Source organism: Thermobia domestica, chromosome 6 (assembly GCF_964235325.1).
Source record: "Thermobia domestica chromosome 6, izTheDome1.hap1.1, whole genome shotgun sequence".
Lineage (NCBI taxonomy): Eukaryota > Metazoa > Arthropoda > Insecta > Zygentoma > Lepismatidae > Thermobia > Thermobia domestica.
In genome coordinates, this window is record NC_137459.1 from 34,822,912 (window position 1) to 34,964,457 (window position 141,546).

A 141,546-nucleotide genomic window follows, 5' to 3' on the forward strand; every position below is an offset into this window, starting at 1 on the left:
TTTCGTAGACCACTTTCTCTAAGTGGATTACCACTGTTGGCTGATGTTTGTTTAGGTCATTGACGAGGTCATGACTGCTCACCTTTTCCCAGAATATCATACACATTTTTTGTGATTGGGCGCGCACTGAAAGGAAATTTTTAGACAGAAATTTCCAGAACGAAAACAACTGTACTGTTCCTTTACTGTCGCTTTTTGATAAAGTAGGGGGAAGTCGTTTGGTATTGGACAGCGGACGGTATTGGACAAAAGCAGTTTTCGTTATTTCCCGTTCAAGGCAGCACATGTCAAATACACAGTGAGTTGATCGGAATGAACCAACCAAGCCCACGCCATAGTGGATTTGTTCGATAAACGGTGTGTCTCGTGATTCAAGGTTTTGGTATTTTTGCGAGTGATCAGGTGCACGGAGATAGATTTGTGTGGCTGCAACTGATTACAAAATAAGTGTATTGATATATTATTGCTATCACAACATTTATTAGGGTGTATATATTATAATTTAGGTATAGTTGCATTCGTGTTGTTACAAACTGGTAGATAGCCATTCATACGTTGCAAGTCGTTCGGCTGGTATCGGACAATAAACTTGACGGTCTTTTTTTTTTTTTTATGGTTTCTAGATTTTCAGGAAACCATGCGAAAAATAGGTGGTAATTGGGACAAAGAAAATATGAGGTTGGCCATGGACAACGTTATTTCCAAAGAAATGGCGGTACGTGCTGCCAGTGCTAGATATGGTGTTCCCAAGACTGCATTAAGAGATCGTGTCAAAAAAAAAGAAAAGAAAAGAAAACTGTTTTAAAAGAAAGAGGCAACAGCTAAGTCTTGCTGCTCGTATAACAAAGGCACGTTTAGAATAACGTATGATCGTGACCAAGAGGAAATACTATACAATCATGTAAAGACTTTGTATAGTCAAGTAATGCCATTAAGCAAACCAGAATTTTTAAAGCTAGCTTCCAAACTTGCTGAAAAACTAAACATCACAATCCGCTGGGAGTCTTTTGATGAAGATTGGAAACAGTACATGTAAAGACTGGGTCCACGAACAATGTGCCAATTTTAAAGGCAGACTGTTCGAACATTGTGATTTGTGTCAGAAAAAATCAGTTGAGAATGCTCCAAGAGCATTGCCAGAACTAACTTAAAAAGAATGGAGAGATGGAGTCGAAAGTATAATTGTGATTATTCCTACATGTAAATCTTTTTTCCGCATCTTCTGTTTCTCGCAAAAAGTCGCAAAATATCATCTCTCTATAACTTACGGTTCGAGAGGTATGGCTTCTTGAATCTCCCGAAATTCGAACTTTTTTGGTCAATATCTGGGGAATGGTGGCTAGTTGGCTAATGGCCAGTTGTCCAGTGGCTACCGGTTACTATTTTGTACCAAAATGTTCACCATCCTCTTACGTATTGATCAACACCAATATGATCTCTCTATGACTTACGGTTCCCGAGATGTGGCTCCTTAAATCTCCAGGAATCAGTACTATATTTTGGCCAATATGTTGGGAACGGTAAGTCATAGAGAGATGATGTTGGTGTTGGTCAATACCGAAGAGGGTGGTAAACATTTTGGTACCGATATTAACTGGTAACCACTGGCCAACAGGCCAATAGCCAAACCAGTGGCCACCGGTTACTATTTGGTACCAAAATGTTCAGTTTCGAGACATTTTGAGGTGAACTGTTGAACGAAAACTTAGAGTAACTAGTTTACAAATGTAACCAAGAAAGTTCTTTGACTTTTTGTGAAGGTCTGTGTTCCATTGGCACTCACACCGTGAGTTCAATGCGAATAGAGATAAGGCGAAGGTCAGTTGTTGGTGTGGATATATCCAACATACTACCTGGTTGTGGAAGGTCAGTTACACCGTGAACTTGCGTATGGACAGAGTGAACATGGGACCTTCACAGAACATCATAAGAGCGTGTATGCTGTACGAGTTCAAACTGCGGTCAAACGCCGCTGCAGCGGGTCGGAAGATATGCCAGGCATTTGGTGAGGGTATCGTGACTACGCGAATAGTGCAGCGGTGGTTTAAAAAGTTTAATTACGGTGACGGCACACTCGAAGACCAACACATGTACACAGTGAAGATCTTCAGACAGCAATTGAGGCGCACAGTGGCCAGGCATATGAGGAACTGGGACTACAATTCAGTGTGAGTGGAGAAACCATTCGGCAGCACCTCCATCAACTTGGAAAGCACTGGAAGTTGGGTCGATGGGTTCCACATGATTTGACTCCGGGCCAGAAGGCAACGCGAACAGAAACCTGTGTTTCTTTGCTGTCTCGTCTGAAGAAGGAACTATTTCTGGACAGGGTGTTGACATATGATAAGAAGTGGATCCAGTACAAGCTCCACGGCGCCGTCATCATTGGTTAGCATCCCATGAACCGGTTCCAAAACAGCCGAAACCAGCACTGCACCAGGAAAGATCCTCCTATGTATTTGGTGTACTGTTCGCAGCATTGTACATCGGGAACTGCTACCAGCCGGTCACAGCATCAATGCAAGTGTGCACTGTCAGCAATTGAGCCGTGTTCAAGGAAAACTCAAAACTCTGGAGCCAGCACTTGTGAGTCACAAAGAAAATTTCCTATTACAGACAACGCTAAGCTCCACGTGACTAGGATGACCCGGGACACAATTCTACGCCTTGGATGGGAAACATTATTGCATCCACCATACTGCTCGGATATTGCACCGTCTGATTATCGCCCTTTCCATTCCTTGGACAATCATTTTAGAGGACGCCAGTTCAATCCCCTGCTAGATGTGCAAAATGCACTTGATACCTTTTTCGCTTCACGGCCCACCAAGTTCCACTGCGATGGAATCCTGGCCTTCCAAAACGTTAACAGAAGGTAGTCAATGATGATGGGGACTAATTTTGATCTCCAGGTACGTTTTAGGTGACAATCGATGTTCGAAGGTGGTGGGTGAAAAAGCGACAGAACTTTCTTGGTTACCTTTATAGCATCTCGATTAGTAGTTTAATTTGCCAGCTTTACATCAAAGGTTTGTGGCGTAGTGGTAATGCACAAACCTGCCATGCGGGAGTCCTGAATTCTAATCCCATCGTGTCAATTATTTCTCTCCATTAGATTTTATTCTTTCAGCAAATGGTATTGAAATTCTAGTATTCTTTATTCGTCTTCTTCTAGTTGTTATTATTATTAACGATAATCCATACTGTGGGTTAAAAGAGTGTTACCCTGACCTCGTTTCTTCGATTCTTTTCTAAGAAAAGGTATACCTCCATTACCTATACGCTTGACTTCTGGAACCGACCTCCTTAAAGTCAAAATCGGAGATCAAAGATAAAAAGGTTCTCGGTGTGCATATAGTACAGAGCCATAGGACAGTGTTCAAGCACAGAAAAAGGCACACACTGAGTATCCACATGAGTTGATATGTTAGAAGTATCGAGTAAAGGGAAAGAAGTTTGGGATGTACAGTATTTTTTAATGTTTTATTCTGAATAAAATGAATGAATGGATAATAATAAAAAAAAAGTTTTAAAACTTCAAAATCAAAATTTTACTGTTTATAAAATAAAAATTCTTAGCCACACTAAGGTAAATGATAGTGTGCCAGATAACAAATTCAGGCATACTATCATATACGAGGCTCGCGCATGCTAGGCCTGCTATACACTATAAGTCCTAGGAAATACCTTAGGATATATCTGAGGAAAAATGTCACGACACCTCGTAGGAAATCCTATACTTTTGTGCCATACAGGTAACTACACTGCACGTTCAACTGATATTGATACCGTGCGAGCGGTCCCGGGTTCGATTCCCGGTGGGGTCACTCGGTCGAAAAAGTGTAACACGCTTTTTCAGGCCAGCCACCCTGAATGAAGTTATCCTGGGTTTTCCTCATTCACACCAGGCAAATGCCGGGGTGGTGCCTAACTTATAGGTCCCAGGCCGCCTCCTTCCCTCCCCAATCCTTTCTTCCTTCCCTTTCCCCGGATTGTGTGCTCGCCGAGGGACGTCATCCTCAAATCGTGACGGGCTAAATGGCCTTAGATGCCGAAAGCCCAGAAATCTAAATCCTAAATCCTGATATTGATACCAGACGCTATGTTGTTAAATTGCGCACCTCTAAACAAAGCATAAAAATCAGAAGATAAATTAGGAAAACAGTCCCTGCATTTCTCATCATTTTGTCGAGGATTTTTTTTTCTTTTTCACCCATATACGGCTGGTGGGGAGAAAACACATTTGTTTTCACTTTTTCTCACCTGATGTCGCTTAAATCGAAATCTTACGAATTTTCTTTCCGAAATAGAGCGTGCTCTAAACAGGAGAAATCTTATAGGATCGTTCAGAACATAGGAAATGACATCGGATCTGATGCCGCACATGTTGAGATTTTGACTAGCAAAAATCGTTAAGAGATTTCCTATGATCTATCCTATAGTGTATAGCAGGCTCTATTCTCAATTAGCTTCACTCTAGCTCAGTCTTGCTTTCGACATATTGAGTACCTAAATTTTTTTTCGAAAACAGCAAATATCAAAAACCACGACCTATATGAGTTTTCTATATCTTAAAATATTGATCAAAATCAAAATATCGCACAAGCGCTTCCCGCAAATGTTTTTAGGCACAAAGTCCACCATGTTCAAAGACACTGAAAACAAATGTTCTTTTCACTTCACTCGAAGGTCAAATAATGCCCTGAAAGTCCAGGGATAGCACTTCCAAATAGGTATCCTGTGACAGTCCACTGTGCTGCAATAGCACAACTACTGCCCTCTGTTCATCAACAGTGAGAATTAATTCAAGCACTCAATATTCGAGGGTTCAATTTAGAAAATATTGCTCGTTCCAGGAAGCTGATTCACCTGAATTTCAGGGAGGGGACATGTCTCCCCCTTCTTGCAGACGTTCATGCATTAGTAATTAAAACTAGCAAACCCGCGCTTCTACCGTCAAAGGGATATGATAAAAAACCACCCCAGGTCCTAACCTCATCTATGTTGATAATTTGATTATGATCGTTTCGGTGGTTTAAGCGTGATAAAGTCACAAAGACAGTCACTTTTATTTTTATTATTTTTACATATATGTCCCCCTTCCCCTCCCCTACATTGTGCCGTGAAAGTAAAATGAAAAAAACATCCCAGGTGCGAACCTTATATATGTTGAAATCGGTCGAGATCGGTCGGGTGGTTAAAGAGTTATTAAGTTTTATTCATTATCATATATTTACCCTCCTCCACTCCCCTCCCTTAAGTTCTATCATCAAAATGAAATCATAAAAACTTCCCAGGTTGGAACTTCATTTATGTTGAAAATTTGATTGAGATCGATTGGGTGGTTCAATAACTCACGAACATGGTCACTTTTATTTTTATATTGATTGATTTTTGTATATCTCCCCCTCCCCCCCCCCCTACGTTGTTCCGTCAAAGTGAAATGGTAAAATCCATCCCAGGCACGAACGTCATCTATGTTGAAAATTTGATCGAGATTGGTTCAAGATTTATTAAGTTTTATTTATTTTTTATAATTCCTCCTCCTCCCCTCTCCTAAGTTCTACCGTCAAAGTGAATAGCTAAATACACTGCCAGACCAGAACTGCATCTACGTCAAAAATTTGATCGAGATCGGTCGGGTGGTTCAAAGGATTAAGAGTCACAAACATAGTCACTTTCAATTTGATATGAAATGAAATCTTTAAGTTTTACGTCCCACGATTATGCCGGTTAGGCTAAAGGAGACGGTGATAATGAGAGATAAGTGAAATGGTGGAATGAAGAAAGTGAGAGGAAACGGGAGAACCCAGAGAAAACCCACGAGCACGGTGTTTGTCCACCACAAAGTTCACACGGCGCTAGCTGGGATCGAACCAGGGACCCCAAGCACCGGAGGTGAACGCTCTACCACTAAGCCACCGCGCCCCCCACTTTCAATTTGGATCTGAATTTTTTGTTCACAGACACAGCTATTAATATATAGATGCCACTTAGGTTCTGCGCCTTTCCTTTGGAACATTTCAAATAGATTCAGTTCAGAAAGTAGATTTTGTACTTATATTCTTATTAGAGTGCTTGATGAATAAATAAATAAATAAATAAATAAATAAATAAATGTAGCATCCGCTTTAGCTTGTCCCTGAAGTAGGCATTATGTAGTACAATAACGGAGTAAGGGAAAATGTAAAAAAAAAAAAAATGAAACAAGTAAACTTTATAGTAATTAGAGTAATATTTTCACAGAAGGATTTCAATGCATAGTTTCTAATCAGAAGAAAAAAAGACAAAACAATATTAACAGATCATATTCTGTAGCTTTCAAAACAAAAGTACGAAAAAAAATTTTACAATATAATTCATTTCTAGATACGTCAAAAATTGCATTTGTTACAGTAAGATTTTCATATAAATCGTATTAACCCTTGAATACATCATGTTTTGTGATAGCTTTGATCTTCAGTAGTTAAGAAAAATTGGTAACACTATATTCATAAATAGGGTCAGGATTTGTACGTAAATATACCTGGTGTATCAAAAGTCCGAGGCCATGGGCCAATTCCACTATGACTTAAGATACGAGAAAATGGAAAGCGGAATAAACTTGTTAGAAACAGATGGTTTTAGGTCTAAAAAAGTGGAATTTTTCCAATCGTACTAGCCGTTTGGGCTCCATACTTGTAAGGTGCCTATGGTAAATGAAAAAGCAAAGTTGCCAGTTCAGCAAGTTGTTCTAATGAAACGTAAGGGCATAAAAAAAAATGACACGGGGAACGTGAACATTGTTATGAGACGGAACTCGAATCTGTTTCTCAACAACGCTATATTGACGATGGCTCATGGAAACAGCTTGATGAACTGGCAAACATTGTTTATTTATTAACATAGGGTGTCTTACCACTGCGGAGCGCATACCAGCTGATTCCATTTTAGACTGAAACCCACCTATTTCCAACAACTTTACTCCCTTTCCAGTTTTTTCTATCTTCACTCATAACACGGTGGGGCTATGGCCTCAAACTTTTGATACACCCTCTATGTTTAGATGCGGTAATTAAAATCCTTTTTGTAGGTATTATGCAAAACCAAGCCACGTGATGAGCATTCGTTTCTAAAGATGTGCATATTGTAAAATTTGCAGGATACTTATATATTGAGAAGTTTTGATATATTAATGTGAATCCTATGTTGAGCTTTACTACTTATTTTTAAATATTTTACTATTCATCAAAGTTTTGCCGAAGTGTAAAATTGTTTTTATATTTATCTATTTCCACTTTATGAATATACTAGATTGGCCTGTAAGTTCTAGAGTTTGTCTCAAGTGAAAATTTTGATTGGAAACTAAAATGTTTTGCAATGCGTTTTGTTATACGATAGAGAATTAAGGTGCTCGGCAAAACAATGTGTTTAGTTTTTCTGTGCTGATATATTTTTTGTTCTTTTCGGGTCATTAAAATGGAGTGTCAAGTGAACACACACACACACACACACACAAAAAAAAAAAAAAAAAAAAAAAAAAAAGAATTTTCGAAATCATCTGCTTTTTGAGTTTAACCGAGGTGCCAAAGCCACAGAAGCTGCTCATAAGATTTGTGAATTGTATGGCGAAAAAGCGATGCCTTTTAGGACGGGTCAAAATTGGATTAAGCAATTCAAAGACGGCAATTTCGCCTTCAAAGGCATGCATCACACAAGACGCTCCGTTCAGTTCGATGAGGAATGACTGAATCAGCTTATCCACGACGATCTACGCCAGACGACAAGGGAATATGCAGAGATACTGGAATGCTTCCACAGTATCACAGTGTGTCATCTTCAGTCGATGGGAAAGATTCGAAATAAAGAACTTATGGGCCAGCCCAATATTTTTCTCATATTCTTTCGTTACAATGTTTCTATAGTTGATACATTTGCCTCATCCTTCGTGTCTATTTGCTGCATCTCCTGTGACCTTTCTCAAGTAACAGACAATGACTGAAAATCACCCTGTGAATTAATATTGTAATTTGAGCGTGAAACACTAAAATTCAATAATTCCTGGCTGATTCCATTACGAGTGGCAGGCTCTCTATAACAACGATTCTCATATTTTCCACTTGCAGTGGATCTCTTATTACCCGTTGAAGTACATGGTTAAAAGCAGGCTATTCACAAGAACTACATATATATATAAATGTATAATTAAATACGCTTCTATAACATCTTATGAAACAGGAATATTATTTAACCTTATAAATTTTCGGTTGGAAACGTAAGAAAATATGACTGCCAAGTAACTGGTTGCATCTCACTACTTACGCGTACACGAACTTTATTATGCACATTTTGTGATTTCAACTTTACATATAACTCCTGACCCTATATAACAAAAATATGATCAAATTTTCTACATACTTGCATTAACTTGCTTTGATAAGATAGTAAAAAGATAGAGATTTTAAAAGAAAGGCAAAATGGAATAAAGCTTTGGTTACCTATTGAACAAAAGTGGTTTTTATACTGCAACGTCCACAGTATAACAAACAAAGGGGAAAACAATTACAAACTACTAACTTCCACTTGGTTTTTTCAAGATGATCGAAATTTTGATAATATTGTGCTGACAATCAGAACTTACAAATAATAAAATAACTAAGGCGACGTTTCGAACCTGCAGATTAATACTGCAGAAAAGTTCTGATATATATAAATATAATACAATGACACACTAATTCAACAATATAAAATCTATATAACGCATGTAAAACCATGCAGTATGAAGGGTCAATTTTATATTTACATCATACAATGTTTCAAAATAACTTTTAAAAATAATTGCAGTCTCAACGAAAGAAAAAAAATATATATACTAAAATTTAGGAACGGAGTAGTCAAGCGGCAGAATACATTAAATCTCTTCGTCATTTCACATACACGACTGCCGCGCGCACAATTTCCATTCGTTAAGTTTCACTTCATTTACAGACAAAATGCATTATATCTCCCCAAAGTCAGACTTGATTGTCTTCAAACACGCATACACGCTTCAGTCACACACACAGTTACACGGGACACTCTTTGTGACAGAATCTGTTGCACATGCTCTGCCACACGCACGCACTGGAATGGGTTGAACTGTCCTCTAATCTGAAACATAAAGTAACAAAAATGAATTTCAGACCAACTTTCTCACAAAATAAAATAAATATTCATATACAATATTTCAGATATAAGATGATCAGAATTTACGTAAATCTAGTATAAGAATTTAATATTCTTTTCCCTTGCCGAAGCCCCATACTTTAGGAGTTGGTATGGTTATTGAACATATGAAACATGTAAGGAATACTTCTGTGGCCTCTACGAACAACCAAATGATAAGTTGGGGCGGCGGTGGTTCAGTGGTAGAGCGTTAACCTCTGATGCATGGGGTCCCTGGTTCGATCCCAGCTCACGCCGTGTGGACTTTCTGGTGGACAAACGCCGTGTGCGTGGGTTTCCTCGGGGTTCTCCCGTTTCCTCCCACTTTCTTCATTCCACCATTTCATTCATTTCTCATGTTCACCGTCTCCTTTAGTCTAGCCGGCATAACCGTGGGACGTAAAACTAAAGATTTCATTTCATTTTAGATAAGTTATGAAATTAAAATGTCACAGCAAAAAACTTAAAATTTGACAGTATCTCCTGTAATCCATAAACTTTGATTAATTGTAACTTCTGTCACTTTATCGTAAATCTATAGTAAAATGCCAAACATTAGTTCACATAATTCTTTATCACTCCTTTTAAGCCACCTAAACTCAAGTTGTTTGTTGCTCTCAAATAAAAGAGAGTCAAAATTAAGAAAAAAATAGTGATATGTTTCGTTAGTCAGTCCCTTTTTACTATTACTAAAGCGCTCCTTGATATTGGTCATTTTCGATGATTTTTATATATTCCCTTTTCTCCCCATGCTGCGAGCCACAGCATCAGAAGTGTCACTGTTCATCTCAGCGACCTCAAAAACGATAGACTCGACACTAATATCGGTCATTTTCGATCATTTGTAAATGTCTTTCCCCTCCTTTAAGTTACGTCGTCAAAGTGATAAGACAAAAATCATCTCATGTTCGAACTTCATCTACGTTGAAAATTAGATCGAGATCGGTCCGATGGGTCAAGAGTTATTAAGTTTTATTTATTTTTATAGATTTCTCCCCTCTCCTCCCCTCCCCTTAGTTCTACCGTTAAAGTAATATGATAAAAAAAACACCTCAGATACGAACCTCATCTATGTTGAAATTTTTTTTAAATATCGGTCGGGTGGTTTAAGCATGATAAAGTCACAAAGACAGTCACTTTTATTTTTACTTTTTTACATATACCTCCTCCTCCCCCTCCCCTTCGTTGCACTGTAAAAGTGAAATGAAGAAAACATCCCAAGCCCGAACCTTATCTATGTTGAAAGCTTGATCAAGATCGGTCGGGTGGTTCAAGAGATTAAGAGTCAAAAACATAGTCACTTTCAATTTTATAATATAGATTAGGAATCCCATTATTTAATCCATAAAGTTATTTTATATGAAGTGACTGATCAGGGTTCCTACCGATCTCGAGAAATCTATTTCCCTGACCTTTGGCTGGAAGTTTCATGACTTTCATGACAGGTGTAGGATGACGTTGACGTATAAATAAGGAATACATAACGACGAATATTTGTATATGAGAATATTTATTCTACAGAGACAAATCCTAATCAATTGCTCTTACGTACATTCCACTTACCAGCCATCAAAATCTGAGCAGCATCCCATACTGAAATCATTAATATCTACCCACAAACGAAACAAAAACAGTAATAAGAACGAATTAGGTGTTACAATGGTTGCCTAAGCTGAAATTGGTGTACAATTAATGTTAGAAAAAATATATTTTATAAAATTTCCCCGATTTCCAGTCTTTTTCCCTGAGTTTCCCCGACCTGCGCCATTTGCCCAGAGTTTTCCCTGACCAGTAGGAACCGTGCTGAGTAATTTTCAAGCAATGTGTTCTCGAAGAAAAAGAGAATAATTGAAACATTGTACCTAATACTCTAAAGAATTCTGATATATTTGTCACCCTTAGTAAGCTTGGCTTACAACTGCCACCAAACAGATTTGATTTTAGAATTAGAAAGAAATTTAATTTACTTGATGTGATGATATTCAAAGAACATGTTTACATTGAAATCCTGTTTGTGAGAATGTCGTTATGTTTGGAGATTGGCAACAATGTTTTCTTGGAATTTCACGGCAAATATCACAATGTACAGCATTAGTCACTAATTAGGACCTGGACATCATAGAGAACCATTTTCTTTTTCTTTTCTATATCTCATAAAATTTCTACCTGAGTGCTATGTGATATTTCTAGATGACAGTACCCCAATACAAGCTGTACTTTCTACGTTAATATCCATATATATATATATATATATATATATATATATATATAAAATGAAAGTCACTTTGTGACTTCGTAACTCTTGAACCACTCGACCGCTCTCGATCAAATTTTCAACACAGATGAGGTTTGGGCCAGAGATGGTTTTTATCATTTCACTTTGACGGTGTAACTTAGAGGAGGGGAGGGGGGAGATATTTAAAAATGATCGAAAATGACCGATATTCGTGTCGAAGCCATATTTTTCGGGATCGCTGAAATGAACTCGGATGCCGTTTTAGCGGCCGCGGTGGCTCAGTGGTAGAGCGTTCATCTCTGGTGCTTGGGGTCTCTGGTTCAAACTCTGTTCCCGCCAAGTTAACTTTGTGGTGGACAAACACCGTGTGCGTGGGTTTTCTCGAGGATCTCCCGTTTCCTCCCACTTTCTTCACTCTACCATTTCATTCATCTCTCATCATCACCGTCTCCTTTAGCCTAACCGGCATAACCGTGGAACGTAAAACTCAAAAATTTTATTTCATTTTTTCGGATGCAGTTTAAATCCAAATTTAGCGGCCTCGCAACTTAGCGGAGAGGGAGGTGGAGATACATAAAGATGATACCAAATGGCCGATATTAGTGTCGAATCTATAGTTTTCGGGGTCGCTGAGACAAACAGTAACACTTCCGATGCCGCTTAAATCCAAATTCACCAATTTATGTCCAAAATAAAATGTATTCTCCCCAACGAAGAAGTGCATTCTGCTAGTTATTTATAAATAAAAAGAAAAACCACAAAGAACCTTACGGTAATTGCTTTGCAAACAACTAACCTACCAGCCAAGACAGTTTGGATACAACTGTATGTTCTTTATCAGGACAAAGAGAAAGATGATTGAATTTGATCAGATTTTCAATTTAACGTCCCATTCTGCAACGAGGCTACATGAGAAGTGGACATATAGCTTATGTGGGATCCGAACCACATAAGCTCATACCGACAAAGATAATTGAAAACATAGGGAAAATAAACTATATTACGGACTTTTAAATAGGCGACAAAGGAGTAGTTAAGCAATATTAAAACGTCTTTCTTGGCCACCAAGACTAGAGTGTTAACTGCGAAAGACAGACATTTTATGTTTTCAGATCAGCGAATCAAATTTGTTTTCTTCAACCATTATCAACTTGTAAACCTAATGATCGCCAAACATCTGGTCAATTAACGTATATCATTCGGTAGGTAAGCTGTTTGTGTCCTTTTAAGCGTCCACTTGTTTAAAAAATTCTCCTACTTGAGGGACTTAAATGGTTTACTTCAAAACCGTCAATGACAGTTTCTACTCAAATGATTCGAAAAACCTCTATAACGTTTACTCCATAGGATGGTGATCCAGATAGAGCAAACATTATATTATATAGTCGTAAATAGGACGTTTGCTCGAGCGTTGACGATGAAACAAGTTATCCGAAGAAAGCTCCTTTCAACGCCAACTACACAAAAGCAAAAATTCTACGTACAACTTTTAGAGACACAAAAGATTAAGCATCATGTTCCCGAAAATTAACAAATTACACAAATAATGAGTAAAAAAATAAATTTTGCACCATGCACTTAAACGAATCACCATGAGGCGTGAGGGGATGACATGCACAATCGCAGAAAATACTCGTCAATTGATTCGGAAATTTTAATGATTGAAATACTTACAAGTCCCAATATTATAGTATAGGATATTGTTTTGATGGTTACATGTTGATGGATTTCTAATACTCTGATATCAATGGATAATTATATAACTGTTGAAGTATATGTCGCAGCTAGAAAATCATGATGTTGAGTAATGAGTCCTTTCGCGCCGAATGGCGTCGCCTATCGCCAAGTCTCTTTAGCTCTCGCTGTTCGCGTGAGTTTCACGTGTTGGATGACGTAAGAGCGGACTGATCCGTGGTTGGCTGAAGAAGTGCCAATCAAGGTCACGCCACCCACACTCATCTTCGGAGTGAGAGAACACACACACATACACATAGAAACGTCGTCTGCTAGTATATGCTAGTCCTTTTAAATTAAAAAGAGAATTAAACTGCTTGAGCTGCATACAGCCAAAATAATGAATAAATGAGTTTATGACACCTCAGACAGGTTATGGTTGAGGAATGAAAAAATGGATTATCTGAGCTGAGAAGAAATTAAATTACTGTCAATATCTTACTGTATTTTTTCTTCCTTTGTAAAGATGACCGACATTATTTTGTCTCTAAAATATATTGGCTGTTAGTTCCAATTTTTATTTGAAAAGCCAGTTAGAGTAAGGTTCCACGTTATTTTGATTTTATTCGTAACTAGCTGAAATACCCATTCTTCGCATGGGTCAGATAAAATATCTATGTAAACAAACTGAACAACGAAAGGAAAAAATATCGGTCATTTTCTACTACTTTTACATATCCTAGCAAACGTCCCCTGAGACCACCTGGTTCGAAATTAAAAAAAAAAAAAAAAAAAAAAAAAAAAAAAGCCTCTGGCCCCCAACCTATGGGGTCTTATTCGCAAGTTAACGCCTGTGGAAGTATCACCATTCATTTTAGCAACCGCGAAAACTATGGATTTGACACTAATATCGGTCATTTTGGATTGTTTTTACGTCTCGGTACCCCCACCCTCGCAAGTGACCCCCGGCCGACGTACAACAGTGGCTAAATTTAAAACTCATCGATAATGGAAGTGTCACCATTGGTCTCAGCAACCGCGAAAACTATGAATTTGACACTAATATCGGCCATTTTCTATTACTTTACATGCCCGGTATACTCCTCCCCCCTGAGAACCCCATGGTTCGAGTTTTAAAAAAAAACGCTTCATCTTGGTCTGGGGGTTGGAGAAAAGTACCCGTGACCGAAATTTCGTAACTCTCGGTCCACTCGTCTGGTCCCTAGGCCGCACACAGACAGACAAGCATACAAACTATTTTATTTATATTATACTAGCTGAATATAACCATTCTTTGCATGGGGACTGTATTTGGAAGTCAATGCCTGCTGGAATATCACCGTTCATTTCAGCGACTGCGAAAACTATGGATTTGACTCTAATATCGGTCATTTTGGGCTCTTTTCACATGTCTCGGTATCTCCCCCTTCCCCGCTGACCCCGGCCCGCATACAATGGTAGCTGATTTTGCAAGTCATAGCTAATGGAAGTATCACCGTTGATCTCAGCTACCGCGAAAACTATGGATCTGACACTACTATCGGTCATTTTGATTACTTTTACATGTCTCGGTATGCCCCCCTCCCTCCCCGCGGTGACCTTCGGCCCGGAGCCGAATAGGGTTAACTGAGAAATTAATACGATCGGAGATTCACCATTGATCTCAGGGACCGCGAAAACTATGAATTCGACACTAATACCAGTCATTTTTACTACTTTTACATGTCTTCGTAAACGCCTCCCTGAGATGCCCCTGGTTAAAAATTTTGAAAAAAAAAAAAAAAGTTCCGCCTTGGTGTGGGACCTGGACCAAGATATCCGTGACCAAAATTTGGTAAGTCTCTGTCAATTTGTCTGGTCCCCAGGCCGATCCCGGTAAACGCCCCCTCCTGATACCCCCTGGTTCGAAATTTGAAAAAAACGCTTAGTCTTGATTTGGGGCCTGGACCAAGGTACCCGTGACCAAATTTTGGTAACTCTCGGTCCACTCGTCTGGTTCCCAGGCCGCACACAGACAGACAAACACACAAACTCTTTTATTTTATTTTATTTATATTAGAAGATTGATTGGCCTTCTGCGCTTGCCTCTTATGTACAAACTTTCTTTTACCTTAGAATATATCCACGATGCTACTTCTTTACAGAAAAAATGTACGAAACAAGAAATCTTATTTCTTCTGCAAATAGTCGTTACTATCCGCTAGTAGCATTTCAGTGTAGACGATTCCCTTACTATAAATGTCACCTATAATCAGTGGTATCATTCAACCGGTTCGCCCTATCCTGTTGCTAAAATTCTCTCTCCACTTCTAGATTCAGTAGTTACGAAAAAAGTATTTTTGAGAATTTAGTGTAACTTTTTCTGCTTTATAGATTTTGCAGCGGCAATTAAGATATGCTTTAGCTGTGACATGCCACTTCTAATACAGCTGTTGCTATGAGTTATGCGGAGGCATACGGGATATTCAGTTTAATTAACAATGTTGCTACAGATAAAAGGAATTCTCTCCTCGTTGAAAACATATCCCACCTCATTACAGTAAAACTTACACGAAAGCCTTTAGAAAAATGGGATGCAACGCCATTTGTGAAATCGTAGTTATGAAAAAGCCATCAATACAGCTACTAATTGTCGGGTCCAGAAGAAAGCAATCTTCAAGTATCACTATTCTCCAATCATCAACTATTCTTGTGGAATCTTCTTTAATTCTAGGACTATCTCAACAAAATTTCAATATAAGGATGTAAGATACCTGAATTTTCGAAATCCCAAGCTCCTTTTGTATCGCGAAAGCACATTTTGTAACGCAATTTATTTTTTACCTTAATATTGGGGGGAAAGCATTATTATTTTATTTGCGTGCGCAGCTTTTAGTGATAATATTGATAAAATCAAACAATATGACACAATGTTTTGAAAAGCAAAAAGAGAATTAATATTATTATGATAACAAGTGATTTTGTTGAATAAATAAATGCATGGACCTAGAAAAGCAAACTCCAAGAAACAAAATTTAAAAAGATTAAAGGAAATATCTATTTACATTAAATTTTGTAGTTCTCAAATGTTTGCATTACTGGCGAATAAGATCTTACTAATATCACAAAGAGCAGAGCCATCTGTTGTAAAATAATAATAATAATAATAATAATAATAATAATAATAATAATAATAATAATAATAATAATAATAATAATTTAACATGGAAGCTCATAGGGGTACATGTTGGACCCCAGTAGTACAAATTTCCAATTATTTCAATAATTAATTACATTCTCCGGAGCTTTCATGTAGAAAATGTAGGAGAGCCAAAAACATTCAGCTAGAAAAAATAACAGCCAAAATCGCAGAAAAATACAGGAAACAGAAGCAAATTTGAAAGTGTGGCCCATTTTGTACCCCATTGGCCTTCCGAGAGTTAATAATAGGCACTGTTACTATCACTGGAATAAAAAATAATAATATAGTATTAATATTAAGAAAACTTACCATACTAACCATAGAACCGGTTGTTAAATGATCTAAATCACACTGCCGCCTATAATGCTTACACTAATCAGGGTCTGCCCAAGTGGGCCCAGCCGGGTTTTTTCGGGTTGAACCTACCTAAAAAATACCACTTTAAAACCCACCTGGATTTTTGAGCTTTTTGTTAGTATATTATTGGTACAACTGAGGTGATCACGTTGACAGTGAACAGATTTTGGACTTCCCTTGAGCGAATTATATGCTTTGATGTTAAAGTATACAACAACATTGAACGTTAGACTTATATAAAGTTCTGAATGCACTGAATGAATAAAAAGGCTTATCTTAGGTTGAAATAATTACAGAACAAATTACTGTATGGATTCTGTTAATAGCCTATTTGAAGTAAAATATACAATTTTATATTTTAGAAAATACTTTCCGTGAATAGTGTGCTCGGCGACGCCGGGGGAAGTTATCCTTCATACGTTTGACGAGTTCAAGGCCATAGGTGCCTGTATCACCAGTAAATATATTAGTAAAACTATTAGTATTGTTTCATACATTTGATGATAACACAAGTAATCTTCAGTAAAATTTTGTTTTCCAACAACATTAATTTAGTTCAGTCATTAGTTGCTACTCTTCAAATAAGCATTCTGTAGAATCAACACCAGCAATAACGTAAAAATTATTGTCAAATATAAGAAGCTTAATGCTCGCAGTTCCGAAGACTATGTAACGCTACTATTTCAAATGCTAAATTTAAACTTCCGTACTAGTGGAAATGTCGATGTACAGTAAAGAAAGTTGCATTTTCGGGGAAAATGCGTCGTGAAAGAAGTGCTCGGGAAATTCCGGCAATTGAACACACAAGGCATCGGAAGTGAATACTTCAACAATAAAACTATTTATTTTAAGCTGGAACATATTTAATTTCATTTAAGACATTTTGAAACATTTACTTTATAAAATATGAATTATCTCTTTGTTAATTGTTTTAAATTCATTTTCGAGGAAGAACCGCCTTGCTAGTGCTAGGGAAATACCCATAATTGAACGCGCAAAGTACCGGAAGTGAACTTCAACAATAAAACCATTTCTTTTACGCTGGAAAATATTTGATATGTAAGACATTTTGAAACATTTATTTTATAATACATGAATTGTATCTTTGCTTTAAATTAATATATTTGATATTCATATTCGGCAAACGTTACTAAGGCTCCTGGGATGGCTCGATCTACATTTGTTCGTTTGCCTGTACCACATACACATTACAAGGTACAACTTTCGGTCTTTTAAGTTTAAATTTTCAGGGTACAAGCACGAGACACACTAAAATAGCTGTATATTTTGGCGGCGATCAAACGTAAAATTTCAACTTGGCGACCATTTTTCAACTAGTGGGTATCCACGCTACAGGTTGCAATTTTCGGACTTTTAAGTTGAAATTTTGAAAGTAGAAGCAAGAGACATTCTAAATTCGCTCTATAGATTTTCTCAGCGATCCAATGTAAAATTTCAAAATAGCGGCCATTTTTTCAAAACAATAGTGAATAGAAACTTGTTGCAAGTTGCGACAATGACAATCTTGAAATATAAATTACATTTTAACACTTTTACCCCGAAGACATCGAAATATTTCGAAAAAACCAATTAAGCCCGAAAATACCCGAAAAACCCCATATGGGTCCAGGTGGGTTGGGTTTTTTCAAAAATACCCAGGTTTTTTCAAACCCTGACACTAATCAATCTTTTGTAATTCAAGCCACACATTTTGACTATACGAACCTCGTAACAAACTCATGTTCAAGACGTCACCACTGTTTCTGTTTTCCCTGTGCCTAACTCTTCAACACTGTCCTCAACAATAATGATATTCTGATCGTCTGTAAGAGACAGAGGATCCTGAGCATCTGAATCATAAATATCACTGCTACATATCACTACTTGCTGGATGTCGTGGTTGTAAGCGTTACCATCAACTACAGTTAATTCTTGTCCACTTTCAGCAGCAGCCAATAACACTTCTATTCTTTGCTGCATAGAAGAGGAATCCTGAAAGAACAAACTCAACATAAAAAACTGAAAATAATAATTCCACAACCAAACCAAAATATACATCTCCACACATTTTGCCCGAAACTAAAAACAATAAGGAATGAAAAATTATGATCAACCCAACAAGCTTGCCGTTTTCGCCATTAGATGGTACATGTGTTGCTATTTTCTGAAACCACAGTTTGTTATTTATCAGGTCTTGAAAAGTAATCATCATTAAAATATAACCCAACGTTTCTGGAAATTCACTGTGGTGTGGTACTGAAGGGCATCACTTTGTATATATATATGTATACCTAAGGGATGTGCAAAACCGTTTTTTTTTATAAAAAACGGAAACCGGTTTCTAGAAAAACCGAAATCCCAAACACCGACATTTCGGTTTTCTCCAAAACCGGTTCGTTTTTCCCACCGAAACTAGTATCGGTGAAAAATTTTGGAAAACAAACAAAACTATTTCTGTGAAAATGGAATTGGTTTTCGGACAACAACAAAATACTTTTCTGGTCAGAAATAGAACAAATTTTGGAAAAACGGAACCGGTTTTGAAAACCGAAACCAGATCCGGTAAAAAACCGAACCGGTTTTGGAGAAAACCGATAACCGGTTTCGGCGAAAACCGAACAGTTTTTTTGGAAAATTTTCAAAAACCGGTTTCAGTTATCCTAAAACCGAAAAACCTGTTTTTGTGCCCACTACTAATATATATATCATTTAGGGTTAGGAGCAAGTATGTTATAAAATAGAGAATTTGCCTGTATAACAAAATCGTGAAGCCATGCATTACCGTTTCATCATCCTTACTTTGCTCGCTCCGCTTACGGTGATGGTGAGAAATGAATGCAATGGTGAAATGAATAAAGTGGGAGGAGAACTCCGAGAAAACCTACGAACACGGTGTTTGTCCAGCACAAAGCCCATTTGGCGCGAGCTAGGATCGAAATAAGGACCCCACGCACCAGAGGTACACGCTCTACCAGAGCCACCGTGTCCCCATCTACCCACAATGAGTCATCGGGACAAACAAGTTTCTGCTTTCACTTAATAGAGAAGGGTTAAGTTGGTCTTCTGAAAACTATTTTGTGTGGTGCACGTTACACTAAACTATTGTTCCTAACCCCTGAATTGGAGAGTGAAATAGTGAATATTCGTCATGTAAAGCTTTGGGAGTTTAAGGCAAAATTGCAAAGGTGACAGCTGAAAAAATATGCAGTGTATACGGTAGCGGACTAATAACCGATCGGGCAGCCAGAAATTGTTTTGCCAAATTATGTTCTGGAAATACGACCTTACAAGACGAATCGAGGGTGGGACGTCCTTCCAACCTTGCCGACAACTTCTACGGCAATATTGGAGAAAATCACGTCAATTAACAAGAGATATAGATGAAAGACTGAATACATCACAATCAACTGTTTGCCGCCACCTGCAGAAAGGGGAAGTCAGCAAGTTAGAAGTGTAAGTACCTAACAATCTCAGTGAAGGGAATAAAGAAGATCGCATGTTTAAAAAAATGAAATCTTTAAGTTTTACGTCCCACGGTATGCCGGCTAGGCTAGAGGAGACGGTGATGATGAGAAATGAATAAAATGGTGAAACGAAAAAAGTGGGAGGAAACGAGAGAGAACCTCGAGAAAATCCACACACACGATGTTTGTCCACCGCAAAGCCCACTTGTCGCGAGCTGGGATCGAATCTAGCACCCTGTGGACAAGAGGTGAACACTCTACTACTGAGCCATCGCAGTTCGCAGAAGATCGCATATCAATCGCCACAAGCCTCCTCTAGCGAGTAAGAATCGAGCCTTCTTTAGACAGATTTATAACAGGGAATGAAAAATGGGTTACCCGTGACAATATTGTTCGCAAAAGACAGTGGCTTGATAAGGATCTGCCACCCCTATCAGATCTGAAAGCAAACATCCATAGGAAAACGATTTTATTATGTGTATGATGGGATTGTCGAAGTGCAATTCACCACGAGTTGTTGATGTCAAATTTAACAATTACTGCGGATACATACATTCAGCAGTTGCAAAGAGTGAAAAAGAAACTCTATGAAAAGCGTCCTGCACTCGTCAATCGCAAAAACTTCATTGCGCGTACACATACAGCAAGGGTGACAAGGAAGACATTCCTGAGCTTGGGGGGTCTATTTTACACGCCCACCTTACTTCCAGCACCTTGTATGGACAGATTATCACATTTTCTATTTCTTACAAAACTTTTGAATATAAGAAACCTTCGATTCTGAAGAGCAAGTCAGGCAGTCGAAAATTTCTTCCGGTTCAAAGCAATCACATTTTACAAGGAAGGAATTGATAAGCTGCCAGGAAGGTGGGAGGTCATATATAATTGTGGGACTACATAATAAATTAATATAATTTTGTTATCTACTGAAAGTCTCTGATAAAGAAAAAACAGAAGTTATTTATGACTCAACCTAATACAAGATAAAGCCAGACGTCTCAATCTGCCAGTCACGCTAGTTCATAAATAGTTCACAACTAGGCTAATAGCTGTTGCTAGCTGCGATATCTCCTACCTGACGCCAAGAAATGTCGCTAATGCGCAGGCAATTTGCAGATGAGTCGAAGCTTGGGGGAACAGCTAATAATAATAATAATAATAATAATAATAATAATAATAATAATAATAATAATAATAATAATAATAATAATAATAATAATAATAATAACTAGAACAACAACAGCAAATAATTAATTCTATTGCGTCTACTATTAATCCAATGTTGTCGGGATTGCTGCCAGAGTGAATGTTGCTATGCAGAGCTTTCGTTACCATACATCGCTAACATCACATCTTCAGAGCTATGGGTTGGAGTGTGCTGGTCGTATAATTTATATTGTAGTCTTCTTAAAGAATTACTGTGTTTCTATTGGTTGTTGTTATTGGCCAATAGCGTACTCTGATGTTGCTGGTGGAAACTGTTCTCTGATTGGCTGATGATTCTTTTCGGACTGAAAAACTGAAACCAGATGTCAGGTAGATGATAATCTTCGTCTCTGTTGATGGAAGGCTTGTGTGTACGAATAAATACAGCTTCATGTATCTTCCTATCCCAGAACTGTTTCATTTTCTTTAGAACTTCAATTTGGTCCCGCATAGTCGTATGATTGTATTATGTGCAGTGTTCGGCTATTGCAGATTTTTCAGGTTGTTTCAGTTTGGTGTGTCGCTGGTGTTCTTTCATTCTGTCCTCAATATTCCTTCCCGTTTCGCCTATGTAAGTCGCGTTACATTCACGTGTGATCCTATAGATGCCCAGTGTCCTTAACCCCTTACCGTATGCCGTGCCATATATGGCACATACTGTTTTTTTCACTTTAGCTTTTTTGTGATTTATCAAAGGCATCAAATGACTATTTTGTCTGCTGTGTGAGATATTGACGTGTATGAATAAGAGATTTTGGTGTCATCTGGCACGTTCTTTGTCTCTCATCGGAATTAAGTGAAAAGTCTAAAATTCAAGTTTTAATTCATTTTTCAAGTTCCCATATGAGGATTTCCAATACTGATTATTTTTTTTACGCTAAAAGAAAAATCATGCAGAAAGGGATTAATCCCATTTTTTTTTGGGGGGGGGGGGGAAGGTTGGTAGTAAGCAAACAGTTCTGGGACAGGAAGATACATGAAGTTCTATTCATTCGTACACACAAGCCTTCCATCAACAGAGACGAAAATTATCATCTACCTGACATCTGGCTTCAGCTTTTCAGCACGAAAAGAACCATCAACCAATCAGAGAACAGTCTCCACCGGCAACATCAGAGCACGCTATTGGCCAATAACAACCACCAATAGAAACACAGCAATTCCTTAAGACTACAATATAAATTGTACGACCAGCACACTCCAACATATAGCTCTGAAGATGTTACCGCTGTATGGTAACGAAAGCTCAGCACAGCAACATTCACTCTGGCAGCAATCCCGAAAACATTGGATTAATAGTAGACGCCAGCAAAACTTCAAGATCAACAAGAAATAATGTTTATCGGAAGCAAGCCACAGAAAAATATATTTTCTTCACTATATCATTTCTGTTCATACCTCAGATCCATCTTCTCCGTCCTGGATGACAATGATTTGCGGTGGATTGTCTGGAATTTGTTTGATTTGTTGGCTATTGGAGAAAACTCGAACAACTGTAAAACAAAATTATCGATGCGTTACTACTCAAACAGGTATATGCATTATTTATTTGGGATCAAAATAAGATTTATGCGTCAGTAATGAACATTGCGGATGCACTAATGAATTAATATTTGTTTGAATTAAAAGAACATATGTCAGTTTACATTTTTCATATACAGACTTATTTCCCTTTTGATAACAAATATATCTAATGGCCTATGGTGAAAGTCACATCATACTCAGATGACTTCCAGTACATACCTCTTCTCCTGTCCATGTCGAGCCTTCTGGTTATTCTTGTATTTGTTATAAACGGTATTTCTTTATGGATTACAAAACGTCGGACAGAGGTTCTACCAAGAATAATCCTTTGTCTCACTGTATTCTGGATTTTATTCAGAAGTGACTTCCTAGGTTCAGTTCAGTAGTTTTCTACCATTGAACTATAGTGCACCAAAGAATGTGGAATCCAAACAGGGTGGCATGGTCAGGACAGAGCAATGTACTCATAGGAAACACAGTAAAACTTCAATGGATCGTTCTCTCCAAAATCTTTACTTGAATCCTTTTGTTATTGTTAGAACCACAACTTTCAATAAATAACAAATAATACAGTCTTACAAACTACCTTCTAATGTATGAGTTAACCATGACGTATTTCCGCCTTTCGCTCCAGAATCATTTGTTTCCGGCGGATTTCAAAGCCATATGAAACTTACAGTGGTTATGTTCTATGTTGCCCGATTACAACGAAAACACAGAACTGCATTTTTGTTCGAATTTCTGAAAGAAGCTGACAAAGAACAAACAGATCAAAGGTCAAAAAGGTAGGGAAACGCATCTACAAGCAAATGAAGTGAAACACACACTGACCTATGCTTTGTTTGCCTAGCAGACGTTTTGTTGGGAACAGAAAATGTGCGTTTTGCAAACGACTGCAACCTGACACTTAGACGGAAATGACGAAATTACCTGACATGTATATCACCATCAATACAGAATAACATATTCGATATTTAGTTACATATTCTACCGCTAACAGCACTTAGGAGGCGATTTTACTTACAGTACAATATTTCATAATACCGAGAAACAGACCAAAGATTAACGTAGTAGCATACTGTTACCTTAAAATTCCGAAAATGCCAATTAAAGAACCCAAAAATTACATTTTGAAAAGTAGGAAAGTAAATTTACATCTGCTTCTACGTTTAGTTGTCTGTTCCATGATTGTCTTGCACACTAAAGAGTTCTCAGGAATCTGATCTGGTATAAAGAAAAAAAAAAAAAAGAAAAAAAAACCGCTAACAAACAGGTAATTGGATTGATCAGCTTGAAATTAACAGCGGTTTCTCAAGTATCGCCTTTGCTGCGCGTAGTAGCAGTCTTGATTCCTTTTGAAACTTAATTCTTCATTATCGTAAAATGCACGGCTGTACAACCAAAGAAAAAAAAAATGTACAAAAAACGCTTAGTAAAAGAACTTGAAAATTATATAAATTGTCACTTTACCCAGCAAAATCTTAAGGATTTCGGAAATGTATTCACTCTTCATATCTCCTTCTTTGATGTAGACGTGATACAGGCCATAATCATGGGACCAAAACTAATTTAATAAATGAACAAAATAAACTTAATACTAAAGTGACTATGTAGGGACAGAACTACGGAAATATTCTCACAAAAGTAGCGGCGATCTAAAGGTTTTGTATAGATTGAATATACTGAATCTGGCAAGGAAGATACAAATAAGCTTCGATTGAAAGTTTCGACGAGGACAGAAATTTAGAAGCGAACAAAAACCAGTGATACCTGGGTATTAATATTTATGATCTTGAAACCCCAAGCATTCGCGTATTTTAGGCTATTCAGAGGGATCTGTCTCGTGTTAAGGAAATTATCCAAGATAGTAGCAATTAGAACTGAAACATACAATAATGATCTGCTGTTTCATATACGTGCGAAGACGAAGAGAACCCAAGGACCTACGACTTGAGTTGTCACTCAACAGAAAGTGTGGATGGACGTGACATGAACACTTTCGTAGACGATTTGCTTGGTTGGGGTTGAGCGTCCCTCTTGGGGTTGGGATTGAGCACCGGGGCTATGTGAGAAATGAATATAAACTTTAAGGTGGAATCAGAAACAGCGTATTGTGTTCAGATTTCAAGGCTCTCCCACGAGAATCGAACCCGAGAGCCCGTGCCCCAAAGGCACTCGCTAGCCACAACAGCAAAGGTGAGAATTCTTTGGAAACAAGAGTGTTGTTCTTAACAGTCTGTTTTCTGCGAGGTAATTTTGAATTATGATTTTTGCACCAGATTCAAATCCCGATGTCATTTGGAGCCTGCGCAAATAGTAGGTCCAGTTCTTCACACTCTGTTTTAATTTAATTTTATTTTATTTGAACGTCCACGATCATGCACGGAGGCTAAGGGAGACGACGGTGATGAGATGAATTATAACGGTGAAATGAATTAAGTGAGAGAACCCCGAAAAAACCCATGCACGCGGTATTTGTTTGCCACAAAGCTCATTTGGCAGGGGCTGGGATCGAACCAGAGACCCCACGCACCAGAAGTGAACACTCTATCATCGACCCACCGCGGCCCTAACCTCAGTGTCGCATAATGACGTAAAGCTCAATCAACAAAAAGGAAATATATTTGAAATTTTTATATTTGTTGAAACAGTGAATTCATTCTCCAGGTTTTCCGAAAAGTGTGCAAAGGGAAATGCAGTACGTTTTACATTTGAATCAATGAAACTAAACAAGAGAGACGGTGAAGGCTTATACTGTCATAGCATTTGCTTGGCAAAGGGGGAAAACTCTGGAACATTCATAGTAAGATAAGCATAGGTGGAACTTGAGCCTGGAACCTGCCGATTGCTATATGTCCTGTGTAACTGTACAGACTCAGTATTAGCCAGTAGGTTATTTGAATGCATAGTTTGGTCTGAGCTTGAATTCAAGTGAGGACTCTGCTACTGAACAATTTCTTTCTCTAAAATCGCGAAAGTTGTAGCTCTCTATGCAGTTGTTATTCTATTAATCTTATTTTAAACTGTTGATAATATACAAATGCATTGTAACAAAAATTAAATCGCTTAGAAACTTACCTTTCCCAGTGGCTCCTTTGTCAGTTGAATCATTTTCAGCAGCCTCTACAAGTATTTGAAGATTTCCATGGTCTCCTCCTTCTAAAACAAAACGAAAAGTTGGGAAGTAAAAACAGATCACTTACTTTGTTTACACTTATATTATTTACTACCTGAAACTGCCGTTCTTTGCATGGGGAAAATATGTTTATGGAAATTAACCCTTCTCCCATTGGATACGCATTTCAATGAAACTATAATTTAAAAAAAAAAAATACTTTATTGCTTTCGTGACTAAATGTATTTTCTGTCCCAATTTCATATTAATACCTATAAAGTATGGCCTGGGTGATAATGACTGACTCACCTCTACTCTCTCATATAATAGTATAGCTGTAATTTCAATTCGCTTATACTGGAATTCTTCAGTAGATACCCCCCCCCCCCAAAAAAAAATCATAGAGTTGTCCTGGACTTAAGAATACAGAACCAACAACATTAACATACTAACAAACTCATTACCATGCCCAGGTTTGTAGTTCTGGATTCGATTCCTGATGGGAACTGAGTTCTCATTTATTAGACCGAAGGATATAATCTTGGAACTTAAAATGAAAGAAAAATGAAATTAAATCTTTAAGTTTTACGCCCCACGTTTATGCCGGTTAGGCTAAAGGAGACGGTGATAATGAGAAATGAGTGAAATGGTGGAATGAAGAAAGTGGGAGGAAACGGGAGAAACCCGAGAAAACCCACGAGCACGGTGTTTGTCCACCACAAAGTCCACACGGCGCGAGCTGGGATCGAACCACGGACCCCGAGCACCGGAGGTGAACGCTCTACCACTGAGCCACCGCGTCCCCTTAAATTGAAAGATTCTAGAGATGTGTTGCTACCTACATTTATAATTGTTGCGTTTTTCAACAAAGTTTTTGGGGCCGTGGCGGCTCAGTAGTACAGCGTTCACCTTTAGTGCAAGGGATCGCTAGTTCCATCCCAGCTCGCGCCAAGTGGGCTTTGTGATGGACAAACATCGTGTGCATGGGTTTCCTCGGGTTTCTCATGTTTCTTCCCACTTTCTTAATTTTAACATTTCATTCATTATTATCATTACCACCTCGCTTAGGATGTTAAAAAACAAACAAACAAGAACAAAACAACACAGTTTCGACTACTCAACTTCAAACTTTGTTTAAATTAAACATTTCTGTGTTGAATTTTCTGAAATCACTTCTTTCTGCAATGCTTCATGACTTTCCACATCTGTTTTAGATCTCGTGTGTATTAGTTGATTTTTCCATAGCCTGATTCCTAAAAATGCTTTCACAAACCTGTAATGGCGGAACGATTCTGGTTTTAATGTCCACTTGCAGCATCGGGACTATGTAAGAGAGATACAATGTATACAGATGTACTCCTACCGGAAACTGAATCCGAATCTTCAATACCAAATGTGAAAACGTTATCCATTTCGCCGCAGAACGACATTCAAAACTTTAGATAGGTGACATACTTTTGACTTCCTATATCATGTTTAGAAGGTCTCCATAACAGTCTACTATGTCGAACGTACTACGAAAGAGTAATCAATGTTTTTTGAAACTGACATTGTGATCATGTAACCTGACTGCCTATTGTAGGAAGTAGTGACTAAATATTGTAGATAAACGACAAATCCATAGCAACTTATTACTTCTAACGCTTTGGTTACCATAACTTCATCACTGCCTATCTAAGCAGAATATTAGTGATGATATGCGTTGTTCAGGCGACTGATGCTCCTTCTCACTAACTGTAACTAAGTCTCTAATCTCCGACAAAACACACACAATGTTCGATAAAAATCTAAGTATGTTTCGAAATATTTAGAAAAGTGCATTACATAAAATTGGGAACGAAGCGTTCTTTTATTATTTGCCTATTTAAAGTAAAATCAAATAACGTTGACTGTAAATTAAAAAAAAAAAAAAAATCGACAAAACTACTTTTTAAGAAAACTATCACAGAACTTTTATTTTAAGTCTTCGGGGGAAGGGGGAAGGGAATAAGTGATTTCTGATATTTGATTGACTTCATCTGCACGAGTGGATTACGTGAAATCATCAATAAGCTCATATCTCATATTGTGCTAAAATCAAATAATATCATGGAATATACGTTTTGTAAAAACTCGTTAAAGGGAGCTTTTCACTCCCTAGTTCTCGATTAATTTCAAATCCAAGTACTCAGAATGAGTGTGAAGCTTTATAATAATAATAATAATAATAATAATAATAATAATAATAATAATAATAATAATAATAATAATAATAATAAAGTATACGCCATATTCAATGAAAATCTAATATTTTTACGAAAAATGTATTGGATCATATTTTTTTTTTAATCTGAGGGGGATGGGATAATCAATGCTACATTGGGGGCTAAATTCACAGCTGATTCTTTGACTGTAATTCCAAGCACAGGGGATTACGGAAGAGAATCAAAGAAAAGAAACACACTATTTTATATTTTCCGTGATACGTTTTATACAGGGTGTTTGAAAATAACACAGATAGCGCTTGAGAGGTGATCCCTGACACCAAGATAAGACGAAAAGTATAGACCAAGTTGCGTGCACAAATGTATCCTTTCGGAGTTAGAGGCTGCAGAAAACATGAGAAAAGAATGAACTTTAAAGAGTCATAGCTCCAGTACTATGGGACCCACCGTAGTCGCATCTAGACTTCACTTATTAACTAATATCTGTCTTATCCAAATATTCATGTTTCGGAATTTTGAGGTACTCACGCGACAATTTGTACAGAGAGAGAGTTTGGCTACGGGCATATAATTTGAAGTACTCGCCAACTCTCTCTATAAAAATTGCGGAAGTACCACGGGATTCTAAAAAACTTGGATATTTGGATATGGCACATGCTAGTTCCTAAGTGAAGTCTTGACCTGACTACGGAAGGTCATATAGCACTGGAGCTATGGACCTTTAAAGTTCTTTTTTTCATGTTTTCGGCAGCCTATAACTCCGAAAGGAAGCATTTGTGCACTCAGGTTGGTCTATACTTTTTGTCTTATCTTAATGTCAGGAATCACCTCCCAAACACTGTCGGTGTTGTTTTGAAACGCCCTGTGTAAGTTAAAGTGGAACTTCAAGAAAGTCGGTAGGGGGTAATACCACTACTTTATTCTTTACTGACTTTAACTCCATACAGCGTGAATGATTGTGGAGCACTGAAGAAAATGTACTAAAATCATCCGATTATATAAGAAATGATTGAAAACATATATTTTTAAACGGGGTATAATCAATCTAACATGATGGTGCTGAATTCAACGCTCAATCCTGACTCATTTTAATCCCAAGCACTGGCACTACGGAAAAAGAGTCAAAGAAAATGTATATTATATTGTATCAAAATTGAAAAAAAATATATATATCTATATATATATATATATATATATAATCTATCGTGTACCTCTACAAAAAATCCGGTAGTTGAATGGGATTCGGCATGGTGGTTGTGGTAGAGCGCTTTTCTTTAGTGCGTGGGGTCTCTGATTCGATCCCCGACCAAGGTAGTTTGTAGTGGTAGACAACACCGTGCCCGTGGGTTTTCTCGGGGTAATCCCACTTCCTCATTCCACCAATTCTTCCATTATCATTCAATTGGCTTAATCATCGTCTCACTTATCCTAAAGAGGCACAATTGTGGAACGTTAAACTCAAAGATTTGTTTCCATTTCTAAAAGAAATCCGGAATTATCGTGGAATCCGAACCACATGAGCTCCCCCCCCCCCGGAAATCGATACCGGATCTCCCACGCCAAAAGCGCGTACGCTAACCGCTTAGCCACGAAGGAGCTCTTGCAACATGAGGGGAATAGTCGCTCAGTGGTAGAACGTTCACCTCTGGTGCATGGGATCCTTGGTCCGATCCCAGCTCTCGCCAAATGAACTTTGTGGTGGACAAACACCGTGTGGGAGGTTCTCGGCGTTCTACCGTTTCCTCCCTTTCTTTATTACACCATTTCATTCATTTCTCATAATCACCGTCTCCTTTAGCCTAGCTGGCATAATCATGGGACGTAAAACTTAAAAAGATTTGATTTCATTTCATTTGCAACATGTGGTGGGGATACTCGATGGATTGTGACCCCAATCAACAGTTATTTCTGCAAGTAGAAGGAAGGCATACACCAAGCTTAATCGAAATTGGGTAAGTCTTAGAAGAGTTATCGTCGAAGAACGGACACACACACACATATTATACATATATGTGCCAATCGAGTGGAATAGTAGCAGCTTCACTAATGCTCGCCTCAAAAATGTTAAATGATTTTATTCATGAACTGTTTTTTCTCTTTCAAAATTTTAAGTGTCAGTTTGATTTGCATGCTTCCAATGGCTTTCGCCTGAAATACTGCGCCTCATGATGAAATATGAATATATATTTTTTTTTTAAAAAATTATCTATTATACTTTTTCTAACCAACGTTTGCAACAGAAGCAAACTAAATATTTCCTCGAAATGTTTTTACTGCTACAATATACATTACATTAAACATGGTCGACTGCTACTTGTGATCACAGGTTATATTTTGCTTTCTTCTTGTATAGTAATATTACCAGAAAATAGTGAAGCATAATGTCACCCAAGTAAAGAAAGTACACTTTAATTACTTTCGCTGATGGAAAGGGGAACTGGCAGGAAGAAATTTATTCCCCATATTATCTGATGAAGTATCCTGCGAAAGGACTTAAAATGTGTCCTTTTTTTTTTTTTTTTTTTAAGTTGTGTGACGCAATGATTTCACTCTTCGTTGGGGATGTTTTCCATATCCGCTTCGGGATTGTTTTGTTCCAACCACGTACTACATAAAAAAGAGAAAGAAGAAAAAAAGAGTGTGTGAGTGAGAGAAAGAAAGAGAGAGAGAGAAAGTGAGCGTGTATGGAGGAGGGGGTTGAAGCAAGAATAGAAAAAGAATTGAACACATAATCAACAGGCAGAAACAACTGGAAACATAATCTCACACATACAGACTAAAGGAAGTACCTAAATACAATTTTCTTACCTCCTGTGTTCTCCAGTATGACAGCTTCCATACTTTTTTGACTTTCTGCAACAAGATTGTCAAACGTTTGTTTCAGCTGTTCCTGAACCATTCGCCGCTGATACTCTTCTGCTTCTGGATAACGCCTTTTGCGTGTGATCCGTTTGATTTTTGTTGGATCAACTGGAATGAACAGAAATCATTATAATATAATCTTCACAATCAAGCTCTCACAAAAATGTTATTCATATTAGCTAAAATATATCTGATACTATTAATTCGTGTAACAAGTTGATTACAATAAAACCGCGTAAGCTAAATAAAAAAAAAATGAAATGAAATGAAATCTTTGAGTTTTACGTCCCACGGTTATGCCGGTTAGGCTAAAGGAGACAGTGATTATGAGTAATGAATGAAATGGTGGAATGAAGAAAGTGGGAGGAAACGGGAGAACCCCGAGAAAACCCACGCACACGGTGTTTGTCCACCACAAAGTTCACTTGGCGGGGGCTGGGATCGAACCCGAGACCCCAAGCACCAGAGGTGAATGCTCTACCACTGAGCCACCGCGGCCCCCAAGCTAAATAAAAATAAATAAAAATAATCTGGGGTCTAGTTTTGACATGAACAGCGAGAACACGAACTGCTTTTGGTGCCGTAAGGCAGCAGATTTGGCACGAGTGTTTGTAAGTGACTGGATGATTGATTTTCTTTTTCCTTTCTTGGCTTTTAAAGCTGTTGGAAAAATTATTCATTAATTTATTGTTCACTAAATTACGACGAACAAGCGGAATGTCGTTGGGAACATCTTCACAATCCAGTGATCGATTCCAACCAGTGAAACTAGGACATTGAACCCTTCCCACACAGTCATCGATCGACAATTATCGAATTCTTCAATCAAAGAAAAATCAGTCATAAGTGAAGTGTGTGTGTGCACAGCGTCAAGCTTGGAACGCTTCTACAAACTAGGTTTCATGCATCACGTGAGAATATAGAGTCCTGTCTTTCTTTCCTAGAGCCAATTGCCTTGACAGAGCTTGTCGCTTTTTGGTCGTAATTTGGCCTGGGTTTGATTTTCACAGAGGGAAACAAATTTCGCGTTTATTTAGTCCAATTTTAGTCAAAACTAACTTACATTTGTGTCACACATATTAGTTTCGTTTTCATCCACAGTTTTCCTTACTTTTTACAAAATTATCTGTAAGAGTTTTTCACTTGCATATGAGTAATAATTCTAAATGGTAACAAAATTCCTTACAAAAACATCCTCCACTTTGATTTAGGCATCAAAGGACGACGATTTTTTGATAACTCCTCACCAACAGCGAAATATTATGAGGTTGCCAATAATCGAGTTGTAAAAAAGCCACTCTCACCAACATCAAGCAATATAAAACTTAGAGTTCATGTGAAACATACAAAAATGTAGCAGGAAAATAAAACGCTACTTTACCTGTACTTTAAAAGAGAAATCGGGATTACTTAACATTGTACCAAAATAACCTCTAGTTTGTCACAATTATCTCTAATACTTCCTTAATACGTTCTCTACTAGCAGTTACACAAGATATTTACATGCATAGACCACTTATATTTATATGTCTATGATAGTCACTTCTATTTTTTTTTAAAAAAATCTCAATTTAAAATTCATTTTACTTCTGTATTATAAATCGTAAAAAATCTGTAAGTTTGTGCTTAACTTTAAATGATAATCTAGTATGATTTGTGTGTGTTATCTCCAGTACTACACCTTCCAGAGGGAAGGGACACATCATACTTTTGGCAGTACCACCTGGTTTTACCTGACTGTTTTAACTTTTAGACACTGTGCTGTCTTTATGGGCTTTGTCGTTTTTCACGAAAGGAAATTTCAATAATATATGTTCCATATTTTCGCTATCAAGACAAAATGGGAGTCTTCTGAGGTCATTTTCTTGGAATGTCTATGATCCGAAGCTGGGATACCTGTGAAGTGTCTGAAATGTCAGAAATGGTTGGTGAAGGAGCTAACGGATTGGGAGATTGTCTACATGAATGTTATATGTGTTGTTATTTATTTTGGTGGAAAGAATTGAAAAGGGCACACTGTAAGAGATAGAGAAACAAAATTTTGAGGCCACTTGCATATTTTCGGAATGAATATATACAACGCCTGATATTGATTGGTCAGCTATGTCCACACCATGCATATGTTGGTATTGATTCATCACACGAATCTTGTCCGTAAAGAATTTCAATAGATTCTCGATTAATATGTACTTGTTACTCATTATACCGACTTCTTTGTCTCTCGGAACTGCTCATATAAGTTACGTCATCTGCTGACAGGTCATTCAGGAAACACACCTTAAAGAAAAAGTATTAATATTGAAACACGTGACTGTTCAGTAGCAAGTACATTTATTTGTCATCTTTGAGAGCCAAGATGAACTAAGTCCATTTGGCGAGATTTTTAAAACAAAATCTTCGTGCATGCTAAAATACGACTTTAATCGGATATAGTACTTTATACACTTCAATTCAAATCTGAATAAGGTGGATATAGGAGTGAACGTATTAATACTGTCAAAAGTAACCAAATTGAAGAGTAAAAAGGAAAGAAAAAGACAAAGAAAAACGTGAGTTACTGAGTTCTATCACGCCCTTTTCACGTTAAATATTCTGAGAAATATGGATCAGTAATTCAGTAATTATACTTTGATTTAAATTTCTGTGGAATTTTGGTAATTCGAAAGGGTTCAAGGAGCGGAAGGTCTAACTTGAATCATTTATGCTGTACTAACATATAACTTATTATCCGCTTCGCTAGGTGGAAATAAATAATTTAAATGCACACTGATATTGCTCATTTTCGATCATTTTAATGTATGTCACTCCACCTTATCCCGAGCGTTCACCTCTGGTGCTTGAGGTCTCGGGTTCGATCCCACGCCCCGCCAAGTGAACTTTGTGGTGGACAAACACCGTGTGCGTGGGTTTTCCCGAGGTTCTCGGGTTTCCTTTCACTTTCATCATTCCACCATTTCATTCATTTCCCATCATCACCGTCTCCTTTAACCTTGCAGGCGTAATCGTGGGACGTAAAACTCAAAAATTTCATTTTCCTCCTCATCTCCCAAGTGTCAGGGCTGAAAATGAATTTAAACGGCATCAGAAGTGTCACTGTTCATCTCGGCAACCACAAGAACAGTAGATTCAACACTAATATCGGTAATTTTTGACCATTTATATATACATTTATATTTCCCCCTCCCCCATATTGCGGGACATGGCATCGAAAGTGTCACTGTTCATCTCAGCGACCCAAAAAATGTGGATTCAGCACTAATATTGGTCATTTTCGATGATTTTTAAATATCTCTTTCTCCCACTCCCTCAAGTCACGGGGATGATTCTGGATTTAAACCGGATCGGAAATGTCACTGTTCATCTGAATGATCCCGAAAACTATGGATTAGACACTAATATTGGTCATTTTCGATCATTATTATATATAGCTCCCCATCCTCCGTGCTACGGTACACGGCATCAGAATAGTCACTATTGATCTCAGGTACTCTTAAAACTATGGATTCGACACTAATATTAGTCATTTTCGATCATGTTTAAATGTTTATCCTTCTCCTCTACGTTGTACCCTCCCCCTCCCCAACAATCAGGGCTGAACTTGGATTGAAACAGTATCAGAAGTGTCACTGTTTTTCTCATCGACCCCAAAAACTATGGATTCAACACAAATATCGGTCATTTCTGATCATTTTTAAGTTTCTTTCCTCCTCCACCTCCCTTACGTTGCATCGTCAAAGTTAATAGCCTAAAGTAATCCCTGACACTAAACTCGTGTATGTTGAAAATTTGATTGAGATCGGTCGGGTGGTTCAAGAGTGACGAAGTCACAAAGACAGTCATTTTATTATTATTATTATTATTATTATTATTATTATTATTATTATTATTATTATTATTATTATTATTATACATATATCTCCCCTCCCCTACGTTGGCTCGTCAAAGTGAAACGATAAAGACCACCAAGGCTCGATCCTCATATATGTTGAAAATTTCATCGAGATTGGCTCGGTGGTTCAAAAGTTATTAGGTTTTATTAGATTTTATTTATACGTCCCCTTCACTCCCCCTTAACCCAGGATCTACCGTTAAAGTGAAATTACAAAAATGTTTCCAGAGCCGAACCTCATGTATCTTGAAAGTTTGATTGAGATCAGTCGGATAGTTCAAGAGTTATTAAGTTACAAGAATAGTCGCTTTCAGTCTTATATAAATTGATTTTATATATCTCCCCCTCCTTTTCCAACCCTACGTTGCTCCGTCAAATTTAAATCACAAAAATGATTCCAGGCCTGAACCTCATCTATGTTAAAAATTTGATCAAGATCGGTCGAGTGGTTCAGGAGTTACTAAGTTTAATTTATTTTTTATACCCTCTCCCCCTCAACTAAGTTCTACCATCAAAGTGAATAGCCTAAAACCAGTCCAGCCTTGAACCTCATCCATGTTACAAATTTGATCGAAATCGGTCAGGCGGTTCAGGAGATTTAGAGTCACAAACATAGTGATTTTCAATTTTATATATATAGATTGGCAGTATTCTAGCATTATTGGGAAGGTCGTTTTGTAACAGCAGTCCTGCTTTGCAAGATCAGAAGCAAACAGAAATTTAAATCGGACTATAAGGAATCTCCTACATCAAGAGAAACATGTTACATCATGCAGAAAATCTTCAAATCACCATGTTCAAAACTTATCTAATATATAAACCAGTACCTTGAGTAGAATTATATTTTGCATTTTAGAAGGTGTGTAGATACTGACAAAGAAGATTATTATCTCTTTTATTATTGTATATTGTACCACTTTATTATGCTCTTAATTTATTGAATACTATATGCGCTATTTGTCCTCTCCGCCGGTTAATGGCCTTTAGTTCACATGGTCCCGGGTTCGATTCCCGGTGGGAGAGCACTAAAATTTGAGCGAATTACAGTGGTTTGGATCCCATCTTAAACTGTAGGTCTACGTCTCATATAGGCACGAAGTTGAAAAGCGATGCTGAAGTTCAACTATTTCCTTGCACGAAGCCCGGAGGGAATTAAGCCAAGCTGGCGATTTTAAGATGAGGTATGTGTGTTCAGTATATCATGCATGAGTCTCCTCGAGTTGTTGGTTTCCTTGACCGGAGACCGCTACTTCATTCTTCTCCGTAACTCCCCAACTGTTCTCTCTACGCTGGGCAAATGCCGCACTCCCAACACAATCTAATTTCCTCTAAAGGCCACGCATTCTAGCACTGACCACACTTCGCGCTGTGTAACTTCCATGATCCTATGGGAACGTGTTAGACCAGAGCGGCAACAGTGTTGACACTCACTGAGTACCACATGAATGGTACTTCTAATAGCTATCACAACTATTTACTGCTTCAGTAAGTCATTAGTGAGAAAAAAAAAAAAAAACATTTTCTCCTATTTTTTAAATACTAATTTTATATTCCGCTCTGGGGAGGGTATTTTTGTTAGTTCGAGTTATCATCATACAATCAAAACATATTGATATAAAACTTTGCACCTCAATATTTAACAAGTTACGCTTAGTACACGTTTAATTTTTAAGCTAAAGAATCATTAGAAGTGAAATTTGTGTCATTTTCGTTTCTTCTCGAGATAATTGTACAACACAATACAGTATTAGAGTTTGGAGAATACAGGGATCCAGAACGGAGGAATTATGAAATAAACTTGCAAGAGTTTCGGTCATGTTGTTTTTAGATGAGAAACACATGATAACTTTACATCATTATATAAATTCTCAACTGAAAAATATCATGGTCAGAACTTTTATCATTGTAATCCATAATTCCTAAGTTATAGGACCAATATTTTCCAAACTTTAATATTGTCTTTCAAAAATTGAAAATGTCGCTTATTTTACTTTCAATGATTTTTTTAAGTATAGAAATTTTCAATTATTTCGGAAGTAAATGGGGTTTCCCTGATAATTCAGTACTTAAAACATATTCGCCTGTTCGGGGCCGCAGTGATTCAGTGGTAGAATGCTCACCTCTTGTGTGTGGGGTCCTTGCTTCAATCCCAGCTCTCACAAAGTGAGCTTTGTGGTGGTAGACAAACACTGTATGCGTGGCTTTCCTCGAGAATGTTCCGTTTCCTCCAACTTTCTTCATTTCACTATTTCGTTCATTATTATCAAAACCGTTTCCCTTAGCCTTGGAGTATAAACGTTGGAAGTTAAAAAAAACTTCACCTGTTTTGCATCATCCCAGTTCGGGCACAATCTTCACTAATCTATATAGAGGAAAAAAAGACGTTAAATTAAAGCCATTTAATTCAACCCAACTGTCAAGCATAAGTGCCTCCTCCTACCTGATGGCTGGTAACCGACAGGAAGAAGTTCCATATCGTCAATAGGTTCGCTTTCTTGTTTACGACTAGTTAAGTGCCTTGCATAATATTTGAATAACGATCTTGACGGTATATTTCGACCTGTAAATGAGGAAGAAGACTTATGAGTTTTACAAAAGATAAAAAATAAAACAAAATAAATACAATGAATCTATCTCAGAAATAACATCAAAGAAAATTCCAGCTATCTACTCATACGGCAGTGAGGGCAAAGCACACCTTTGTCAAAACACTGTCAACCATATGTTCGATGCTCTCGAAGTGTACTACGGTCTAGATTATATTAATATCCACCATCTCAAATGAGTGAGTATGCCAAAATTGACATCTATTGCTAACAGAGTAAACAATTCTACTCGTCTGAGGTTCCCAAAACAGAACGCCACTGAAAATAGTTTTCGGAAACTACCAATAAACTCGAAAGTACTTTCGAAAACCTCGCAGCCTAAGGATTCACGACATGACAGTACCACAACTAAAAGGCCATTACAACGCCAGGGAACTGTAAAAATTCCCCCTCCTTCCGCTCAACCTACCACAACTCCAGCGAACTCTCGTATATACGAACTCCACTATCGCCTGAACCTACGGGCAGCAGTCAAGACCTACAGAGATGCCAACATACTACAATGTTACGGATACAAAAGAATAAGGGTAGTGGTTCGCGTCACACAAAAGAGTAACAGATAGAAGAGGATTGTCCCTGTGTTAAACTGTAACGGAGACCACCTCGCGGATTACCAGAGGTGGAAACACTTCAAAGCAGCAAGCAAGGGTGAATCAATGTTTCCCAACAAAGCAGGAACAAGCAAGGCAATCTCTCCATAAGCATCAAACAAGATGTGAACAGCCTTCAACCCTACTTCTCGAAGTACAACCAAGAGTACAGCTACAACAAGTGACAGCAACAGCAGAAACCACCACCACCTCCATTCAAGCTACGCAAACAACGACAATCACAACCATACAGAACCAACAGGCAGCAACTATCAAGAAGGTTACGCAACTGTTAGAGAGCTTTAAAAGTCAAGACTTTTTTCGAGAAATAAAAACAGGACTGATAAATCACCGCTGCTCCGGATCTAGTAATGAAAAATAACGACGCTCTTAGATGTAGTGGCCAATTCCTCGATGATGGCACGGCCCAAGTTCACAGTAACTAGAATCCTCCGAGTGCCGTGCTGGAGTGTCGACCGCATATTCCCGGAGAAAGACTTCGAAAGTATGGAGAACATTGATATGGCTCCGCTAAACGGCTTCAGAAAGCCGAAACAATTCAGTAGAAGGAATTACACTGAGAGCATGGACAGGGACACAAGGGTGGCACAAGCATAAATAAATGAATAATAATGAATAAATGAATGAACAAACAAATGCCACAATTACAATCAACAGATAAAAGATGAATCGGAGAGCATTCATCAGATGGAGCAGTAAACCTGATAGTTACACACACACACACACACACACACACACACACACAAAATAAATAAATAAAAAAAAAATACAAAACTGTATCCCTCAGATTTACAAGAATTCCGACAACTAGGACACCCCATCCTGCTGGGAGGGGACATGAACTGGAAACATCCTGCTAAGAATTCTAGTCTCAAACCAAAATGAGCGTCAGTATCAGTCCCTCAGACATCTGGACTTCTTATCAATGGCACCACCAGACTCCATATATTTTCCTACGAATGAACTTCCGGTCGTGCTGGACATGTTACAGCAAACATCGCTATAGTAGATGCAGTAATGGCGCTCTTGTCTGATCACTCTCCAATTCTCTTAAAGTAGCACTCTGCTTACCTTCAAGACGAATACAGCAACTACGACACACCAACTGAGGCAACTTACGTCCATAGCCTTGCAGAAAAGGTCGATCCATGCTTGCAAGTCAGAACGCTTGCCAAGATCGACGCTATACTGTTCCATCATAATATCAGCACTCCGGTTAGCAAATCAACGCAACAGCCTCTTCCAGACCAGAAGAGGCTTCCAAGTAACTCGGTGACCTAGGGGTCTTATTCCCACTGGGGGTCGAAGGGCATCGAAAGTGTCACCAATCAACTTTGGGACCTCCCCGTCGACACAATATTGGTCGTTTTCGATTACTCTTACATATCAAATCCCCCCCTCCTTCTGTGAGCTACTGGGGGCTGAACTTGGACTTAAACGTCATCGGGATAATCACCACACATCTCAGCGACCTCGACAACTATGGACTGCATATGACTGGCAAGGTTCTTTACTTACTTGATTTGGGAGTATAATTGTGGAAGCGTGTACTGCAACTGTAGGTGATGTGTGACCTTTCATTATTTCACGTAAGCTTACTATTTCTAAAAATTATATTCCTTGCACCAAGTATGAAGAAGTTAGCCAGTTTCTCTGTCATCTGCTTACTTATTTACCTATTTTTTGGCTATGATTGTAAACTCACGGAGGGGATAGGATAAAATTATGATCAAAATGAATGACAATTAGTGACTGTTGGCACCAAGAAGAATGACCGACTTATGCAAGTGACTAACTTACATATTAACAATTGGCTACATAAATTGACACATGGCCAAATTAAACGTGTCCAACTTAGAAAGATGCCCAATTTCACAATTTTTATTGTATTTGTCTTACAGATACCCAATTCCATTTTTCTTCAAGAAAAACATAATATTGTTACACAAATTATAATTACGTCTTAAAATTAGTTTTCCTTAAAGAAATTATATATTGTACTACTTCTGCCGCTAAACACATGAGCCCCATTCGTTGAAAATGCATTTCAGAAATACGATAAGGATATTCCATTAACAATAGTGTGTTAAGATGATGTTTAACTTGATATAAGACATAGAATATGAAATAAGGATAATGTACCTGGATATGCAAATAATTTGGCTACTCCTCGCGTTGTTAGGTATCTAATCATCTTCTTAGTTGCTGGAGCGAGATCTAATTTAGTAACGATGTCCGACGTGTCATTCAACTGAGCCTTGAACTCTGGAATAGGAATGTTTTTGATGTGATCGATAACAACCCTTCCTCTGATACCTCGTAGAAAAGTTCGATTACCTGCAGGCAGAAATAATATTTTGTTTTACACTGCTACAAAGAAGGTCGAAAAAAAAAAAATCTTACAGGTTCACTTACTTTTCTGTACTTTACAAGAGGTTAAGAGGCTTCATCCCAGCGAAATTAAAATACCGCTAATTTTTCAGTAATTATGTAATATCTTCAAATATATAAAGGATAATCGAAATGTGAAACAAGAGCGCCCTAGACAATATTATCTTGCGTGAGGTACCGTTGTCACAAGTCACCTAATGACTTTCCGTTTTCAGCCGTTTAGAAACGCGAAAATAAATACCGATTACAAAATGAATCGAAATCGAAAGCAGATAAGTGAGTCGTGATAACGGTATCTCATGTAAAATAATATTGTCTAGCGCGCTCTTTTTCCACATTTTGATTATCTTTTATCTATTTGAAGATATCACATAATTACTGTAAAATTAGCGGTATTTTAATTTCGCCGGGATGAGGCCTCTTAAGGAATAAGTAAATAACGAAACAGTTAAGTTGTTTTTCTATCACTAAACGATCTTGTCATGTAGTATACTTCTGTCCTCTGTATTATTATTATTAGGATTAGGATTTTGATTTCTGGGCTTTCGGCATCTATGGCCATCTAGCCCGTCACGTTTGGGGGACGGCGTCCTTTGGCGAGCAAAGAAAGGAAAACGTCATTCAGGATGGCTGGCCTGAAAAAATTTTTTACAGTTTTTCGACCGAGTGCGCCCACCGGGAATCAAACCCGGGACTGTTCACACCGAAAGCGAGAGCGTTAGCCATTATGCTACGAGGGGTCATTCCTGTATATCATGTTGGACTAAGTCCCCCTACTCACTTAGTAAAGTTTTATTATTATTGCAGTAATTGGTTCTCAAAAAATGGATTGTCCAAGCCAAAATGAGTTGAAAATTAAACGTAGTGCCTCCCTTAACGACCTAGCTTAAAAATGACCTAGAAACGGCTCTCACAACTTAGTAAGTACTAGAGGGAAATTTGATTTGATTGTTGTAGTATCCAGAAAAGCAAAGTGTTCATATATATTTATTTTCTGAATATTTCACTTGACGATGGATAGCAAAGCAATTAATTCCAGTTGGAAGTAGGGAAAAAAATTAATAACGTTTACAAAAATGTATCAATACATGCAACTTAATGCCTACTACGTGCATGCTGCAAACTGATTAAAGTAATTTTACTAGAAAAGATGACAATTTCCACTATATTACTTAAAGTTCAGAAAATGTAAAACTGCGAAATCAAGTCTATTCAGAGGGTTCATGACCCCCTCACCCACCTATTTACTCTTTTCTAAAAAAAAAAAAAAAAAAAAATATTGCGTATAAATAAATAAAGTAATTAATAATAAATTATCTTATAATTTCTCAGCGTAACCTTAAAATTCTTACAAAACTTCGAACGAGTGTCGATTAGTGGCTAGCGTTTGCACTTTGCAATTGGGACATCCCAGATTTGAATCAGAGACAAGCTATCCTGATTTCTTCAGACTTCTCTGCCTGACCACGCGAATATTTGGATGGAATATTTGTTATACAGGGTGTTACAAAATATGTCACAATATTTTGGGAACATTACTCACATCAAAACAAGAAAAAAAAAAAAGTTCATATGAATCTGTGCTCAAAAGTGGATACTTTCGGAGTTATAGGGTGTCGAAAACGTTAAACAAGTGAAATTTAAAAGTTTATAGCTTCATTACTATGGGACCAATCGTAGTCGGATCAAGACATCACTGAGGAACTGGTATATGAAATATTCAAATATCCATGTTTAAGAATGCTCCAGTACTTGGGCATCAATTTTTAGAGGTAGGTGGAGAGTGATCAAGTACTCCCAAACAGAGTCTCTAAAAATGATTGTGCAAGTACCGGAGGTTCTGAAAGTTGGATATTTGGATATTTCACATACTAGTTCCTCAGTGATGTCTTGACCCAACTATGATCGGTCCTATAGTAGTGGAACTATGGACTTTTAAAGTTCATTTTTTCACGTTTTCGGCACTCTGTAACTACGAAACTATGCACTTCCGACCACAGGTCCATATGAACTTTTTTTTTCTTATTTTCATGTGAGAAATCTATTCCCAAACTATTAAGACAATTTTTTTAACACCCTGTATATGTACCTTGGACGATTTCCTTCGAAATTTTCCTTTCTCTTGTTTTTCAAGTTTCAGTGTAGAACGTCGTTAGAACTGTATCTGAAGTAAATAAGCTGTATCTGATATCTGAAGTAAAAATGTATATTGAGTTTGTATGTAAATAACATATTAATCAAACAGTCTACGCTTATTACTGACCAGTTTGTGAACAAGCGTATGAAGTCACAATTTATTTGAAACTGTATTTCTTGACAATGAGAAACAACTTGATAATGCTATTTCAGTAACTTATTATGGTTAGCCTTCTCGTTCACAATACAGGTATTCCAAGTTCGAGTCCTCAGGTAACTATTAATTTTCATATATATGTTGAAAACCGGCCTATGAATTACTTCTCACAAAGTGTACAATATTTCTTATATATGGTATGCTTCATGGAAAGTAATTTTGGCAGAGTTAAAAAACCTGTCTGAAATGTTCTAGGATCTTCCCTTAATTTCACCAAATGTTGCGAGGAAGGGTTTGCTCAACTCCCTGCCAAAAATTACTTCTCACGAAGCATATAGTGCTTTCATGAATTGTATCTGAAGCTTGTGTTAACTAAATAACTAATATAACAAATAGGTTTTTTTTTTTATTTTTTATTTTTAGATGACTAAAGTAATTAATCCACTAATAAAACATAGTTACTTCAGATATGCAAACAACAATCAAATTTTCTCATCATCTAATTTCTACTATACTAATTTGCAGTAAAAAAATGAAATGAAATCTTTCAGTTTTACGTCCCACGTTTATGCCGGCAAGACTAACGGAGACGGTGACGATAAGAAATGAAGGAAATGATGAAATGAAGAAAGCGGGAAGAAATGGGAGAACCCAGAGAAAACCCACGCACATGGTGTTTGTAGTAAAGAATGAGGGTTGATAACACTCATTTTTGGCCTATGATACAGCCTACTATTATAATTATTTTAACATATTCGGTAAATTTTAAGCAATGTACGTTGATGTATAATTAGAACATGTGTTAAGAGAGTGTTTTTTTTTTCTTTCTTATAAAATTAGGTATTTTCTGTTTACTAGTATTTTAGGCTGTGCTTCTACACTTCCATCCAGTTTGTCGAAATCATGGACTAACGGTACCACGATTTTTACATATGCTTATATCCCTCCTAATAAGCTTGACGTTAATAGATGTCATTGCGTGCAAGACTGTTCATATAACAAAATTCTTGAATAAACAAAAAATAAAATTTAAAAAAAAAATATATATATATTTTTTTTTATGATGTAAACAATTACAGTTTCTCATTAAGAGCGATATTAATCTATAGTAAAAACTAAATCTTTCAGTTTAAGCTAAGCGAAACGATAATTAAGGCAAATGAATGATGATGGAAGAAATGGTAGAATGAGAACGTGGAAGGAAACGAGTAGTCCGAGAAAATCCACGGACATAATTTTGTCCACAACAAACTTACTTGGGCGGGGATCGAACTAGGGACCTCCCACACCAGAAACAAATGCTCTACCACTGAGTCGCCATGCCCCCTTAATCTAATTAATCTATAGTAAGCAGCAAAACGAAGACTTGGGTGCAATTGATGTTTAATAGTAAGAAGCAGACACTGAAATATACGCTTCTTTGGGCGTCTGCCATACGTGAACTCGGCCTCTTGTGGAAAACGAAAAGAAACAACTCAATGGGTTATATTACTCTCTTACAATCATCGTTTTTTTATTTTATTTTTTTAAGCGCTATCGACTTTGTGATGGTGATCTGAGGTTTCGAATTCAAAACGCGACCACGGACATTCAAATGCAGTTCTCGCCGGACTGTGATCGTAGAAGCATGTCGTCTCAAGTGCTGCTTGAATTCTGCAGTCACTTATGTCGCATTAGCTCTACAGCTCTTTGTGTCAATTCTCTTCAATCTTCGCCAATCCCTATCATAAACCCTTGCTTTACCTCCAGTGCTCCTCAGGGATGTACCGATATATCGGTATCGGTGATATCGTCCACTTTTGGGAGTATCGGTATCAGCAAATGGACATCGATATTTACCGATACATTTTCCGAACAATTTTCAATTTGTTTAATATTAACAGTGACACTTATATTTCATCGGTTTCTTTTAAAGTTGATCTAAATTATTATCAATTGTACAATCGATTTCTTTATGTATGTTTACGCTTTTGATTTGCACTACTCGTACTAAACTGATATTTTTAGTCCCTCGATGCCAAATTAGTGGCGAAGAAAAGCCAAGGGTCCTCAGTCAGAATCTTGGGCGCCGGAAGAAAATTTGCTAGGGGTGGCCTATTCCATGGTTGTTATATTACGTCTGGTATTTAATATACGTGGTTTGCTATATTACGTATACATCTTCCTGCGCCAGGGAAGATCCACCTTGCCCTCTTCTTCGGACGCCCATGGTCAGGATAGCAGGCCCGTAATTTGAATCCCAAATGAGACACAGGTTTCGATTCAGAAGAAAATGCTATGGAAGAAACCCACAAGACGCTCACTTTGTCATTATTTTCTCCTACTTACTGGTTAAAAACAATTAGTTCTAAAATTAATAAACAGTTTTATCGTTTTCGACTTCGATTAAATAACCCTCTTTTTTTTTTTTTTTTTTTTTTTTTTTTGGTATACACAGCAACACGTGGTTCAGCACGCATAATTTTGTGAACAATAAAAATTTGTAACAGTAGTATCCGTTTGCATTATATTTGTGTAATAGAGACTAGTAAATACAATTTAACTATCAAAGTACATTATCACTCTAAATATCAATCACTGACTCTTAAAATTTAGTTTACTCTATATAAGTATTTGCTGTTTTTTATTTCATTTTATGTGAGCTGGATTAAATTTAGAGGAAATATATCTTTTGTGTGGAATTTAATATGAAATTCTGCTTTTTGTATGTCAAATTTTGGTCTTGTATCTAATATACGCTATTACAATGTTGATCATTTCATTATTATGAAAATTCCTGATAATATATAAGAAATGTGTCCAAAAGTATCAGTATCGGCAGTATCGGCCTCTTCATTATCGGTATCAGATATCAGTGAAAAAGTGGTATCGGTATATCCCTAGTATTTCTCTTGATTGCTAACGTCTTGTCACGTGTCCAGTAAGCCATAATCATCTTGAACACTGTTGCTCTCGGCAGGGCCGGCCTTAGGAAGTGCGGGGCCCATTTGGGAACAATTTTGGTCGACCGCAAGTTCCAAGTCAACTTGCAATGTTGTTGTTTGTATTTGACAAGCCAAGAGTAAAGTACACTCTAGTCGGGGCCCAATTGGGTGTACTCGGTCGAATCGGCTTCATGTCGAGACTGGCTCCCGATACACTTAACATACGGGCTCTCTTAGAATACACTTCCTCCAGCTAATTTCACACTCACAATTTGCCTTTCCTTTTTCTCCAACAACGCCCAGTCCAGTGGACACACGAATCTGTACATCGCCTATCGTACTACTCATTATCACCGAACGCAAGGGAGTCCCAGTGCACGAATGTACGATGTTATTAAGATTACATGTAGCAAGACATAGGTGTTCATATTATTTTAATAAACATCTGTACATAACGCTAATGCCAAATATGGTATTTTATCATTCTTTATGTAGTGCTCATATGAGACGATGAATGTACAAATCTAGATGGTAAGTGCTAAAAAAATATAAACGTGCATTTTTCCTATTTCTTTCTGACTAAGGGAAACGTAGCATATAGTTAGTTTGCATTGCATTACACAGGTGTTCTAAAGTAACTAAGTGATTTTAAAATTTAACGACAATCAATAACTGCGGCTCAAAGAGGTTATCGCAGGCCCTTTAATGTACGGAACACAACGTCAAAGATATATGCAATCTGATTACACATTCTCGACAACTGCGGTCTGTAACTGACCTGCCTTGAACAGGGAGACTATGATCTTTCAATAAACAGCAGGGTAAAGCACGGATGTGAGAGCTGAAAATGGCCGGAACTTGAAGAATGTTATCTTTAAAAATAATAAGAGGAAAAACTACACAAGTTATGCTATTTTTCTGTGTAAGCCCTTAATATATATATATATATATATATATATATATATATATATATATATATATATATATATATATTCAAGTTTTTGGCTTTTCAAATCATTCAGTTACTTTTGGAACACCCTGTAATTTTTGTATTATACCCTATTTTGTTCTACGTTATATATATATATATATATTTTTTTTTTTTTGTAGCTATTACCATTTTCTGTTATTGTTCTAGAAACTGAAACATGACGTGAGGAAGTCCTTGGCATTTGTTTTATGGGTCTAAGGACAAAAGGAATACCTCAAAACCAAGACTTAGCTGCAAGACCCCAAAGTTAGCAGTATAATTCCAACAATTTAAATACATATTCTGAGAAATGAAATTATTCCACACTCAGTTCTCATAATCATTATGTACTGCAGTGGATGTACTGTTACAAGAAGTAAAACTGTTAAACACAGATTTACTTCCATTTTTAATTTAAAATTAACCAATCAATTTTTTGGCATAAATTAGTGATCTGATAACCAAATTAATGAGACTTAGATGAAGGATATAAATTTAATCTAGAAAAAGAAGAAAGAACGCAACACCCATAATAATGTAATGCATTCTTTCTCCCCTCAACCGCCAGGGTTAAATCTTCAAAATGGATAACTCTCAACTACTGCAGTTTCCTGAGGTTTAACCCACCTGCACGCAAAGCTCCCTGCCAGGTGACCCAGCTTACAACTTAGTTACATACGGAGCTTAAACAGCGACTTTATATACAGAAGAAAAATATGGCTGTTTCTTATTAACATTAACTGTTTTGCTAAGAAATGTAATGACATGTTTAACAAATTTATAATTTTGGCAAAGCATAACTAATATACACAAAAGAATAATTGTGAAAAATATCAGTATGACAAAGGATAAAGATAATATTTCTTAACATTAAATAAAAATAAATAATGCATGAGCCTACCAGATGTCATGCCAAAGGGTAAAGCATTTCTTTGTCCATATGAATCCCAATTTTCAGAAATAAAAAGTATAAACCTTTGTTATAAAAGACCTATATACTACTTTCACCTTGTATTGGGTTGTATTAAAATAAAGTATTTATCTCATTAAATTGGCAAGATTACGCACCAAGAAGGAAGAAATCAACGTAATTAGTTAATGTAACTAAAGATCTTGACACGGAAGGAGAGTTGCCATTACCACAAATAAATACATCACTACATGAAAAAAAAAAAATGAAAAACAACCTAAAGAAATAATAATAATAATACTGGAGCGAAGGTCCTCTTTACTTAAATTAGGCGTTCTTTTTTCCAAATATTCCTCCGAGATGCCTGAACCATTCCTAACCAAATTTAATTAGATTTAGGAGCGTACGCTGAGTGTCATATGTCCCGATCGAGCATACCACTGAGGAATAATCACCGAAAAACAGGATGCCCATAGACTTAACCGTAGAAAAGCATTTAGCGTGCGAAAAATTTCATTGTAAACACTGGAAGATGGAATTTCCAGCATTAGAAATCGGACGAAGACCTTTTGGTTTTGTTCTGTGAACACACTTTTTCAAAGCCAATTATGTTTTTCGCTGATATGGTAAATTCAACTATTTGCATGCCGTGTTCGTTCACAAAATCAAATGATGCACTGAAAAATTCTATGAATAATCAATAAAAGTCAATCGCTTCGCTCCAAATTTGCAATTATTGCATAGATAATAATAATAATAATAATAATAATAATAATAATAATAATAATAATAATAATAATAATAATAATAATAATAATAATTTCTTTTCCGAAAAGATCGTAACTTATTCGTACTTCACAACCGAAGAACGTTGGGGCCGGTGGCGTAACTATGTAATCCAGTCCTGCTCGAGGCGACATAGTGTGGTGAAGAACAACATATACCAGTGTTGCTCTTGCATTAGTGTCTGTGCACCCGCCAACTGTACCAGAGTCTCATCCGGTCGTGGTTCGGAGCCCATGCTAATAGTATATTACGTCCTTCATAACCTTGATGTTCCACAAGGACGCAAAAAGACACATCACTGAAATAAACAAATTTGAAAAATTTCACCAACGATTCTAAATTTTTTTGTAGCTATTATGACAAAAAAAAAAAGTACCAAAATAAATATATAAATAAATGAATATAATTCTAGTCGAGGATCTAACGATACTGAAGCTTCATATACAATTTTCACTTTCAGAGATTCCTCTATATTTTAACAAGAATTTTAGGAATGGTCCAAAAAAAAAATACATAAAAAAATTGCGATCTTGACCAATAATTAGTTTCCGGATCAGGGGCCACACAATTTTTGAACGGTCCCTAAATCGTGTTTTCGTTTACGGTATAAGCACATCATACGAGTTAAGTGATGGTTTGCGTTTGGCTACACTATATGTAGTTCTCCAGATATAAGGCCTACGAGAACATTTTTACCTGAAATAGTTTGGATCTTTTGATCAAAAAAGTATCTTGTATAAGGAGTAAGTATCTTGTCGTGACATAGAAAGCTGAGACTCTCAGCGATAAAGCTGTCACGAGAAAATTTTAGGTCTGCATTTCAAAGATATTCCAATTTCTGAAAATTGCTTGATGAGGTCTTCTTACGTCATTTTAATTCACCTTCACCATGCATTTTGTTTAGATACACTAGCGCACATACGTACGCTTAAGGAACACATTAAGAGTTAGAAGTTTCACCTTCAATTATTACCATGAAAAACACACAAACTTAAGTTCTGAAATCTAAACCATTTTTTTTTTTCTTTTAAACAAAATTTATCCTAAAACCTTACAACAAAACAATTAAGAACGCATGTTTTAGCTAATCTGTCTCGCCATAAATGCACAATCAAAATACATTATGGAAATTACTATTCTAATCTGATTTTAAGAATAATTTTAGATACGAGCTGACAAGTTCAAATCCTTTACAAATCATGCCTAACCAATCTAATTCTTGGCAATTGGTATCCTACATTAGAAAGACTTATATTTTACCAAAATATTAATAAAATATCATTTATTTTCTTCCTGATAATTTCTTGCTTCCTCAGGAATATACACTTTACATAAAATTACATTACAATAACGATTAATAGAGAAAAGCCTATACCAAGAGGACAATACAGGCTTTTTCTCCTTTATTGTTATCATTAGAACTGTTCTGGGATACTTAAAAAAAAAAAAAAAAAAAAAAAAAAAAAAAAAAAAAAAGGCTATAGCAAGACAACAACATAAAATCTTGCCTTCCTTTAACTCTTCACCTTGGTTCATTAACATGATCCTCTTATTAAGGTGTTATGGACCAATCACTAGTTACGACGAGAATTATACTGTGTATCATTTTGAAAATTCTTTGTAAAACAGTGTAAGAAACTGAAATTCTTTACAAATAAGTTTTACTTCCACATTCTGCACTCGATCGCCACAACCGGTCACTACCGAAAGAACGAGTTCATATGTCCATACTATAGTCAAATTCGTCCTAAACTTTCGCGATAATTTCTGAATCCATTGCTTCCAGATGTGATAACTCGTGTCTTGCAACGGCTTATACCATCACCTAATGCTCTGAGCGGTAGGATCTTTAATGCCAGGATATTGTAGATAAAATTCACTATGAACAGTTGTTACGGGCTCGCACTTCGCTAAGCATACAACGTAAAATGATTTCTGCTGTGCAGTCACATCCTGACCGCCCGGACAACACTGAATTTACCGATGAAGGGAACACGCTACTGCAACCTACCGGAACCCGCGTGAAACGTGAGAATTTCTTCTTTCCGACGGTTCATTGTTGATATAAAATGGATAAAAAGCTGCATAGTTGCAACTGTTTGAAATCGGATGATTCTTTTCGAAACACACTGTACATTTATAACTATTTCATAATTTTCATTTTTATTATTTTTAATTTACTTGTTTATTATCATTTTCCATGCCCGTTTCAAAATTTTACTCATTTACCTAATATACCCACGTAATGGTATATATGCAACAGATTGTACAGGAAACATTAACTTACCTGTTGAGCCTACTGATACTTTGTTCACAGCGTCCTTTCTTCGCCAGATCGGCGTTGAATCAACGACTTCGGTGTTTTGTACTGACAAATGTTGAACGTAGTAACAGTTCCCTTGAGCATCAGAAGCGGCTATCATCATGGGCTTAAAAGAAAATGTAAGTCGGTATATGCTTCAAATTATATTTACATAAAATCAGTAGCTTATCGAAATAACATCATTAATTACAAAACAAAATGTATGACATTCAATAAAGAAGACGGGAGCTTCCTACGACTACAAGAATAGAAAGTACTACAGCCTGCCTATTTCAGGCGTGCCCTCGGAAAATATGTGAAACATACTTCGGCGCCACCCTCTGGCGGATGAAACCCTTCCTTCGCTTAGAGAAAAGAAATGAATGACGTCGGCTGTGATGCCAATTAGTCATTCAAGTCGTTTGGTCTTGGCGAGTGAAGACCGTAGGCTACTTAAAGTGGGTAACAAGACAATGCACAGCGAAGTCCGTGAAATAATTCATTTTGGCAACGCTTCCTCATTCAACTATTGAAAGATGTCGGCCGCAGCAACTTGTCCCTCCTCTTTCGAGGGAGGTACGGATAAACACACATCGACAGCAGCGCCAGAAGGGGCACAGTTGAAATAGAAAGGCTCTAGCTACCTGGAAATTTAAGTACCTTGGAACGTACCTCGACCAGGACGGGGGGTTACATACAGAAACCCTTATGATATGAGGCGTGGATATAGAATTCAATGTAAGATGCAAAGCACAGGTACTACCAACCAGTCTCAATACAAGACTAAATACAAACTGGCTGCCTAAACTGGAGAAGGATCAGTAAGGTACTGTATGACAAGAAAGTGAATTGCAGTTTAAATGGCCGTATACAGGTATATATAAAACAGTAGTAAGACCAGCCATGATGTACAGTAGTGCAATCTGAGCGATCATAGGGGCTTAGGAAAAGATGGAAGTAGCGGAGATCAGAATGTGAAGATAGGTGTGTGGTGTGACGAAGAAGAATCGAATAAACAACAATTATATAAGAGTCATTGTTAAGGTTGGAAACTTAAGTAAAAAGACCCAAGAATGAAGGCTGAGATGGCTTGGACGTGTAGAACGAAGAAACGATTACAGTGGGAAAGAGAATTGCAAAGATAAAAGCAACAGGAAAAAGGAAGCGGGGAAGACCCAACTCACAGACGGAAAAACAAAACGAATTGTGGGAAAGGAGATGGAGAATAGAGGACATCCAGGATAGAGGAGAGTGGAAGAAAAAGACGACAACGCCGATCCCATATACACATGGGAAAAGGCAGAGACAAAGAAGACAAACTACCGACAGACTAGCAGTTCTAGCTTAATGGTTAAGTTCTCGCTTTTGCAGCACGACACTTGATTTCGATCCCTGGTTGGTAGTACCTGTGCTTTGCATCTTACGTTTAATTGTATATACATCTAATATCATATGAGTGCTGAAAAAGAACTCAAAACTCGAAATAGAGAAATAAATAAACGAGAAAAAAAATCAGTAAACTAAGGTTCTCTGTAGATTTTGTATTCTTATGTAAAGTTAACTTCCACAGCAGGAAAAACAGACAGTTTGAAGGACTGAACACATGACCTAAGATAAATACAATTGAGAGATCAACCTAATCATGTTTGGTCCTTCCTAAAAAGTCATATCCAATGAAAAATTTTGCAATACTGTAAATAATGATATTCCAAAGAATATAAAAATTAAACTTCGCTCTAAAAGTTAGATTACCAGCTACTTCTTTAATTTCCTTATGAGTCACTTAAGAATATTAAAGTAATACGACTCCTTACAATCTTTTAAAATTACTACCACCACCAGGAACTGACACGCAATTTTGACTAAAGTCCTTTGACTATTTGCCTTGAAACAACTTACTCGTGATATACGAAGTCAATACATTTTTTTCGGTGTATTTGTAATGAATTTTGTTACCATATATTACAACTGTAATAGAAACACACCTGTGGTTGATTCTGCACTTCAATTTGTGAAGAAGAAACCACACATTCAGTCTGCAAATGGCCTTCGGACGTAACTGGGAAGGACTGGATATTACCGACGGCTGCATGCTGAACTGGAAGCTGAAATAATTGGGACTTGGTTACTGTAAGAACATTGTTATCCTAATAAAAAGATTATTCAGCATCTCAGTGAGTGTGTCACGCTAATCCTAATAATAAACAGTCACACCAATAGATATAGTTGCCTATGCTATCAATTGCCTGCCTACCACGACGCTAGTAGATGTCGCTACCTGCACTACCGCTTGCAAATCAACACAATGTTTTGTATAACGTTTCTCTTGAATACGTAATTGCTAAATATATATATATATATATATATATATATATATATATAAATGTGTGTCTGTTTCACTGTAAACCTGGAACGACTGTAGCAATTTTTACTAACCTTGGTACACCTATTACTTGCAATATGAAAAAGATTACTGTCAGGGTAAGACTCCACACCTAAGAAAAGAGGGGAAGGGGAAGAAACACAAAAAATCATCGAAAAGACCAATATTAGTGTCAAATTCATAGTTTTCAGGGTCGCTCAGATGAACAGTACCACTCCTGGTGCCGTTTTAAGTCCAATTTAACCTCTCTTTGCAGCAGGGAGGAAGGATGAAATGGTAACATGTAAAAATATCAAAAACGACCGACATTGGTGTCGAATCATTAGTTTTTAGCGTCGCTCAGTTAACTGGCGGCAGTAGTGGATGCAGGCAAGTCTAAGTTCAGTCTCAGAGGGGATAAGACTCCCTGAACACTCCTATAGTGAAATGGGAGGGGCAGACATAAAAATGACAAGAAACGACCGATATTAGTGTCGAATCCATAGTTTTCAAGGTTACTTAGATAAAGGAATGGCACTCCAAATGCCATTTAAGTTCAAGGATTAGAATTAGGAATTATATTTCTGGGCTGTCGGTATCTAAGGCCCGTCACGTATATGAGGAATGACGTTCATCGGCTAGCACACTATCCGACGAAAGGGAAGGAAGAAAGGAAGCGATCTGGGACCATTATGTTAGATACCATCCAGGCATTTGCCTGGTTGAATGAGAAAAACCCAGGAAAACCTCATTCAGGATAGCTGGCCTGCAAAAACTGTTACACCTTTCCGATCCAGTGTCCCCACCGGGAATCGAACCCAGGCCCGCTCATACCAAAGGCGAGTGTGTTAGCGACTACGCCACGCCATTTAAGTTCAAGTTCAGCCCCATTAGCACCCTGGCGGGAGGGGAGAACTGTAATGTAAAAAAATAAACAAATAAATAAATAAATGACTGATATTAGTGTCGAATCCATAGTTTGGGGGGTCCCTAGGCTGACCTGTGACTTTCCCAACGACATTTGAAAGCCCAAGATTAGTCACGAACCAGCTGGCCTGCAAACTCAAGGGGGTAACGCCATGGTTACTTATTTTACTCAATTCTTGACCTTTGACAGGGGCAACGCCAAGAGCGTTGCTTCTTGTTATTTAATTTACTCAGTTCCTTATTTTCTGACAGGGGCAAAGTCTTCAGCCATTTAGTTCTTTATTTTCAAATATTGTGGTGGAGGCTGGGTGGTTCAGTGGTAGAGCGCTTACCTCTGGTGCCTAAGCACCGTGGTTCGACCGACGCCAAATAAGTTTGTGGTGCACAACATCGTGCCCGTTGGTTCCTGGGTACTCTCATTTCCTCCCACATCCTCATTCTACCAATTATTCCATCATCATTTACTTGCCTTAATCATTTGTCTCCCTTAGCCTAAAGGGCATAATACAGGGTAGCTCATAAGTAGATATACACCCCTGTATCGATCAAGTATAACACTCTAGCTTATAGGTTTATTTGCTTCGGCTACTCCGAGCTTAAGATATAAGTAAAAAGGCATTAAGAACAAATAATAAAGAAACTAAAAAAATGAAATGAAATCTTGGAGTTTTACGTCCCACGGTCAGTGAGGCTAAAGGAGACGGTGATGATGAGTAATGAATGAAATGGTGGAATGAAGAAATGGGAGGAAACGGGAGAAACCCGAGGAAACCCACGCACATGGCATTTGTCTACCACAAATAAAGAAACTAAGTGTACCTGATAAGAAATGACATAAAAAGCAATGAGTTGATCAGTACAGGACTGTATACATACTTTTGGGTACCCTGTAGTGTGACGTTAAACTGAAAGTTTTCCTTTCATTTCCTTTATGAAATATTCTGAGTAAATATTATTTTTTACGTGCAATGCCGGATAATTTTAGCTAGTAAACAATAAATTTTAGTTGTTAGTATTTCTCAGATGGAAAAACAGCAAAACCTGTGCTTCAGAACTATTGTATCTTGCTAGGAAAAAGAAAAAAAAGTCTGGAAAAGACAAATAAAACATCAAATGTATTTGTTAGACAAGAGAATAATAACCTAATGAAAATAAGATTTAAAATAATAACGTATTTTAAACGGAAATCAAAACCGTACAAACACAACAGAATGTCACCCCATTATCCAGCATAAAAGAACATTCGATACACTGTTTCGGTACTCATTCTTTGGGACTGAAATATTCAAATGAGGCAGCACTCAGAAGAAGCGATCAATGAAGACTAGAGCCTTTCTATTTCAAGTGTGCCCTCGGAAAATATGTGAATCATACTTCGGTCCCATCCCCACCATCCTCTTACGAAGCAAACTTCCCCTTTGCTTTGGGGAAAGAAGTTAATGACCTCGGCTGTGTTGTCAATTTGTCATTCAGTCGTTTGGTCTTGGCGAGAGAAGATCGTAGGCCACTTCGAATGGCTAATAACACAGTGCACAGCGAAGCTGGTGAAATAATTCAATGTGGCAATTCTGTCCGCATCCAACTATTATAGTATGCCAAGCACAGCAAACTTAATCCTCCTCTTTCGAGGAAGGTACGGGAAAAACACATCGACAGCAGCGCCAGCAGAGGCACAGTTGAAATAGAAAGACTCCATGAACAGTATTAAATAAAATATGAAGCTGATCAATGCTATTAGGTGTTAATAATTATTTTTATTATGCACTAATGAAGGTAATTTGTTACTTAGTACAAAATTACACAAAAGAAAGCAGAATAATTCAAAATTCTCCAAAGAATATATACCTGCAAAGTTTCCATTGTAACAGGCACTGTCAATGTTTGATCATACGTAGATATATGGTTTCCAGCACCATCCAATTCCAACACTGGAACTCCCACCGCCACTTCTTCTGTTGTCTAAAAGATAATTTAAACAAAAACTTCGTAATAGCAACTATTTTCAAATAAAATGGAAGTTTATATCTTTAACTCTATAGCGAAAACAAATTACGATCTGTAGATTTTACTCTGTAATAATCCAATTCAGTCAAAAATGTTATTGCCCATAAGCCACACAAATCGAAATGAGAGGTTTTTAATTTTAAATTTTATTTTTACTTATTATTAGGTTTTATTTATTTATTTACGAAATATCCATATAATTACTTTTGTTTTTGGATCTTGACATTGCATTTTCCCCGGACAGAGTTGAAAATCCTACGCCCAACCCTCAATCTGAATGGAGGGCTGCATAGTATTGGTCGGCTGGTTCATCTGACAGCCCAGAAAACTGAACTAGAGACCCACTAACCTTCTCTATATTGCAACTTACGAAATGCGTCATGTAGAGATCGCGGTGGGGTCCCTAGTTCGATCCCAGCTTGGGCAAAGTGTGCTTTGCGATGGACAAACACCGTGTGTGTGAGTTTTCCCGTTTTCTACCAGTTTCTTCATTCCACCATTTCATTCATTTTTCATTATCACTCTCTCCTTTAGCCTAGCCGTGGGACGTAAAACTTAAAAATTTCATATCATTTCATTTCTTTCTTGTTGATCCTTATCTTATGTCAGGGAATGTACATTTAAAACAATAATATCAGACCACCGACCCTAAAGAGTAGTAAAACAGAGTCTATCTTTAACGAATTCAGCACGTTTAATTGCTGATATTATTCATTTGTGAACGAAAAACTATGTTCCTAGTTGGCGTTTGTTACTTCCTTCCCCATAAAAGAAAGAAAAAAAACTGCACCGCTTCCATTTCTTTTCCCCCAACTAATATCCGGAATTCCTACCAGGTCCATCTTATATTTCTCTAACTCACTCGTTACGGATCCTAGCGCATGTGGTGTAACATCTCGGTTCCCGACTTAAGGGCGGTCAAATTTTATTCATATTTTTGAAACCGAAAAAAAAAAGCATTACCAAAACACATGTGATCGGAATGAACCTTGGTACAGAGGTAGATGTTGATCTGCTGTATAAGAGTCTGAAATATCTTGTGCACACGTTTGGTACCCGAGTTACTGGCAGTCAAATTTTGAGTCATATTTTCGAAAACAAAACACATCAACCAAACTTATCCTATCTGGATAAAACTTAACATGGTTGTAGATCTTGACTTATCACACAAGTGTGTGAAATAGTATAGTGTGCAAACCTATAGTTCCTAAATTCTACACAAGTAAAGTTTCAAATCAATTTATTGGGCAATATAAAAATGTAATAAATAATGTTCAAATAGCAATTAAAAGTTAAATCTAGGACAGAAAAGAAACAAAAATCGAATGAAGGACGATTTTGTACTACTACGAGAAATTTACTTATATTACACAAGTAGTACTAACAAAAAACAAATTGAAAATTATAAAGACACTTATTGTATACAAAAGTAACACTTCCACAGCTTAGATATGTGTTATAGTCTATTTTCTACTTCCAACTGCCCAATTTATAAATAATAATACACTTTTTAACATACCTCGCTCGTTTCGCAGTCATTGAGTTGTTCAGTAATCGATTGGTCCTCTTCTGTGATCTGGGCTATGCTTACAAATTCACCCCCTGGGCCTTTGAGGCCCACCACGGGGGTCACATATACCGAACCATTTTGATCTGAAGAAACGTAAGCGGTTTCTATCCCGTTTTCAGACTTCAACACAATCGCATTTCCTTCTATTCGATCGGCTTGAATTATTTCAGTTTCATCATGTAATGTACCATCCAGATCCCCAACAACGATGTGAAGCTTCTCATCTGATCCATTCCTCTCACTCTGGGCAGTCAACGAGTTCTCAAAGTCACCAACTACTTGTATGCCTGTAACGTAATCCGGGAGTTCATCCATATCTTTACACTGTACCAACAGCGGTCCCATCCATGCAAGCTTCCTTCGCCAATCAAGGACATCTAAAATAATAATAATATGTTTTTATTATTTATTGATACCAGGAAATTACAGACTTTCAATCCAATTACAATTTTCAAAAATAGTACAAAATAACAAAAGAATCATGCATACAGTAATCTAATATAAATAAAATGAAGAGTTTGTTTGTTTGTTTGTTTGTGTGTCTGTGTGAGGCCTGGGGACCAGACGACTGGACCGAGAGTTACCAAATTTGGGTCACGGGTACCTTGGTCCAGGCCCCAGACCAAGGCAAGCGTTTATACATATATATATATATATATATATATATATATAAACCAGGGGGACGTTTGCCGTGACATATAAAAGTAGTAGAAAATGAGTGTTAGTGTCGAATTCATAGTTTTAGCGGTCGCTGAAATCAATGGTAACACTTCCATTAGCGATGACTTGCAAATTCAGCTACCACTGTATGCGAGCTGGGGTCAGCGGGGGGAGGGGATACCGAGACATGTAAAGATAACTCAAAATAATCGATATTAGTGTCAAATCCATAGTTTTCGAGGTCGCTGAAATGAATAGTGATACTCCCTCAAGTAGAATTTAGAAATGGATCCGTGGGGATTCCCATATAAACTTGCTATGCAAAAAAATTAATCCTCTGACCCTATCAACGTTAAAAAATGAAGATGGATCATTTACTACTACTAGAGAGGACATATTGTCGAAATTAAGCAACATTTTTTTTCCCAAAGATAATCAGGAAGATGATACGGGAAAACAGAAAGAATTCAGAAGCAAATATTTGCAACCCATCGCATTGGCAGCAGAAGATGATATCGAACTAACGGACAACGAGGAAGTTGAAACAATAATTAATAAACTAAAAACTAAAAAAGCTCCAGGATTAGATGGTATAGTAAATGAGATCTACAAAAATGAAAAGAATATTTGGACTCCATATGTAACAAAATTTTTCAACATCCTACTTAAGAAGCAGGTATTTCCCTCGTTGTGGAAAGAATCGAAATTGCTAATTCTGTTAAAGTCGGGATAAAGATTTAACAGAAGTGAGTTCTTACCATCCAATCTGCCTTTTGAGAAACATCTCAAAATTATTTGAAAGGATAATAGCAAATAGAATTCGAAAGCATAGGAATATTGAAGATGATAGTTTACAATATGGTTTCAGAAAGGGCAAATCTACGGGAGATGCCTTAAATGCATTTGTATGTCAAGTTAAGGAAAGTAGCATGAAAAGAAAATAAGCACTGGACCTGTTCTTTGATATAGAGGGAGCGTTTGAAAGACTAAACCAATTAGAGGAAACTGAACGCGTAATTGCTTCTGCTGATGATTTGGCTGTAATAATCTCAGCAAACTCTAGAATAGAATTGGAAAGAAAATCAGTATGAATTATAAACGAATTACTTGATTGGTGTGGAAAGTCTAAGCTAAAAATCTCTGAAAGGAAAACGAAATACATGATTTTTGGAAGTAAATTATTAAGAGGCCCAATAATTAAAATAGGCAACAGTAAGATCGAGAGGGTATCAGTATCTAAATATTTAGGGATTATGATGGTCGATAAACTGAATTTTGGAGAACATATTAATTATGTTACTAAAAAGGGTCATAAAGTAACTAATAAACTCATTTCATTGGCTCAAACAAATTATAGGCTACCGACAAAATTAATTAAGACTTATCAGGAGGTAATCCTAAGCGCCTCGATGAACTATGCTTCCAGCGTATGGGCACATCGATTATTAGAGAATAACTCCTTAAAAGCAAAAATAAATCGCCCACAAAGAAACCTTTTAATTCGGCTCGGTGGTGTCTTCAGCGCGACACCGCACAGCTCACTGTGTATTTGATGGGTTTCAAACCAATGTATTTAACAGTAATCCAGAGAGCGGGAACGTATTGGTATAAAAAAGGAAATTTAAATAAGACGGAAGAACTTTTAGGGACCAAAGCAGAAAAACTGGATGAAATAGAAAGACAATGAATAGAATGAATAAGGATTCCTCCCTCCTGGACCGAAGGAAACTTCTGAAAGCGCTGGATATCCGCGCCCCCAGGAAGGAGGTTGAGTGATGGTGTGTGAGTGCCTAGAGCATTCTCTGTCTTTAGAATTGTAAGGAACTCCGGATGCTCTGGGAACGTGTGTGTGATGCGATGGTGATGGAATGAGTGTTAAATCCGGAGCCGTGGGAATAAATATACATTAAAATATAATAGAAAAAAATCACGCGGCGGCGGGACACAACTGACCAGGGCCCGCACTAAGTGTTCCGAGTGGGTCCTGGGCCTCATGTCGATACTCACGGTCCGTCTCTGATGTGAAGGATGGACCGAGATCAATGAATAATACAGCTACATTAACAAATACAGCCATAATCATAATTTTAAAAGAAAATCAGTGAACCAACTTTATCGGTATGACACTTAAGTGCATTATAGAAAAGTAGTGTGTTTAGTGAAATGATGTGTAGTGTAGTGTTTAGTGAAAGTGGTATGTATATAGTGATTATTAGCGACTCAGGGGAAACCATGACACAGGAAAGGAACACCCACACAGGTGAAAATCATTTGGGTGAGAAACCAAGATTAAGTAAGAGAATCAGCAGTAAGGAGACACCGAAATTATCTGACTGGATATCAGAGCATAACAGGAAAATTTTTCGTGTTATTTTAATGAACCCTTTAAAATCAATGAGACGAAAATAGAAAATGTAGGTTTTGGAGATATATTAAACAATTGTTAATTTAATATACATGATAATTTAGGTAGTAGCTAGATAGTAATCAAATTTTGTTAAATAATATGATAATAAAATTAGGTATTAATTAAATAGTAATTAAATTTTGTTAGTCAATATCAGGGTTGTTTTGTTTGAAACAAAATGTTTAAAACTAATGATTAAACCTTGTTTTAAATTATTGATTTTGTTTAAAACAAATTTTGTATACGCTTTAAACATTTTGTTTTAAACATGTGTATTTTTTAAGACTTGTTTTAAACATATGTTTACTTTTATTTTATTTTATTTTTGTAAAAAAAAAAATCTGTCAGAGAAAGAAAATTGTCAAAAAATGATCGCCATTCAGAAGACTATTTTCTTCCCATCTGAATGTTTTGATGTCTCGTGGTTACAGCAGGTCAATGTGGTGATCTACAATTTATTTTGTTTGTTTCCCCTTATTTTTAACGCATATTGTATTGTTTAAATGCTTCTAAGTTAATTTGCGATAAAGTGTCGTAGTCGAAGGTTGGACTACTTGAACTGATATTAAAAAATAAAAAAAAAATAATTATCATGAAAACAACATTTTTGTGTTGTATTCAGAAAACAAACAAAAGGTTATTCGCTAAATTGCGGTTCTGGAATTAAAATATTTCAGGTATTCGTTGATACAGTACATGTTGGTTCTCAGTCTCCGTACAACTTGGAATCGTTTAAGGTGAGTTTTACGGGAAGAAAAAAGAACATCATTTGGAGCAAATTTATTAAAGTAACTCAAACTCCATCAGATAAGAAACGACCATATGAACTCGTTGCAAAACGTGTAACAAAGAAATGGTTGGTTCAGTTCAAAGAATGAAGAATCATTATGAAAAATGCAATTCAGTGAAAAAACTGGAAGCTCAAACAAACGGTAAAAGTGTTGATCCTAAAATTGCTTCTGATGATTCTAACGTCACTGATGTGGTTAAGATGCAATTGGAAATTTCAGGTAAGAATTAATTTTGTATTAACAATATCTTTTTTCATTATATTATGAAAAATTTATTTCGTCCCTCTTCCCCACCTCAGTTCTAAATTTTCTTTAAAACTTTACACCTTGCCATAGCTTGTATGAAGGGACCAGGCGAGAAAGCTTAAGATATGGCAGTCGGCCGCGTAACTAACCATTAAAGCTTGATACTTATTATAACATCAGTGTCTGGGACAATTTAATTTTAATTTGTTCGTCTGCTTGTATGTATACACCACGCTATAGGGCGCAATTTTCGGTCTTTTAACATTAAATTTTGAGGGTAGAGGCACGACACGTCGGAATTTGCTGTATAGCTTTTGACTGCGATCAGACGTAAAATTTCAAAATTAGTGGTTCGGATCCCACATTAAACAAAAAGCCCTGTCTCATATAGCCTTGATACTGATGCAAGACTGTAATCAATCAAACTAAACAAACTAATTTTATGTTTCGAACAAACTTGTGTTGTAAGATAAATTTGGCTCCAACTGAGCTTTTATAAAATATTTTTAGATATGGGGCGTTCAGAGGACAAGGGATCCAAGTATATTTTCAGAAAGGTTCACTTTTTCTCAGCAAACATGGTATCTTCGTAGCCAAGGGTACGAAATAAATTAACAAAACCCACGTGAAAGGGTCTGAACTAGAGTACCATAGGACAACCGCTAGACAAGGGCGTTGATGGAACAGGGGAGGAGGGCTAATTTCCCCCTCCTTGCTTATAAATTTAAGATATTAACTTTATATTGTGTACGCTGCAGCATGGGAACGATTAACAAATCAAGCTTCGAATGCCATAGTCAATGATGCATAATTACGTTAAATAAATGCAGGGTGTGTCCAAAAGAATACACCGACGGAAAACGTCATATTTTCACAACCACGAATCCGAGATGAAAGAAAGAAAAATTACATGACAAAATGCAATCTAGAATTTTATATGATTGCCGCTAGAGAGGGGTGTTCGTTTAGAGGTCATCCGCCCTTTGCCCTGAATTTCAGATTTTGGGAACAGTACTGCAGATTTAGAAACCTTTTATTAAAATTCTGGAAATCGGGCCTAAGCAACTTTCCAGTTTTAATCATCTGTATATTCTCCGTATTTATTCGGTGTAAGGACCTCAAGCCTGTTCTGTTGGACTTTACTTATCAAAAGATTTCTAAAACTGCCTTACTGCCCCCAAAATCTGAAATTCAGGGTGGAGATGAGGGTGGTTGTCCTCCTGTCCCATTGACCCCGCTGTCTAGTGCTGTAGTATGAAACTATTCCATGCCCTTTCACACGGTTTTAATTACATTTGTTTTGGACTCTTGACTACGAAGATATTACGTTCGAAATAGAATTCATTTGCTGAGCAAAACTGAACTTTATTGAAAATGGATTTGGATCCATTGTGCTCTGAACGCCCCAAATATTACCTTTCTTCAATAAATTATTGACTCAAAAAGCAACCAATTGCATAGGCTTGCAGAAAATATTCTAAAGTTAGCACAACATGAAGTGTGCTTCAAATATTACTTTTCGAAAATGTATTATTTTAAAATAGTTTTATTAGCATCAGTGTTCTGAAATAGTAAGAAAATTTTGCAACAAAAATCTCACCCGTCTCCACGAAATACCAACTTAGCCTCTAAAGGCAACTAGAAAACTTTCAGAAGCGGTAACTCCGAAATGACTTGCTTTAGGGCTAAAATAACCGCACAGCCGTATTTCTGGTAAAATTCTAACCTTAAAACATGTAACATGACTCCCTTTGCATTTGAAATTTCGAATACCAAGCAAGGATGTCCGCCATGATGCTTGATAGCACCATCTGATGTGTCAGACCACTTCCAAGTTTCATCATTCTCCCTCAACCCGTTCTCAATGCATAACAATGGTGAGGACTTTTGTTTCACCATGTATATAGATAGATTATGTGAAATCTTTATAGCAGGTAGATTTTAGAATCTACCTAAAAAGCTTATTACAAGCAAGAAAGTACTTACGAGAGTCACTGGCAAAAAGGTGTAATAAAAGCGGGTTGTGATATGAAAGAAGTAAAGAATTACTAATCTATACAGAAATATTCTGTACCCATTTTGAAAAATGTTTAAAATCATGTTTTAAAATGTTCAAAACCTGTTTTTTGTGTGTGTTTTAAAACATATTTAAAACATTTTGAACACCTTTTTCACGTTTTAAACACATGTTTTGTTCTTTTTTAAAAAAAACTGTATTTTTTTCCAACCCTGGTTAATATGTATGATTGATTAAGAGAGATCAGATAGCTCAAGTCCTTTTGTTTTGTTTTCGTTTTTCTTTTTGTTTTTGAAATTTTTGTTCACTGTTGTTGGATGTTGAGTGTTGTGCTCTCGTCCTTCCCACCCTCTTCTTGTTCCCTTTCTTCCTTCTAATTATCGCAAATAAAGGATGATGATAAAGGCCAAAGAAAAATAAAATGCCATGACAATAGCCCGTTTCAGTTAAAGTCTTCCGATGCCGAAACTGAAGAGGCGGATCCGAGCATTATTACTCCCACAGGCGTTGACTTCCAAATACAGACCCCCTGCGAAGAATGGGTATATTCAGCTAGTATTACAATAAATAAAGAAAGAAAGAAACAAACAAACAAACAAAGTAACATAATAACGCATATTAAGTAAAACATAACTTTTTGCACTCAACGATTCAATTTTCACTTGCATACTTCCGCTAAGCTACATTAATGATACATGAGTACTCCCGAAACATGTGGTTCCTCTAACAATATCTAAACGGAATACTACTATGAGATTTCTTACGTACCTACATACACACATGGCAATAAACTGGTCAAAACAAACATAAGAAAAGCCAGCTAGAATTCACAAATCATAAATCATTAGATTAAAATTATAAATTTTACCCCTAAGAAATATTAAACTTACGCTTACCTCAACAGAAGTTTAGGCCTTCCTCATTTACGTCATATTTGCTCCGTGCTTAATATTAGGGCCCCTACATCATGTATTCTCTAAAATGCGTATGTGTCGCTGAAATTAAAAATAAAAAATAAATAAATAATCTTGTGCACATTATTTTTAATAATTTTAAGAGCATAAATTCAGGGGCGTCATTTTAGACTTCGCTTGGGGGGGGGGGGCAAGAGCACTTCCGACATAAGATTTTCACGTTTTGTAGTAGTATATTATTAGACAATCGATTAAAGTATATGTATTCTTCAAACTCTTGGGGGGGGGGGCAATTTCCCCCTCCTGCCCCCCCTGCATAAATTACGAAGCTGATCATCTAGGGAAAATATTATTACGATTTAATTCATAGATTCACAAATAAGCTGCTGAAATTTATGGTTTATATATATATATATATATATATATATATATATATATATATATATAATATTGCATTCCATAAATCGGATAAAAAATGGGTCAAAAGTATTTTGAATGTTATTCCTGCAATTTCGAAGCCCAAGCCATTTTAAAAGAAATACTAGTGGTGAACAAACCTCAGAAGCTCCTGGTGTGCAAAGGTGTGGAGCACAGCCTGTGTTATCAAAGCGAGCGATCGAATACAGCGATCTTCAGTTCCTAAACGATAGGCTATCTGCCCACCAAATCTCATTTTCAGTTACCGAGAAATGAAGTATCACATACAAGGCGAGCCTTGCCCGCCCCTGGCCCAGCCCGGCCACCAAATATAGCTACCTTTTTCCCTTATAATTCCTGACCTATAGAACTGGCAGAATCTTAAAAACCTTAGTGCGTGGTAATCGGAACTGTCCGAACAATCATATCCTCTTACTAGTGACATTGTAACTTATGTTCAACGACGTTGCCATAGCTTTGGTCTCCATTACACTGTGATTAATGGCTTACACATGTGGGTTCTTTCTTTCTATATAGAGAAGGGGGAAATAAACAAACACTGACCAACTTGCCTGCATATATAGATCATTCCTTCTCAATGGAAAGAGAAATATTCTGTCGAAAGTGTCAAATAACAAAGCAACATCAAGCAGTCGGAGTTTCCAGACTACTTTTTCCTTCGCCAAAACATTTGAGACATTCCATTCCTTATTCATGTGAAGGAGAAGATCAGCTTTTGCTCACCCCCTATTTTCGCCGAAAGCTGCCGTCCAGTTCGAATTTTGTTCCTCTCCAAAGGAAGAAGGAAGATTTTTTCACTCAAAGTGTCAAATAAGAAAACAACACAAACCATTCGGAGTTTCCACGCTACTTTTTTTTTCTTTTTCCCCAAAACCTTTTTCAAGTAACAGAGAGGAATAAGCACTCCTCTGGTCGAGAATTGTCACCTAGCTAGAATTTCTTGGCAACACCGGATTTCGGAGAAAATATCTGTTTCACTACCATGTACTAGGAGGAGAAGGCTAATAGGTCAATTTTCCATACCTTCCTTCAAGGTTTTTAAGATGTTTCAAAAAATCTACTGAATTTGGTTCAGATACGGCCAGTAGTTAACGAGAAATAAAATATAATAAGCAAATCAAGCCGAGATGAGCCAAGCCTATCCCTGGTCAAGTTCGGGCACCAAATACGTTGTATAGCGATTTTCATTTCTTACGACGAGCTAGTTGCAAACGGAATTCCGTTCAGACCCGGCAGCCAGTAATTACTGAGAAATAAATACCCACCTGGAGTGAAACTAAGTTTCCATATACTTACGTCAGGAGCTAATGAAGTGGCAAATGTTCACTTGGTTGGTTATAGTTTATCATCTTTTCTTAGTACCGAGACTTCATGAGACGTGGAACTACAGTTTAAGGTAAAATTGGAAACACCTTTTCAATGCTCTCCCACCGGAAATTGAACCCACGATCCCGTACAACAAAGGCACGCACGCTAGCCACTAGATAGAGAAGGGGCTCGACAAATGTTAAGTTCATAGTTCTCATTGGTGATACTAGCTTAGTTCTAAAATGAACATTACTTTCAAACATTGAGGCTAAGCACGATGTAGACCTAGGGCTTAGAACAGAATGTGAACATGTACGTCCACCGGGATGAACTAGGTTCTTCCTCAATTAAATAAACGCTAACCAACCCTACAGAACGGGCATAAACTATTGGTTAGAATTCTTGCTTTGAAATCAAGAAGTCTCATGTTCGAATCCGGTGACCAAGTATTCTAATCAAGAGTTTACCAACACTTCTCCTCAGTTTCACCGAGCGAATCCCGAGATTATACGCCCTGGCTGATTTTCTTTCCCATTATTACACTTCGAAACTACGCTACGCGTAAGTATCGGAAGTCTTATAGAACAGTGACGTCCGTTTGTCGATAGGCATGAGAGTACAACTAGTAAGAGATATAGGGAAGTGGTTTCTGGAATCGATTCAGCGTTCAACAATTGATTCCTTCTATTCAAAATGGTTGAAAATAATTATTCCTGGTTTCAACCTTGATCGTCTTACAACGAAAACGCAAACAGAAAGCGATAAGTAATTTCTTGGAATTGCTTTAGCGTCTGAAGAAAGTATACGATCTTCACGCGCGTCTCTCTCTCTACTAAAACCAAAAGAGCTAGAAATTTACTACTACTTCCAGTTTCAATATAAATCTCCAGAGATCAAAAACGGTATATAAAAAAAAATTCTAGAATCGATTCAGCGTTCCAACAATGGGTTCAATCTACTGCTTTAACCCTTTATTCAAACCGAAACTGGAAGAAATTAATCCATCTCTGTTTCAACGTTCATCGTCACAGAGCAGAAAAGGTGAGAGAGAGTGACAAATGGTTTTAAGGAATCGATTCAGAGACCCAAAAATAGGTTCCACCTGCTCCGTTACCCTCAATTCAAACTGGAAGTGGCAGAAATGAACAATTTCTGGTTTCAACACAGATCCCTATAGACCGAAAACGGTCATATACAACGAGGAGAAGTTTCTTAATATGGATTCAGCACCGTAAGAATATATTTCTGTAATGCAGATTCTTTTTATTATAATTATTTTAATTTTTATATAGCTTCAGCATTCCAAGAGCAAGTTCCATCTCTGACCTTGTTTCCTTATTACAACTGAAAGTTATAGACCTACTATATTTAGTTTCAATATTGGGTTCGCATAGTTTGGAAATCAACTTCCGTAGTCTCACAACGTGAAACAGTACTCATTTTTATTCCCTAGCCGTCTGGAGGTGTGTAAGTCTCTAAATGTAATAAGCGGGAGTTTCCTACATTGGAGTGTCACTTTAGGTGAAAATGGATCTGTTATTACAATCATAAACGACCAAAACAGTGCGTGGATCGTAATCAACGTTCAGTACGGTTTCCATAATTTTTGGCCATCTCTAATAGTGAATATGTTACCATATGTAATTATTATAATAACAGAAAAATCAAATTCGATCCTTTACCGAAAGAAGAGAAACTGCTGAAGGAAATGGTACGTTGAAACGTTTTTGAATAATACAGTCCTAGGATATGCAGATTTACGTTAACGTCGGCTAAGTCAGTAGTAATTGCAACGTGCTGCTCAAAATAAATGACTCCCACTCACAAACGGACAGGGATTACAATTTTTAAAAAGCAGTTTTGTGCTACCAATGTACATAGTAATATATATTAAAATGGCCAAGAAACCATCATTTCATAAGGAATCGCCCAAAGGATAAAAAGAAAAGGCTGATTTGATTTTAGCGTCCCATTCAGCAACGAGGCTATACGAGACATGGACCTACACTTTAATGTAGGGTCCGAACCACATGAGCTCCTACCAAGAATCAAACTTAGGATCTCACGTGTATGGAATTGTTACTCAACCACCACTTATGGTAACTATCATGCTACTATGCTACTCGTATTTATACTACGACCACTATCGACATGCAATCTAACAGCTAACGTATATAACGTTGGTTCACGTGGTCCCGGGATCGATTCCCGGTAAGGGAGCACAAAAATTTAATTTCACAACTATATATTCATTCCCCTTCTTTAGCCTAAACAGCATAACCATAGGACCTTAAACTAAACTTTCACAGGGTATCTCCTAAAATTTCAAAATGAAATTTCGTGACTTTTTCTTTACCAAATCATAAAATTTCGTAACATTCTCAAGTGCGAATTTGAATGCGAATTAGGCCGAATTTTCATACATTCGATAGAAGCATACTCAGGTTGCGATTTGGTAGCGTCTAAAGCCGATCATAAAACATTTTTGGTGGTGAATTTTGACGTTTTAGAAAAAAATAAATAAATAAATAAATAAAATAAAATAAAATAAATAAATAAATTCCGGTCTGCACTTACATTTGTACAGATAAAAAATTCGTGACCTAAAAGCTAAATTTCGTGACTTTTTCATGACTTCGTGACCAATAGACACCCTGTTTCATTTCATCCATACATATAGGTGCATGTATTTCAATGTAAAAAATCCACTTTCATGAAGAGAAATATAATCTTCCACTACATAGCTGATCGTATTTGAAAATTATACTCTTTATGTTCATTCAATTTCATACATTTTATTTCTATTCATGCTGCAAACTAAGAAAATAAATAACCAAATATGACTAAGTTATGGGTCGCTCGAAGCTTTGATCTATCGAATAAACGTTACTGGTGTTCGTAATATACAAACACTTTTGTTTGCGCAACCTCACAGAGAATCGAACCATGGTCTCCTGCTTACCATGTCAATGTGTTAAAAACTACGCAAACCGAGCCTGCTCCCTAAACAGTCAAACATTCTATCACTCTTGCGGTAAGCGTTCAGCCATTCAGACCATACTATACACGGCACCACAACTCCTGTTGTGAATCTCGTTTCAGACGTGCATTTTTCCACTCTTTATATAACTGAATCCACAGTTATTGAGGAACTGGTGTGACATAAAATCCGCTATTTCCTCCTTTTAACACCGCTAGTGTACACGCAAACAAAAGGGTTAGCCAAATAAATTTACCATTAATGATCCCTCTCAAGTGTAGAGGTATGAACACTTTTGATTTCTACCCATATCATGGAAACCTTATTTCAGATAGAAGTTACAGCTCCTATACAATGATTCCTCTTCGTCCAACAAGAGAAATTCTAGGGATATCATAGATCGATAGTTGCTGCTAACAAATATTTCAAAATAAAATTGCACATAGGAGTGGATAAAACTGAAATATCAAGTCAGAATTCAGAAATTTTAGGCTTAGTTACTGTTAGAATCTTTTAAGCAAGATTTTACTTTAGCAAACTAATTCATAGACTTTACAAGATCTCATTAAATGCTGAACTTGTTATTACCTTCTTTTCGGAAATATACAGAATATAAAAAGTAAAGGAAAAAGAAATATTCTAAAACGCATACCATCGAATTTCACTTGTATAGTTTCAAGCATCTGTTAAAAAAGTAAGCGTGCTATCCTATTTTACGGAATACTTCTTCTATCAGTAAATGTACTCCTAGTACCTTATCAATTATTTCTTGTGTGTGGAGCTACATTTATGGGTGCAGATTCGCTTTACGGGGACTTAACCGTTGTAGGTGTAAATCAACGTATGGACATATGCCTTAAAAACGAGTCAAAAACACCAACCTGTAAAAATGTAACCTTTACGTTTTACGTTCCACAATTATGGCGGCTAGGCTAAAGGAGACGTTGATGATGAGAAATGAATGAAATGGTGGAATGAAGAAAGTGGGAGGAAAACCCCAGAAAACCCGTGCACACGGTGTTTGAGCTTTGTGGTGGACAAACACCGTGTGCGTTAAGTTTTCTCGGGGTTCAAGCACCGTGTCCGTGGTACGTGACGTTTGGGCGCGAGTTAAATTAAAAAGTCATTATGTTAGGCGCTGAATACTAAGTTCAAATCAAGATATTACAAGGTATCTACTGTAGTGGAAGTACTTGAATTATACTGGATTTTGTTTTACATACTAGAAATACTGGAATTTCAAAATTCTAAAAACTGAATTAACAATTAAATTTTGTAAATTTAAGTTTCAACCAAAGTTACGTGTGCTTTTTATTTGATAACTTTTGAAGCCAAAGAAAGGTAAGTAGACCAGACTAGATATGATTGACTGCATTACATACATAGGGAGCCTATTCCATTAAAAAACTTAAAGCAGGCCTTCTACTGTAGTTATGCAATGGGTGATATCAATAAAAATAAGTAACTACTCCTGAGAAGTCCTGCTCGAGAATCGGAGTAACTACACCTGGAGTAATCTCCGCCCTCAATTTCGTATCAATAAAACAAGCCACTACTCAGATCTAGACTGCTCCAGATTTATGAACGTTTACTCGCGCTTCCTCTGCACGTAGCACTGAGTCGTATCAATAAAAGTAGTTGTTACTCATTTCTCCCATCTGTTGGGCGGTCATTTCGTTGTGGGTAACTTATGGTGCAGTATCCTAAACGCCATGGAAGGAACAAGTAGCAACGACAGTTTCAATTAAAGTGCATTATGGATATTATAAAAGTTCCAGTGGTACTTTCAAAGTCACAGTTACCAGAAAGTAAACGAAGGAAAGCCAAAGCTTTGAAGGCAATTACAGTGAAATGCAACGAAATATCAAATACATCTACAAATGAGACACAAATCCAAAAGAGAATCTTTAATATCCGAGCGAGCATTAAAAAAAAAATAAATAAATAAATAAATAAATAAAAAAACTAATTTGAAAAAGAAAACGGAAAACAAGAAAGTAATACTGAAACCACGGGAACGAACCTCTTGGAACTGACGGATGTTAATTGGAATCCAGCAATATTAAGATTAGCACGACAAGTGCATATCACGTGTTGTCCAAGGTCTTGTCCAAGATTGTTTGGCTTTAAGAACGAAATCAGACACTTGGTCCCTTTGTTTCCTTTTTTAAATAGTCCAGCCAGTCACGTCGTAAAGCACGTCCATCTGATTGCGTTTTCCACACCATACGTGAACCCTTTCACCTTGGCATAAAAAATATATATTAACATGTATACACCCTTCCTATCAGCGTTGAGTTGAGTTGGTTTTGAGTTTACTGTCCTTCTCAGTAGCAAGGCTATATGAGACGGGACTCACTAATTAACTTGGAATCCGAACCATATGAGCTCCCGCCGGGAATCGAACACGGGTCTCTCATGACAAAGGCATGTACGCTATCCGCTTAGCCACGAAGGAGCTCTTCCTATTAGCGTATTCGTCTCCAAAATACTAGGTTTCTTTATTGCCACGTGTTTATAGTCAAGTGCTCCGATAGCACCCGGAAATGTATATTGTTCTTGCCACTCTGCCTTTGCTGTTTGAATATTACACACACCTCCGGAAACAATCAATTTTCAGATTTTGCACTAATCGCATCCATTACACTTGTAGTAGTCATAGACACAGTGCTTTGAGCCACAACAGAATCCCCTGACATTCAGACCTGGAATCCCGGATCACTCACGTAAAGCAAAAAAACCCGCATCTTTTCATCATTACGTAGTGCATCACCCCAAATTTCCGTTGATTCTCCTAAAAATGTTGTGCTAACTATTCTACATTTTCTTTCATGAACCTATGTTTTTTGTAATCTCCATTTGCAACATTTCTATGCAATTTATTAATTTTGCTACATAGCAAAACAATCATATACTCTGCCATATTTCGCACGGAGTCACCTATTTAGCTTGCTCCACAAATTTGGAGAAGTCACTTGCATCACAGAAGAGTCTTGATTTTTATTGATATCAAACGCGGAGTAGTTACTCGGCTCGAGAATAGAGGTGTGGTTACTTCAAAAGGGCGGGGATTCTTCGAGGTCAGCCGAGACGACTAGTGCTCAGTTCTCTTTTTATTGATACCAATGCGAGTAACTACTTCAAAATTGGGCGTAATGAGTAACTTCTCCGTTTTATTGATATCACCCAATAAATGTGAATGTCACACATTTCTAGTGGCTAAATGACCAATATATGTACTATCATTTTTCGCTTTGAAATCGTTCTTTTTTTTTTTCCTTTCGTCACTTTCTTTAATGGAGATTAAATGCCTACAATGGAACTAAAAAAAAAAGTGTTAAGCTTTGATTTTTATATTAGAATGTTAATTAAAAAAAGTGATACTAGAAATACGGCATACTGTAGTTCCTAAACTCAATGTCTTAGACACCCTGTATTAACATCTTTCCCTCAACTCGATTAGGATTTTTAGATTTGTGGGCTCTCGGCATCTAAGGCCATTTAGCCCATCACGTTTTGAAGGATGACGTCCCTCGGCGACCACACAATCCGGGGAAAGGGAAGGAAGCAAGGATTGGGGAAGGAAGGAAGCGGCCTGGGACCTATAAATTAGGTACCACCGCGACATTTGCCTGGTGTCAATGAGGAAAACCCAGGAAAACCTCATTAGGGTGGCTGGCCTGAAAGAGCGTTTTACACTTTTTCGACTGAGTGCCCCCACCGGGAATCGAACCCGAGACCGCTCGCACCGAAGGCGAGAGCATTAGCGACTACGCTACGCGGAGCTACTTCCCTCAACTCAAGTACGCGGAAATCTTTTATTGGTAGTTCTTTATTGGACTTAAGGAAGAGAAGAGTTTGGCAAACGTAATACGAAAGAAAACAACTTAATATTCATAAGTATGTAATTATTAACTTTTTTTAAAAAAATACAAAAATTAAATCAATATGTTTTAATTAACATTAAGAAAATTATTAACAGTTCGTCTGATTTCTTCATTTCCTAGGTTTCTCATAAAATACAAAAATTAAATCAACATGTTGAAGTACAAGAATCGTAAACAAGTGAAAAATCAGTCCATGACGAGGTTAGGCAACAAACGCATTAAACTAATTTAGATGAATGAATAACATAGAGATAGATAAATGAGGTGAGATAAAGATAGAAGTGTAGGAAATGTATATATATATATCTTGATTCGCGTTTAGTTTTCAGAGCCTAGCTTACTTTATATGTCGTAAATTGTGATTTTTACTATGTACCTCGCGCCCAAACGTCCTGTCCCACGTGTCCGTGGCGCGAGCTGGGATCGAAGCGAGAACCCTATGCATCAGAAGTGAACGCCATACCACTGAGCCAGCGCAGCACCACTAAACAACTTGTGCTAGGTGGCTACTAAAACCCACGAATTTCATCTAATAAAGTTAGCGCAGTGGAGCAGGAGTGACCCATCCAATAGCGCAGGGGTGTGTCTACAGGGAGTAGGTGAGTCAGCGATGCTGGGTATGTGCGTTAACTAAGACAGTGGGGAAAACATCGCGTTGCAATGCCTTACGTGCCCAACACCTTTAGAAGACTTTTATAGTTCGAGATCGTGAATTAACACATTGCATTCTGTATCTTTCGTAACTTCCGAAGTTTTGTTTCCCTAAAATAGGAATGCAAATGAAATCTTAAGTTTAAAGTCCCACGATTATGGCAGTTAGGCTACGGAAGATGATGATTAAAGCAAGTGAAAACCGACGGACAAGACTTTGTTCACCAAACTTACTTGGCCGGGGATCGAACCAAGAGCCCCACGTACCAGAGGCAAGCGCTCTACCACTGAGCCACCGTTTTCCCCTCCCGTAAAATAGGATACCACCAATGCGCGTATCCTTACAAACGTTTGTAGGTCAATTAAAAGGTGTGACAAACATCTTAGCATTTGAAGGCGGCGCTCCAAGTTCCATTTAAATGCTGCTAGCAAATGAGAGGGCTGCGGTATTGCCACGTTTATGTTGTATACATTCACCCCCTGCCACCTGATCGCGCTGTAGTTCGTCTGCTTAGCCAAGATATAGCCACACCACTTTCTTACTCGGCAACGTCGCGTCAAAGCTTGCGTTTTATTCGTTTAGCTGAAATGCCAAAATGTTTGCCACAGGCTTTAGTACTTGGATTTATATAGATTTCGGAAGTCAAACAAGACTCACATTTTTCCGATTTTCTTCCGCTCATGGGTAAGAGTACAGAGCTTTCTAAAGAGATGAATGTTTAGTATCTTTTGAACTAGGCTGTACCTTCGTGCCACGATAAATAACAATATTAGTTATTCTGGATGATAAGGGGTTCAATGTTGAAGATAATCATTTAATAAAATTGCTAGTTTGAAGAATAAATTAATAATCTAACGGATTAAAGCTAAAAATTAAAATAAAGAAAAAATAATTGAATTAATTAAAAATTAATGTCAGAAAATTGTAACGGTTAAATGAAAAATGTTAATTTTCACTAATATGCAGTGAGAATTGTACCAATTGTAAAAGTTCAAGCGGCAAGGTTCTAGAACACAGGTCCCTCTTCCCACTTAGCTGTAATAAAGACAGAAAACAACGTGCCCTGCGGAGCTCTAACCTGCCTGTACTCTATAATGCTCGCTCGGCAATACTATGTAAGTTACATATTAAACTTAAGTTAAATAGGAAACAATCTAGCTACTAACCTATATGGGGGACCTGTGTTCTAGAACCTTCCCAGTTCAAGCCAGGGGCAAACTTCAAGGCATTGGAAAATTAATCGGTAATTATATGTTTTAAAAAAATGTTCTTAAACAAAACAGATAAATAATACAAAGTAAAAGAGTCATGAAATTGAGGGTATCGAGTTACAATAGAGAACCGCACATTTTTAAAATTTACAGGACGAATTTGAAATATCTGATCGATTAGTGTGTAACAAAAATATGTTGTGATGTTACCTGTGAGATGCATAGTTATGGATGAATGACGGGGAAAAATATGGTGATTGCAAGTCATTCCTCCATTAGTAATCCATTATGCAGGGTATGAAAAAATGAAACCAGTGTGAGAAGTAATGATTCGGAACCACTGGTATCGAAGTAAGTACGTGTACATGAAAGGAATGCTCTCTTGATGGTGGAATAGTAAGTAATAGTAGAAACAACAAATATTGTGTACAGGATTTGTAATTGAAAAATTGTACCGGGTAGGTTTTCTTGTAATTTATAAGTGTATAAGAAGACAACGAAGACATATGTTTTTACCCCAAATGAAGTGTTTTCCAACTATCCTCGTTTACGCGTATATGCTCTGTCACCGTCGCTGACGCGCTTGCTCCCTATGAACGAACCTCCGGACGTTTCTCTTCTGCCCTGAGTGGTCTTGATAGCATTCTCGCTTTCAGCGACCACCTAGTCAAAATTGGTTAATGTTTTGGGGTGAACTTTACAATACACTCTCCAGCTGCGCATCGATAAGTAGGACCGCCTTAAATAGGTATAGTAGAGTAGTGTAGGGATAGGAACGGGTAAGCTTAAGATTAGATAAGTTCTGACCCATTTTCATAAAATTAATAGAGTGTAAGTTCTCGTTTCTGAGTCAGTATACCATCTGAAGCGGGCATTGTAAAGTTAACCTGTGTTTTTTTTCTACTACAGCTTTTATGCCATACATGCAAACGTTCAATTTATACGGATGGCAACCGAGTACCTTGTTTTTGCCTAAACTATGATAAAGGTAGAAAGAAAAGGGCCCTGCGGGGCTTCTAACCCCCTTCGCTCGCTCAGCTATATTTTGTGAAGTAACATTGGAAATCTTATATATGCAAGACTGGAGAGATACTATATCAGCCATTTATAATCATAACCCCTCCTAAAGTGAATATGCACCGAGGAATGCAGCTTCACTCGCAAGAAATGAGTTGTTATTTAAGGTACAGAGAGTAAACTTAATTAAAAGAAAAGTAAATGCCCAATGAATAACGATGAAATTATGTATTTTTAAATATATTTTTGTGTATCTGTTAGTATTACATGGAACACTACATATACATACGCTCTTTTAGAATATTTTCAGATGGTTTCAGAGAAAAATAAACTACTATCAACTGAAAACTAACTCTTGTAAAATTTTAAATAACTAAATTTAAAATTACCGTTTTTTACGTTAACTTTTACTTTTTTAAAGACATTAATTACAAGCCTCAGTAAATGAAACGGAACGTACCGGTAACAAAACTTCCAGAGAAATATTGAACTTAACTTTATAAGACTTTACGTCATGTTAAGGGCATAGCATATTATTGAGAAACAAATTACATTCATACTATTAGAATATCGTACACACTCGTAAAACGACTGAATTAAATAAAGCGAACTCCCAATTCGTAAATTTTCAGCGAACTGATCCAGCCTTAATAATGCCTCCCAAATGTAAATAGAGAAAAAGAACACTGTTGATTTCTAACCGGGTTGAGCAAACTTTTCAGGTTTGTAGTGAAATAATGTTAGTGCTGAAATACAAAATTAAATATCCAAATATACACCTTGTTATGATGGGCATTATTAAATATGCAATTCGTCATTACATGTGTGACATTTTCCTTGGTTACACTTAGTTTAAATGATGGTAGTATTTCTTGTAGACGCACATAAGCAATTACAATGCTGTATGTCACATAGACGTTTATTTCCTCCGCGAGCAGGAAACGCCCTTCCCAAAGAAATTGTAAACAAAGTATTACAAAAGACATATCTAAGTTAATTTTAACAATCTTCCCGCTTTAGAAACTTACAACAACAGCTTCTCTACCGTAAGATGGCGGAATAAAACTAAACAAATGAATGGCGAATTCAAGGCTACGAACTAGTATATGCTGCACACTAGAAGTACCAAGATTTACAATATGAAAATCGTCCTCAAACCATCGTACATTTTCCCTCTTTTCTTTTATTTTCGGTAAAATTATAAAGTCAGTAGAGCACAAGAAAAAATCAAAAAGCAAAAATATATCTTCAATTGGAAGTTCACGGCACTGAGTTATGTTGCCTGGAGTTTATTAAAAAAAAAAAAAAAAAATAGTAGTCTTGTAATATTAGTGTAAAACTTCATTTTATAATTGTATATAACATAAAATCATTACACATTACAGATATCGGCAATAGTACTTAAACGATCTACTATCATTCTCGTATTTCTTCTTCAGGATACTTTACGACTTGTAAAAAATACTTTATAAGGCTAATCGTTTTGAAAAGCAGGCCCCGGGAATGAATTCAAAGCGTGTTTGCTGTCCGGAAAATGAAGTCACGAACTTCCCAGGAGCTTATTTCTCAAAGCTACTAGTCTTGTAATATTTCGTTTTGAAAGTCGTAAAATATGATCCAGAAACTCGAGAGTAATAGTAATAGCTATTTCTAAATAAATGCTAATATATCTAATTTGGCTTGACTATAGTACATGCAGTTGTAAAATATTTTGGTTTGATAAGTTTAACACTACCCCATGCAGGGGTGTAATTTCAGACTTCGCTTGGGGGGGGGGCCTAGAGCACCACCGACATAAGACTTTCATGTTTTGTACTAGTATACAATTGATTAAAGTATATGTGTTCCTCAAACTCTTGGGGTGGGTCAATTGCTCCCTCTTGCCCCCTCTAAATGACTCCCTTGATCCCATGCCGTAAACGTCGCCAACACCTAGTGGCCCACTTGCCTGTAAATGTCCATCATCGATATAGCGACGCGTCGAAGAATTGCCGCTTGTATGCCACTAGTGGCAGGGTTTCATCGTGTCAAGACAGATATTTAGAGTGGAGGTGTTGAAGTCTCCACCGCATAGCAGCGAGGAGTTCATTTTGGTCCGCGCTCCTTCGATTCGTGAGAGAACTATGAAATAAAGTGAATAGACGCGTGTTATTTTGTTACAAAATTAAATGGCGAATGCATTTCATCTTATCTCAAACGGTTATCGTCGAATATACTTAGCCAAATTAAAATGACTTCAACGATTTATCCCTCTACAAGCGGTGTTTTCTTAGCCTCTGTGACAAAGTCAGAACAGGCGTCTAGCAATCATAAGGTTAGTGATTCGTGCCCACCCCGGAATACTTTTTTCTACTTTTAAAGTGTTTTTTTAGGTTCAAATTAATGTGAACAAAACACGAATATAGGTGATTTAACGTATTTTGGGAAAATAATTTTGTAGTTCATTGGCGTTCCGTCGCGTCTCTTGCGCTGGCGGTATACTTTTCAAAACGGAAGTGAGGCCCCCGCGGATCGTCGCTACGTGGTCGCCAATTTTTGGCGAGATGTCGCTAGTTGTCCATCGGTGGTCCACCGACGCTTACGCCATGGCGTTAACAAATAAGAAATAAAATTAAATGAAATATTTCAGTTTTACATCCCACGATTATCTCGTGTAGGCAAAAAAGAAACGGTGTTGATGAGAAATGAATGAAATGGTGGAATGAAGAAAGAGGGAGGAAACGGGAGAACCTCGAGAATTCCACGCACAGGTTTGTCCACCAAAAAGTGAACTTGGTGCGAGCTGGACTCGAATCAGGAACCCCAAGCACCAGAGGCAAACGTTCTACAACATTTTTACTTCCTGGCTCTTAATTTCTTATTCTACTGTACTACTGTTCAGGACTTGAGAGGGACAGGAACAGAAACATCGAGGAGATTAGAGATAGATCTTATTGAAATATTATCAGGAACATTCATCCATATTCATATTTGTTTATGTTTTAGTTCTTTTTTATTTCTTCATCTTTACGAAATTACAGTTCTCGCTTACTTAGAGTATTGCAAGGGATGTCAAAGATATATATATGTTTACTATTTGTCATATTGGAAACATATAACACGTTACCTCTTGTTGCAAATTTTTCACAAATTAAATTTCATACACTGCACACCTTGTTTTTTTTTTTTTTTTTTTCTCAGATTGTCCTTCGTTTTCGAATGCATTTTCCAAGAGGACTGGAAACCAATAATATAGGCTAACACCGGAAAATTTTCTTGATAGCTTTAATGTATAAATGTCACATAATAATAATACATTTTTAAAACAACGGAAACTATGATGGTTTTATGAAAGCCAAATCATCCCGCATGACATAATATGTTTTTCATAAAGTTTCAATCTTCTTGTTCACCTCAACCATAGGTTGGTGGACAACATGGACATTTTAAAACTTTTCTCTCGCTTGGGAGAGCTGTTTTATACTTTGATAAGGCCTCTTCTTTGTAACTGCATCTAGATAGTCTATCCTTCGTCTTCCTCTCCCTGATTTTCTTTCTGCCATTCCCTCTATTAGCACAGTGATCCAATCGGGGTGTCGAATAAGATGGGCAAGCATGCTGTTTCTTATTTTTCCCAGTATCTTCATGATCTGTCGTCCTTCATTAGCTTCCTTTAGTAAGTCTTCATTCTTTTTCCTTTTGGTCCATGATAAGCGCAGCAGTCCTCGCCAACACCACATTTCAAATGCTTCCAGCTTGGATATTTCAGCTTTTCTCAATGTCCACGTCTCTGCTCCTTACAGCGCCACGCTCCATACCAGGGTCTTAATACATCTTTTTAGAAGGTTCAACGACACATTTCTTGATGTTAGCAGTCCTCTTTTTCTATTGAATGCTTGTTTAGCCTGTGCTATTCTGGAACTTAGGTCTTTTTCACTTCTTCCGTCCGAGGATATTAGATATCTTAAATAGTGGAACGTCTTAACGTCTTCAATTTTCTCTCCATCTAGCCATACGTTTGCCTCTTCCTGTCCTGCTCTTGTGCACTTTATCACTTTCGTTTTCTTCTTATTTATTTTCATTTTGAATGCTTTTTCCAGTTGGTCGTTCAAGTTTGAAAGTGCTTCCTGCAAGTCCTTTTCGTTCTCCGCTATCAGTGCTAGAGTAGGAGTAATTGACTTGGGCCGATTTTGAACTCTAACTCTTAGACCCACAGTAAACCATTTTTTTGCTAAGTAGTAAATACTTAAGACCCACACACATACTCGAAGATTCCTGTAACCTTCGAAGACCGGAAGTTCTCATGGGAACTGGATTTGTTACCAGATTCCATCGAATTTGGCCTTGGGTTCCCACGTGCTAGGCGTCATAGCGTATGATGACTATGTGGATGAGATGTGTGAGACTTCGCCGAATTTACCTTGGGATCCCGCATGAAATTGATTTGTTGCTAAGGGTATATAGCGTTTCATGACTATTTTTTGACGGAAGTAATAAGTCACGTGATGTGTGTATATGTGTGCGTGACGCCGTATATCTGATGTAGTAGGATCACTTGATGAAAAGTAGCGAATGAGAGGATGATATCATCGTAGACGGAACGTAGAGTGTACACGTATGTGTATGTGTAGATTATTCCGTTAGCAGCTGTTGTGAAGGAAGAAACGACGAAGGAAGATGGCATCGTCAATGAATAGATAAGCTTAATGTGCCATTATTGGAACCCTTTACAGCACACGTAGCTCTAACAGTGTGTAACACTGTACCACTACACTTCACTATTATGTTTAGTGGTAATAGTGCGTTTTAAATCTGTGGACACTTGTATATGGTAGTATTTGAAACAAAATATTTTTATGCTGAGTTGGCAACACTGTTCCATCTATGGTAACACTGTTTATGGTTTTCGTTAGGGCATTTTGTTCTCATTAAATTGTGCAACTTTTGTTTTGATTGCTTTAACGGTTTTCAAGATATTTACTTTAAACATACATTATTCCATGATATAATTTTTTGGATTTATTATATACAATTATTTATAGTATTACACACAATTGTATTGTAATTTATACACTAGCCTCCACAACCCAAATACATACATATTCTTACATAACAATAAAAATTGATTGTTTTAAAAGTATATATTACAGAAAATTTTTATTCCGGCAGTCATATGCTATTAGAATCAATAAGTTTCGATTTCTGTGGTTTTCAATAGATGTCAGTAAACCAAAACTCACGAATTATAAAAATTCGAGATCAATAAGATTAGTGAACAAATGGAATTATTTTTCAGTTCATTCGAAACTATTGCAGAATAGACCAGAAATAGTACAGCACGTTTACTTTTCTGTGCTGTTATATCAAAAATGTTAAAACTTATTCAGAAATTAATTGCACAAACAATGAGTATGTATTAGATATGAAATTCTATTCCAATCAGAGGTACTGGTATACTTTGCAGTGGCCAATTCTTAAATAAATTATTTAACAAACTTTCGCCGAGATGATTACAGAAAAAAAAATCTCCTCCAGTTCCTTACCAGAGGGTAGCGTTCCCAAAACTGATGCAACGTTCCCTCTTTGTACTGCCATACTGATGCGTTGCAGTAGAAAATAGGTTGCTCTAGCGTCTCCTGACGATAAATAAATGCGGTGACCGACTTCTTTTATAAAGTTAAGACCTTCCCAGGAACCACCTGATTTGATAGCTATAGCGACAAAATGATATTTGTCAAGTAAATTGATGTACTTCTTGCGTTTTTCTGTTTCACGGCGAGCAGCCACGGTGTCAGCTTGTACTAAAGAACAATGTGATTTGATGGGGCGAAAGTATCGGAACAAGTAAAATCCCATAGAAGTGCTTTTCCTTTCTTCCACGATATTAGGGTCATACCATCTGGCCTCTTACCGTCTGCACGACTGCATCCCAACGGCTCGCGTATAGAAGGAACGCCTGCTGAAATTAGTGCCCTCATGATAATGTCGTTGACGCTGGAGTGGCGTGAATGTCTGCCCGCACTATTGGCACAGGCACTATTGGAGAGTCCGTGAAGGACCTTCTTGTTTACGACACTTCTACAGGCAGGACATCTGTGTTGCTCGCAAGCATCTGCTCCCTAACGCAGTGCACTGGCAATTCGAAAACTGTCATTTGGAAGACGCAATCCTAAAGAAGGTGGATAGCATGGAGCCAACCGCCTTCTTCAGGAGATGATGTAGCTAGGAGTCCGGTTTTGTCTTCTGGGTTATCGGATGACTGAAGTAGAGAAGAAAAGTGATTATTTATAAGGGGATCGTCCCAAGAGGATTGTAATCCTCTCTTATCAAGATCAGGGGGATCTGATCCTACGATAAATCACCATTTAGAAATGCTGTTGTTGACATCCGAATCCGTTACAAGGCTAAGATCTTATTGGAGAATGGTCTCGATCAATGGCTTAGCGCCATAGAATGAAGACAGAAAGGATGAAATAGCCAGGTCCATGGCGCGGCAAATTCCGAGACCTCCGCGGTTAACAGGGACGGACGCCTGCAATGAAGAGTTATTGTTGAGTGAGCAATTCAGGATAGATTCTACACCGGTTTTTAAGGTGTTGTCATAGCATTCCAGAAGATCAGCACCCCGCAAAGATGGAGCACAGCAAAGAAAGCATAGCAGCCTTGGTATGGACAATGAGGCGCGCAGTAGGTAAAAGGCAGAGTGTGCTGAAATCAAGGAAAGACGTGTAAAGAAGAATTCTAATTTAGAAATTTTGTCTTTTAATATTGTTCGTCTTGCCTCATTAGATAATGCTGCTCCTAGTAAACTGACGTTATCTGTCGAAATTCTTTGAATCCCAGTCGCGGCTCCGTCAAACAGCTTAAAGACTCCGAGAAAGCTGACCTCACATTTGGAGAGATTCATTTGCAATCCAAACTCCTTAGCCTGTCTACGGATCATTTCTAATGTCTCTAGTGCTGTATCATTGTCTCCAGCTACAATCCCGTCATCCAAATACCATGTGTTCAGTTTCGTATTGATATTGTTAACGATGGATTGTAAAGTTAGTGCGAACAAACCAGGGCCAAGAGGGTCGCCTTGTTGTACGCCACGCTGAGAGATGATGATTTCGTCTCCTAAGTATAAGTTGCTCGGTTGCGAGTAACACTGATGGACGTATCGATAAATAGAAATAAAACTGTTTTTTACCTGTATGAGCATAGAATCACGATTCAATTCGTTAAATGCGTTTCTAAAGTCTATCTTCAGAATCACTTTCTCCTGATGGTGTGGGAAAGAATAATACATACGAGCAGCGTGGACTGCTGCTTCTGCTCCATGTGGGACGCAAACTTCCAGTTGTTGTGGGGGTAGAAAATGTGTTAGAGGTTCTCTAATTCTATGGCAAATGATTTTGTCTGACAATCTCCTCCACACATTGCCTACTGCGATGGGACGAATGCCGCCACTTTTCTTCCTCAAAGCTATTAGTGATGCTCCAAAGAAAATAGTTCTAATTTCCGTGGGCACATCACCCGAAATAATCAGGTGGAGAAAATCACAGATGGCGTTGTCAGGTAGTCTTTAGCTTTGCAGTCTTGGGATAGTAGAAGGTCCTTTAATATTGAAGGACGAAGACTGTCCATACCTCCTGATGACCGGAGGGAAAGGATTTAAGTGCCTTCGTAAACTCGTCTGTTGATGCTCTAGGCGCTATAATACTGGGCTCAATGAGATCGGGAGGTTCAAAAGGGTGGCTGTGAGCCGGATGTTTCTCTTTTAATGCTTCTAATACAGTTTCATTCGGAGAAGCTATAGTATTTTCTGAGATGAGTAGCCGTACTGCGCTGCGGACATCACCGTCTACTAATTTGTTCTCGACACTCTTGATGTTAAAAGTGGAACTTGGTGGTCGTAGAGCTTTGAATGATTTTTACTGTGGTTAGGAAAGGCTTCGCAGCGAGAATCAGACCAACATTGCACTCTGTTTTACCCATGATGTTAAATTATTCACTTTGTCAGCTTTTGATGGAACGCGCAGTGTTACGTAAGGAAAAATGAAGAGATCCATCCAAGCTTCTGAGTCGTTTGTATGTACTATCTTTTGCAATACCTCGCACAGAGAATCTGCCACTGTAGCTCTAGCCCCTCGAGGTACCCTGCGTAGCATTGGAGTAGAAGGCTTTAATGTTGCTAGAAGCTTATTTGGAGATCATCATCTTTCTTGGGTAATCGACATTGTCAATGGATAATTGTAACTTCCGTGAGAGCGATCATGGCTTGGTTTTATTCATTTCATAATGGCACCTGCTATTGTGAATTGCTAGGCCTTTTAAACTAACACACAATTTGTTACAAAGCTTGCAGGTAGTCTCGTTAGGCTTGTTTGAAAATTCAATCCTGTTGTTTAAAGCGGTATCATTTTGGGTTTGATTTTTTGGCTAAATTTTGATCCTGATGCGTTGCTTACATGGGATATATCAGCATTTATGGACCTCCAGTCTTTGTTGATGTCATCACTAATAAAAGGCAACGGATTACTGATATCGTTAGAAGAATCACGATCATCTTCCATAGTTATATTTTTTTTAATATTCAAATTTTGAACGCCCCTAGCTCCTGTCATTCTGGTCCCTAGCACCTTAAATTTTGCTCATTTCATTTCTGATGCTCTATCAGATGCGCTATATGGCAATCAGATTTTAAAGACAACTTGTGGGATCCTCCTGTGTGAGATGCTCGAGGTGCGAGCTGGATTGGCCCACTGGTCAATGTTGGCAGTTCATTCTAAAAGATAATCAGGTTAAGTCACCTGTATGGATGTAAATTAAATGTTAAAAGAATCGGTCACAACGTACAAAAGCATTACGATAACTTAGTTGTGAGAACTTTTACAAATTAAGTAGCTGAACGATATAGTTGGCGACGCTGTGGCTAGTCCGCAACTGGTCTGCTCTGGCCTGCTAGTATTTCCATAAGGAATTGAAGAATGCACTTGATTTAGCTCGTGACACATCCTGGGAATTCAAGTTAAATATTAAGTCAAAATCGAGTAACGATTTAAATGAGATTCAACAAAATTACAGTAAACACGTGAAAATGAAAACTAAAATCTAAGATTAACACTAAAAATAAAATTTTGAGGGTAATTAGAATTATAAATGTCATATTCTACGTATTATGTTACATATTCAATTTCAATCATAAACTTACAAAGCTATATATGATTAAAAACTAAAATTGTTTTTATCCTGAGCATCTCGACATATATGTGGAAAAGACTTTAAGAAAAATTAAACATTGATTGTAAATCACATGTAATAACATATTTAATCATTTAGAAAGTAGGAGATTGTTCGAAAAAGAATTTTAAGATTTAAAACATTTAATAAAAAATCTATTCTAATGCCAAAATGTATTCTCAATAGATAGGGTGCGAAAATTTCGCCACGATTTCAAATCGCTTTTAGAAAAGTGAGATCTCCTTACGCATGCAATGTGTGTTAATGTTTACTAGAAATCTTAGACTATAGCATCCGAAATTAAAACTTAATGACACTGAGCTAAAAGTTTATTATTTTTAAAGTTTGCAACACTAGCACTCAGCTGGATGAGGTACGAAATGTAGACAAAACGAAAAGCAGAAAAAGGATCAATCAGTTGTATTGTCCGTTCTTCGTAGACACAAACATAGATGGTCGGAAATTTCAGTTGTACTTTGTCGAAACAAAACAAAGTAAAACGTAATACATGTTTATCACCTAACAGTTATAAGTCTGAAAGCAAAAAAGAAACACTAAAAGAAATGCGTAGTTCGTTTTTCTTCGTTGGTCTTCGTCATCGGTAGCTGGAAACAAAGGGTCTTATGAATAAAGTGGAGCAAGGTGAGCATGCTCCAGTATTTGTGGAGTTTACTCCTTTTGGTATGAATAAAGAGGAGCAAAGAAAGCATGCTCAGGGAGACGTTACTAAGTGCTGGAGCATGGTCTGAAAACTATCGAGCATGCTCACATTTCATATGAATAAAAAACGAGTTCGTGCTCGCACTTCGGAGTACTGTCTCCAAAAATCTAGAGTCACCTCATTAGCTGACTCAAGCCGTGCAGTGAAGGTGTGTTGTGAAAATGGCTGCATTCATGAATTTACAACGACGTAAAATATACAAGGAGCGCAGAAAAACGTGGGAAGTGGACTATAAAACTCTGTATCGCTTTGATCAAGAAAACGTGAAGTGGTTTTCCTAGGTGCAAGAAATGAAACTAGAGGCGGGGCACTTACTAACGAACAGAGAATGCGATTTTTTTTAGATATTTGAGTGATCCAGGGTTTCAAAGTGGGGTAGGGGAGGATATAGGTGTGGATCAGAGTACGGTGTCCGTGACATTTGCAAATGTCCTAGACAAAATAATCGAAAAGGCTCCCGTGTGGATAAAGTTCCCAACAACTGTTGCTGAACAGCAGGCAGAAATGAATAAGTGGCGCCAAAATACAATTTTCCCTTTGCCATCGGGGTCATCGATTGCACACATGTGGAAATTAAACGACCTCATGTACACGCGGAGGAGTACATAAATCGTAAAGGACGTTTCACCTTGAATGTTCAAGCCACTTGTAATTGTAACGAGGAATTCACGAGCGTTGATGCTTCCTGGCCAGGTTCGGTGCACGACTCCCGAATATGGATGAATTCAGCTGTTCGTGTGGTCAAGACAGAAAACAGGTCAGGAGCCTTGCTTCTGAGCGATTCTGGATACGCCATTGCTCCTTGGCTTATGACTCCTTTCCAAAATCCAGCTATAGAAGGAGAAAGAGAATTCAACAACTGCCTCAAAGGAGAACGAGTTATAATTGAAAAATGCTTCGTCAAGTCAAGCAGCGATTCCCTATACTGGAAAATAAAATACGATTGGCGACCAACAAAAGTGCCTTCGGTGATTCTAGCCTGTTTTGTCCTTCATAATGTGGCTAAATATCTGAAAGACGGCGAGTTTTACATTGTTGAGAGAGCGTTTGAAGACTATGACGACATGGAAGAGGATAAGGAGGGCATCCCGCGCGTGAGACAACGTGGGCAACAAAGGAGAAATGAAATTTCCAGGATGATAGTTGGTAATTAAAATGTAAGAACTTTCATGAAAAGTACAGTTTATTTACAGTAGTAGTTTGTCAAATACTTGATAAAAATATTCATGTTATACTACAGTCCTAGTAATCCTTATAAATCTTATAGCATCTATGAGGTTTTATAGAAAAGTTCAACACAAATTTCTTGAAATGTCTCTCTCTCTCTCTCTCTCTCTCTCTCTCTCTCTCTATTTTTTTTGTTTCATTTATGTCTGTTGACACTTCTTAAAATAAATGACAATACATGCTATTCTTTTAAAAATAATATAGCAGAAATAAGTGCAGTTGCAGACTGCTTGCTTCGTCGTCCCAGCGCGGAGTGGAGCAACCTCTATGAGCATGCTCGACTTCTGCAAGAGTAAGCTCTCAAAACTATTGATAGTTTTTATTCATACGAAATTTTTAGAGTTTGCTCACGAATAGAGCATGCTCACCTCATGTGAGCAGAGTCTAGGCTCCATTTTATTCATACCACCCAAAATGAAATTCACTTACCATCTATTTTATTACTGTTTCGACTTGATTTTGAAAACAAATAAAGTATGTCGCTTTCCTGAAAGAACAATCTATACCAATATATCTTTGAGACGGCTGAACCTCACATAGTGGATCCTTTTAACTCCTGCGCAATTTTTTTCTCTTTCTATCACACACGAAGTCTCAGTGCAATCGCGTAAAAAACAAAATTTGTTTGCCCATCGAGACTTGTGTTAGCGAGTACAGTACGTATACTATTCGTAGCTTTTAAACAGTGACTCTACCATAACTAAACTACACTCATAAGAAGATAAGCTGAACGTGGAAAATGGCCATGTATAGATCGCTACCGGGTGCGCCAGCTAGGGATCAATCACCAGTCGTAAGAAATACCAAGTTGACGAAAACACGGAACAAAGAAAAAGAGGAAGAGAAGAGATGGAGATGCCTGAACACCAAACCAAAAGAGCAACAACGGAAGAGCCAGGCTTTGATACAATTCTACAAATGGAACAGGAAATGACATACTTCGAAGGACTGCTCGACTGGAAAAAATAGGGGGGGGGGACCATTTAGAAAAGCTCAAAAAAGAGTAAAAGACCGTTCACAACTTACAGGAAAGATCAAACAATTAGAAAGGATGAAGATACAATTCAGAGTAAATATGATGACCTGCAGAAAGAGAAACTTATGAATGAAATGAAGCTAATGTCGGGAGCAAAGGGTAGCCGAATAGAAGATAAAAAAACTCATAGAAGAATAAAAACAGAAGAATGAAAAAGTGGAGAAAGAGATCGAAGACCTCAGAGAAGAAAAATAGAGGTCAAGCAAGACCGAGACCGACAATATAAAAGGCTGGAGTCGGAAATAAAAAAGATAACAAGAAGGAGGAATGAAATTAGGCTGCAACTTCAGGAAATGTCCAGAAAATTAAGGAAAGCAGAAGAGGATAACCCATTTTTGGAAAAGAAGCAGGAGTAGTTGCAAGAATTGATCCAGACCCAGCAAACATTTGGTAGATCGGAAATCGCCTGGGAAGAACAACGTCATATCTTACAAGAAAAGCTACACGAATTGGAAAATAGGCAAGGCACGGATACAGAAGTTATAGTTAAAGAGATACAGACGCTTTCAAAGAAGATAGAAGATACAGATGAAAAAAGGAACAGAATGAAAACCTAACATGATCAGAAGTGGTTAAGGGAAGAAAGGAAACGGAAAGAGAGAAGAAAATAATGGAAGTCACGGCAAGAACAAAACCGGCGTTGATAATTAGACCAAACGAGGGAGAGCCCACAAACCAAACAGTAAGAAGACTGGCAGAGACAATAGACCCTAGGAAAGAGAAACTAAAAATCATAGGAATGAGAACAACAAAAGACCTGGTATTCCTGGAAACAGCTACCAAGGAAGATTTGAATTAAATGGTCTCCAAAGAACAAATAAAGAAGGATTTTAGAGTCGAAGAAACAAGGAAGCAAAACCCTTTAATGATAGTCTACGGCATACCACCAGATGTCAAAGACAAAGAAATAGTAGCTGATATAATAGAACAGAATTTTGAAGAGGAAAAAAGAAGAGGCGAAGAAGATCAAAGTCAGATTTAGAGCAGGCAAGGAAGGAAAAAAGAAATGCCATTTGCTGATTGAAGTAACGTCAGGTATTAGGAAAGTATTGATAAAAAAAGACAGAGTGTACGTGGACTACGAGTCACACAAAGTCAAAGATTTCATCGTAGTACCACAGTGCTACGTTTATCAGGATTTTGGCCATGTAATGAAGCACTGTGATACTAAGGATAGAAAAGTGTGCATACACTGTGGCTCAAAAAAGACACAAGAGTTATAAGTGTGAAGATAAGAATAAAAACATATGCGTACCGTGCAGAGGAGGTTCCAATGCTGCATAGCACTGGTTTCTCCATCTTCCGTAATGTCGGAAACAAAGATAGTGTATCCTTGAGGAAACTCAAGATGAGGAATGTTGTTACCATGGTTGGAAAAATGAATACCTGATCTACAGACTAAGGTGTGATATGAACAAACATATAGGTTGTTTCCAAAATTTGGTTGTAAAAGGTTTTGAAGATACAGAATTTCCATCAATGTATAATGAGAAGAAATTGATGTCAAAATGTTTGAAATTAAACGGATTTGAAATTATCGTTCCTGTATAGGCATCATTTTGAGTAAACGCCACAATCACTGGAGTTGGTAATACTTCCATAAATAAATTATCTATTGTTTCTGACCGAAAATCCTTTGGAATGACGAATGATTTCATTTTCACTCTTGTGAGAGGATATTTGACTGTTGTTGATTGTAGAAGCTTGTTATGTGCTAGTTTTATTGTAGGACTAACATCAATCTTTTTAATATGTAAATCAACGTCTAAAATATTTACTTTACCCTCAACAGCGGAATCATTAGTGATGAGACAAAAGTTTGGCTTTGTAGGAATTAATTTGAAGTGTATATCTACTTCTTGGATTAAAAATATCATAATGAAGATGTCCAAGCATGTCGAATTTGCACTTTTTTTTGATAATTCATAACGCTATTGAAATCTCTTATTACCACTAGTGTTTGCATTCATATGTTTAGCAGTATCTTGAAACCAAAACGCACATTAAAGATGAGTGTTTCTAGCAGAATCACCATAATTTAACAGTTTTTCGATGTATGATTGATATGGATGATTATGAGATAACAATGAAATCAATTTGTTATTTAAATACACTTCCACCTCACTGAACATAGAATTTAAAAAATCATTAATAGAAACCAGAGCCTTATCACTTTCTCCAAATGACGATCCATCAAGCTTAACGATTTGAGCTTCAATATTAAGGAGAGAATGTTGAAGATTTATGTATTAATCACTTTTTCCTGGTATGACAAATTCTATAGGTGCATTATCAGTTAGTGAACTGCTTGGTTTATATGTAATAACATTATTATCTAATATACTGATTTGCGTTGGTTTTGTAGAAAAAAAAATTCTAGTTCACTTTTTACACACTCGCAGGATTGACGATGTAAAAAAAAGCCATGATGATGATGATTTAATCAAAGATGTCGTCTGATAATTTCCTCTTCTTATAAGACTTATTCTTCTTTGTTTTCTGTGTACGTTTCCTCTTGTTACTCTTGCAGTATTAGTCTTCCTCTTGATGATGTGTAAATGATAAAGGGTTGAATATGGAATGATTTGTAATTCTTCTTTTCCTTCGTCGATGTCCAGATCCTAGCATAGATTTCAGTTTATTTTTACCTTTTTCTTGCAAGATGGACCTCGCTTCATAGATTTTTTGATGAAAGAATTCGTTAATAGGCTGTTTATTAATGACGACGTCGACGACGCTTGCTCCAGATTTTAATAATTAATTTCCTATTGTTTTAGCTCCTTCTTTTACTAATGGCATGACAGAACGAAATAATCCTCCAAGTAAACTTCCAATACCATGTCCAACTTGATAAGGGGATCCAACACTAGCGTTTCCAGTTCGAGAAGAAGCTTGTTTTGATAATATTGTTGGATCATTCATAATTGTTGATGTTGTCGCACTGCTAGAAAATGTACTTTAACGCACACAGTTTCGAAAGTAAATGCTAGTAGAGAACCTGTACTATCTCTTATATGTATTTTTATGTGTTCAAAATGCATCTTTTCTATAGGTACACTCATGCCCAAAATTATTGTAGAATGTCTATAAATATGTTGTTGTAGGAATATAATTTGATAACAAATTCACCCGGTATTTCTTACAATGAAAGTATGTGTATAATCGGCAAAGACATGTATATGGAAAATTTCATGTCAAAAGAGCAAAAATAAGAAAAATAAAACGAAAATACAACTTTCTTGTTTATTTAGCAACATTTTCTTTTACTCATTCTAATTTTTGTGTTTATAATTCTTTTCCCACGAAATTTACCACAAATATACATTTCCCGATTATACACATAGTATCAGTATTAAAAGTACCCTGGAAAATCATGATCAAATTATATTCTTACAATAAGACAGCTATAGATATGCGACAATCATTTTGGACATTAGTGTACATAATGTGAAGGATTAAAAATTCATATTGCATTACTTCCAAATGTATGATTCACAGGATTCATATTTATGATACGTAAAAATTATGCTACTATATGTCTATCAAATAGGGATTGAATTATATCGCAATATACATACATTGTAGATGGAAGTCCTAAACGTAAATTTGGACCCATTTACCTTGTTGCATATGCCTTAAATCTGTTCTTGATTCAAATCCCAACATCACACTAACACTTGGTGCAAGCTCAACGTCCACATTTGTGTCTTTATTAACACGTCTTGTAAAACAGGTATTGCTTTCACTAATGTAAGAAATATGTAAATTTGTGGATCTGTTGTGCATTAATTAACTTTATCAACTCTGAAATATCAGTATAATAACAAACAGGAATAGTTACGAACTTCAATTCATCACTGTTTGCAGGATTGTAAAAAATGTATTATTTTGTTCATTAATTTTTAATATTGAATGAGGATAATGAATCTCAATACTAGTGGCTTCTCACTTTTCACGAATTTCCTTCTTTGATGAAGTTTAGTAATGTATGATGTTAAGGTGTTATTAGGAAAATATTCCATAGAACTATTACCAGGAAGCGTGACGTAAAATTTCCATCAAGTTTTATTGTATTTCTTGATCTTCTTTACGGATGATGCAGGTATCCAGGAGTCAAAAGACGGAAGATATCCTTTCCAACGAATAGGATATTCCTTTCTGTTACCTTTTCTTCTAGTGCGTATGATTTTATCTATGTAAAAAGTTTTTGATAACATCACATGTTGTATTTTCTCTCTATAAAATAATCCATCCTGTGGCTCCTTGTTTAAATCTTCTATTTCGTAAACAGGTGTATCTCTAGATATTAATCTCCTTCACTTTAAATATTTCCAAGTCCAGTTTTGCATGTATCCTTTAACAAATATCAGTGTTGTATTTTGTTGACTACCGAACCTACAGGCGGTATCCCAAGAATTTACAAAAAAGTTATTATAATATAAACGAAATTATATTGATAACTTTACACTTTAGTATCTTCTATAATGCTACAAGATTCTGAGAACTGTATGTATTTAGAAAGATCAACTAACTTCTTCGCACGCATCTGTCTCGTTATCTTAAGAGTTCTTCGCATTGACAACGCAGCAGTAACCACTCCCCAGCTACCGCAGCAAGAATCGTATCGGCGCATTCCCTTTGTTCCACCTTCGCCCACAGCGGACGAACGGGCTGCCAGGTAACACAGTTGCCTCTAGAGATGTTAGGTTTTTGGACGTGAGCGAAGAGTAAAGGGAAGTTACAGGAGGAATCACAAGGCTTTTTGGAAGTCTCTGGGAATTGTCTCGGACATCTTGAGCCTACTTCGGTAGCGGTTTGCGTCAACGCAACAAAAATTTTGTATTTATAGTACTTAGCGATTGTTCACATAGCTGTTATAAATACTTGTTTCATTATTTGCGATTCATTGCCAAGGATCTTACAGACTGAGGCTTCTTTGTTGGCTAATCGCCTATTTCAGCGTTCTTTATTACTCAATTAGCTTCAATTCTTCTGGTGAGTAGGGTTACCCCTATCCAAAGCAAAATGTAAGGTTACTTAATGGAACAAGAAGGTAAAAATGTGCGATCGTTGTTCCGTAATACTAATATTGGTAAAGTAATATGTCTTGCTTGTGAAGAGAAAATCATATTTATCTGCTTGATAAAAGGAAAGTGTGTTTTAAGATTTTATTCTTATTTTTAGGACTATAATAACGTGGAAACTAGACAATAATAATAATAATAATAATAATAATAATAATAATAATGTACAGATGTTACAAAATTTAGTAGTAACCCAAGCCATCAAGCCAGCACACGCCACTGTCAAATGTACTTTAGTTTTGCTAATTCGTACTGTATCACCAGTCTTAAAATGTTTCGAAAAATCCGGATTCCTCTTTTTCTTTATTTTACTATCATACTGATTACACCACATCTATAATTGTATATTTTGAGAAACGCTTGCAGGTGGCATCTTAATGCTAGAATGATAACCTTCATTGTATGACTTCGCAAGCAGAAGTAATATATTTATATAATTACAAGTTTGATACTTTCATATTTTTTCTGTTAGAGTTCTGTTAAAACATAATACTATACTAGTCTTTATAACTGGATTTTTAGTTGTAATATGTTTGATTTTGATTTCCTTAATGTACTTCTGTATTGCTATAATAGTAAACTCACTTCCTTTATCTTTTCGGAATGTAATTGGTTTTCTGTCTTTGAGGACAACTTTTAATGCTTTTAAGATATCATTTGTACTTTTAGATTTTACTAGCTGAACCTGCGCTCTCTACACAGCGAATCATTCGCATATGAGCATAAATCTCCTTATCATTCCTTACAACATCTGTAATGTCTCCTTCAGAGAAGAATACAAGTACGGGGTGAGGAAGCGGGGAACAGAAGGATGTAGTTGTTGCTCTCTGAAAACTTCTACGATAGTTTATTACTCTCCAAAGGCAAACTTTTTCTGAGTTGCCAGGTATATGGTGAATGCCATGTTTGTGTGAAATCCAAAGAAATGCTCCCTTCTGATCATTTGGAGGGAGGAGATGCTGTAAATCAAGCTTCAGTGACACCTGAAACATGGCTAGCCAGCAGTTAAAGAGCAGAGAAATTCCGTCTTAGTCTTTAAAATGAAGGACGAAAAAAAGCGTTTGAAAAACTTATCAATGAATATATTGTATTTGAGAGTAAATATGTTACTCATTTTGCTATAGTTTAATTTATTAGACTACAGGGAAAATCTGGAGAGATTGCTTGAAAAAATAAATACAACTTATTTGACACATTTTTCAGTCTCGATACTTCCATAGCCAGAAAATAAAATTATAAATCAATTTACCTCGCATCACCATTGAATTTATACTTCTTGCAGCTAGCATTCATTATCGACTCAAAGAAATTTTATTATTATTATTATTATTATTATTATTATTATTATTATTATTATTATTATTATTATTATTATCTCTAATATTTTGATTTAAAGTAGTTTTAAACTTAAAAATTTGACAGGATCTGTGATTACTGTTCTTCGTGGTAATTACCCGTCTGTTAATTTCGTAGCTTTCTACCTGAAGAAGATTATCATCATGGTTTATTACCTAAAGGAACTAACTGTTATTCTTACAGTTCCCAAAACTTTCTTACAGCACTTACGAACATTAATGATGGAAACGCAAATATCGGGATAATTTATACAAAACTGAAGGGTAGTTACTGGGATACATATAGTATGTAGTTGAAACATGAATTTAAATGTTTGCTTTTGATTGGTGAAAACAGGAAATTGTCAACAAATCTTTATCTTGTCGTCTAACAGCTGCCCACAGTTTTTAAAGGAAGTTTTTCCAAACATTTTTTTAAATAGTTTGTTTTAACAAAATTTCAATAATTAATTGCCAATGGTTACTCAAAGTTAAAATATAACCTCCTTTCTTTTTTAGTATCGGATCGAAATACTTGTAATTACGGTTATGAAAGAACTATCCAACAACTTACGAACGTGAGCTATTTGACCCAAAATTATTCATTTCAGTTGCAGTTATACTTGGCTATTTAGGGCAAATTATGGGGCAATTGATCAGATTTGACTCTGAATCTGAACACATTTCAGACTGATTAAAATTATATACATATTAATAGAAATACTTATCAGGCATACAAATAAGCAGTAGAATCTATATATATAAAAGAGAACGTACAATTTTTTGTCCGCTCATCACGCTAATACGGCTGAACCAATTTCTTTCATTTTTGGGGGGTTATTAGGATTTGGACCCTAGATGGTTTTTATCATATCACTTTAATTTTTAATTACCAGTGTCTTGAGATAATTGACCATTCAGGTGTCCATAACGTACAAATCCTTTGTTATTAGTTCATCATAGGTAAAAATAAACGTATTTATATGCAACCCGCATGACCGTGTCACTCGGCGGGTTAACATAAATGACAGGCGATATACAGCGGAAAATAGCTTGAATCTTCTGTTTAAAATTTTTTAATTGATTTGCTTATTTTTACAGACACTTTTACAATATGCCAGCACCGGGATGACCGCAGCGAAGCGGGGCGGGTTAACATAAATGACAGGCGATATAATGTTAAGATTTACTGCAATCTTCTATGGTTTTTATCATATCACTTGAAAGCGAAAAAGTAAAAATTATCTAAGTAACAAAGTTTATTGCGTTCCGGGGTGACCGCAGCGAAGCGGGGTGAACGCTGCTAGTTTAGTAATAAACGGAATGAGACATTCTGAAAAATTAGTGAAAAACAGAGATTTAAAAACTCGAGCAGAAACAGAAAGGTAATAATCAAATGATATTTCTGCTGATACTCTAAATATATACCCTTTAACCTACAAACTATATATTTACTAACATTCGGATATAAGAAATAAATGACAAATTAAGAGTACTTTTTAAAAAATGCTCACTTTTTAAAGGATGAATAAAGAAGGATTAAGAATGGAATACAATGCAAGAATGGAATATAATATACACTACTTTTTTCGATTATGGAGTGGTGCTTTGTTGATGATTGACGAAAAGTAATTAGAAAACTTTTTAGAGTTCATCTTTTTAGGTTATGTTTCAGTTTGCGGCTCACATAAAACCAAAGAGTTCTTTAACTCTAGACTAAATCATAACTAAAGGGAAAGGCCAGGCCGGTAGCCAGACGAAAAATGTAGGGGGGGGGGGCGGTAGAAATTACGGAGGACGAATGCAACCATATTATAGTTCATCTACATATTATAGTTCATTTGCAAACCTACCGTGAACATTTTAGGGGGCCGGCCCTCCTAGACCCCCTTGGATAAGTATAAAATAACTAAGAGGAACTTACGATAGAGAAAAAGCCGTGCAACGATCTGACGGACAGCTATGTCTAATAAGTGCAGTAAAAAGAGTTATCTAAAGAACTTTCTTAGCACACGACCGGGATCAAGATATATTTTTTTTAGGGGGGGTGTCTTAGAAAATGTTTTGCATTTATCTATTTCAATTGCGTCATAATGCTTTTATGGATAATAGATTTAGCTGAGGACATTATTATTAATTAATATTCTTATGTATAAGTTCATATGTAGAAAGGTGAGAAAACTTGCGATTGTTGGACATCAAAATGCCACTAGACTAGACTTCACATTGTTTCCTTTGTTGGCATCTTGCACGTATACTTTTATCTCAAGTCTAAATACCTGCTTACATTTTATGACATAAAATGAGGAAGAAAGTGGCTCAAGCTTTTCTAAGTGTCGGTCCCAGTATTTGTTTGATATGAAAAAGAAAAACAGGAAGAGTTTGGGCATTTGGTATCCAACATAGAGGCGAGATGTCGGTCAAATGAAACGAAAAAGTTGCAGTTAGTATTCTTAGTTTTTTTCTATATTGTAGGATACTTTCTATGGATGAATTGTGAATAAGTGAGAAGATAATCCTTTATCTTGAAGCACGAATGGATACACACTTAAAAAAGTTCACTGGGAGGACTTAAAACGAGTTCTAAATTATCGTGAAATGAGGGTATTCTTTACAAATGTGAACCAATAGCCATGTGATAAATGTGAAACAGATTGTGTCAAGTGCTATGTTCAGAATGGACAATGCACACACCTAACACAATCTGCCCTTCCTTTGTTTCGTTTTCACCAAGACCCTTCCATTTCAAGAAATAGAGTTAGTCGTGTGTTCGAATATATAAGACTGGCCACCCTGAAAAAAATCTTCACTTCGGGGAGTGGGTGGAGAAACTCAGCTGGAAGGGTCGCGAAGACCGAATTCCGTAGACTTGCTTGCAACCTCCTGAGATGCGGATATTACATGTCCCTTTACAGACACAAGTGTAAAATGTATTGATTTAAAAAAAAAAGCCAAGGGGTATCACAAAGGGGAGACTTTTTCCGATTATTTTTCTCAATATCTCGCACCGTTTGCAAGATTTGAGCCTACTTCCGGTTGGAGTTTCTAATTCATGTATGATTAGTGTTTTCTTTCTTCTTGCATGCAGTATGAAATAAGCAAATACATTACATACATAATTAATTATAATGTCAGTTATATATGGTGTTCATTGGGCAAAACACTCCCAAAAAAAGGCTCACCTTAGGCTGGAGAAATGGTTATCCTTCCTTTTCCTTTATTATTTGGCCATGAAACAAACGCCTGAGACATATACAACCCCTATATACAAAAGTGTGGTGCTGGAATGTATAATGCTTAGGATGTGATGCTTTAGTTTTTTAAATTTCAAACACTCAATGTACCTGTAAAAATGTAATAACGAAATAATGGCCATGTCTTTTAAATATTCAATTAGAACTGGACAATCTACACAAAATTTCCAATCGATCAGTGAAAACGTCATCTTTCTAGAGCCTCTAATTTCCGAGATCTCATTGTCGAAAGAATTGGACATAAACATATAAATGTAGTTTAAAAGAGCTCCAAAGATGGCAGCACAATTCATTTGCATTTATTTCGGAGAAGACTTATTTAAGGCAAAGGCCTTTGAACAATGATTTAAAAGGATCAACTTTGTGAAAAATATTTCTGTAAGTAATTTATTTAAAGTACACTCTTTTAAAAATATTTGTCATTGTTATAAACGTGAAATCACAAATAACCGTAAATCAAAGCTTTGAAAGCTAAGGTTATAGGTTAGAGCTCGGTCGCTCTTATCATACTTTACCAGCTGGCGCAGTACAGCTTTCGTAACAAGTCTAGACTGTTTTCTTTGCGTACGTGTGGACGCACGGCGATCGGAATTCAGTTTCGGGCGACAGGTTACGAGAAATCGAGGGTTTCACCCAAGTGGAAGCCTGCTGAAGTACACTATTATTGTGTATTTTTTGCTCATCAATTCTGACTCCTTCGTTTCGCTTCGCTTCCATCACTTCACAGTTAGCAGTGTATAATTTCACATCGCTTATGGTATCTGGCTATGGATACCGGACAGGCTTCAGGACCATCAGCTTCCAGACCTTCTACTATCTCGACGAAGACGGAAAAGCGGAAGCCTCGTAGGGAAAAGTCTACAGCAGAAACAAGCCCAGATCGATCTCGCTCACCTCTTAGCTGCTCAGTACCGTCGTCAAGATCGCCACCATCCAAGAAATACCATACAGATGCCCACAGCATCTCTAGTTCCGACGATGACCGTCTCATCATTGACGAGGAATTTCCTCCTCTGCCTCCTCCAAAGCTGAAACCGGACATTTATAGCTATCTTCTTCAAAATTACGATCCGAAGTACCGGAATTCGAAACTTCTTCTTCAACAACTTCTGAAATACCGACCACGCTCTGAGATATCACAAATAGTAGAAACCAGGAACGGCTTCATCATCAAGTCATCATCACCAAACTTTGCTACAACCATCCGAGATAAACATAGCTTCGAAATCTTCGGAAAAACCGCAACACTTTCTCCACTCGCTAACAATAAGCAGAAACAGCGCCCACCCCCACGCCAACCACCTACCATGTCGGTAGTGGTCCGCGGGGTTGATCCGTCGATAACAGATGCAGAGATTGAAGATGAACTACGAGAGGAAGCCTATTCCTTCAAAAAATGTATCCGTATTCGGAATAACCAGGGGCCTACCTACATGGTCCGGATCTTGACCACTTCACAAGAAACGATCAACGATCTACTAGATAATGGAGTATTCATCTTCAAAAAGAGACATCGTGTAGAACCGTCACGATCACCAGCACCACTTCCTCTTAGATGCGAAAGATGCCAGGAATACAATACGCACTCCACTGATCGCTGCACAAACCAATTCAAATGCGGCTATTGCTCTGGACCACATCCAACTCGCACCTGCACTAATCTTCAACAAGCTCCTACTTGTAACACTTGCCACGAAAGATCTCATCCAACTTACAGTTATAAATGTAAATCTCGGCCTACTCCAGAAGAGACTAAACCAGAGCTAGTAGTACCATTACGTACTCACGACGCTCAGAATCAAACAGTGGATACACCACTGGAACCCAATCAATATGTCACCCTTCATCAACTATTAGCATTCATCACTTTGACCCTTCAGAATGTCCAACCTTTTGCACGGCCACTCATGTTACAGCATGTTCAACATGCCGCTCGCAACCTTTTCCATCTTGACTTCCATGCTACCTATAATGGCCCCTACGTACATTTCCATGCAACTCCCCTTACAACTGCTGTCTAAATCTATCTTCACTATGACTTTTATCATGGCTCTCATATTCTTATTCCTCAACATCCGCTCATTTTTCACTCATAAAATTCTGTTTGAACAACTTCTATTAGAAGAAAAAGTCAATACCTTCCTTCTGAATGAAACTCATCTTACACCCAAGCTCACTTGCCGCCTTTCAGGATATCACATTCTTCGCCATGATAGTACCATACCAGCCCGCCGTGCTAATGGTGGCGTTGCCATAGGCTTTTCACCTCATATACCTCATCGTACTCAGTCCGCTCCGATTCAAAATCTACCAGAACATCTCATTACTACTCTATATTATAAGTCATTATGTGTAACAGTAGCCACCATTTATGTTCGTCCCGGTCACACAATTCCACTTTCATTCTTTCACTACATCTCTAACAACTTCCGTCATTACATCATTTTAGCAGACATTAACTTTCACAGCCGCTCTGATAGAGATAAGACAACTTTCACGAATTTCATTGTCACAACTACGACTGGTATAATTCATCCTTTACCTAAACCCACCCGCCCGGAATCCAATACTACTCCTGACGTCGCCATAACTTCATCCTCTTTATCACACCGTATTCACATCGATATTTTAGATCCAATAGGAAGCGATCATGTCCCAATTAAACTCAGCCTCCGATTATCCACTACCTCTATCACCAACACACCACCCCCTCCCAGACTAATCCCCCGCTATGATAAAGCAGATTGGTCGAAGTATCGGACTTATTTAAGTCACTCTCTTCAGCAATGCGTTCCTCCCACTACGGAAGATGAGTTATACTCTATCCTAGATCATATCACTAAACATATACAAGTTGCCTCCGAACAGTTCATTCCTAAATCTACCTATTCACCCCATAAACCTAAACTACCCCCACAATATCTTACTCTCATACAGCGCTCCCGTCAGTTTTATACAGAATATGTGCGATCTGGTAACCGTGAAGCTCTTCAACATCACCGAGCCCTCCACCGTACAGTTTCAAACTATGTTAAAGCTTATAAATTACGACAATGGATCAAGGCTTGCAATTCTCTTTCTGATACATCCCACCCTACCAAATATTGGAAGCGTTTCAACGCCCTCACCGGAAAATTCACCAGAACATCCTATCCACTCATTCATCATGATCAAGCACTCCACTCAGACCAAGATAAAGCTAATGCCTTCGCTACCTATTTACAGGATATCTTTACGCCTTTGTCAGCTACACGTCATTTTCGTCATCATCCTACAGATCACTTTAACTTTTGGTCTCCACATCTTCAACCAAACGTGCATCACACAGTCTCTTCTCACAAAGCTCTCACTGCCCCCATCACTCCTATCGAGATCAAGCATGTAGTTACCCGCAAACGCAACACAGCACCCGGCATCGATAACATCTCTTATCGCCATGTGAAAGAAAGCCCACCTGTTCTGATAAATATTCTTGCCCTGATCTATACTTTTATCCTTCGTACTGGCTATATACCCGCTCAGTGGAAAACGTCTAAAGTTCTTATGTTTCTTAAACCACAGAAACCTCCCGACCAAGTATCCTCTTACCGTCCGATTCAGCTAACCCCGGTTTTCACTAAAATTCTGGAAAAAATCATAGTACAACGCCTTCATCTCCATCTTTCACGGTACAACCTCTTGCCAGTCCATCAAGCAGGATTCCGCCCACAGTTCAGTATTAACGATCAGCTCATGCGTCTTCTAAACTACATTACTAATCACTACAATACGGCAAAACCATCCTGCCTGGTCCTTTTTGATCTGGAAAAGGCATTTGATAAAGTTTGGCATAAAGGACTTCTCTCTAAGTTACTCAATTTTCGCCTTCCCCTCGCATATATACGATTCATTTATAATTTCTTGTCTGGACGCCTCGCATACGTTTTCATTAATCAACAATCATCTCATCCTATCTTCCTACATTCCGGTGTACCACAGGGTTCTTCGCTCTCTCCACTACTCTACCTGCTGTATGTTGCAGATATGCCTCCACTTCCTCACAACGTTCATTTATTTCAATACGCCGACGACACTGCCTTTCTTGCCGTAGGTCGCACTGTTCACCAACTCAACACAGCACTGCAGGAGGCGATAGATACATTTGTCCTCTGGTGTGATAAATGGAGGCTTAAGATCAATGCCAGTAAAACACAAACTACAATATTCCTACCACCCAATAAACGCTCCAAAGTCCACCGCAATCCATCTCTATTAAATCTCACAGTTAACGACACTCGTCTTCAGCTTTCTAAGACAGTCAAATATCTGGGACTTACATTGGACAGACACCTTTCTTGGAAAGCACACCTGCAGGATGTTACAGCAAAAGCTTACCGTCGACTTAACTTACTTAAACGTCTAACTGGTACCACTTGGGGTCTTCATTCAAAACTTCTTTTAAACACCTACAAAGTATATCTTCGCCCAGTGTTGACTTACGGCCATCCTGCCTGGATTGCAGCTCCCCCTTCCTATTATCACAAACTTAAAGTTCTCGAACGACACGCCCTTCGTATAGCATACCGCATCAAGCTTCCCAGTCCAACTCAGATTCTATACGACCGAATGCCTTTTCCTCACATCTTATTCCATCTCGAACAACTTCGCCTTAAGTACTTTCAGCGACGTCTCACTCTTCATCACCCGCTTCTCCGAGATACTATCAACGCTCATACCAACTTCGATCTTCCACATCCCATCACACATTCTCCTCTTTCCCTCCTTTTCACACTGTATCATTACTCTCTACCACCCGACCACCCTGATCTTCCATTGACTCGTACTTTTCTCATAGACCATCCTCCACCTCATATCACACCGTCATATTCAGCACAGTAGTCCTCTGTTACTAATAGGGCTTCCCATTGTCTCTCATCAATGCTTGGAGTAGCCCCCAAGCGAGAAGATTAACTTGCATCTGTCCTCTAACAATCACCCTCGTGTTGTGTTGTCTTGTGCACCTCATCTCATCGTCATCTCATTCTTCTCTTCTCCCATATAGAAAGTATTGTCCAATCTCACAATCAATCAATCATACAATACCGACATTCCCCTACCTCATGATTGCTATCGCAAAGATAGCAATATCCAACTGATGAATAATAATAAATTTTATGAAATAAAGTGATAATAAAATAATGAAAACTCCCTTAGACCATCTCCCAGTCCTTTCCTCCAAATTCCCAAACTTCTCTTTCCCCATGGAGGGCGTAACCCTCGGGCGGGTAGCTAGCCTTGGCTAGCAAAAAAAAAAAACGCTCTTATCCATACTTAACCAAGAAGCCTAGCCTCTCTTGTGTTTCTTACTGTGTCAGCGAGGACCAAGTATTGCAACACGTACTTGTGAGCATAACACAATTAGGACACTTAGGGGATTGACTAAAGTTTTCACTTTAGGAGGGCAAGCTTGCTTTTTGAACATCATTTAATCATCTTCCTTTTCGCTTCCATCTTCATTTGGGCTTCGGCCCTAGGCTCGTTAATCATCATGACTGACCTTGGCAACGCTTCCGGACCACTTCCTATTAATATCGGACCAAATGGACGCCAGAAAACTCAACCCCGGATTGTTACCGGCACTTCACGATCAGGATTCAACACCTCTGGTTCGCTTAGCTACGCTGATTGCATTAGTAAAGGCCATCGCATTCGATCTCGGTCTCTCTCGGATGGAGAACAATCTCTGGATCCCAAGAAACAACGCATTAATCCTATAATCGATCAGGGTAGTAGCAGCTCCAACATGGATTGGGCATCAACTTCAGTCAATACTTCTAACACACGCAACCAACCAGAACCCGTATACAATTTTCTGTTAACAGATTATGACCAGAAGTATGATACAGTTCGCGCAGTTTTTCAGCAGCTTGCTAAATATGTACCTCGTCCTGAGATACGTGAAATAGTCAAAACTCGCAGAGGCATAATCATAAAGTCTAGCAATTCAAACTTTGTATCGCATGTGCGTAACAAGGCCACTTTTGAAATATTTGGGCCAAAGGTAAACTAACAGCACTCACTCCTACCACACGCAAAACTCCTCCTCCTCCTAGACGATCGCCAATGCTCTCAGTAGTTATACGCGGAGTAGAACCGGACCTCACCGATGAGGAAATTTGTGAGGAATTACATCAGGAAGGATTCCCTGTAAAACGATGTATTAGGATAAGGAACAACAATGGTGCAACTTATCTTGTGAGGGTACTCACAGATCAGCCACAATTAATAGACCAATTGCTATCCACGGGAGCTTACATTTATCGACGTCGTTATAAGGTCGAACCCTCTCGCACACCTCCTCCTCTCCCGTTACGATGCGAGAGATGCCAACTCTATAATGCACATCCCACATCTGAATGTACAAATGATATTAAATGTGGATATTGTTCCTTACAACATTCTACCAAGGATTGTCCCAATCAAAAGGCACCGCCTCAATGCAGTACATGTCCTGAGAAGCATCCAACTTATAGCTACAGATGTAAGGCTAAGCCACAACCTGAGCCATCCAAACCAGAACTTGTAGCACCCATAAGATCTGCTGACCGTCCAACTCCACCTGCAAATTCTTTACTTCATCCGGTCACTGTCGAAGATCTGCTCCGCTTTCTCACAATTAGTTTACAGAATATCCATCCGTTTCTTCGCACCCACATTCTCAACCAAATCATTCACGCAGCTAAAATCTTGTTTAATCTCCAGCTACATGCCACCTATTCTGGGCCGACAGTCCATTTTCAAATTCAACCTCTTGAAGTCTACGTATAATATGGCAGCCCCTATTTGCTACTATTTCTGTATTTTCGTGATGACTTACAACTTATTATTTATGAACATTCGTTCTCTGTTGACACATCAAGTGCTGTTTACGCAGTTATTACAGGAAGAACATATATCAGTTTTTGCGCTCAATGAAACTTACCTGGCTCCTTACCTACGGTGTTACATACCAAAATTCAATATACTACGCCATGATGCTCCGTCCGGACCACGACTGTATGGGGGTACAGCTCTCGGCATTAGTAGTCGTATACCATACCGCACTGTTACAATACCCCAGGATTTTAATCTGCCTGAATACAATATAGCAACTATCTATTTTCGCGGTCGCACAATCACATTTGCTACCATTTATGTTCGCCCCGGAAAGATTATCAATTACGATTTCTTTCGTTTCATTGATACAAAATCTAGGCATTATATTATCATGGCTGACTTAAATTTCCATAGTCGAACACAACGCGACAAGCAGCTCTTCCTTGATTTTATACATACATCCACTACTGGGGAATTTCACAATTTGCCACAGCCTACGAGACCAGCTAGTAACATGACTCCTGACGTAGTAATAACTTCGTCTTCTTTATCTCCTCTTATCAACATTACTGTACTGGACTCAATCGGTAGTGATCATGTTCCTATTAAGCTGGAACTACAATGTACAGCAAAGCCAACAAATCCCTTACCAGCTAGGAAGATTTATCTCTATCATAAGGCTAATTGGGATCAATATCGATCTACCATCGATGATGCCATTACCGCACTCACTGTACCTACCTCGCAACATAGTCTTGATCACGTCATCACGGAACTTACTGACGCAGTTAAAGGTGCAGCAGATCATTCCATTCCATCTACTCATGTCCATCCGAATAAACCTACCTTGCCGCCAAGGTATCTTACATTAATTTCTGCTTCACGTCGAGCTTATCGAGAATATCGAACAAACGGCAACTTGGAGGCACTTCGTTTACACCGTCAATATCTCCGAATAACACACAACTATATTATAGCCTACAAGAAAAGACAGTGGATTCACACATGTAACACCCTTAGCACGGAAACTCATCCCAGCAAATATTGGCGTAAATTCCATCAACTCACTGGCAAAACGTCTCGCACGCCCTATCCTCTTATTCACAACAATCAAGCTCCTAATACTGACATCGACAAGGCGAATCTTTTTGCTGAATTTTTTCAAGATATCTTCACTCCGCTTCCTGGATGGCACACACCGCAACGCCTTCAATCTTCGATCAACCGTCACGCTGATCCTTCATCTGCTCATTTACAACCATCTGACCTGCATGTTCTGGAACCTAATAATCCACTAACTCAGGCTATAGACTCAGATGACATCAGAACTATTTTAGCAACTAAACGCAATACGGCGCCTGGATTCGACTCTATTACATATACTCTAATCAAACATGCACCTCCTTCTTTCATTCTGATTCTCAGTCATATTTACACGTTCATCCTTCGAACTGGCTTCTTTCCGCTCGATTGGAAATACTCCAAAGTTCTTTTATTTCCTAAGCCAACGAAACCACCATCTGATGTCCAGTCGTATCGTCCAATCCATTTAACAAGCTGTCTTTGCAAAGTATTCGAACGTATACTCGTTCGACGGCTTCACGAACACCTCCTTACATACAATCTTCTGCCAATCCATCAAGCTGGTTTCCGACCGCGTTTCAGCACACTAGATCAATTATTGCGACTTACCACTGCCATTTATAACCAATACAATACGGGATTTCCTTCTTGTTTAGTTACATTTGATTTGGAAAAGGCATTTGATAAAGTCTGGCATCCTGGCTTGATATACAAATTGCATAATTATCTGCTACCCATATCTTATATACGCTTAATCAATGCCTTCTTAACCGGACGTATTGCATACATCTCTATCAACAACGCTCTATCACACCCAATTTTCTTACACTCTGGCGTACCTCAAGGTTCTTCTTTGTCTCCATTGCTGTACTTACTTTACGTTGCTGACCTTAGAGTCACTCCTCACGTCCAAGTCTATCAATTCGCTGACGACACAGCATTTCTAACAACGGCTCGTACTATCCAAAGTATCAACAGACTAATGCAGCCAGCCATCGACACATTTGTCCACTGGTGTGACGTATGGAGACTCAGTATTAACTCTGCGAAAACACAATCAATTGTATTTCTACCACCTGGTAGACGATCCAGAGTGCTTCGCAATCCAAATCTATTACACATTCATGTGGACAACACGCCAGTTCCTCTTTCATCTTCTCTTACCTACCTTGGGGTGATATTTGACGCAAAGCTCACTTGGACACCGCATCTTAAGAAAATTATTACTCAAGCCAAGAACAGACTAAATCTCCTTAAACGCTTAGTTGGAACCAGCTGGGGTTTACGACCACCTACTGTCCTCCATACTTACAAAGCTTTTATGAGGACTACTTTAACTTACGGCCATACAGCTTGGGCCGCTGCCCCCGACAAATTTTATAAACAATTATCAATAATGGAACGACATGCTTTCAGATTGGCCTATCGAATTAAATTACCAAGTCCAACTAGGCTCCTCTATGACCTCATAGATTTTCCACCATTGCTTACCCATCTAGAACAGCTTCGCATCCGTTATATTACGCAACGTTTTGACTTACAACACCCCATGCTTCAGGACGTAATACGCTATGACCGAGACAATGATGCACCACCACGATACGTTGATTCTCCGCTACAGCACTATCTTACATTGTACCACTTGCAAATAGATCCTGCCGACCGCGACCCAGAAGTATTTGTTATATATCATCCACGTCATCTGTCATCTTCCATATATCCATCATATGCACAGTAAATACCTACTAACATGGGCCTCTCCTGTCTACATCAGTTCCTGAATAGCCCCAGGAACAGAAGATAACCTCATCTGTTCACTAACAGAACCTCGTGTTGTGGCGTCCAGAACAATTCATCCTCATTTCATCATCATTTCAAACAATTATTCCTATGAGTTCTATTATTCCTGCCATGTTTTGCTATTGACTTGATATTCCTTTTAATGTTTTTCATATTTGTTGTTATATTCACGCACTGAACCTAATACACTGCACTAATTTTGTTATTTTCTTGTTTCTTGTTTCATATTACTCATTGCCTCCCTGCACATTTTCTGTTATTATTATTTTATTTATGTATATAACCAGTTCAAGTTATTTCTAATGTATATATGTTCATGTCCTTAAAAATAATGAATAAAGAGAAAAACCCTTAGACCACCCATAATTGTTATAGCCTCCACAATATCAATGCAACACTTCCCCGAAGAAAGGGCGCAACCCTTTAAACGGGTAGACTGTAAAAAAAATCGCTCTTATCGAACTGGCCACCTGGAATCTCTAACCAGGTAAAAAAATAGGGTATCCGTAGCTGGCGGAGAAAAATAAGCAAGTCACTAGTATTTCCATCCCATTGGTTGAATCGCGAACTTCTAAATACGGTTGGATTACTTGCCTCCTTGAGGTTCAAGGAAACAACCGTCGATTTGATTTCAAGCCTCCACGGAGGCTAACACACCAAACTGGTCTTACCTATTGACGACCTTGCTATTCCTATTGGTTTTACGGTTTATTTGGCATCATCTCATACTCGGGCTTAGCCCACCAGACGGTTTTCACTATGGCGGACAATGAGCAAACACACTTTACCAAGTATCATCCCTGGTCCTCCTGGTTGCTCCACTAAGGTGGAAAAACGCAAGGTGCAATCTCAAACCACTTCTGGTCGTACCAGAAGCTCATCTCAAAGCTCTGTTACGTCTGTGGCTTCCCCCTCTTCAATCAAGCAAAGTTATTCTAACCGCTTGCAATTTTCACCACCTGCGAAGAAAGCACATACTGCACCAGATAGAATAGAGAACACTACGGACATGGAAACAGATTCCACTGCGGCTCCAGCTTTACCTCGCTCTTCATCACCATCAATTTACTCGTTTCTGTTGACCAGTTTCGATTCACGCTTCTCGACTGAGAAACAAGTTGCTCTACAACTGCGCAAGTAACTTCCTCGTGCTTCACTCAAAGAAATAGTCAAGACTAGAAACGGCTTCATTTTCAAAACAGAAGATGCGAACTTGCTTAGCACTATAAAGAACAAAGTACATATATATATACCTTCGGCAAAGATGCTAAACTTACTAACCTAAATGCATCCCAACGCAAGCAAATACCACCACCTCGCCGTCTTCCCCTCCTTTCCGTGGTGATTCGCGGTGTTGATCCTTCTTATAGCGATGACGAGATTCAGGAGGAACTTACCTACGAAGGACACACACACTCCAGAAGGTTATGCGCATTAGAAACGCTGCAGGCCCCACGTACATTGTTCGAGTACTAACTCCTTCTCAAACCACCATTGATTCTCTTCTGACTAATGGGGCATACATTTATAACAGAAGACACAGAGTTGAACCTTCACGGTCACCAGCACCACTACCACTTCGATGCGAGAAATGTCAGACATATAATCAACATTCTACCGCAACATGCCCAAATACTACTGTTTGCGGCTACTGTTCTGGTGAACACTCCACTCGTACATGTCCAAATCTACAACAACCACCGAATTGTCACACTTGCCACGAACAACATCCGACATATAGTTACAAGTGCAAGGGTAAACCTACCCCTACCGAGGCTCACCCTGAGTACGTGGCACCATTACGTACATATAACTATTCTGCAGACGTTCCACAATCACTGGACTCTCCTATAACAGTGCGCAATATGCTTGCTTTTCTAACACTCACTCTTCAAAATATCCAGCCATTTCATTGTTCGCATGTCTTAAAACAAATCACCCACGCAGCCAGAGAAATATTCCATGTTACATTTCATGCTACTTATTCTGGTCAAAATGTCTATTTTCATACAGCACCTTTGGAAACTACTGTCTATCCTACTCATCATGGATATAGTCTTTTTATTTCTCAATATTAGATCCATTTGGCAGAATAAATCTTTATTCGAAGCGCTGTTACTGGAGGAAAGAGCTGCAGTGTTTATCCTTAACGAAACCTTTCTCACTCCCTCTATGACTTGTCACTTTTCTGGATATACACTAATTCGACAATATAACACTCTTCCTAGGAGGCGTGCAAATGGAGGAACAGCCGTGGGATTTTCTCCACGTATCCCATCACGACGACACTTTTGTAGGGTGCCAGATCTGCCTGAATATCTTATAATTACTTTATACTTCCGTAGTATAGCCATAACTGTTGCTACTGTTTATATCAGACCTGGAAAGCCGCTACCTACTGCATTCGTACAACACATTTCCGATAATTATAAGAGATTCATAATTATGGCCGATTTCAACATGCACAGCAGATCACAAAGAGACAGATCAACCTTTCAAACCTTTGTCACAACTCACACGACTGGTATCATTCATGATCTTCCAAAACCCACTAGGCCTGAATCACAAAGCACACCAGATATTGTTATTACTTCTGCTAATCTCGTTTCGCAAATCCATATTGATGTTTCTCGATCCATTAGGAAGTGACCATGTTCCGATCAAACTGCTCCTCCGTACTCATCCTACGTCTCCCTCTCCAAAATTTCAGAGAACTAGCGTCCGTTTTGACAAAGCCAACTGGGAACAATACCGAACATATCTATCGGCAGCAATAGAGCCATTAAAACCTCCTACATCAGAAGTCGAACTGTATCATGACATTCATACCATCACAACTTCAATTCAAGAAGCAAGTTCACTTTACATACCAGTAACTACATCAACGCCTTATCAACCAACATTGCCACCAGAATATCTCACATTTGTCACTCGCTCTCGCCAGTTTTATCGTGACTATCAACGTACAAAAAATCCAGAATCACTCCGTCATCACCGGCAACTTCAGATAGCATCTTCATATAGCGGTACCAGAACTATGAATATATAAGCTGTACAAATTAACATAGGTTACCTATTGGTTGTGTGTTCATATATGAGTTATTAATAATCTGGTAAAACGAAGATGCCTCATGTGCTGCCAGTACCTTTATCTTTACTTAAGAGAAGGGAATTTACAGATTTTTTAAATTTGGCAACTGTGGAAACGTTGTGTATTAATTGAGGTAAACTGTTCCAGAGGCGTGTAGTACTTACTGTGAAGGATTTTGAGCATGAATCAGAATTGTGACTGGGTATGGAGAGCAAGAAATTATCTTGTGATCTTGTGCTTCTAGTATGAAAGTCTGATAAATATAAAAACCTACGGGCTAGATACGATGGTTCTGACGTAGTAAGTATTTTGTACAATAGGGTAAGATTATGTAAATTTCTTCTTCCAACTAACGTCAGCCATGAGAGTTTTTTATAAAAGGATGTGAGATGTTCACTGTAAGTTATATTGAAAATAAATCTAACGCATGCATTCTGCACTCTTTGCAAGCGCTTTGATTGATTTTCTGTTAGATCAGAATAGACTGAGTCGCAATAGTCAAGATGTGGAAACACCAGTACCTTGACAAGTTTGATCTTCAGAGATATTGGTAAGAAATTTCTTAGTCGATTTAACGTACTCCATTTATTTGATCTGACCAGGAGAGATTTTGATTTAGTATGACTCCCAAATTTTTGACAGTTGTGGAGAATGGAATAACAGTATTGGACAATGTTATATTCGGGAGCTGATAGATATTAATAGAAGAGAGAATTCTTGGAGAGCCAATTAAGATGCACTGCGATTTTGTTGCATTTAATTTTAAACCATGAGCCGTAGACCACTCGCTGATTTTGTTTAACTCAGTATTTATTTTCTCAATCGCATTATTAATATCTTGTTGGGGAAAAGAAGCATATAATTTCAAATCATCAGCGTAAATATGGTATTTACAATAGGTGAGAATTTTAGGGAGATCATTAATGTAAAGGGCAAAGAGAAGGGGTCCTAGTACGCTATCCTGCGGCACTCCACTGTTGATACAATGCCATGTCGATATATGATCCTGATTGATCACTACTCTTTGTTTACGTTCGTGAAGGTAAGAATGAAACCATTTAACCACTGGTTCAGAAAAATTAAACAATAATGATAATTTCTGAAGTAATATGTCAAAATCAATCGTTTGAAATGCTTTACTATAGTCAAGTAGAGTCAGGAGCGTTAGTTTTCTATTATCAATAGCCCATCTTATATCCTCCGTTACGTTTACTAGTGCAGTGCATGTGCTATGATTACTTCGAAAACCCGATTGAAATGTATCCAATAAATTATTTGTTGTTAAGTATTCCCGAATTTGATCATTTACAATATATTCAAAAACTTTTGAAAGCACGGGAAGGACACTGATAGGACGATAGTCTGCGATATTGTCAGCGTTGTTCTTTTTTGGAAGTGGGCGAACCTTAGCGAGTTTCCATACTGTGGGAAAAGTACCTGTAGAAAGAGAGTAATTAAATATGTCAGTGATAGGATTAAGTACATGCGGTAGGATTTTCCTGATCATGGTTATTGAAATATCATCTGTACCAGTGGCTTGAGATTTAATTCTTTGGATTGCTTTTAATACATGTGCAGGCTGTACGTGAGAAAACGAGAACGGAGAGTTAATTTCCAAAGTTACAATATTATTCATTGTTTGCAGTTTCATGGCGGCTGGTATCATACTGTTTTGACAGAAAAAAATGTTCAATTCATCTGGCGTATAGTTAACTGCGTTCTTGGCTATGTTTCTCCCAACACCTAATACTTTTAGCCGTTTCCAAAGAATTGCTCCATTATTTTCGAATTCAAGTATTTCATAGGCAAAGCGCCGTTTTGCCTTCCTTACTTCTTGAGTGCAACGGTTTCTTAATATTCTATAGTTTTCGAATTTTGTATTGAGACTTACTGTGCTATCACTGGAGGGATCACTATTTTTAACATGTCTCCTGTATGCTCTATAAGCTTTATCTCTCCGCGCCATTAACGAACGTAATTCATCGGTTAACCATGGTGATGGAGGTCGCGAAACGCGTTTCTTAACTACAGGGGCGTGTCTATCATACAAATTTATTATTAAAGAATTTAGAGTATTTACCTGCTCGTCAACTGTAGGGAGGCAGTTTATTGAGTGCCACGGCAAGCAGGCAGCATCGATGTTCAGGTCTACTTCATTCATGTACCTAAAGTCTCTGTATGATGTGAATTTAGTTTTATATTGCGGAACTCGAAGTTTGTAGGATATATATAACATATCATGGTACGAGATGCCGGGTGTGTGGATTTGACCGTGGCTAATTACATGTTCTTCCTTGGATACCAGTATCACATCTATCCATGATTCTGAGTTCCTTATGAGATGGGTTGGACCAAGAGGACAGATAGCAAGGTTAAGGCCCGAGATCGTATCCCGATATTGCAAGACTTCGTCTTTCGTTGCTAAAAGATCCCAATTTGTATCACCCATTATTATGGAATGCTGGTAATTGGGTAAATGTTTTGCAATATCGTCAACAAAGTTTATGAAAGATGTACTGGCGGGGGGACGATACACAACACTCAAAAGCAATGTCTGGTGACCTACAGTAACTTCGAGTATAATATATTCTGAACTACTGTTATATACACCAGCTGACTGAGACAGAAGTTTGAGCTGGAAGTTGTCTCGTAAGTATATTGCCACACCCCCGCCGCGTTTACCCTTTCTATTGTTTGTAAAAAGATGGAAACCTGATAAATGAACTAGGTTGTTTGAGAGGGAATCCTGTAGCCAAGACTCAGAAATAAGTACTGCATGCACATGTTTAAAAGAGGGTACAATGCTTTCAATTTCCACGAAATTTGAAAGAAGGCTTTGCGCGTTGAAATGAATAGCGTTGAAGTTCCCTTCGGCAAATTCTGGTTTCTGGTCATGAGAGGTAGTTTCCAAAGGGGAGGGAGGAAGGTCATTGTCACTTTCTATGAGGGTGGAAGTGTCAAGCCCACTGAAACAGTTAGAAATCAAGGTTGCCATATTTAAATCTGCGAATGTGTCATTCATTGTCCTATCTTGAGAGGATAATCAGATGCAATGTATTGTAATATACTTGAAATGTTAACAATAATCCCTTCTCTACTGTACATACGTACAAGATAATCGGTAGTTCTACTTACCAGAATATTCATCAAAAAGAAAATAAGACGAAAACACCGACATAACACCAAAATAATAGCATGAGCACATACAGAGAGAACAAAGAGTCTCCTGTCGACACTGGATACGTAAACAACACAACTACACACACACACAAGATATCCGACACATGAGGAGAATTTTGTAGGCACTGCACAAGAAAAATATATGTAACTTAGACATCCCTAGCTTTGCAATATGAAGTGGAGTACAAATACGAATTGAAATAGTTATTGATAGATACGTTGAATATACTGAACTATAAAAATAATTCACAAAACTAGCAACAAAAAATAAAAAAGTATGTTGAATAGAAACAAATTGCAAGAAAGTGTTCATAATTATTCACAGAAACGTGCTACCAGGATTGCACTTATATGTTGTCCATCTGAGCAAAGCTACTAATATAATGCTTAATATTTCCATGTTTCACTACAATTTGTCCATCGTAAGTCCAAGTGTTCTTAAAACCAAACCGAGCTGATGCTGCTTTGTAGAGCTGCAAGCGCTGAGAACACAGGTCTTCACGAATTGTTATTTTCGTTCCTTTCAGTTTGTTCTTATTTGCAAACACCTTGGCCCTAGTCTGATAATTGGTAAATTTAACTATGATAGGTCTAAGTTTGCCTGAGGCATGGGGACCAACACGATGGCTGCGACACACTTCACTTGGTGTAACTTCCACACCCATTTTTTCCCTAAACAGTGAGATCACTGATTCTGTAGTATCTTCATCTGCCTTGTGTGGTACACCAAAAATGCGTACACTATTTCTTCGTGAATATTGTTCTAGATGAACTACTCTCTCGTGAAGATTGGAAATTTCTCCAGAAAGATCGTTGATAGTATCTTCCTCTTTCTTCAGCTTTTCTTCAAAGTCATGCACCACTTCTGTATTAAATTTCAAAAGATCTTCAATACGTTGCACTACAAGACTTGTCATAGTTTCAATGATATTGTCCACCATGATTTTCATTACTTCGGGGGATTGTATCACTGATTTTACCTCCGCACAAATTTGTTTTGCCAGTTCGCCATGAGAGGGCTTCTCCGGGAGACAAGATGGGCTGCTGACTTTCTTCTGTGGAGCCATGCTTTCGAAATATGTTTATCAAGACAAATGTCCTCACTTAGAATATTTAGAACTCACGAATTTGGAAGCACAGCACCCACACACTATCACACAAGGAGTTGTAAGTTTACATGAAAATCACGTTTTGCTTTCTATAAAATACTGAGATTTTCCTGGGAGCACGATCAACACAAGTCTAACGTCCCGCCGCCATCTTAAACTTCAATCCGTTTATTTTTGACCACGGGTACGCATATTGTCTATAAAAAAAAAGGTCATTGCTGGACTGCAATTAACTCACAAATTAAAGTAACGTAGAAAGTAGCGATAAGTGTAAAGTGCAGAGAACTATAACATTTTATTCCCATGTTGTGCCTCGAATTGGATGGCACAAGATAATGGAGGTACAGTAACATTTTGGTAATATTCATAAATACGTGATTCATGCAAAAATATTTTTTTCTAATTGCATATTACCTTGTTTAATAATTTACGTAAGAAAATATTGAAACCTCTGTAAGGCGTACACCTCTCCATAGCGCACAATTTTTGATTCCCCACGGCTGTCCGCTTTAGAGAGGTTTCACTGTATTTGTCTTCCGAATATTCCTCATGAACTTTTACGTGCGTTACAATTTGGTTTTTGCATTAGAATCTATTCTTTGTAATTTTTAAAAAAATTAAGTTTTTATTTAAATTCATTACCGCAACGTGTCCTCACTAGGAAGTTGTCAAAATACATAACTGTTTGTGTCAGTTTCCAATATTTTATTTTTTAAATGATCGACACATTCAAGAGAATATACATTGCTCGTAATTACTCCGATGAATAAAATATTCCACCTCTAATTCTATTTATTTTATTGTTTGTAAAATCTCAGTTTCCAGCTTAGTATGTCATTACCGCAGAAAGTTGATAATTGAATTATTTAGCAACTCGGAATTGGCAAAGTTGAAGAAGTAACAATTGAAGAACGATTTGACATCCTAGTTGTGTGTGATCTACGCTACAGTTCACGTGTAATGTATATTACTGAATATTTAGTGTGCTTCAAACTTCTGTTTGGGTGAGTATTTTTATTCAACGTCATTACCACAACGTGTGTATTGTTTTAAGCATTTTTGTAATCATAAATCTTTTTACGAAGTTACATTATACTGTAATGCATTATATTTGTCCAACTTCCCTCATGGCCGTCATTTAACAATGAACAATAACAATAGGAATTTATTGTGGCTCTGTTATTACCGTAACTGTCATTACCGCAACATACATTTCTTTCTGCTGCGGTAATGACAGAAGTGCGATAATGGCTATTGAAGTACATAAACGTGTTTATATCGTATAGCATAATTATTTATGGTATGCTTTTTCTTAATAAAATATACGAATTATGCAGATCACATCTTTACACTAGAGGACAGCAAACTACTACGATTTATGCTATTTAAACTGCCAATTACGACGTTTATGAATTAACTAGGAATTTGACAATAAGTCCTAGATTCAGTGACGGTACCAAAATAAATATTCGATGAGGAAGCTACAAAAATTTCTTTCGAAAGTAGCGAGCCTAACATCTGTAATACATCAACCAGAAAATATTAAAAATATTCTGTTATTTATTTTATCTGTAGGACAACTTGTGTCTTAACACCTTCTTAGGGGCTTACGCCCCACCTAGCTCCATCTTGTGCTATCACAGTGTAATGTTACATTTGAAACGTTTCATTCAGATTAGGTGGTAGATTAAATAAGTTTTTTTTTAAATTAAAATTTTGCTGTTCAGTTTTAATTAATATTCTTATGCAGGGGCGAATCCAGGACCGACTTCTGGGTATGGCGGTGAGTTGTCATATTGCTACTTTTAAGGGCTCCAAACTTTGGGATGGGCTTTATTTATATATATAAAATAAGAAAGTTTCCTCTTCTGGAGGGCGATCGCCCCCTGGATCTGCCCCAGTTCTTATGTAAATTTATTCACTAATTTCGTAATAATTTCTTAAAGTGTGTTCATGGTTTTTCACAGACTTGCTGTACTTTGCCACGTCAAGCATTGGCTGTTAAAAGGTGAGCTGCTCGTTATAGAGGAAAATTAAAGGAAGATTCAATAAAATGGCAAAATTACTTGAAGATGTAAAGAGAAAGATACAAAGAAAGGAATAGTTAGAAGAAGCTGAAACCTATAAATGAGAGAAGCCCAAGAGAGAAAAAAAGACAACGAAAACAATGGAGAGAGGACCAAAGAAGGAAAAGAAGCAAAGACAAATGTTTATAAAATATGATCAGAGAAACTCCACCAGCATCTCCTCCGTCATCAGAATGAACGTAAGTTATATAGCCTATGCTAGAAAAAATATACGTAATAACTTAGCATATGCCTACTGCCGTTTAGCTTTCCTTGTTCTGTTGTCGTTTAGTGATTTCGGTCGTTTTCTTTTGGAAGGGCAGAAAGAACAAGACATGGCAACCAACTACGAGTTTATATGCCTTTAGGTAAGGTAACGAATGGAATTGACATTTTATCTGGCGTCAAAGGATGGAAAACCATTAACCTTCTCCTGAGAAAAAGTTCCAGGGTGGTGAGTACCCGAACAATTATGACTTCACCCTTCCCCATCACGAAAATAAAGTAGATATATCGAATACGTCTGATAAGATAATGGCCATTAAAAATTATTATATTTGAGTTGTTCAATATATTCATAAACCAATGAAACAGGATAACTCAGAATTTACAATAATTGAAAACTCGCTGTTGAAAACAATGTAAGTGTTACCTTGAAATTGTTTCACTTATATTTAATACGTTTATGCCTTAGTTAGATTTTCATACATAGCTTTACTTTGTTATATGCTAGGTTGTATTTCTAAGAAATAGCATTTTCTATTTTGTGACGCTTGGGCACAATATACTGTCTTTTGTCTCTACTGCTACAACAAATATTGTTTTTGGCAATTATATTTTTATCTACAGCGAGTCTTCAATTATGTAATAGCCAAAGGAAGACATGCATTTTCTTATAGTTCACTAATTCCCATTTTTGAAGAAGAAAAACTGATGACAGGAAAGTATATTTTGAGATAACAGAAGTCAGAAATTATTTTTTTCTATGTGCATTATTTAGATTATAACTGCAATTTCGTTTCTTTTTTCCATGGTTGAGTGTTCGCAGGGAACACGCGGAAGACTACATGTAAGGAGAGAAAGATCCACTGCATATAAAAGAATTAAAGAATTGGAGAAAAATAGAAGACACAGAAGAGAAAAGCTAGAAGGCACAAGAACGATATGAACGAACAATAATGAAAAAAGTGAAAACTTATCAGAGCTTAGACTTCGGAAAGAAACTACAACATCATGCTTTCAGGTCACCGTGGGAGGGAACTAACACCGATAATGGAAGAGACGACATCCTTGAGAACAATTGAAACTCAACACTTAATGGCTCTTTGTGCTTAGTCATGTACACTCATGTCCAAAATTATTGTCGCATTATATAAATATGTTGTTGTAGGAATATAATTTGATAACGAATTCCGCCCGGTATTACTTACAATGACATTTATTATGTGTATAATCGGCAAAGACATGTATGTGGAAAATTTCATGTCAAAAGAGCAGTAAATAAGAACAATAAAATGAAAATAAAACTTTCTTGTCCATTTACCAACCTTTTGTTTTACTTATTCTAATTTTTGTATTTATAATTCTTTTCCTATGAAATTTACGACAAGTATGCATTTCCCGATTACACATAGTATCGGTATTAAAAGTATCCTGCAAAATCATTATCAAATTAGGTTTATATTCTTACAAGAAGACAGTTATAGATATACGACAATCATTTGGGACATGAGTGTACATGGACAAATCATATTTAAGTACAGTAAAAACGATGGAAAATATAATTAAGAAGTTCAGTGCATGAAGTCTGTTGGCAAAAATAGATTCTTTTGACTTCCAAAGCCTGATATTTTGTAGTATGAAAGAGATGATATTGTAGGTTTCGACATATCTGAACCTCAGCATGTAAGCAGGATAAGAGGACATGTTCAAATTGATCCAATTCTGTGGAAAGACTTTTGTGACTATTACAATTTGTAGTGTACATCAACTGTTGGATTTTTGTTTATTTATGTTTGTCATCACCACATAGCATTACGTCACTACCACAACATCGTGTCATTACCATAACGCCGATGTCATTCCCGAAACGGACCAATAATTTGTATTTAATATGTAAAGTAAACAAATATCAGTTACAGCAAGGTTCTAAATGTACACAACTAACGCATATTTTTGGTATTAGGCAATAATTATACTAAATTGTCACTTAATTGTATGATATATATTTTGGTTGTTACTTTTGTGTTCGATTACCGTACTTGCACAGTAATGAGTATTAAATTAATATTTTTAGTTTGTTTTTCACTAAAATTGTTTATATTACTGATCAATATATTACTAGCAATTATGAGCAATAGATCTAGCAAGTATGAGAAATAAAAGAAAATATCAATACATCAATTATGGTGAAGAAAAATGTAAATGTGCCGGTAATGACAAAAATTTGCAAGTATTTTTGAAAAATGAATAATTTCTCTGAAATAGGTCGTGTTCCAGCGCTGTCCTATACTGACAGGTATCGTAAAACTATGTACTATTATCTGATGTATCCTTGCTTAAAGAAATATATATATATATATATATATATATATATATATATATATATATATATATATATTTGAAAACATGACATGTCATTTTTCCCCTATTCCAATATCGGTCCCTATACAAACGGATGCATCACTGTCTTCCTCTTACTCTTTTCTTCCTCTTCAACTTCTATTATCATTCTACTTTGATTTTCATTATTACTAATAGTATTTCATATTTCTCTTCTTCTTTTCGATCTTTTCGAAGATGTGGAAAAATATCGTGAAGTCTATTTTGTATTCCTTTTACGTAAAACTCTTCTTCTTCTACATTGTTTTATTCTTTTACACTGTTATCCTCTTCTGTTATTGGTGAGAATGTTATTTTTGTTTACCTCTGCATCAGATGTCGTCTCTTCTTCTTCTTTTAACCATATCTTTAATGTTTGTATACAAGTGGATGCTTCTTCTTCTTCTTCTTCTGTTATCATTCTACTACTTTCATTTTCTTATATTTCTAATAATACTTCACGACTTTGTTCATCGTCAAGGATGTTCTAAAAAAGAGGATCTGCCCATACAACAAAATCGTGAAGCCATACGTCACAGCTTCGCCACACATACTCTGCCCGCTCCGTAGTGATGGGCACTATCGAATGAATACTATCGAATTATTCGATAGTTTTGTACTATCGAATGTATTCGATAGGCCCGGCAGACTATCGAATGATTTTTTTTCTCTTTCTTTGTAGGGGGCAAACACGCCAGCACTTGAGCTTAACTATCTGACAGACTGCTTTCGTTCTCCAGACCAGACTATCGATAGTTTACCGTTAGGCGGCCCTGTCGCCTTGCTGCATGTTGAAAGGGAGAAACCAGAAGTGTTATTACGCCCTCTTCCGAGCCTAGCATAACGCGCCACATGAATGAATGTTTTTGAATAGCAGCGAGTGAATTCCAGCCTGTTGATAGTTATATTAAGACTTCAGGGGCCGTAGTGTCTTGCTATGAGGCCCTGAAAAAGGCTTAATATCACTACTAGTTTTTCGCTACCGAATGAATTTCAACCAATAGTAGACTGTTAAAAACTATCGAATGAATTTCAGCCAATGGCGGGCAATGGAGAATTGAGGAAAGAAGTGACTGCATACATATGCTCAATTTGCAACGTTATCGTGTCACCAGAAGAGAGAGGGGAGGGTACAATTTCCCCTTCAAGTTCCATTTCGATGTGTATTGCATCTCGAAAAGAAATCCCGATCTAAAGGGAGAGTTCATTTACCGTACGTGGACAACTGTCAGCTGATCTGAGCAATTTCAAGCACCAGCTATGATATGCTGCGAAGAGGAAAATCTTATGATTTTACTTACCGTTGTGGCGCGCACGAAATACCGGGGTCCCAATTTTTACCCCCTCATAAATCATAGTTGTAAAATGTCAAAACATACTGTGTTAAAACAGCAGATGGCTTTTTCAAACGAAGGCTTTTGAGGTACAAGTTTTGTAGTCATACATGGTTGCCAGTGCACGGACTGCAGAGAGGAGTTTATCCAACGATAGAATATTTCTGTACCCCCAATAAAATAAGGAAAAGGCACGGAGCAATAAAACTACCACACATCTTGACCACAAATTTAGGAGAGGAAAAATTGGCACGCGACACATTGAGTGACAGGTAATAAACCAACCGCTCAATGCGGAGAATCAGTCTCTTGAAAAATCTTCTATATTAATCAATACATTTTACTTTTTGTAAAATATTAATGCTTTCACAAGATAAATAAAACTGTCACTGTTCATTGGATCAGTCATAAACACACACACACACACATATATATATATATATATATATATATATATATATATATATATATATACAGTGGCGGATCCAGGATATAATCAAGGGAGGGGCTAAACCATAGTTTGCACTTTTATCCAGTGTAAAGCAGGATTGAAGCCCATTTTATCCAGTGTACACTTAAGCGTCCACTATATATATTTTAAATCAATTGATCAGTGTTGACAAATTATGTTCCAGACTGCAAATATTATCTTTGTATATATTAAAATTAAGCTACTTGAAATGAAATTTATTAGTTTAATTAGGAATGTCATTTATTTATTTATGCCCCTAAGTCTGAGGTGTATAATGAAATACTAATGGAAAACGTTCATTAGTAGATAACATTACTCCAGAAATGTTACTCCAGAATATGTTTCAATTAAATTCAATTTCTTTAGTCATTACGCAACACCAAGGTTATGAAGGACGAAACGTGGGCCTTGAACAGCCACCGGCGGGTGTACAGACAATCATATAAGATCAACTTTCTCAGAATAAGTATTTTCCACCACACTGTCTCACTTTCCAGAGAGTTGGATTAGAGGATCACGCAACTGTCCTGACATGACCAACTCAAATAATCTAAATTAAAAATATATCGAGTACTTAAGTCTTCCAAACATAAATAAATGAATAACCTACCCATTCTTTCTCAGTTTTATAAGTTTCTGTCGAAGGAGCATATATATCTGATATCTCGCTTATTGTTTAAGAACAGCGAGACAAAACTTTTTCGTATATAAATTTTATTTTTGTCATTATCTTTTCAATGATATATCAAATTACATACTTTATCATGTAAGATTTTCGGATAGCCACAGCAATAGGTTACACGGTGACACAAGCAGAGCACTCCATGAAAATATTGTTTTCAAAAGGATTGGAGACATCATCAAAAGGTTCTGTTGTTTTTCCTGCTCGCAATAATTTTTTCTTGAAAATGGTTTGTCCTGGAACAGAGTTGTAGAAATATGTGGTGATGCAGCTCCAGCGATGTTAGCTTCGCAGTCTGGATTTATAAAGCTGGCAAAGAACAAAAATTCTACAGTTATGGGTTTGCACTACTTAATTCACACACAAGCCTTAGTTTAAAAAAAAAAAATCAGAAAACCTGAAGCAGGCATTATCACTGGCTATTAAAGTTGTTAATTTTGTCAAGTCAAGTGCTCTGAATGCTCGCCTTTTTGAGATTTTGTGCTGTATCCATATTGAAGTTCGTTGATTAAGGAGTTTAAATACCACTTTTCATATCCCTCATATGTCTCAAATTTTCCGGTATTTCGAGATAGGGCCATCTTATTATAACAGTTGCAAACCAATCCATTTTTCCTCCCACCTTTCTCTTCCCCTTCTAAGGAAATCCAGAAAATGCAGAAACAATTTTTTAACTATTTTAAATGAAAAGTCTAAATAAAATAAATTATGTCTCTAAGCTTTAGGAATTTCAAGATATGGCTATCTTATTTTAACAATTGCAGCATCCACCAATTTTCTTACCGCCTTTTTCACTTTCTGCTTTTCTCTTCCCTTCTACGGGAAATATCTAAAAACGCTGAAACACATCTTTAATAACTTTAAATCAAAAGTCTAAATACCAAATTTCATGTCTCTAACCTTAAAGGATTTTGAGATATTTTCATTTTGTTATAACAATTGTAACCCCATTCCTTCCCCTTCTTCCATTCTAGGGAAAATACCAAAAACCGACGAAACACGTGTATAATTATTTTAAATGGCAAGTCTATATACCAAATTTTATGTCTCTCTCTGCCTTCAGAGATTCGGAGATATGGAAATTTTAGTATAATTATTGCCAGCACCCTTTCCTTCCTTCCATATCGATTTTCTAAAAATCTCTCCTTAATGGTATCCCACATTACAAATCCCATGCACTGTAAAAATTTAAAGTTTCCAGTCATGTAGGCCTTACTGTGTCCAGTGGTGGGTCGATGTGTCCGAGGTTCGATCTCAGCTCTTGGCAAGTGAGTTTAGTGACTGATAAGTTGTGTGCGCGAGTTTTCTCGGTATTCTGTTACCTTCGGCTTTCTTTATTCAATCATTATCATCAATAGAGCCCAGATTTCCATACATAAACAAACCCCAAAATATTCATGCAAACATGCACGAAAAATACAGTATAAAAATATGCACTAAAATATGCATTTAAAAATTTAACATATGCACTGAAATATACACTAAGAAAATAAAATATCAGGTTCTTACAAAAATATCTTATCTTAACGATCTCTGTTGCAATGAACTATCTTCCTTAAGTTTTTTTTTCTGTCATCTCTGTGTTTATCAGTAAGAAACGTTTTGTAGATCGAAAAGTTTCTTTCTAAATCAGCAGAAGTCACTCGTACATGTGAAATACATGAAAGTCGTCCTGTGTTACATTCTCTTCCCATTCCATGTTTTCACCATTAAGTACATTTGTAATGGCACAGATTGTTTTGTACCCGGATTTTTTTTTTTTTTTTTTTTGCCAAATACTTTGCAAAGTTTATCTAACGCTATTTTGGCAAGACCATGAATTGTTTCACTAGACAAAGTCTGCGATAATTCGCCCAACAAGGAAAGTGAATGCTGCAAAGCCTTCTTACAGGATTCCAACTGTCTGACAACTTCAGGTATTGCCGAGAAATGGATATGTATGTACTTAATTTTGTTCTCAATGCCACTTGTAGAGAAACATTTTTGAGATACATAAATAGCGGCTGCATCATCGGGACTTAGTGAGTCTACGGCTGTCTTCATTGATTTTTAAGATATCTGTATAATACTGCACAGCTTGGAGCCACGAGCTCTTCACTGGATGAGAAGGTACTGGAACATTTGTCGCAACTTCGCGAAAAATACGTAAGCGCGATGGAGCTTTCACAATAATTTATTTACATTTAATATTAGCGCGTCTACTGCTAAATATTAGCATTTGGTTGTTTCAGTTACGCAACACTTTCTGCTATTATTCTGTACAACATTTTGTTCTTCTCTGCGTTTACAAACGGAGTCAGTTCACTTTAAATATAGCCTACTTTCATGTGATATACTCTCAAATATGCTAGTATGCAGCAATAAAATTCAGGAATATGCAGTATCCTGCAAAGTTTACAAAATATGCATACACATCGAAATTCACTCAAAATATGCACTTATATGCACCATTACATGCATCTCAAACGAATTCTTGCAAGTCCGTCGGAAGGAAGAAAACATTTTCCATACGTTCTTGCATGTCACTATAAACATGCATTTCGCATATAAATCCGGGCTGTAATCATCAACGTCTTCCTTAACCTCAGTGCATAATCATGGGACGCTAAACTACTACTACTACTAATAATAATGATAAGGATCACATTATAGTTTTATAACCAACATTACACACCTAATTCATGACAATAAATTTACTCTTCTAGTCAACTCTAGGACTTGGTACCGTACTTCAGTGATTATGCATGTATCATTCAATTTTAAAATAGTTTTGAGTGTACCGTTTGTTCCGCTAGTCCGTGGAATATTTAATAACAATATTTAAATACTGATTCTTACATAGGGTACTTTATTATTATTATTATTATTATTATTATTATTATTATTATTATTATTATTATTATTATTATTATTATTATTATTATTATTATTATTATTATTTGAATTTTTACTACCTACATGAATTACTTTTCTCTGTCTATCTATACTAATACAATAAAATATCGTTTATGTGTGTCTGTTTGTCTCTCATCGGCTTTCCGCAGAGAAAGACGTGACCTAGAGCTATCAAATTTGGTAGGTTACTAGATCTAATTCTATATGAAGCACTTTCTTTTTTATTTCGCCACTGAAGACATTATAGAGGACTCGAAATTTATGCATAAAGGGAGATTAATAATTCCCGGGAAGCCGGATATTAGTGTCTAATTCATTGTTTTCGGTGTCACTTAGACGAATAATAACACTCCCGAAGCCGTTCAAGTTATATTCTCTACCCATTATCATCGAGGGGGACGGAGAGAAAAACAGCACATCCAAAATCACCGATATTAGTATCGAATTTGCAAGCTGATTGGTGTTAGTCATGATGACATTGAAGCCCAAGTTTAGGCAGAAAGGGGCATATCAGTTGGCCTGGGAATAGACAGGTACAACTAGGCGCGGACCAAGGCAAAATTTTCACCCGGGCAAAGTGACTTTCTGTCACTTTCTCTAAGTTCTAACATATATTTTACATTTTATTCGAGTGATTTTAATATTTTAAACCCATTGTTCAAAGAGAAAAATTAATATTCAAATACATGACATATGTAGATATATTTAGTACTTAAAAAATGAATATGGTATCAGATATATTGTGTTTATATTATTATTATTATTATTATTATTATTATTATTATTATTATTATTATTATTATTATTATTATTTATGTATCGATATCTAACAATAAAAACAATATCGAACACCATTTATTGAATACTACTAATGCTGACATGATTAGTGCTATATAATCAATTGTTTTGTTATCAATAACATCAGTAGTAGTATTCAATACCACCCACTACCATAAATCCCACTATGTAACAATCTATTCTAATAACGTGAAATACCAATAAAGACACTTCACATATGTTGAATGTCTTTTACGCACAGCAATATAAACTACCCTTTTTAAGTAGGTCCTACTAGTTGAAGTCCATAGCATTCATAAAACATATCTCATGAATTTGTACAAAAGCTGAACACTCTTACAAGACTAAAGCTTAATAACAGGTTTTATTAAGTATTAGAAATCCTCTGACTTTGATAAGTAAGTAGATCATATCAATGTCAATTTATGGAACTTTATGGGAAAGAGCGTCCATGTCTTTTTCTTCCATAAAAACAGTACCTTAAAATCTTGAATAATTCATTCAAATTAGTTTTCTAATTTTGCAACATTTAGCCTCAGGCGTGATAATTAATAGTGTAACAAAATTTAGAAACTAAATAAAAAGTTAAACTTTACTATTACTGAAAATTAACAACAAATTAAACAACTTTAAATATATTTGTTTTCAGCACTCACAACAATTAAAATATAATTTTCCAAGTTTTTTTTTTTTTTTTTTTTTTTTGTCTGCAAAATACCTAACAATGACATCTGTGTCAATGTCTTGAAGAATGTCGAACTCAATCGGCATCATGGCGATCCCCACGAGGCGCTCCTGGCACATGGTAGATCTCAAATAATTTTTAATTAATTTTAATTTTGAGAATCTCCTTTCGCTTGAAGCCACGCTGACAAGAAGAGGGGGCGGCCCCCCAAACCCCTATGGATACGGGCCTGCTGGTTACTCCTTAAATATTTTAATACTTCAAAGCAAGGCTGACATTTTCTTTGTAACTTTGGGAGGGTGGGGGGCATTAAGATGTGTTTGGTTGCAAATAAGGGTCTAAGAAGGCATATATAAGGATTTTAAGACAAATTAAATTCAAATTATGCAAAATATTGTATATTCATAAAAAATATAACAATAAAAAATATTCAAAAAATACACGGGGGGCCACATAAGCATTGGAAGGCCCGGGCCCCCACGTTCTCCAGAATCGGCGACCTTGCTTCAAGTTTTTTTTTTTTTTTTTTTTTCATTTTCACCTGGTAGTAGGAGGAGTAAAACCAATAGTTCCTGTTGAAGTTGGAAACCCTCAATATCACAATGCTCTAGGTCAGCAAATTTCTTCATCAGGGTATCCTAGTCTTCCTTTTTGATCCTGTATAAAAACCCAAATAGGTCATGTTGTTGGGTCGAAATGAATGATTTTACAAGAACTGTGCATAGCGATACAATAACATTTCCTAGACACTACTTTCAACAAAGGCCGACAGTTAGGTGCGGCGGCATCGTATCTAAGAAAACAAAAATAAGTTGTGCCTGTTAACCCTCCACTACCACTGTCACAGGGATTTTTTACCCCTGGAAACTTTTACCCCCTGGAAATCTTTACCCCCTTGTCGGTTTCTGGTAATTTCAAAGGAAAAGTCAGAAATTACATTAAAAATTCATATTATTGAATGTGATCTCTCAGTGTATGCACTCACTTTGGGCAAGATGGATTTCAATCCGAAGATTTGGTAGGGGGGTAACAATTTCCTAGGGAATTTTTACCCCCTATAGGTTATTGATTACTTCAAAGACAAATTCAAATGTTACATTACAAATTGATACCACTCCGTAGCATCTCTTAACAGACACAGTCACTTTGCGCAAGATGGCTTAAAATCTGAAGATTTGGTAGGGGGGTAAAAATTTCCTAGGAAATTATTACGTCCCTCTCGGTTATAGGTTACTTCAAAGACAAACTCAAATGTTACATAATCAATTGATACCACTCCGTAGTATCTCTTAAGAGACACAGTCACTTTGGCCAAGATGGCTTTAAATCCGAAGATTTGGTAGGGGGGTAAAAATTTCCTAGGAAATTATTAGATCCCTGTCGGTTATTGATTACTTCAAAGACAAACTCAAATGTTACATTATCAATTGATATCACTCCATAGTATCTTCTAACAGTCATAGTCACTTTGGGTAAGATGGCTTGAAATCCGAAGATTTGGTAGGGGGGTTAAAATTTCCTAAGAAATTTTTACCCCCTGTCAGTTATTAATTACTTCAAAGACAAACTCAAATGTTACATTATCAATTGATACCACTCCGTAGTATCTCTTAAGAGACACAGTCACTTTGGGCAAGATGGCTTTAAATCCGAAGATTTGGTAGGGGGGTAAAAATTTCCTAGGAAATTATTAGATCCCTGTCGGTTATTGATTACTTCAAAGACAAACTCAAATGTTACATTATCAATTGATATCACTCCATAGTATCTTCTAACAGACATAGTCACTTTGGGTAAGATGGCTTGAAATCCGAAGATTTGGTAGGGGGGGTAAAAATTTCCTAGGAAATTATTACCCCCCTGTCGGATATTGATTACTTCAAAGACAAACTCAAATGTTACATTATCAATTGATATCACTCCATAGTATCTCTTAAGATACAGAGTCACTTTGGGCAAGATCGCTTTAAATCCGAAGATTTGGTAGGGGGTAAAAATTTCCTAGGAAATTATTACCCCCCTGTCGGTTATTGATTACTTCAAAGACAAACTCAAATGTTAGATTATAAATTGCTATCATTCCATGTTATCTGTTAACGAAGGGACTTACTTTGGTCAGGATGAGTTAATATCTGAAGATTTGATAGGAGGGTAATAATTTCCTGAGACATTTATACCCTCTGTCAGTTTTTGACTACATCAAGACGAATTGAAATGTTACATTATAAATACGTATTATTTCGTGTTATGTCTAAACAGACGGACTCACTTTGATCAAGATTGCTTTGTATCCGAAAATTTTTGAGGGGGTAATATTTTCATAGGGAATTTATACCCCCTTATCCCTTCTTGGTTATTTCAAAGACAAAATCTAATGTTACTTTATAAATTGATTTTATACCCTGGTGTCTCTTAACAAACGCACTAACTGTCGGTAAGATGTTTTTATATCAGAAATTTTATAGGGGGTGATTTTTCCCTAGGGAATTTATACTCCTGTATTAGTTCTGTGCTATTTGAAGAATAAGATCAAATTTGTACATTATAAATTGATGTTATATCGTTTTATGTCTCAACATACACACTCACTTTAGGGACGATAAAGGATGGTTTTATTTTCGGAAAGTTCAATGGGAGAGAATATATAAAGAAAGCTAAACGTATTTTTATTTTTAATGAGATGTTGAAATACCAAATTAAATGAGCGGAGTTTAATAGAGTCCGAAAATTTACACGTTTTTATAAGATAATTTTCACCCGTATCCTTCGCTTCCACTTCGAAATTCAAAAATTTTTTTTTTTTTTTTTTTTTTTTTTTTTTTTTTTTTTTTTTTTTTTTAAATCTTACGTCTCACATCGTATGTACTGACTAAGCTTTAAGTTTCCAACTGGTAGGACTTGAGAATCTCCTTTTTACAAGCCTTGTACGTTGTTCTGGTGGCTAGCTCGCGCTAGCTAGCTACGCCATTTTGAACAGTGTTGACAACTTTATCAATGTTTATTATATCTCCGGTACGGTTTTAGATATCGAAGTGCTGTGAACGGTAAAATAATTTGTACGTTCATAGCAAACCATACATATAACTAGATATAATATTTACCTAAGATTTTTTTTTTAAAAATAAAGACTTTCAAAAAATTCAAAATTTTCAACCCCTGTAACTTCGTTTCTATTCATTCGAAAAACGTCATACCATGACCATGGTATTCAGCAATAAATTTCTTTCGATGTACACTATCCTGTGCATCTCTGTTGTGCTGTGTCTGCGTTAGAGGCTTCCAAACTTCGGATGTTTGTGATACCATAATATCTTTAGCTTGTAACATTGATTAATAAAAGTGGTATTTTAAGTTTACATTTGACATGTTGGTTTGAAATATGTAATAAACTGACGTAGTGCCATTTGAAAAAAATATAAACTTGTATTTGGTTGGCAACACTGTTGTGAATTTCTGTCTAAACCCGTTGTAGCGGATGATCATGATAATTTGTCTACCATGTGTATATAAGGAGAGAGAGAGGAATAAATTGCAATAACGTTGTTTTTAGTTGAAAGATGTGTTTTATGTTTTCAATCATTTATGTTATAAACTGTGTAATAACAGTTATCAAGATTATAAGGCAACTAATATCTAATATTTTACACTACAAACTATGTAATATTTTGGAATCAAATTCTGCTTTCTCAGTTGCAAATAACATACTTTAGAATTAGATTTACATACTTTTGTTTCAAAAGATTGTTTATTCTGAATATATTTTTCTTCCCACGTGTTCCACACTGTCAAAAGAGTCAAATCGAGTTTCAAAATCAATACATTCCTTTCGACGCTACTGAATCCTTAAATCTCCACTACTAGTGAAACAAGTCAAGAGCTGCTTTCAGGAACGGAACTATGAAATATTTTTTAACAGTGCAGTGTTTTGGAGGAAAGTTTCTTCCTCCTTTTATACTAGGCCGCTAAAATATAAGATTTGAATTGTTCCTCTTGAAGAGCATCCTATACAAATTTCATTGATATAATAAGAAAACAATTAATAAAAAATAACACTTTGACACTGCAACCATCTTAAGACACGTAGGGGGCGCGGTGGCTCAGTGGTAGAGCGTTCTCCTCCGGTGCTTGGTGTCACTGGTTCGATCCCAGCTCGCGTCGTGTGGAATTTCTGGTAGACAAACGCCGTGCTCGTGGGTTTTCTCGGGATTCTCTCGTTTCCTCCCATCTTCATCCCACCATTTCATTCATTTCTCATAATCACCGTCTAATTTAACCTAACTGGCATAACTGTGCGACGTAAAACAAAACATTTCATTTCATTTTTTTCTTAAGACACCCTCGTCAGACAGCAAATCACGTGCAAAACTGGAAAAGCATTTATTTCCTAGGAAAACATTACCAACTATCAAATTTTGGGTTATGAAGCCAAATTTTCGGACATAAAGCAATCTTGCCCAGAGTGATTGCGTCTGTTACGAAATAACACGGAGTAGCATCAATATACAATACAGTAAAACCTGCCTTCAACGGGCCCTTTATTAAACGGAAAACTGTCTTAAAGGGAAATATTTCATGGTCCCATGGATTTTGGAGTAAAAGACATGTAAAAGTCCCTTCATTAAGCGGAAACTGTGTTATGCGGACAACGGAAAGCAAAATAAACCTTTAACGGAAAATTCTGAGTTTCAGACTACATCGTTTAGAAATTTTTTTAACATCCTGTGAGAGGGTAAACATATACTGTCTGCGATAAATACTTCGTTCTTTTGTTAAATCTTTATGGGCAGTGTTGACCTTCGCCAATCACTACTCATATTCAGCTCCCACAATTTTTTGCTAGTCCTACGTAGCATGTCAGCTGTCAGTCTTCTTTGTAGGCGTACTTCTGTTCCGCTTGTGTAGCAACTAACGACAGCCAACAAAAATGAGAAGAAAACTGACAAAACGAAGTTCTGGAAAAAAGGAATTGAGGTAAAGCAGAAGTTATATATCTCCATCACATGTCGTGAAAACAAGGAGGAAAGAGTTCAGAGGACTTTCAAAATTCCAGAGGAAGCTTTTCTGTGTCCTGAAGTATACCGCAGCCAAGTAGTAACAATGCATGCAAAAAATCCTGCTTGACTATTGGGAAAAATAAAGGAAAGTGTGCACAGCATATTTTGTGTTCATTTTAAGTTTTTTTTTGGGTATTAATCCGTAGAAGGAAAAAGTACTGTAATTGAACAAGTTGCGTACATCAATATATTTTCTCATTATGTCCGTTATAAGCATATATATACTTTTTTAACGGAAAGGTCTATCTCCATTAAGCGGAAACCTGTCTTTAACGGAAATTTTTGCGAGTCCCGCTCGATTCCGCTGAAGACAGGTTTCACTGTATAACAATTGATGTTGTCTGTGGAGTAACCAAGAACCGACAGGCGGTATAAATATCTTAGGAAAATATTACCCACTATCAAATTTTCGGACATAAAGTCATACTGACCAAACTGAGTGCCTCCGCTAACAAACAACACAGAATGGTAATAATTTATAATGTAACATTGGATATCCTTGAAGTAACCAAAACTCGATATGATGGTATAATTTCCTATGAAATTATTACCCCCATACCACATCTTCGGATTTAAAGCCATCTTGCCCAAAGTGACTGTGTCTGTTAAGAGATACTATGGAGTGATATCAATTGATAATGTAACATTTGAGTTTGTCTTTGAGTAATCAATAACCGACAGGGATCTAATAATTTCCTAGGAAATTGTTACCCCCCTACCAAATCTTCGGATTTAAAGCCATTTTGTCAAAAGTGACTGTGTCTCTTAAGAAATACTATGGAGTGATATCAATTGATAATGTAACATTTGAGTTTGTCTTTGAAGTAATCAATAACCGACTGGGGGGTAAAAATTTCCTAGGAAATTTTTACCCCCCTACCAAATCTTCGGATTTAAAGCCATCTTGTCAAAAGTGACTGTGTCTCTTACGAAATACTATGGAGTGATATCAATTGATAATGTAACATTTGAGTTTGTCTTTGAAGTAATCAATAACCGACAGGGATCTAATAATTTCCTAGGAAATTGTTACCCCCCTACCAAATTTTCGGATTTAAAGCGATCTTGCCCAAAGTGACTGTGTTTGTCAAGACATACTACGGAGTGATATCAATTGATAATGTAACATTTGAGTTTGTCTTTGAAGTAATCAATAACCGACAGGGATCTAATAATTTCCTAGGAAATTTTTACCCCCCTACCAAATCTTCGGATTTAAAGCGATCTTGCCCAAAGTGACAGTGTCTGTTAAGAGATACTACAGAGTGGTATCAATTTATACTGTAACATTTACATTTACCTTTGAAGTAACCTATAACCGACAGGCACGTATTAATTTCCTAGGAAATTTTTACCCCCCTACCAAATCTTCAGATTTTAAGCCATCTTGCGCAAAGTGACTGTGTCTGTTAAGAGATGCTACGGAATGGTATCAATTTGTAATGTAACATTTGAATTTGTCTTTGAAGTAATCAATAACCGACAAGGGGTAAAAATTCCCTAGGAAATTGTTACCCCCCTACCAAATCTTCGGTTTGAAATCCATCTTGCCCAAAGTGAGTGCATACACTGAGAGATCACATTCAATAATATGAATTTTTAATGTAATTTCTGACTTTTCCTTTGAAATTACCAGAAACCGACAAGGGGGTAAAGATTTCCAGGGGGTAAATTTTTCCAGGGGGTAAAAGTTTCCAGGGGTAAAAAATCCCTGTGACACCACTTTAAATGAGTAGCACATATAAACTCCAATAACATTCATTGCCTGGGAAAAGTTTACAAAGAAAATGGGCTGCTATAAACAATATTAAATCCCCCTCCACTCTCTCTTGTACATGCCATGTCTCCATTTGTCGATACAGTCCCCTACTAATATGAAACTCCCTTCTTCCATGGTGGAATGGAAAAAAGATTATCTAATTGACGCTGGTTTACAACAATATAAACAAAAAAAAAAGTAGAGAACACGTTATAAAATTTGCTTTTTGAGACTCGTTTTGGCACCCCCTGACTGTGGCGCCTCGGGTAGTTGCCCGGGTTGCCTGGCCCTTGGTACGCTCCTGGGTACAACGCCAAGGGAACTACTCTTCCTTATTTATTCACTTAACATATTTCTTTACTTTCAAATCTATCTTTCTATATTGTATAAATAAAAATGAAAATGACAATGTTGTGACTTATTAACTCTTCAACAATAAGACTGATCTCGATCAAATTTTCAACATAAATGAGGTCTGGGATGATTTTCATAATTTCATTTTGATGGTGCAATTTGGGGAGGGGGAAATGTATAAAAATGAGCGAAAATGAGCGATATTAGTGCCGAATCCATAGTTTTTGGGGTCGGTGAGATCAACAGTGACACTTCGATGCCGTTTCAGTCCCTATTAGTACTTCTAAGAGAAGATGGTACCATATAAAAATAATTGAAAATGACCGATATTAGTGTTAAATTCATATTTTGGGGGGTCCCTAAGTTGATTGGGGACAGTTTTGACGCTTTTTATGTCCAACATGAAACGCATTCTCCCCGTGCGAAGAACGGATATTTAAGGTAATATGTATAAATTCAATGGCTCATTCACTGAGTCATTCATAAACAAATCTCTCTGTTATTAGACGAACTTTGAAATTATTTATGAATGTTCTCTTTCTAGTCTATATTGTAGATAAGACAGTTTTTTTTTTTTTTTTAATGTAATTCCTAAAGCTAAGAACGAGGGGAGAGCTTCAATGATCTTTGCCCTCGACAAATCTCCGAAACTACTCACCGTACAACCTTAAAATCTTTTGTTTTCATCACACCCTGGGCTGTAGACTATACGGGTATTTTCGTAGAAATGCAACTTCCTATGTAAGGGAGGGAAGATTGTTTTCTTGTCGTTCAATACAATTTTGAGAGTAGAACTATTACATTTTGAGTAAATATTTTTCTTTCCCTACTGCAGATTTTTTTTTTTTTTTTTTTAATTGTGACTTTCTAAAAAGATGGGAAAAAGGGCTTTCTTCTTTCCGTTCTCCAGATCTTTAACCCTATTAACTACAAAACCTTGAACAATTTGCTTAAGCATTTTCAATTCACACCAAGTGACTTTGCGAAATTTGAGCTTCAATGTGAGACTGAGGCTTAAACTTATTGCCTTTCTGTTGGTCTTTGAACTTTTTCATAAATATTCTTGATTCACCGACACGGGATTTTTGAAATGGTACCACTAAGAAAAACAAATCAGAAAAAAAAACATGATGTAATTTTTTTCATTCTGGATTTCCTAAAACATTAGGTGCCTGATCTTGAAAACTTTTCATTTCTACCTTCTGAATTAGACACGGTTTTACGAAATGAGATCTTCGGTCTGAGGAAACGGTCTGTATCTCTTCCTTCTCGTTCCCCAGATCTCCGAAATAGGTGTACATAATCATAATTTTTTTATATAGATATTAGGGTATACATTTATGGGTAAAACTTTTTAAAAAAATGAATCATGTAAGAAGGTGGAAATGGGGTTAGAGGTTTTCTCGCACTAGAAAGTTGAAATTTTGTGAATATATAATAAACTGTATACTTTAAGACAGAATTTGAAAACGAAATCTTTAAGTTTTACGTCCCACGGTTATGCCGGTTAGGCTAAAGGAGACGGTGATGATGAGAGATGAGTGAAATAGTGGAATGAAGAAAGTGGGAGGAAACGGGAGAACCCCGAGAAAACCCACGAGCACGGAAGACAGAATTTGAGTAATAACTCCAAGGACACGAGTTAGAATCAAAAGATTTCGCATTATTAGTAATTTGCTAATTTCTTTTGAATGAAATAAAGGGAAACTTTTCAGTTTAACGTCCCACGATTCCTCTCTTTAGGCTAAGGGAGACGACGATTAAGGCAAGTGAATGATGATGGAAGAATTGGTGGAATGAGAATTGAGAGGAAGTGGGAGTATCCTGATAAAAATCACGGACACAATGTTGTCCACCATAAATTTATGTGGCCGGGGATCGAACCAGGGACTTCACATACCAGAGGTAAGCGTATCTATACCACTGAGCCACCTTCCTCTCCCTAACTTCTTTTGAAACTAACTATATTTTGGCATGCAGAATATTAGTATATTGTGCGAGAGATCGACTTGGTCAAGTTTGGGAACTGAGAAAAGACATTTAAAGGTGCTTTACGGAAAATTAATTTCGATGAATATGAAATTTAGTAACAATTTTCGTTGACACTGTGAAAATCTTTTGATTTCCGGTGCAAGAAATTGATTCACCTCAGTCTCAACTTTGATAAAATACATTTAAAAAAATAGATTTTGGGATTATGCGTATCGCCTAAAAATTTTGCCTAATGATTTACGTAGATTTTGGTGAATCCGCCATTTTTTGCTGCTAAAAACGGTCTGATCCAGCCTTAACGTTGCGAAAAGTTATTTAGGAGCTGTTGCGTGAAGTTTTACGTAATTCCAGGGAAATCAAAATTCTATTAAGAAGTGTTTTAAATGAAGAAAATTTGCACATATATCAAATATTTTTTCATAAACCTAATTTTTTCCGTGCGAAGAACGGACATTCTCCTAGTAATTTATTAAATTACTTGCTTGATTTGTCGAAAGAAGATGTTTACTTTAAGATTAAAATTGAGTAAGACATCATGAAAAAATAAATATTTCCTATGTTGAGATATGTGCCTGAAATTATATGAACCTGAAAGCATAAGTCACCATTGCCATTATTTTTCTGTGACAATGAACTTTCTTCCCTCTTAAGACACAAGGTTATTTACTTTGATTCATGTTGTATGTTATTTGAAGCTTATATCTTGTACTATACTTGATTTTGATTGGAAATGCTGTGTGTTATTTGATAGGAAGTCTGATAACATTTTATATTAAAACAGAGAACTTGTTTTTATGCCAGTTTCAGTATGTCCAGACGTGATTGACATTATAGTTTGTTGTCTTGAGAATAAAGAAAAGCGCCTTTATTTCTCCGAGACGAACATACTGCTTATTTCACAGATGTTCATACAACAGATGAGTACCTGGTTGATCATTTTTACACTACACAGCATGTGACTTGGTCCCATGAGGATCTTCGGTATTCTTGTTCCTAATCCGCTAGAACAAGACCTCGTGAGAAACGCAAGTAGACAACTCACCTAGTAGTACTATACATCCTTTGTATCTAACAAGCATAAGCTACGTATATTCCTAAAGTAATATATCTTGTCCACCGCCTCCTACCTCCGATCCACTCCCACTAGGTGGATCGAGGAGGCAGTGATTTTGATATTACCACTTTGCCTTGCGCCTTACGCCGCATGGGACAGTGTTTCAAAGAACAAGTGCTTCGTGAAATAAAGCTGACTCATATTGATAAGAGAGGAACTGGAAGAAAAGAAAGGTTGCCTTTCCTACAAGACGCAGCTTGAAGAATACGAATCTATAAATACCACATCCACAAAATATCGTGTTCATCTGAAAGAAACCATAATACTCTTTTAAACGGTACCAGATCCATAGCCGGCTACTATTTGAAGTAGTGTGGAGAGAGCGGGAGAGAAATATAGGAAAATGGGTCATTAGGCTATTTAAAGTGCATTGCATACCAATCTACAACTATGTGCGGTCAATATACCATGAAACAATATAAGCATTCGTTCTTAGAATGTTAGGCGAAAACACAAAATAAGCATAACATATGATGAAAATCTATTAAGCAGAAAAGTGGTGAAACGAAGTATTCAGACTCTTATACAGTATTTTACACTACAATAATGATATACAGTACAGTACAATGATAATAGCCACGATCGGAAGAGAAATGATTATGATCGATCATATAATTGAGGAATAATCCTCGAAACAATGTTGTAATTAATCAGAAGAAAATATTCCCCAAAATGAATATATTTTTATTCTTTTCTGAATAGAGAAATAGTGATAAACGTTCACACTTGCAATGGTACCTAAGGCATGCCCAATCGGACAAATTTTACATGTTGACTAAGTTTATCCCTGGGATATTTATAATATTCCTCAAATTCATAATTTGTAATTGAAATGCTAAATCGTATTCCTCTGTGTGTCTTTTTCAAACAATTGCTCGTCTTCATCCCATACAAAGTTTATATGCATTCCTTGCACCGCATTGATTCCCTCATAAAACACCTGATCATCCTTGAGAATATTCGACTGTTGCCTTTTATTTCCATTAAGCAATATTGTACTGGAATGTACGATTTTAGTGTATTGCTCTTATGCCAATTTGTTTCATTTTCGTGCATTTTTTCACATTATATTTCTTATTCTTTTCCTTGCTTTGCTCTGCTCTGAATTTCTGGATTTTCTGTACTCTCCTTCAATAACGTGTATTCTGTCTCTCCTGTTCATCTGTTGTCGAAGCCTTTTCGACATATTCTCTTCTTTACCTACATACTCGTTAATGAAGACACTCAAATATACTGTAGAAGAACTGAATAATAGAAGTGATGCTGGATTTGGTTCCCAGTCAAGGGCGCCGATCCTGGGAGGGTGGGGGAAACCCAAAGCTCATGTGACCCCTATATTTTTATGAATATGTATTTTATATGTATTTTCTCTTGTTATATGTATTGTTATATGCACTTTTTTATGAATGGGCCCCCCCAAAGTTACAGAGAAATCGGCGCCCTTGTTCCCAGTAGGGCTTGCCTGAGATACAGACTTCAAAAGCAATTTGGATTCCATTTTAAATAGTATGTCGCGTAACGTATAGCCTCTGTGTTGAAAAGAATATTAAGCTCCAATCAATACATCTTTTTTTTAATTGCATATATTAATTATTTTAGATTTTTATGTAATGATTATTTATGGTGTTTGCTTGTCTCTCTTCCTGTCGCTGTTTGAAATTCATTCAAGATGTAGTATTATTTTTCAGCTTCTCAAAATCCCATGGCCAATATAAATTTGAATTTTTCGATTATCACGTCAAATGTAACTGACATTTCATTAGTACTATGTTATCATTTCAATTAACTTTGGAGAACCTTTGATTACTCTTACTTCAATCATACAATTTCTTCCAAGACAGCATTTCCTAAACTATGTTTGACGGCTACCCCTTCGTGAATCCTATATACTTCACGTTTCTCCTCTTTCCTGCCGCTCATTGATCTGACCCTTTTTGCGATTTCAGATACTGCATTGAATTATTGAATATTCCATAATAATAATAATAATAATAATAATAATAATAATAATAATAATAATAATAATAATAATAATAATAATAATAATAATAATAATAATAATAATAAGAAGAAGAAGAAGAAGAAGAAGAAGAATCTATAAATTACATTTATTTCCAGCAAGACTTCTACAAACGCTTCTATGTTACAACATTCGTAATGTTTGTAACCAGGTGAAATGCCTTTAGGCATAAAAAGACGGTGATGATGAGAATGAATAAAATGATTCAATGAAGAAAGTGGGAGCAAACGGGAGAACTCCGAGAACATCCATTCACATGGTGTTTATTTATCATAAAACTCAATTGATACCAGCTGGGATCGAACCAGAGACCCGGTGCAGAAGAGGTGAACGATCTACCGGTAATCAACCCGGTTCCAAACCCATCTATAAAAGTGTAGTGATAATTACCAACTTTATTTTTTACATATGTTTTAAACCCACCATCTTCCTTAGGATTTACCCTTTAATAAAAGGTAGATGATAAAAAGCACCTTAAAGTAGGTGGGCAGAATCTGAATCCCATGTGATCCAATCGGGAATTGAACCCTTTTATCTTATGCCGCAGTCACATTTGCAGATCATATCCACGAGGTATCATCAATTGACGTGAAGTTCCGCAATTCTATTCGGGAACGGAAGTTACTGAGCTTCCATTAGAGTTCCAAGCCTTGAACATACCCTATATGAATTGACAATTGACTATTCTCTTTTGTTGGTATTATTTATTTATTTGTTTCAATTAAAACGTTTAATACATGTTTGTCTGTGGCTTCGTATGTTTGTTTTTACAGTATCATTTTAGAGGTAAACAAATTTAAAATGTAGTTCAAAAATATTAATTCGTTTTCTGCATGCTTACAAAAAGTAAACAAAATTAGGCCTAAACATACATCAAAACGTAACTTTCCGAAATTATAAAATTAATAAAGGAATTATTTTATTTTTTCTCTTCAAAATAATGTATATATGAGCGTTGTAAAGAAAACATTATTGCTTCGAAAATCTGCGGAGTATTTTCGCAATTGAAACAAAGTTAGTTATTCCTTTTTTGGAAGTAGCACAAACCACTCCTTTTCACGCGTAATGTAATACGTGTTAGCACAGAGTTGAGGGGCTGGACGCAATTTCCTCTTCTCTCGCCCGCAAGACGTATGTAACTATAGAAAACAATTTTTTTTTTTTTTTTTTTTTAAAGTTACATTAAAAGTGACATTACATTGTTCACAAGGGCAAGCATTTAAAGGGCTGTTCTGTGAGGGAGGCGAACGCTTGACAGATACAAGCCAGAATACTTGACAAGCGTCGTGACTTCCCTACGGTGCTAAATCTCTCTTGAACATTAATGAAGGTAGTAGACTCCATATTAAAATAACTAACATTTTTTGTTCCGTCGTTCCTATAAAGGAAGAATTCACTTGTTGTCTATATTATAGAGTGCAGACAACAAACGGAAATTAGCACAAAAATATTAAAAAGACATTTTCAACAACAAAACTCCCGAAGATGAAGTTATTCTATTCTATTACTAGCAGCGTTCACCCCGCTTCGCTGGGGTCACCCCGGAACGCAATAAACTTTGTTACTTAGATAATTTTTACTTTTTCGCTTTCAAGTGATATGATAAAAACCATAGAAGATTGGAGTAAATGTTAACATTATATCGCCTGTCATTTATGTTAACCCGCCGAGTGACACGGTCATGTGGGTTGCATATAAATACGGTTAGATTTAGCTATGATGAGCTAACAAAGGATTTGTACGTTATGGACACTTGAATGGTCAATTATCTCAAGACACTGGTAATTGAAAATTAAAGTGATATGATAAAAACCATCTAGGGTCCAAATCTTAATAACCCCCCAAAAATGAAAGAAATTGGTTCAGCCGTATTAGCGTGATGAGCTAACAAAGGATTTGTACGTTCTCTTTTATATATATAGATTCTATTCTATTGCGATGAGGCCTTCTCTATTTATGGTCCTTTAACAAAACTACTAGGTATTTCATTGTTCGTATTTGAAAATTTGGCGTGCCCAAAATTTACAGATACAGTATTATGGATAAAACTGTGCATACTAATCAATAGTTAATTAAAGAAACAAGAGCAATGACCTACAAATTGTTTGTACGATACAAGCGTTAGGCGATTCCAACATTTTAAAACAAGATTTACACAAAGAATCTGATAACATTCTAGTATGATTTGGATTCCACATGCTTGCTATACATGGACTTGCGCAATACCTTTTTACTTATGATGTTCAACAAGAATTAAAAAAAAATAGTGTTCATACAAGTCGCATTTAGTTCGAGATCCAAATCATGTTAATTTGTGATGAAAGAGAGCATATTTCCTTCCCTCTGAATTCTCTCCTACTGTTTTCATTCTGTTAATTATTTAATTATCATTTACTTTCACTTCAAGTCAAGCTCCTTAGTATACAAGGACAACTGCAAAACATGCAAGTTTTCATTTTATCTTAGACCAGACGCAGTTGTTACTTTTCGAACTTTCTTAACTTTCCAACTCCCGTATCGTTGAAGCATTAAAGACAATAGTGAAAAACCGTTTATCAGTATATGAGTGGTCGAGTTGCAAAACTCATTAACTGCACCAGAAACAGAACAAGGAGAAATAATGAAAACATCATGTCAAACCCATAATTTTAAACTTCTTCTGG

The 141,546-nt window shown here is 37.0% G+C and overlaps 1 protein-coding gene across 2 annotated transcripts; it reads right to left on the reverse strand.

Moving 5' to 3' along the window:
* Positions 1–6,216: 6,216 nt before the first annotated feature.
* On the reverse strand, positions 6,217–77,235 carry LOC145687927 (uncharacterized). 2 transcript variants are annotated; one of them, XM_081761488.1, is made up of 13 exons: positions 77,108–77,235; positions 64,569–64,667; positions 57,501–57,928; positions 55,823–55,936; positions 52,674–52,793; positions 50,674–50,815; positions 40,255–40,449; positions 37,336–37,455; positions 30,953–31,114; positions 25,904–25,984; positions 22,700–22,794; positions 18,357–18,623; positions 6,217–9,129 (listed from the first exon to the last, which is right to left on the reverse strand). In XM_081761488.1, the coding sequence occupies exons 3-12, from the start codon at positions 57,894–57,896 to the stop codon at positions 18,375–18,377; spliced, it is 1,674 nt and encodes a 557-aa protein (XP_081617614.1). In that variant the 5' UTR covers positions 57,897–57,928; positions 64,569–64,667; positions 77,108–77,235; the 3' UTR covers positions 6,217–9,129; positions 18,357–18,374. The 2 variants fall into 2 exon arrangements, with proteins under 2 accessions (XP_081617614.1, XP_081617615.1); XM_081761489.1 differs by lacking the exon at positions 77,108–77,235 and adding an exon at positions 76,859–77,049.
* Between the last annotated feature and the right edge of the window lie 64,311 nt (positions 77,236–141,546).

What these genes read in the sequence shown, in the direction of transcription:
- LOC145687927 (XM_081761488.1), bottom strand. Translation starts at nt 57,896, where the DNA reads ATGGGACCGCTGTTGGTACAGTGTAAAGATATGGATGAACTCCCGGAT. An exon ending in TTACAATGGAAACTTTGCAG is followed by an intron (nt 52,794 to 55,822) that starts GTATATATTCTT and finishes CAATTATTTCAG; the next exon opens with CTTCCAGTTCAGCATGCAGC. An exon ending in CAAAGGAGCCACTGGGAAAG is followed by an intron (nt 22,795 to 25,903) that starts GTAAGTTTCTAA and finishes TTTGTTTTACAG; the next exon opens with TTGTTCGAGTTTTCTCCAAT.